This window comes from Lepidochelys olivacea, assembly GCF_965140295.1.
Source record: "Lepidochelys olivacea isolate rLepOli2 genome assembly, chromosome: 1".
NCBI lineage: Eukaryota > Metazoa > Chordata > Testudines > Cheloniidae > Lepidochelys > Lepidochelys olivacea.
Window position 1 is genome coordinate 213,787,548 of NC_140411.1, and position 144,179 is coordinate 213,931,726.

At 45.6% G+C, this 144,179-nt stretch overlaps 2 protein-coding genes across 9 annotated transcripts; one reads left to right on the plus strand and one right to left on the minus strand.

The window, feature by feature from the left end:
• Positions 1 to 48,900: 48,900 nt before the first annotated feature.
• GSTK1 (glutathione S-transferase kappa 1) lies at positions 48,901 to 55,596 on the plus strand (the record flags this gene model as incomplete). The annotated part of the gene is made up of 5 exons (XM_084627286.1): positions 48,901 to 49,044; positions 49,454 to 49,489; positions 52,454 to 52,570; positions 53,143 to 53,236; positions 55,424 to 55,596. The coding sequence occupies 5 exons, from the start codon at positions 48,901 to 48,903 to the stop codon at positions 55,471 to 55,473; spliced, it is 441 nt and encodes a 146-aa protein (XP_084483412.1). The 3' UTR covers positions 55,474 to 55,596.
• Positions 55,597 to 56,946: 1,350 nt separating this feature from the next.
• On the minus strand, positions 56,947 to 120,432 carry LOC311521091 (rap1 GTPase-activating protein 1-like; the record flags this gene model as incomplete). 8 transcript variants are annotated; one of them, XM_084629210.1, is made up of 24 exons in its annotated part: positions 120,309 to 120,432; positions 111,604 to 111,697; positions 111,060 to 111,095; positions 103,697 to 103,744; positions 102,112 to 102,150; positions 101,826 to 102,017; positions 98,153 to 98,256; positions 97,074 to 97,152; positions 96,445 to 96,498; positions 96,267 to 96,350; positions 95,335 to 95,435; positions 94,246 to 94,375; positions 93,859 to 94,014; positions 90,857 to 90,928; positions 89,357 to 89,443; positions 87,220 to 87,354; positions 85,251 to 85,400; positions 82,289 to 82,392; positions 80,331 to 80,447; positions 79,830 to 79,956; positions 74,932 to 75,034; positions 59,825 to 59,910; positions 59,610 to 59,679; positions 56,947 to 57,781 (listed from the first exon to the last, which is right to left on the minus strand). In XM_084629210.1, the coding sequence occupies exons 3-23, from the start codon at positions 111,075 to 111,077 to the stop codon at positions 59,656 to 59,658; spliced, it is 2,010 nt and encodes a 669-aa protein (XP_084485336.1). In that variant the 5' UTR covers positions 111,078 to 111,095; positions 111,604 to 111,697; positions 120,309 to 120,432. The 8 variants fall into 8 exon arrangements, with proteins under 8 accessions (XP_084485336.1, XP_084485333.1, XP_084485331.1 ...); XM_084629207.1 differs by lacking the exon at positions 120,309 to 120,432 and adding an exon at positions 117,176 to 117,404 and having other exon boundaries at positions 80,331 to 80,444; XM_084629205.1 differs by lacking the exon at positions 120,309 to 120,432 and adding an exon at positions 117,176 to 117,402.
• Positions 120,433 to 144,179: the final 23,747 nt, after the last annotated feature.

Sequence of the window (144,179 nt, forward strand, 5' to 3'; positions counted from 1 at the left end):
GAATTGTGTAAACTTGGTCAGTCTCGGGTGTGCCACCTGGCTTAGCGTCTTCATCTCGCTCAAGTTTGCCAACTCCACCCAACCCTTTTTTTCCTCTTGTTGACGCTGAGAATTGGGTGGCCGGTGCCAAGGCTGCTCCTGGACTCCCGGATTGTTTCCTTCTTCAGTGCCATCCCATTAGCTTGGCGTGATGTTGGGGCTGATCTACGCAACTCAAGAAAAAGCCCAGAAGGAAACAAAACCTTGACTGATTCTAAGGCTCTCCCAGATCAATTTCATATGCCTAGGGAAGTAATCGTAGCTGCCATCCCTTTCATTAGATTCTTGCTTTCATCCATCCTATTGCTCATCTCTCAATGGAACTACACAAAGAAAATGAAAAACAGTGTTACTGGTTTGAAAGTTCTCCGTGTGAAAGCCCATACCAATGCCATGAAATCTCTGCTTTCCGTCTTTACCCTCTTCATTAGATAGTTTGTGACTATACTATCATAGTATTCTAGTATACTAGTATAGCATTCTGACGGAGACGATAAAGGTCTACTTTCTGCATATCCTTCTGGACACCTCATTATTTAGGTTCTGACCAATCCAAAGCCGAAAGCGTTATCAGGAAGAGTCTGCGTACAAGCAAATGCCGCCCGTGAATCCTAGGACAACCCCCGCGAAGAGGGGGCCTTGCACTCTCATCCAACATAGGAAGGGACTCAAATCCATAGTCTCCATTTCACATGAGATGGGTTTTTTTCCTCCATGCTATTCCTCAGATAAATTATTTGCTGAATTGCTGTTTCACTCCCAGCCCTGCATGGAAAAGGCTTCCCACCTTTTTACGCTCTCCTTCTCTCTTCTCACAGAGCCTTCATTAATAACCGCTCTTTCCATGAACTAGTCTTACGTTAGCCTACGGCAGCACCCTTTTCTGAATTCTTGGCTTGCACTTCAGTTCGATAGCGTTCAGTTATAACCTCTGTGGCTTATTCTTTCCTTGGCACTAACCAAATATATTGAAGTTGCTATTTAGGGCCACAGCGAATACTTTTCTAGGAGGCCATTAGTCAACATTGTGAAATATTGGTGACTGAAATCAAGTGTAATTGCCTGTGTGTAAATTATAAAGTACGGTCATAGACACTAGATCTGGGACCCAGCGGCATAAAAGAGTAAAAAGCTGAAAGGCCACTGGCACAGCTCCCTGGACAATCGGAAGACTTGCCACTTGGACAAATATGGCTAAGTATGCTTGCAGGATTCCTTCTACAGCTTTGGGTGGTGCAAACACTGAGGTCTCCTGAGTGCAAATACTTATTGAATTGTCTAAGGCAATTAGCAAGCTTTGCGAGGATAGAGCTGTCCCAATGAGACATATTTTCATGGGGGGGGGGGGGGATTCACATCGCTACTTTGTCAAGTGTAAATCAACGCTAGTCCAAAGGAGTGCTTCCTGAACAGTAACAAATGCCACTCTTTTGACGCAGAATTTCTGATTCCAACAAAACATGACTTCCCTCCGCCCCGCGCCTGAGAGAAATTGTAGTGCCAGCTAATAGTGATTCTGTTTATTTAATTGCTTTCCTTGAGACTGACATCCTTGTACCTGGTTATTTTAATGCTTCAGTCTTAATCCCGTACACCGTCATGTAAATTTCCTGTCATGTAAAGAATGCATGGATTGTGCCATTCCTAGCAAATCCAGGGAAGCAAAGCGCACCCCAAGTTCTTCAGATTTGCACCTTCATGCAAAGTCCAAGCGCCAACGGTGTTAAGGCAGACGAAATGCATGGACTGTGTGTCAGTCAGCTGTTCTTGTCAGAGAACACAGTAGGCATTCCTTGGTTGACTAACAGGTAAGGTTAATTGTTGCTTCAAGTAAAATCCCTATTTCTTTGGCACATACCAGCAGCTAGTTACATTAATCAGCATATCCAGCTTCTTGTCCAGATGCGAGCCATGTGAAGGACATTAGCTAACCACAAGAAGGAAAGGGACTGGTTTAGACACCAAGAGCTGTGACTAGGGGCTTGTCTAGACTCCAAGGTTCCTTTGCCATTATTCTCAATAGCTGGTTCTCCACTGGGGGAAGCTGTAGTACAAAGATGTTTACTCCGCAAAACCAACTGGGAGCTGGTTCACTGTTCTCTAGCAATAATTCCTATCAGACCTGATACACTCACTACACCTAACATTCTGCTTTGATAGTATTTATCCAAACGAGGGTCGGATTGATCCTCATGCTTATTGAGTGTTTAGATTTGGAGGCGATATTTAAGGCGTTATGTAGGTGTGCTGAAAGAGATGGTCATAAAATCCATGTAAGAGGCAGAGCTGACAAACAGACGTAGGCTGTTTGTTGCCTGCGTTCTCCACTGGCAACTGTTACAGGAAGTCTTAGAAGTATGCGCAGAGCAACCGAAGCATTTGGCAAGAGGCTGGTCGTCTCGTTTGCGCACATCTAGTCCAGAGGAGCCTTTGGCGTTCATCCTGCTGAAATGTAAGGTGAAAGGGCTTTCAGGTCATCACTCGCATCAACATCGCGCATGTGCTCATGTCTCAGCACTGTCTCTCGTGCCCTGCATTTTGCGGGTGTAGATCTTCTCACGATAGGAACTCCTCACGATACCAGAAGAAGACCTACACCAAAGTTCCTCACGATACCTGAAGAAGATCTACACCAGCAATGCAGGGCACACGACATCCCAGATACACTGCTGTGTTCGTTCCTTGAGGCGCATGAAACGTTCTCCAACTGACTCTATTGCACAATCTAGCACCTGCTTAAAGAATTCAGCTTGGAATTGTTGTCAGGGGTCTCGTATGGGGTTATCCCGTGCCTCGTGATCGAAAGCAAACACAAAGCATTCGGACTCTTGTGGAATTGTGTAAACTTGGTCAGTCTCGGGTGTGCCACCTGGCTTAGCGTCTTCATCTCGCTCAAGTTTGCCAACTCCACCCAACCCTTTTTTTCCTCTTGTTGACGCTGAGAATTGGGTGGCCGGTGCCAAGGCTGCTCCTGGACTCCCGGATTGTTTCCTTCTTCAGTGCCATCCCATTAGCTTGGCGTGATGTTGGGGCTGATCTACGCAACTCAAGAAAAAGCCCAGAAGGAAACAAAACCTTGACTGATTCTAAGGCTCTCCCAGATCAATTTCATATGCCTAGGGAAGTAATCGTAGCTGCCATCCCTTTCATTAGATTCTTGCTTTCATCCATCCTATTGCTCATCTCTCAATGGAACTACACAAAGAAAATGAAAAACAGTGTTACTGGTTTGAAAGTTCTCCGTGTGAAAGCCCATACCAATGCCATGAAATCTCTGCTTTCCGTCTTTACCCTCTTCATTAGATAGTTTGTGACTATACTATCATAGTATTCTAGTATACTAGTATAGCATTCTGACGGAGACGATAAAGGTCTACTTTCTGCATATCCTTCTGGACACCTCATTATTTAGGTTCTGACCAATCCAAAGCCGAAAGCGTTATCAGGAAGAGTCTGCGTACAAGCAAATGCCGCCCGTGAATCCTAGGACAACCCCCGCGAAGAGGGGGCCTTGCACTCTCATCCAACATAGGAAGGGACTCAAATCCATAGTCTCCATTTCACATGAGATGGGTTTTTTTCCTCCATGCTATTCCTCAGATAAATTATTTGCTGAATTGCTGTTTCACTCCCAGCCCTGCATGGAAAAGGCTTCCCACCTTTTTACGCTCTCCTTCTCTCTTCTCACAGAGCCTTCATTAATAACCGCTCTTTCCATGAACTAGTCTTACGTTAGCCTACGGCAGCACCCTTTTCTGAATTCTTGGCTTGCACTTCAGTTCGATAGCGTTCAGTTATAACCTCTGTGGCTTATTCTTTCCTTGGCACTAACCAAATATATTTAAGTTGCTATTTAGGGCCACAGCGAATACTTTTCTAGGAGGCCATTAGTCAACATTGTGAAATATTGGTGACTGAAATCAAGTGTAATTGCCTGTGTGTAAATTATAAAGTACGGTCATAGACACTAGATCTGGGACCCAGCGGCATAAAAGAGTAAAAAGCTGAAAGGCCACTGGCACAGCTCCCTGGACAATCGGAAGACTTGCCACTTGGACAAATATGGCTAAGTATGCTTGCAGGATTCCTTCTACAGCTTTGGGTGGTGCAAACACTGAGGTCTCCTGAGTGCAAATACTTATTGAATTGTCTAAGGCAATTAGCAAGCTTTGCGAGGATAGAGCTGTCCCAATGAGACATATTTTCATGGGGGGGGGGGGGGATTCACATCGCTACTTTGTCAAGTGTAAATCAACGCTAGTCCAAAGGAGTGCTTCCTGAACAGTAACAAATGCCACTCTTTTGACGCAGAATTTCTGATTCCAACAAAACATGACTTCCCTCCGCCCCGCGCCTGAGAGAAATTGTAGTGCCAGCTAATAGTGATTCTGTTTATTTAATTGCTTTCCTTGAGACTGACATCCTTGTACCTGGTTATTTTAATGCTTCAGTCTTAATCCCGTACACCGTCATGTAAATTTCCTGTCATGTAAAGAATGCATGGATTGTGCCATTCCTAGCAAATCCAGGGAAGCAAAGCGCACCCCAAGTTCTTCAGATTTGCACCTTCATGCAAAGTCCAAGCGCCAACGGTGTTAAGGCAGACGAAATGCATGGACTGTGTGTCAGTCAGCTGTTCTTGTCAGAGAACACAGTAGGCATTCCTTGGTTGACTAACAGGTAAGGTTAATTGTTGCTTCAAGTAAAATCCCTATTTCTTTGGCACATACCAGCAGCTAGTTACATTAATCAGCATATCCAGCTTCTTGTCCAGATGCGAGCCATGTGAAGGACATTAGCTAACCACAAGAAGGAAAGGGACTGGTTTAGACACCAAGAGCTGTGACTAGGGGCTTGTCTAGACTCCAAGGTTCCTTTGCCATTATTCTCAATAGCTGGTTCTCCACTGGGGGAAGCTGTAGTACAAAGATGTTTACTCCGCAAAACCAACTGGGAGCTGGTTCACTGTTCTCTAGCAATAATTCCTATCAGACCTGATACACTCACTACACCTAACATTCTGCTTTGATAGTATTTATCCAAACGAGGGTCGGATTGATCCTCATGCTTATTGAGTGTTTAGATTTGGAGGCGATATTTAAGGCGTTATGTAGGTGTGCTGAAAGAGATGGTCATAAAATCCATGTAAGAGGCAGAGCTGACAAACAGACGTAGGCTGTTTGTTGCCTGCGTTCTCCACTGGCAACTGTTACAGGAAGTCTTAGAAGTATGCGCAGAGCAACCGAAGCATTTGGCAAGAGGCTGGTCGTCTCGTTTGCGCACATCTAGTCCAGAGGAGCCTTTGGCGTTCATCCTGCTGAAATGTAAGGTGAAAGGGCTTTCAGGTCATCACTCGCATCAACATCGCGCATGTGCTCATGTCTCAGCACTGTCTCTCGTGCCCTGCATTTTGCGGGTGTAGATCTTCTCACGATAGGAACTCCTCACGATACCAGAAGAAGACCTACACCAAAGTTCCTCACGATACCTGAAGAAGATCTACACCAGCAATGCAGGGCACACGACATCCCAGATACACTGCTGTGTTCGTTCCTTGAGGCGCATGAAACGTTCTCCAACTGACTCTATTGCACAATCTAGCACCTGCTTAAAGAATTCAGCTTGGAATTGTTGTCAGGGGTCTCGTATGGGGTTATCCCGTGCCTCGTGATCGAAAGCAAACACAAAGCATTCGGACTCTTGTGGAATTGTGTAAACTTGGTCAGTCTCGGGTGTGCCACCTGGCTTAGCGTCTTCATCTCGCTCAAGTTTGCCAACTCCACCCAACCCTTTTTTTCCTCTTGTTGACGCTGAGAATTGGGTGGCCGGTGCCAAGGCTGCTCCTGGACTCCCGGATTGTTTCCTTCTTCAGTGCCATCCCATTAGCTTGGCGTGATGTTGGGGCTGATCTACGCAACTCAAGAAAAAGCCCAGAAGGAAACAAAACCTTGACTGATTCTAAGGCTCTCCCAGATCAATTTCATATGCCTAGGGAAGTAATCGTAGCTGCCATCCCTTTCATTAGATTCTTGCTTTCATCCATCCTATTGCTCATCTCTCAATGGAACTACACAAAGAAAATGAAAAACAGTGTTACTGGTTTGAAAGTTCTCCGTGTGAAAGCCCATACCAATGCCATGAAATCTCTGCTTTCCGTCTTTACCCTCTTCATTAGATAGTTTGTGACTATACTATCATAGTATTCTAGTATACTAGTATAGCATTCTGACGGAGACGATAAAGGTCTACTTTCTGCATATCCTTCTGGACACCTCATTATTTAGGTTCTGACCAATCCAAAGCCGAAAGCGTTATCAGGAAGAGTCTGCGTACAAGCAAATGCCGCCCGTGAATCCTAGGACAACCCCCGCGAAGAGGGGGCCTTGCACTCTCATCCAACATAGGAAGGGACTCAAATCCATAGTCTCCATTTCACATGAGATGGGTTTTTTTCCTCCATGCTATTCCTCAGATAAATTATTTGCTGAATTGCTGTTTCACTCCCAGCCCTGCATGGAAAAGGCTTCCCACCTTTTTACGCTCTCCTTCTCTCTTCTCACAGAGCCTTCATTAATAACCGCTCTTTCCATGAACTAGTCTTACGTTAGCCTACGGCAGCACCCTTTTCTGAATTCTTGGCTTGCACTTCAGTTCGATAGCGTTCAGTTATAACCTCTGTGGCTTATTCTTTCCTTGGCACTAACCAAATATATTTAAGTTGCTATTTAGGGCCACAGCGAATACTTTTCTAGGAGGCCATTAGTCAACATTGTGAAATATTGGTGACTGAAATCAAGTGTAATTGCCTGTGTGTAAATTATAAAGTACGGTCATAGACACTAGATCTGGGACCCAGCGGCATAAAAGAGTAAAAAGCTGAAAGGTCACTGGCACAGCTCCCTGGACAATCGGAAGACTTGCCACTTGGACAAATATGGCTAAGTATGCTTGCAGGATTCCTTCTACAGCTTTGGGTGGTGCAAACACTGAGGTCTCCTGAGTGCAAATACTTATTGAATTGTCTAAGGCAATTAGCAAGCTTTGCGAGGATAGAGCTGTCCCAATGAGACATATTTTCATGGGGGGGGGGGGGGATTCACATCGCTACTTTGTCAAGTGTAAATCAACGCTAGTCCAAAGGAGTGCTTCCTGAACAGTAACAAATGCCACTCTTTTGACGCAGAATTTCTGATTCCAACAAAACATGACTTCCCTCCGCCCCGCGCCTGAGAGAAATTGTAGTGCCAGCTAATAGTGATTCTGTTTATTTAATTGCTTTCCTTGAGACTGACATCCTTGTACCTGGTTATTTTAATGCTTCAGTCTTAATCCCGTACACCGTCATGTAAATTTCCTGTCATGTAAAGAATGCATGGATTGTGCCATTCCTAGCAAATCCAGGGAAGCAAAGCGCACCCCAAGTTCTTCAGATTTGCACCTTCATGCAAAGTCCAAGCGCCAACGGTGTTAAGGCAGACGAAATGCATGGACTGTGTGTCAGTCAGCTGTTCTTGTCAGAGAACACAGTAGGCATTCCTTGGTTGACTAACAGGTAAGGTTAATTGTTGCTTCAAGTAAAATCCCTATTTCTTTGGCACATACCAGCAGCTAGTTACATTAATCAGCATATCCAGCTTCTTGTCCAGATGCGAGCCATGTGAAGGACATTAGCTAACCACAAGAAGGAAAGGGACTGGTTTAGACACCAAGAGCTGTGACTAGGGGCTTGTCTAGACTCCAAGGTTCCTTTGCCATTATTCTCAATAGCTGGTTCTCCACTGGGGGAAGCTGTAGTACAAAGATGTTTACTCCGCAAAACCAACTGGGAGCTGGTTCACTGTTCTCTAGCAATAATTCCTATCAGACCTGATACACTCACTACACCTAACATTCTGCTTTGATAGTATTTATCCAAACGAGGGTCGGATTGATCCTCATGCTTATTGAGTGTTTAGATTTGGAGGCGATATTTAAGGCGTTATGTAGGTGTGCTGAAAGAGATGGTCATAAAATCCATGTAAGAGGCAGAGCTGACAAACAGACGTAGGCTGTTTGTTGCCTGCGTTCTCCACTGGCAACTGTTACAGGAAGTCTTAGAAGTATGCGCAGAGCAACCGAAGCATTTGGCAAGAGGCTGGTCGTCTCGTTTGCGCACATCTAGTCCAGAGGAGCCTTTGGCGTTCATCCTGCTGAAATGTAAGGTGAAAGGGCTTTCAGGTCATCACTCGCATCAACATCGCGCATGTGCTCATGTCTCAGCACTGTCTCTCGTGCCCTGCATTTTGCGGGTGTAGATCTTCTCACGATAGGAACTCCTCACGATACCAGAAGAAGACCTACACCAAAGTTCCTCACGATACCTGAAGAAGATCTACACCAGCAATGCAGGGCACACGACATCCCAGATACACTGCTGTGTTCGTTCCTTGAGGCGCATGAAACGTTCTCCAACTGACTCTATTGCACAATCTAGCACCTGCTTAAAGAATTCAGCTTGGAATTGTTGTCAGGGGTCTCGTATGGGGTTATCCCGTGCCTCGTGATCGAAAGCAAACACAAAGCATTCGGACTCTTGTGGAATTGTGTAAACTTGGTCAGTCTCGGGTGTGCCACCTGGCTTAGCGTCTTCATCTCGCTCAAGTTTGCCAACTCCACCCAACCCTTTTTTTCCTCTTGTTGACGCTGAGAATTGGGTGGCCGGTGCCAAGGCTGCTCCTGGACTCCCGGATTGTTTCCTTCTTCAGTGCCATCCCATTAGCTTGGCGTGATGTTGGGGCTGATCTACGCAACTCAAGAAAAAGCCCAGAAGGAAACAAAACCTTGACTGATTCTAAGGCTCTCCCAGATCAATTTCATATGCCTAGGGAAGTAATCGTAGCTGCCATCCCTTTCATTAGATTCTTGCTTTCATCCATCCTATTGCTCATCTCTCAATGGAACTACACAAAGAAAATGAAAAACAGTGTTACTGGTTTGAAAGTTCTCCGTGTGAAAGCCCATACCAATGCCATGAAATCTCTGCTTTCCGTCTTTACCCTCTTCATTAGATAGTTTGTGACTATACTATCATAGTATTCTAGTATACTAGTATAGCATTCTGACGGAGACGATAAAGGTCTACTTTCTGCATATCCTTCTGGACACCTCATTATTTAGGTTCTGACCAATCCAAAGCCGAAAGCGTTATCAGGAAGAGTCTGCGTACAAGCAAATGCCGCCCGTGAATCCTAGGACAACCCCCGCGAAGAGGGGGCCTTGCACTCTCATCCAACATAGGAAGGGACTCAAATCCATAGTCTCCATTTCACATGAGATGGGTTTTTTTCCTCCATGCTATTCCTCAGATAAATTATTTGCTGAATTGCTGTTTCACTCCCAGCCCTGCATGGAAAAGGCTTCCCACCTTTTTACGCTCTCCTTCTCTCTTCTCACAGAGCCTTCATTAATAACCGCTCTTTCCATGAACTAGTCTTACGTTAGCCTACGGCAGCACCCTTTTCTGAATTCTTGGCTTGCACTTCAGTTCGATAGCGTTCAGTTATAACCTCTGTGGCTTATTCTTTCCTTGGCACTAACCAAATATATTTAAGTTGCTATTTAGGGCCACAGCGAATACTTTTCTAGGAGGCCATTAGTCAACATTGTGAAATATTGGTGACTGAAATCAAGTGTAATTGCCTGTGTGTAAATTATAAAGTACGGTCATAGACACTAGATCTGGGACCCAGCGGCATAAAAGAGTAAAAAGCTGAAAGGCCACTGGCACAGCTCCCTGGACAATCGGAAGACTTGCCACTTGGACAAATATGGCTAAGTATGCTTGCAGGATTCCTTCTACAGCTTTGGGTGGTGCAAACACTGAGGTCTCCTGAGTGCAAATACTTATTGAATTGTCTAAGGCAATTAGCAAGCTTTGCGAGGATAGAGCTGTCCCAATGAGACATATTTTCATGGGGGGGGGGATTCACATCGCTACTTTGTCAAGTGTAAATCAACGCTAGTCCAAAGGAGTGCTTCCTGAACAGTAACAAATGCCACTCTTTTGACGCAGAATTTCTGATTCCAACAAAACATGACTTCCCTCCGCCCCGCGCCTGAGAGAAATTGTAGTGCCAGCTAATAGTGATTCTGTTTATTTAATTGCTTTCCTTGAGACTGACATCCTTGTACCTGGTTATTTTAATGCTTCAGTCTTAATCCCGTACACCGTCATGTAAATTTCCTGTCATGTAAAGAATGCATGGATTGTGCCATTCCTAGCAAATCCAGGGAAGCAAAGCGCACCCCAAGTTCTTCAGATTTGCACCTTCATGCAAAGTCCAAGCGCCAACGGTGTTAAGGCAGACGAAATGCATGGACTGTGTGTCAGTCAGCTGTTCTTGTCAGAGAACACAGTAGGCATTCCTTGGTTGACTAACAGGTAAGGTTAATTGTTGCTTCAAGTAAAATCCCTATTTCTTTGGCACATACCAGCAGCTAGTTACATTAATCAGCATATCCAGCTTCTTGTCCAGATGCGAGCCATGTGAAGGACATTAGCTAACCACAAGAAGGAAAGGGACTGGTTTAGACACCAAGAGCTGTGACTAGGGGCTTGTCTAGACTCCAAGGTTCCTTTGCCATTATTCTCAATAGCTGGTTCTCCACTGGGGGAAGCTGTAGTACAAAGATGTTTACTCCGCAAAACCAACTGGGAGCTGGTTCACTGTTCTCTAGCAATAATTCCTATCAGACCTGATACACTCACTACACCTAACATTCTGCTTTGATAGTATTTATCCAAACGAGGGTCGGATTGATCCTCATGCTTATTGAGTGTTTAGATTTGGAGGCGATATTTAAGGCGTTATGTAGGTGTGCTGAAAGAGATGGTCATAAAATCCATGTAAGAGGCAGAGCTGACAAACAGACGTAGGCTGTTTGTTGCCTGCGTTCTCCACTGGCAACTGTTACAGGAAGTCTTAGAAGTATGCGCAGAGCAACCGAAGCATTTGGCAAGAGGCTGGTCGTCTCGTTTGCGCACATCTAGTCCAGAGGAGCCTTTGGCGTTCATCCTGCTGAAATGTAAGGTGAAAGGGCTTTCAGGTCATCACTCGCATCAACATCGCGCATGTGCTCATGTCTCAGCACTGTCTCTCGTGCCCTGCATTTTGCGGGTGTAGATCTTCTCACGATAGGAACTCCTCACGATACCAGAAGAAGACCTACACCAAAGTTCCTCACGATACCTGAAGAAGATCTACACCAGCAATGCAGGGCACACGACATCCCAGATACACTGCTGTGTTCGTTCCTTGAGGCGCATGAAACGTTCTCCAACTGACTCTATTGCACAATCTAGCACCTGCTTAAAGAATTCAGCTTGGAATTGTTGTCAGGGGTCTCGTATGGGGTTATCCCGTGCCTCGTGATCGAAAGCAAACACAAAGCATTCGGACTCTTGTGGAATTGTGTAAACTTGGTCAGTCTCGGGTGTGCCACCTGGCTTAGCGTCTTCATCTCGCTCAAGTTTGCCAACTCCACCCAACCCTTTTTTTCCTCTTGTTGACGCTGAGAATTGGGTGGCCGGTGCCAAGGCTGCTCCTGGACTCCCGGATTGTTTCCTTCTTCAGTGCCATCCCATTAGCTTGGCGTGATGTTGGGGCTGATCTACGCAACTCAAGAAAAAGCCCAGAAGGAAACAAAACCTTGACTGATTCTAAGGCTCTCCCAGATCAATTTCATATGCCTAGGGAAGTAATCGTAGCTGCCATCCCTTTCATTAGATTCTTGCTTTCATCCATCCTATTGCTCATCTCTCAATGGAACTACACAAAGAAAATGAAAAACAGTGTTACTGGTTTGAAAGTTCTCCGTGTGAAAGCCCATACCAATGCCATGAAATCTCTGCTTTCCGTCTTTACCCTCTTCATTAGATAGTTTGTGACTATACTATCATAGTATTCTAGTATACTAGTATAGCATTCTGACGGAGACGATAAAGGTCTACTTTCTGCATATCCTTCTGGACACCTCATTATTTAGGTTCTGACCAATCCAAAGCCGAAAGCGTTATCAGGAAGAGTCTGCGTACAAGCAAATGCCGCCCGTGAATCCTAGGACAACCCCCGCGAAGAGGGGGCCTTGCACTCTCATCCAACATAGGAAGGGACTCAAATCCATAGTCTCCATTTCACATGAGATGGGTTTTTTTCCTCCATGCTATTCCTCAGATAAATTATTTGCTGAATTGCTGTTTCACTCCCAGCCCTGCATGGAAAAGGCTTCCCACCTTTTTACGCTCTCCTTCTCTCTTCTCACAGAGCCTTCATTAATAACCGCTCTTTCCATGAACTAGTCTTACGTTAGCCTACGGCAGCACCCTTTTCTGAATTCTTGGCTTGCACTTCAGTTCGATAGCGTTCAGTTATAACCTCTGTGGCTTATTCTTTCCTTGGCACTAACCAAATATATTTAAGTTGCTATTTAGGGCCACAGCGAATACTTTTCTAGGAGGCCATTAGTCAACATTGTGAAATATTGGTGACTGAAATCAAGTGTAATTGCCTGTGTGTAAATTATAAAGTACGGTCATAGACACTAGATCTGGGACCCAGCGGCATAAAAGAGTAAAAAGCTGAAAGGCCACTGGCACAGCTCCCTGGACAATCGGAAGACTTGCCACTTGGACAAATATGGCTAAGTATGCTTGCAGGATTCCTTCTACAGCTTTGGGTGGTGCAAACACTGAGGTCTCCTGAGTGCAAATACTTATTGAATTGTCTAAGGCAATTAGCAAGCTTTGCGAGGATAGAGCTGTCCCAATGAGACATATTTTCATGGGGGGGGGGGATTCACATCGCTACTTTGTCAAGTGTAAATCAACGCTAGTCCAAAGGAGTGCTTCCTGAACAGTAACAAATGCCACTCTTTTGACGCAGAATTTCTGATTCCAACAAAACATGACTTCCCTCCGCCCCGCGCCTGAGAGAAATTGTAGTGCCAGCTAATAGTGATTCTGTTTATTTAATTGCTTTCCTTGAGACTGACATCCTTGTACCTGGTTATTTTAATGCTTCAGTCTTAATCCCGTACACCGTCATGTAAATTTCCTGTCATGTAAAGAATGCATGGATTGTGCCATTCCTAGCAAATCCAGGGAAGCAAAGCGCACCCCAAGTTCTTCAGATTTGCACCTTCATGCAAAGTCCAAGCGCCAACGGTGTTAAGGCAGACGAAATGCATGGACTGTGTGTCAGTCAGCTGTTCTTGTCAGAGAACACAGTAGGCATTCCTTGGTTGACTAACAGGTAAGGTTAATTGTTGCTTCAAGTAAAATCCCTATTTCTTTGGCACATACCAGCAGCTAGTTACATTAATCAGCATATCCAGCTTCTTGTCCAGATGCGAGCCATGTGAAGGACATTAGCTAACCACAAGAAGGAAAGGGACTGGTTTAGACACCAAGAGCTGTGACTAGGGGCTTGTCTAGACTCCAAGGTTCCTTTGCCATTATTCTCAATAGCTGGTTCTCCACTGGGGGAAGCTGTAGTACAAAGATGTTTACTCCGCAAAACCAACTGGGAGCTGGTTCACTGTTCTCTAGCAATAATTCCTATCAGACCTGATACACTCACTACACCTAACATTCTGCTTTGATAGTATTTATCCAAACGAGGGTCGGATTGATCCTCATGCTTATTGAGTGTTTAGATTTGGAGGCGATATTTAAGGCGTTATGTAGGTGTGCTGAAAGAGATGGTCATAAAATCCATGTAAGAGGCAGAGCTGACAAACAGACGTAGGCTGTTTGTTGCCTGCGTTCTCCACTGGCAACTGTTACAGGAAGTCTTAGAAGTATGCGCAGAGCAACCGAAGCATTTGGCAAGAGGCTGGTCGTCTCGTTTGCGCACATCTAGTCCAGAGGAGCCTTTGGCGTTCATCCTGCTGAAATGTAAGGTGAAAGGGCTTTCAGGTCATCACTCGCATCAACATCGCGCATGTGCTCATGTCTCAGCACTGTCTCTCGTGCCCTGCATTTTGCGGGTGTAGATCTTCTCACGATAGGAACTCCTCACGATACCAGAAGAAGACCTACACCAAAGTTCCTCACGATACCTGAAGAAGATCTACACCAGCAATGCAGGGCACACGACATCCCAGATACACTGCTGTGTTCGTTCCTTGAGGCGCATGAAACGTTCTCCAACTGACTCTATTGCACAATCTAGCACCTGCTTAAAGAATTCAGCTTGGAATTGTTGTCAGGGGTCTCGTATGGGGTTATCCCGTGCCTCGTGATCGAAAGCAAACACAAAGCATTCGGACTCTTGTGGAATTGTGTAAACTTGGTCAGTCTCGGGTGTGCCACCTGGCTTAGCGTCTTCATCTCGCTCAAGTTTGCCAACTCCACCCAACCCTTTTTTTCCTCTTGTTGACGCTGAGAATTGGGTGGCCGGTGCCAAGGCTGCTCCTGGACTCCCGGATTGTTTCCTTCTTCAGTGCCATCCCATTAGCTTGGCGTGATGTTGGGGCTGATCTACGCAACTCAAGAAAAAGCCCAGAAGGAAACAAAACCTTGACTGATTCTAAGGCTCTCCCAGATCAATTTCATATGCCTAGGGAAGTAATCGTAGCTGCCATCCCTTTCATTAGATTCTTGCTTTCATCCATCCTATTGCTCATCTCTCAATGGAACTACACAAAGAAAATGAAAAACAGTGTTACTGGTTTGAAAGTTCTCCGTGTGAAAGCCCATACCAATGCCATGAAATCTCTGCTTTCCGTCTTTACCCTCTTCATTAGATAGTTTGTGACTATACTATCATAGTATTCTAGTATACTAGTATAGCATTCTGACGGAGACGATAAAGGTCTACTTTCTGCATATCCTTCTGGACACCTCATTATTTAGGTTCTGACCAATCCAAAGCCGAAAGCGTTATCAGGAAGAGTCTGCGTACAAGCAAATGCCGCCCGTGAATCCTAGGACAACCCCCGCGAAGAGGGGGCCTTGCACTCTCATCCAACATAGGAAGGGACTCAAATCCATAGTCTCCATTTCACATGAGATGGGTTTTTTTCCTCCATGCTATTCCTCAGATAAATTATTTGCTGAATTGCTGTTTCACTCCCAGCCCTGCATGGAAAAGGCTTCCCACCTTTTTACGCTCTCCTTCTCTCTTCTCACAGAGCCTTCATTAATAACCGCTCTTTCCATGAACTAGTCTTACGTTAGCCTACGGCAGCACCCTTTTCTGAATTCTTGGCTTGCACTTCAGTTCGATAGCGTTCAGTTATAACCTCTGTGGCTTATTCTTTCCTTGGCACTAACCAAATATATTTAAGTTGCTATTTAGGGCCACAGCGAATACTTTTCTAGGAGGCCATTAGTCAACATTGTGAAATATTGGTGACTGAAATCAAGTGTAATTGCCTGTGTGTAAATTATAAAGTACGGTCATAGACACTAGATCTGGGACCCAGCGGCATAAAAGAGTAAAAAGCTGAAAGGCCACTGGCACAGCTCCCTGGACAATCGGAAGACTTGCCACTTGGACAAATATGGCTAAGTATGCTTGCAGGATTCCTTCTACAGCTTTGGGTGGTGCAAACACTGAGGTCTCCTGAGTGCAAATACTTATTGAATTGTCTAAGGCAATTAGCAAGCTTTGCGAGGATAGAGCTGTCCCAATGAGACATATTTTCATGGGGGGGGGGGGGATTCACATCGCTACTTTGTCAAGTGTAAATCAACGCTAGTCCAAAGGAGTGCTTCCTGAACAGTAACAAATGCCACTCTTTTGACGCAGAATTTCTGATTCCAACAAAACATGACTTCCCTCCGCCCCGCGCCTGAGAGAAATTGTAGTGCCAGCTAATAGTGATTCTGTTTATTTAATTGCTTTCCTTGAGACTGACATCCTTGTACCTGGTTATTTTAATGCTTCAGTCTTAATCCCGTACACCGTCATGTAAATTTCCTGTCATGTAAAGAATGCATGGATTGTGCCATTCCTAGCAAATCCAGGGAAGCAAAGCGCACCCCAAGTTCTTCAGATTTGCACCTTCATGCAAAGTCCAAGCGCCAACGGTGTTAAGGCAGACGAAATGCATGGACTGTGTGTCAGTCAGCTGTTCTTGTCAGAGAACACAGTAGGCATTCCTTGGTTGACTAACAGGTAAGGTTAATTGTTGCTTCAAGTAAAATCCCTATTTCTTTGGCACATACCAGCAGCTAGTTACATTAATCAGCATATCCAGCTTCTTGTCCAGATGCGAGCCATGTGAAGGACATTAGCTAACCACAAGAAGGAAAGGGACTGGTTTAGACACCAAGAGCTGTGACTAGGGGCTTGTCTAGACTCCAAGGTTCCTTTGCCATTATTCTCAATAGCTGGTTCTCCACTGGGGGAAGCTGTAGTACAAAGATGTTTACTCCGCAAAACCAACTGGGAGCTGGTTCACTGTTCTCTAGCAATAATTCCTATCAGACCTGATACACTCACTACACCTAACATTCTGCTTTGATAGTATTTATCCAAACGAGGGTCGGATTGATCCTCATGCTTATTGAGTGTTTAGATTTGGAGGCGATATTTAAGGCGTTATGTAGGTGTGCTGAAAGAGATGGTCATAAAATCCATGTAAGAGGCAGAGCTGACAAACAGACGTAGGCTGTTTGTTGCCTGCGTTCTCCACTGGCAACTGTTACAGGAAGTCTTAGAAGTATGCGCAGAGCAACCGAAGCATTTGGCAAGAGGCTGGTCGTCTCGTTTGCGCACATCTAGTCCAGAGGAGCCTTTGGCGTTCATCCTGCTGAAATGTAAGGTGAAAGGGCTTTCAGGTCATCACTCGCATCAACATCGCGCATGTGCTCATGTCTCAGCACTGTCTCTCGTGCCCTGCATTTTGCGGGTGTAGATCTTCTCACGATAGGAACTCCTCACGATACCAGAAGAAGACCTACACCAAAGTTCCTCACGATACCTGAAGAAGATCTACACCAGCAATGCAGGGCACACGACATCCCAGATACACTGCTGTGTTCGTTCCTTGAGGCGCATGAAACGTTCTCCAACTGACTCTATTGCACAATCTAGCACCTGCTTAAAGAATTCAGCTTGGAATTGTTGTCAGGGGTCTCGTATGGGGTTATCCCGTGCCTCGTGATCGAAAGCAAACACAAAGCATTCGGACTCTTGTGGAATTGTGTAAACTTGGTCAGTCTCGGGTGTGCCACCTGGCTTAGCGTCTTCATCTCGCTCAAGTTTGCCAACTCCACCCAACCCTTTTTTTCCTCTTGTTGACGCTGAGAATTGGGTGGCCGGTGCCAAGGCTGCTCCTGGACTCCCGGATTGTTTCCTTCTTCAGTGCCATCCCATTAGCTTGGCGTGATGTTGGGGCTGATCTACGCAACTCAAGAAAAAGCCCAGAAGGAAACAAAACCTTGACTGAGTCTAAGGCTCTCCCAGATCAATTTCATATGCCTAGGGAAGTAATCGTAGCTGCCATCCCTTTCATTAGATTCTTGCTTTCATCCATCCTATTGCTCATCTCTCAATGGAACTACACAAAGAAAATGAAAAACAGTGTTACTGGTTTGAAAGTTCTCCGTGTGAAAGCCCATACCAATGCCATGAAATCTCTGCTTTCCGTCTTTACCCTCTTCATTAGATAGTTTGTGACTATACTATCATAGTATTCTAGTATACTAGTATAGCATTCTGACGGAGACGATAAAGGTCTACTTTCTGCATATCCTTCTGGACACCTCATTATTTAGGTTCTGACCAATCCAAAGCCGAAAGCGTTATCAGGAAGAGTCTGCGTACAAGCAAATGCCGCCCGTGAATCCTAGGACAACCCCCGCGAAGAGGGGGCCTTGCACTCTCATCCAACATAGGAAGGGACTCAAATCCATAGTCTCCATTTCACATGAGATGGGTTTTTTTCCTCCATGCTATTCCTCAGATAAATTATTTGCTGAATTGCTGTTTCACTCCCAGCCCTGCATGGAAAAGGCTTCCCACCTTTTTACGCTCTCCTTCTCTCTTCTCACAGAGCCTTCATTAATAACCGCTCTTTCCATGAACTAGTCTTACGTTAGCCTACGGCAGCACCCTTTTCTGAATTCTTGGCTTGCACTTCAGTTCGATAGCGTTCAGTTATAACCTCTGTGGCTTATTCTTTCCTTGGCACTAACCAAATATATTTAAGTTGCTATTTAGGGCCACAGCGAATACTTTTCTAGGAGGCCATTAGTCAACATTGTGAAATATTGGTGACTGAAATCAAGTGTAATTGCCTGTGTGTAAATTATAAAGTACGGTCATAGACACTAGATCTGGGACCCAGCGGCATAAAAGAGTAAAAAGCTGAAAGGCCACTGGCACAGCTCCCTGGACAATCGGAAGACTTGCCACTTGGACAAATATGGCTAAGTATGCTTGCAGGATTCCTTCTACAGCTTTGGGTGGTGCAAACACTGAGGTCTCCTGAGTGCAAATACTTATTGAATTGTCTAAGGCAATTAGCAAGCTTTGCGAGGATAGAGCTGTCCCAATGAGACATATTTTCATGGGGGGGGGGGGATTCACATCGCTACTTTGTCAAGTGTAAATCAACGCTAGTCCAAAGGAGTGCTTCCTGAACAGTAACAAATGCCACTCTTTTGACGCAGAATTTCTGATTCCAACAAAACATGACTTCCCTCCGCCCCGCGCCTGAGAGAAATTGTAGTGCCAGCTAATAGTGATTCTGTTTATTTAATTGTTTTCCTTGAGACTGACATCCTTGTACCTGGTTATTTTAATGCTTCAGTCTTAATCCCGTACACCGTCATGTAAATTTCCTGTCATGTAAAGAATGCATGGATTGTGCCATTCCTAGCAAATCCAGGGAAGCAAAGCGCACCCCAAGTTCTTCAGATTTGCACCTTCATGCAAAGTCCAAGCGCCAACGGTGTTAAGGCAGACGAAATGCATGGACTGTGTGTCAGTCAGCTGTTCTTGTCAGAGAACACAGTAGGCATTCCTTGGTTGACTAACAGGTAAGGTTAATTGTTGCTTCAAGTAAAATCCCTATTTCTTTGGCACATACCAGCAGCTAGTTACATTAATCAGCATATCCAGCTTCTTGTCCAGATGCGAGCCATGTGAAGGACATTAGCTAACCACAAGAAGGAAAGGGACTGGTTTAGACACCAAGAGCTGTGACTAGGGGCTTGTCTAGACTCCAAGGTTCCTTTGCCATTATTCTCAATAGCTGGTTCTCCACTGGGGGAAGCTGTAGTACAAAGATGTTTACTCCGCAAAACCAACTGGGAGCTGGTTCACTGTTCTCTAGCAATAATTCCTATCAGACCTGATACACTCACTACACCTAACATTCTGCTTTGATAGTATTTATCCAAACGAGGGTCGGATTGATCCTCATGCTTATTGAGTGTTTAGATTTGGAGGCGATATTTAAGGCGTTATGTAGGTGTGCTGAAAGAGATGGTCATAAAATCCATGTAAGAGGCAGAGCTGACAAACAGACGTAGGCTGTTTGTTGCCTGCGTTCTCCACTGGCAACTGTTACAGGAAGTCTTAGAAGTATGCGCAGAGCAACCGAAGCATTTGGCAAGAGGCTGGTCGTCTCGTTTGCGCACATCTAGTCCAGAGGAGCCTTTGGCGTTCATCCTGCTGAAATGTAAGGTGAAAGGGCTTTCAGGTCATCACTCGCATCAACATCGCGCATGTGCTCATGTCTCAGCACTGTCTCTCGTGCCCTGCATTTTGCGGGTGTAGATCTTCTCACGATAGGAACTCCTCACGATACCAGAAGAAGACCTACACCAAAGTTCCTCACGATACCTGAAGAAGATCTACACCAGCAATGCAGGGCACACGACATCCCAGATACACTGCTGTGTTCGTTCCTTGAGGCGCATGAAACGTTCTCCAACTGACTCTATTGCACAATCTAGCACCTGCTTAAAGAATTCAGCTTGGAATTGTTGTCAGGGGTCTCGTATGGGGTTATCCCGTGCCTCGTGATCGAAAGCAAACACAAAGCATTCGGACTCTTGTGGAATTGTGTAAACTTGGTCAGTCTCGGGTGTGCCACCTGGCTTAGCGTCTTCATCTCGCTCAAGTTTGCCAACTCCACCCAACCCTTTTTTTCCTCTTGTTGACGCTGAGAATTGGGTGGCCGGTGCCAAGGCTGCTCCTGGACTCCCGGATTGTTTCCTTCTTCAGTGCCATCCCATTAGCTTGGCGTGATGTTGGGGCTGATCTACGCAACTCAAGAAAAAGCCCAGAAGGAAACAAAACCTTGACTGAGTCTAAGGCTCTCCCAGATCAATTTCATATGCCTAGGGAAGTAATCGTAGCTGCCATCCCTTTCATTAGATTCTTGCTTTCATCCATCCTATTGCTCATCTCTCAATGGAACTACACAAAGAAAATGAAAAACAGTGTTACTGGTTTGAAAGTTCTCCGTGTGAAAGCCCATACCAATGCCATGAAATCTCTGCTTTCCGTCTTTACCCTCTTCATTAGATAGTTTGTGACTATACTATCATAGTATTCTAGTATACTAGTATAGCATTCTGACGGAGACGATAAAGGTCTACTTTCTGCATATCCTTCTGGACACCTCATTATTTAGGTTCTGACCAATCCAAAGCCGAAAGCGTTATCAGGAAGAGTCTGCGTACAAGCAAATGCCGCCCGTGAATCCTAGGACAACCCCCGCGAAGAGGGGGCCTTGCACTCTCATCCAACATAGGAAGGGACTCAAATCCATAGTCTCCATTTCACATGAGATGGGTTTTTTTCCTCCATGCTATTCCTCAGATAAATTATTTGCTGAATTGCTGTTTCACTCCCAGCCCTGCATGGAAAAGGCTTCCCACCTTTTTACGCTCTCCTTCTCTCTTCTCACAGAGCCTTCATTAATAACCGCTCTTTCCATGAACTAGTCTTACGTTAGCCTACGGCAGCACCCTTTTCTGAATTCTTGGCTTGCACTTCAGTTCGATAGCGTTCAGTTATAACCTCTGTGGCTTATTCTTTCCTTGGCACTAACCAAATATATTGAAGTTGCTATTTAGGGCCACAGCGAATACTTTTCTAGGAGGCCATTAGTCAACATTGTGAAATATTGGTGACTGAAATCAAGTGTAATTGCCTGTGTGTAAATTATAAAGTACGGTCATAGACACTAGATCTGGGACCCAGCGGCATAAAAGAGTAAAAAGCTGAAAGGCCACTGGCACAGCTCCCTGGACAATCGGAAGACTTGCCACTTGGACAAATATGGCTAAGTATGCTTGCAGGATTCCTTCTACAGCTTTGGGTGGTGCAAACACTGAGGTCTCCTGAGTGCAAATACTTATTGAATTGTCTAAGGCAATTAGCAAGCTTTGCGAGGATAGAGCTGTCCCAATGAGACATATTTTCATGGGGGGGGGGGGGATTCACATCGCTACTTTGTCAAGTGTAAATCAACGCTAGTCCAAAGGAGTGCTTCCTGAACAGTAACAAATGCCACTCTTTTGACGCAGAATTTCTGATTCCAACAAAACATGACTTCCCTCCGCCCCGCGCCTGAGAGAAATTGTAGTGCCAGCTAATAGTGATTCTGTTTATTTAATTGCTTTCCTTGAGACTGACATCCTTGTACCTGGTTATTTTAATGCTTCAGTCTTAATCCCGTACACCGTCATGTAAATTTCCTGTCATGTAAAGAATGCATGGATTGTGCCATTCCTAGCAAATCCAGGGAAGCAAAGCGCACCCCAAGTTCTTCAGATTTGCACCTTCATGCAAAGTCCAAGCGCCAACGGTGTTAAGGCAGACGAAATGCATGGACTGTGTGTCAGTCAGCTGTTCTTGTCAGAGAACACAGTAGGCATTCCTTGGTTGACTAACAGGTAAGGTTAATTGTTGCTTCAAGTAAAATCCCTATTTCTTTGGCACATACCAGCAGCTAGTTACATTAATCAGCATATCCAGCTTCTTGTCCAGATGCGAGCCATGTGAAGGACATTAGCTAACCACAAGAAGGAAAGGGACTGGTTTAGACACCAAGAGCTGTGACTAGGGGCTTGTCTAGACTCCAAGGTTCCTTTGCCATTATTCTCAATAGCTGGTTCTCCACTGGGGGAAGCTGTAGTACAAAGATGTTTACTCCGCAAAACCAACTGGGAGCTGGTTCACTGTTCTCTAGCAATAATTCCTATCAGACCTGATACACTCACTACACCTAACATTCTGCTTTGATAGTATTTATCCAAACGAGGGTCGGATTGATCCTCATGCTTATTGAGTGTTTAGATTTGGAGGCGATATTTAAGGCGTTATGTAGGTGTGCTGAAAGAGATGGTCATAAAATCCATGTAAGAGGCAGAGCTGACAAACAGACGTAGGCTGTTTGTTGCCTGCGTTCTCCACTGGCAACTGTTACAGGAAGTCTTAGAAGTATGCGCAGAGCAACCGAAGCATTTGGCAAGAGGCTGGTCGTCTCGTTTGCGCACATCTAGTCCAGAGGAGCCTTTGGCGTTCATCCTGCTGAAATGTAAGGTGAAAGGGCTTTCAGGTCATCACTCGCATCAACATCGCGCATGTGCTCATGTCTCAGCACTGTCTCTCGTGCCCTGCATTTTGCGGGTGTAGATCTTCTCACGATAGGAACTCCTCACGATACCAGAAGAAGACCTACACCAAAGTTCCTCACGATACCTGAAGAAGATCTACACCAGCAATGCAGGGCACACGACATCCCAGATACACTGCTGTGTTCGTTCCTTGAGGCGCATGAAACGTTCTCCAACTGACTCTATTGCACAATCTAGCACCTGCTTAAAGAATTCAGCTTGGAATTGTTGTCAGGGGTCTCGTATGGGGTTATCCCGTGCCTCGTGATCGAAAGCAAACACAAAGCATTCGGACTCTTGTGGAATTGTGTAAACTTGGTCAGTCTCGGGTGTGCCACCTGGCTTAGCGTCTTCATCTCGCTCAAGTTTGCCAACTCCACCCAACCCTTTTTTCCCTCTTGTTGACGCTGAGAATTGGGTGGCCGGTGCCAAGGCTGCTCCTGGACTCCCGGATTGTTTCCTTCTTCAGTGCCATCCCATTAGCTTGGCGTGATGTTGGGGCTGATCTACGCAACTCAAGAAAAAGCCCAGAAGGAAACAAAACCTTGACTGATTCTAAGGCTCTCCCAGATCAATTTCATATGCCTAGGGAAGTAATCGTAGCTGCCATCCCTTTCATTAGATTCTTGCTTTCATCCATCCTATTGCTCATCTCTCAATGGAACTACACAAAGAAAATGAAAAACAGTGTTACTGGTTTGAAAGTTCTCCGTGTGAAAGCCCATACCAATGCCATGAAATCTCTGCTTTCCGTCTTTACCCTCTTCATTAGATAGTTTGTGACTATACTATCATAGTATTCTAGTATACTAGTATAGCATTCTGACGGAGACGATAAAGGTCTACTTTCTGCATATCCTTCTGGACACCTCATTATTTAGGTTCTGACCAATCCAAAGCCGAAAGCGTTATCAGGAAGAGTCTGCGTACAAGCAAATGCCGCCCGTGAATCCTAGGACAACCCCCGCGAAGAGGAGGCCTTGCACTCTCATCCAACATAGGAAGGGACTCAAATCCATAGTCTCCATTTCACATGAGATGGGTTTTTTTCCTCCATGCTATTCCTCAGATAAATTATTTGCTGAATTGCTGTTTCACTCCCAGCCCTGCATGGAAAAGGCTTCCCACCTTTTTACGCTCTCCTTCTCTCTTCTCACAGAGCCTTCATTAATAACCGCTCTTTCCATGAACTAGTCTTACGTTAGCCTACGGCAGCACCCTTTTCTGAATTCTTGGCTTGCACTTCAGTTCGATAGCGTTCAGTTATAACCTCTGTGGCTTATTCTTTCCTTGGCACTAACCAAATATATTGAAGTTGCTATTTAGGGCCACAGCGAATACTTTTCTAGGAGGTCATTAGTCAACATTGTGAAATATTGGTGACTGAAATCAAGTGTAATTGCCTGTGTGTAAATTATAAAGTACGGTCATAGACACTAGATCTGGGACCCAGCGGCATAAAAGAGTAAAAAGCTGAAAGGCCACTGGCACAGCTCCCTGGACAATCGGAAGACTTGCCACTTGGACAAATATGGCTAAGTATGCTTGCAGGATTCCTTCTACAGCTTTGGGTGGTGCAAACACTGAGGTCTCCTGAGTGCAAATACTTATTGAATTGTCTAAGGCAATTAGCAAGCTTTGCGAGGATAGAGCTGTCCCAATGAGACATATTTTCATGGGGGGGGGGGGGATTCACATCGCTACTTTGTCAAGTGTAAATCAACGCTAGTCCAAAGGAGTGCTTCCTGAACAGTAACAAATGCCACTCTTTTGACGCAGAATTTCTGATTCCAACAAAACATGACTTCCCTCCGCCCCGCGCCTGAGAGAAATTGTAGTGCCAGCTAATAGTGATTCTGTTTATTTAATTGCTTTCCTTGAGACTGACATCCTTGTACCTGGTTATTTTAATGCTTCAGTCTTAATCCCGTACACCGTCATGTAAATTTCCTGTCATGTAAAGAATGCATGGATTGTGCCATTCCTAGCAAATCCAGGGAAGCAAAGCGCACCCCAAGTTCTTCAGATTTGCACCTTCATGCAAAGTCCAAGCGCCAACGGTGTTAAGGCAGACGAAATGCATGGACTGTGTGTCAGTCAGCTGTTCTTGTCAGAGAACACAGTAGGCATTCCTTGGTTGACTAACAGGTAAGGTTAATTGTTGCTTCAAGTAAAATCCCTATTTCTTTGGCACATACCAGCAGCTAGTTACATTAATCAGCATATCCAGCTTCTTGTCCAGATGCGAGCCATGTGAAGGACATTAGCTAACCACAAGAAGGAAAGGGACTGGTTTAGACACCAAGAGCTGTGACTAGGGGCTTGTCTAGACTCCAAGGTTCCTTTGCCATTATTCTCAATAGCTGGTTCTCCACTGGGGGAAGCTGTAGTACAAAGATGTTTACTCCGCAAAACCAACTGGGAGCTGGTTCACTGTTCTCTAGCAATAATTCCTATCAGACCTGATACACTCACTACACCTAACATTCTGCTTTGATAGTATTTATCCAAACGAGGGTCGGATTGATCCTCATGCTTATTGAGTGTTTAGATTTGGAGGCGATATTTAAGGCGTTATGTAGGTGTGCTGAAAGAGATGGTCATAAAATCCATGTAAGAGGCAGAGCTGACAAACAGACGTAGGCTGTTTGTTGCCTGCGTTCTCCACTGGCAACTGTTACAGGAAGTCTTAGAAGTATGCGCAGAGCAACCGAAGCATTTGGCAAGAGGCTGGTCGTCTCGTTTGCGCACATCTAGTCCAGAGGAGCCTTTGGCGTTCATCCTGCTGAAATGTAAGGTGAAAGGGCTTTCAGGTCATCACTCGCATCAACATCGCGCATGTGCTCATGTCTCAGCACTGTCTCTCGTGCCCTGCATTTTGCGGGTGTAGATCTTCTCACGATAGGAACTCCTCACGATACCAGAAGAAGACCTACACCAAAGTTCCTCACGATACCTGAAGAAGATCTACACCAGCAATGCAGGGCACACGACATCCCAGATACACTGCTGTGTTCGTTCCTTGAGGCGCATGAAACGTTCTCCAACTGACTCTATTGCACAATCTAGCACCTGCTTAAAGAATTCAGCTTGGAATTGTTGTCAGGGGTCTCGTATGGGGTTATCCCGTGCCTCGTGATCGAAAGCAAACACAAAGCATTCGGACTCTTGTGGAATTGTGTAAACTTGGTCAGTCTCGGGTGTGCCACCTGGCTTAGCGTCTTCATCTCGCTCAAGTTTGCCAACTCCACCCAACCCTTTTTTTCCTCTTGTTGACGCTGAGAATTGGGTGGCCGGTGCCAAGGCTGCTCCTGGACTCCCGGATTGTTTCCTTCTTCAGTGCCATCCCATTAGCTTGGCGTGATGTTGGGGCTGATCTACGCAACTCAAGAAAAAGCCCAGAAGGAAACAAAACCTTGACTGATTCTAAGGCTCTCCCAGATCAATTTCATATGCCTAGGGAAGTAATCGTAGCTGCCATCCCTTTCATTAGATTCTTGCTTTCATCCATCCTATTGCTCATCTCTCAATGGAACTACACAAAGAAAATGAAAAACAGTGTTACTGGTTTGAAAGTTCTCCGTGTGAAAGCCCATACCAATGCCATGAAATCTCTGCTTTCCGTCTTTACCCTCTTCATTAGATAGTTTGTGACTATACTATCATAGTATTCTAGTATACTAGTATAGCATTCTGACGGAGACGATAAAGGTCTACTTTCTGCATATCCTTCTGGACACCTCATTATTTAGGTTCTGACCAATCCAAAGCCGAAAGCGTTATCAGGAAGAGTCTGCGTACAAGCAAATGCCGCCCGTGAATCCTAGGACAACCCCCGCGAAGAGGGGGCCTTGCACTCTCATCCAACATAGGAAGGGACTCAAATCCATAGTCTCCATTTCACATGAGATGGGTTTTTTTCCTCCATGCTATTCCTCAGATAAATTATTTGCTGAATTGCTGTTTCACTCCCAGCCCTGCATGGAAAAGGCTTCCCACCTTTTTACGCTCTCCTTCTCTCTTCTCACAGAGCCTTCATTAATAACCGCTCTTTCCATGAACTAGTCTTACGTTAGCCTACGGCAGCACCCTTTTCTGAATTCTTGGCTTGCACTTCAGTTCGATAGCGTTCAGTTATAACCTCTGTGGCTTATTCTTTCCTTGGCACTAACCAAATATATTTAAGTTGCTATTTAGGGCCACAGCGAATACTTTTCTAGGAGGTCATTAGTCAACATTGTGAAATATTGGTGACTGAAATCAAGTGTAATTGCCTGTGTGTAAATTATAAAGTACGGTCATAGACACTAGATCTGGGACCCAGCGGCATAAAAGAGTAAAAAGCTGAAAGGCCACTGGCACAGCTCCCTGGACAATCGGAAGACTTGCCACTTGGACAAATATGGCTAAGTATGCTTGCAGGATTCCTTCTACAGCTTTGGGTGGTGCAAACACTGAGGTCTCCTGAGTGCAAATACTTATTGAATTGTCTAAGGCAATTAGCAAGCTTTGCGAGGATAGAGCTGTCCCAATGAGACATATTTTCATGGGGGGGGGGGGATTCACATCGCTACTTTGTCAAGTGTAAATCAACGCTAGTCCAAAGGAGTGCTTCCTGAACAGTAACAAATGCCACTCTTTTGACGCAGAATTTCTGATTCCAACAAAACATGACTTCCCTCCGCCCCGCGCCTGAGAGAAATTGTAGTGCCAGCTAATAGTGATTCTGTTTATTTAATTGCTTTCCTTGAGACTGACATCCTTGTACCTGGTTATTTTAATGCTTCAGTCTTAATCCCGTACACCGTCATGTAAATTTCCTGTCATGTAAAGAATGCATGGATTGTGCCATTCCTAGCAAATCCAGGGAAGCAAAGCGCACCCCAAGTTCTTCAGATTTGCACCTTCATGCAAAGTCCAAGCGCCAACGGTGTTAAGGCAGACGAAATGCATGGACTGTGTGTCAGTCAGCTGTTCTTGTCAGAGAACACAGTAGGCATTCCTTGGTTGACTAACAGGTAAGGTTAATTGTTGCTTCAAGTAAAATCCCTATTTCTTTGGCACATACCAGCAGCTAGTTACATTAATCAGCATATCCAGCTTCTTGTCCAGATGCGAGCCATGTGAAGGACATTAGCTAACCACAAGAAGGAAAGGGACTGGTTTAGACACCAAGAGCTGTGACTAGGGGCTTGTCTAGACTCCAAGGTTCCTTTGCCATTATTCTCAATAGCTGGTTCTCCACTGGGGGAAGCTGTAGTACAAAGATGTTTACTCCGCAAAACCAACTGGGAGCTGGTTCACTGTTCTCTAGCAATAATTCCTATCAGACCTGATACACTCACTACACCTAACATTCTGCTTTGATAGTATTTATCCAAACGAGGGTCGGATTGATCCTCATGCTTATTGAGTGTTTAGATTTGGAGGCGATATTTAAGGCGTTATGTAGGTGTGCTGAAAGAGATGGTCATAAAATCCATGTAAGAGGCAGAGCTGACAAACAGACGTAGGCTGTTTGTTGCCTGCGTTCTCCACTGGCAACTGTTACAGGAAGTCTTAGAAGTATGCGCAGAGCAACCGAAGCATTTGGCAAGAGGCTGGTCGTCTCGTTTGCGCACATCTAGTCCAGAGGAGCCTTTGGCGTTCATCCTGCTGAAATGTAAGGTGAAAGGGCTTTCAGGTCATCACTCGCATCAACATCGCGCATGTGCTCATGTCTCAGCACTGTCTCTCGTGCCCTGCATTTTGCGGGTGTAGATCTTCTCACGATAGGAACTCCTCACGATACCAGAAGAAGACCTACACCAAAGTTCCTCACGATACCTGAAGAAGATCTACACCAGCAATGCAGGGCACACGACATCCCAGATACACTGCTGTGTTCGTTCCTTGAGGCGCATGAAACGTTCTCCAACTGACTCTATTGCACAATCTAGCACCTGCTTAAAGAATTCAGCTTGGAATTGTTGTCAGGGGTCTCGTATGGGGTTATCCCGTGCCTCGTGATCGAAAGCAAACACAAAGCATTCGGACTCTTGTGGAATTGTGTAAACTTGGTCAGTCTCGGGTGTGCCACCTGGCTTAGCGTCTTCATCTCGCTCAAGTTTGCCAACTCCACCCAACCCTTTTTTTCCTCTTGTTGACGCTGAGAATTGGGTGGCCGGTGCCAAGGCTGCTCCTGGACTCCCGGATTGTTTCCTTCTTCAGTGCCATCCCATTAGCTTGGCGTGATGTTGGGGCTGATCTACGCAACTCAAGAAAAAGCCCAGAAGGAAACAAAACCTTGACTGATTCTAAGGCTCTCCCAGATCAATTTCATATGCCTAGGGAAGTAATCGTAGCTGCCATCCCTTTCATTAGATTCTTGCTTTCATCCATCCTATTGCTCATCTCTCAATGGAACTACACAAAGAAAATGAAAAACAGTGTTACTGGTTTGAAAGTTCTCCGTGTGAAAGCCCATACCAATGCCATGAAATCTCTGCTTTCCGTCTTTACCCTCTTCATTAGATAGTTTGTGACTATACTATCATAGTATTCTAGTATACTAGTATAGCATTCTGACGGAGACGATAAAGGTCTACTTTCTGCATATCCTTCTGGACACCTCATTATTTAGGTTCTGACCAATCCAAAGCCGAAAGCGTTATCAGGAAGAGTCTGCGTACAAGCAAATGCCGCCCGTGAATCCTAGGACAACCCCCGCGAAGAGGGGGCCTTGCACTCTCATCCAACATAGGAAGGGACTCAAATCCATAGTCTCCATTTCACATGAGATGGGTTTTTTTCCTCCATGCTATTCCTCAGATAAATTATTTGCTGAATTGCTGTTTCACTCCCAGCCCTGCATGGAAAAGGCTTCCCACCTTTTTACGCTCTCCTTCTCTCTTCTCACAGAGCCTTCATTAATAACCGCTCTTTCCATGAACTAGTCTTACGTTAGCCTACGGCAGCACCCTTTTCTGAATTCTTGGCTTGCACTTCAGTTCGATAGCGTTCAGTTATAACCTCTGTGGCTTATTCTTTCCTTGGCACTAACCAAATATATTTAAGTTGCTATTTAGGGCCACAGCGAATACTTTTCTAGGAGGTCATTAGTCAACATTGTGAAATATTGGTGACTGAAATCAAGTGTAATTGCCTGTGTGTAAATTATAAAGTACGGTCATAGACACTAGATCTGGGAACCAGCGGCATAAAAGAGTAAAAAGCTGAAAGGCCACTGGCACAGCTCCCTGGACAATCGGAAGACTTGCCACTTGGACAAATATGGCTAAGTATGCTTGCAGGATTCCTTCTACAGCTTTGGGTGGTGCAAACACTGAGGTCTCCTGAGTGCAAATACTTATTGAATTGTCTAAGGCAATTAGCAAGCTTTGCGAGGATAGAGCTGTCCCAATGAGACATATTTTCATGGGGGGGGGGGGATTCACATCGCTACTTTGTCAAGTGTAAATCAACGCTCGTCCAAAGGAGTGCTTCCTGAACAGTAACAAATGCCACTCTTTTGACGCAGAATTTCTGATTCCAACAAAACATGACTTCCCTCCGCCCCGCGCCTGAGAGAAATTGTAGTGCCAGCTAATAGTGATTCTGTTTATTTAATTGCTTTCCTTGAGACTGACATCCTTGTACCTGGTTATTTTAATGCTTCAGTCTTAATCCCGTACACCGTCATGTAAATTTCCTGTCATGTAAAGAATGCATGGATTGTGCCATTCCTAGCAAATCCAGGGAAGCAAAGCGCACCCCAAGTTCTTCAGATTTGCACCTTCATGCAAAGTCCAAGCGCCAACGGTGTTAAGGCAGACGAAATGCATGGACTGTGTGTCAGTCAGCTGTTCTTGTCAGAGAACACAGTAGGCATTCCTTGGTTGACTAACAGGTAAGGTTAATTGTTGCTTCAAGTAAAATCCCTATTTCTTTGGCACATACCAGCAGCTAGTTACATTAATCAGCATATCCAGCTTCTTGTCCAGATGCGAGCCATGTGAAGGACATTAGCTAACCACAAGAAGGAAAGGGACTGGTTTAGACACCAAGAGCTGTGACTAGGGGCTTGTCTAGACTCCAAGGTTCCTTTGCCATTATTCTCAATAGCTGGTTCTCCACTGGGGGAAGCTGTAGTACAAAGATGTTTACTCCGCAAAACCAACTGGGAGCTGGTTCACTGTTCTCTAGCAATAATTCCTATCAGACCTGATACACTCACTACACCTAACATTCTGCTTTGATAGTATTTATCCAAACGAGGGTCGGATTGATCCTCATGCTTATTGAGTGTTTAGATTTGGAGGCGATATTTAAGGCGTTATGTAGGTGTGCTGAAAGAGATGGTCATAAAATCCATGTAAGAGGCAGAGCTGACAAACAGACGTAGGCTGTTTGTTGCCTGCGTTCTCCACTGGCAACTGTTACAGGAAGTCTTAGAAGTATGCGCAGAGCAACCGAAGCATTTGGCAAGAGGCTGGTCGTCTCGTTTGCGCACATCTAGTCCAGAGGAGCCTTTGGCGTTCATCCTGCTGAAATGTAAGGTGAAAGGGCTTTCAGGTCATCACTCGCATCAACATCGCGCATGTGCTCATGTCTCAGCACTGTCTCTCGTGCCCTGCATTTTGCGGGTGTAGATCTTCTCACGATAGGAACTCCTCACGATACCAGAAGAAGACCTACACCAAAGTTCCTCACGATACCTGAAGAAGATCTACACCAGCAATGCAGGGCACACGACATCCCAGATACACTGCTGTGTTCGTTCCTTGAGGCGCATGAAACGTTCTCCAACTGACTCTATTGCACAATCTAGCACCTGCTTAAAGAATTCAGCTTGGAATTGTTGTCAGGGGTCTCGTATGGGGTTATCCCGTGCCTCGTGATCGAAAGCAAACACAAAGCATTCGGACTCTTGTGGAATTGTGTAAACTTGGTCAGTCTCGGGTGTGCCACCTGGCTTAGCGTCTTCATCTCGCTCAAGTTTGCCAACTCCACCCAACCCTTTTTTTCCTCTTGTTGACGCTGAGAATTGGGTGGCCGGTGCCAAGGCTGCTCCTGGACTCCCGGATTGTTTCCTTCTTCAGTGCCATCCCATTAGCTTGGCGTGATGTTGGGGCTGATCTACGCAACTCAAGAAAAAGCCCAGAAGGAAACAAAACCTTGACTGATTCTAAGGCTCTCCCAGATCAATTTCATATGCCTAGGGAAGTAATCGTAGCTGCCATCCCTTTCATTAGATTCTTGCTTTCATCCATCCTATTGCTCATCTCTCAATGGAACTACACAAAGAAAATGAAAAACAGTGTTACTGGTTTGAAAGTTCTCCGTGTGAAAGCCCATACCAATGCCATGAAATCTCTGCTTTCCGTCTTTACCCTCTTCATTAGATAGTTTGTGACTATACTATCATAGTATTCTAGTATACTAGTATAGCATTCTGACGGAGACGATAAAGGTCTACTTTCTGCATATCCTTCTGGACACCTCATTATTTAGGTTCTGACCAATCCAAAGCCGAAAGCGTTATCAGGAAGAGTCTGCGTACAAGCAAATGCCGCCCGTGAATCCTAGGACAACCCCCGCGAAGAGGGGGCCTTGCACTCTCATCCAACATAGGAAGGGACTCAAATCCATAGTCTCCATTTCACATGAGATGGGTTTTTTTCCTCCATGCTATTCCTCAGATAAATTATTTGCTGAATTGCTGTTTCACTCCCAGCCCTGCATGGAAAAGGCTTCCCACCTTTTTACGCTCTCCTTCTCTCTTCTCACAGAGCCTTCATTAATAACCGCTCTTTCCATGAACTAGTCTTACGTTAGCCTACGGCAGCACCCTTTTCTGAATTCTTGGCTTGCACTTCAGTTCGATAGCGTTCAGTTATAACCTCTGTGGCTTATTCTTTCCTTGGCACTAACCAAATATATTGAAGTTGCTATTTAGGGCCACAGCGAATACTTTTCTAGGAGGCCATTAGTCAACATTGTGAAATATTGGTGACTGAAATCAAGTGTAATTGCCTGTGTGTAAATTATAAAGTACGGTCATAGACACTAGATCTGGGACCCAGCGGCATAAAAGAGTAAAAAGCTGAAAGGCCACTGGCACAGCTCCCTGGACAATCGGAAGACTTGCCACTTGGACAAATATGGCTAAGTATGCTTGCAGGATTCCTTCTACAGCTTTGGGTGGTGCAAACACTGAGGTCTCCTGAGTGCAAATACTTATTGAATTGTCTAAGGCAATTAGCAAGCTTTGCGAGGATAGAGCTGTCCCAATGAGACATATTTTCATGGGGGGGGGGGGGATTCACATCGCTACTTTGTCAAGTGTAAATCAACGCTAGTCCAAAGGAGTGCTTCCTGAACAGTAACAAATGCCACTCTTTTGACGCAGAATTTCTGATTCCAACAAAACATGACTTCCCTCCGCCCCGCGCCTGAGAGAAATTGTAGTGCCAGCTAATAGTGATTCTGTTTATTTAATTGCTTTCCTTGAGACTGACATCCTTGTACCTGGTTATTTTAATGCTTCAGTCTTAATCCCGTACACCGTCATGTAAATTTCCTGTCATGTAAAGAATGCATGGATTGTGCCATTCCTAGCAAATCCAGGGAAGCAAAGCGCACCCCAAGTTCTTCAGATTTGCACCTTCATGCAAAGTCCAAGCGCCAACGGTGTTAAGGCAGACGAAATGCATGGACTGTGTGTCAGTCAGCTGTTCTTGTCAGAGAACACAGTAGGCATTCCTTGGTTGACTAACAGGTAAGGTTAATTGTTGCTTCAAGTAAAATCCCTATTTCTTTGGCACATACCAGCAGCTAGTTACATTAATCAGCATATCCAGCTTCTTGTCCAGATGCGAGCCATGTGAAGGACATTAGCTAACCACAAGAAGGAAAGGGACTGGTTTAGACACCAAGAGCTGTGACTAGGGGCTTGTCTAGACTCCAAGGTTCCTTTGCCATTATTCTCAATAGCTGGTTCTCCACTGGGGGAAGCTGTAGTACAAAGATGTTTACTCCGCAAAACCAACTGGGAGCTGGTTCACTGTTCTCTAGCAATAATTCCTATCAGACCTGATACACTCACTACACCTAACATTCTGCTTTGATAGTATTTATCCAAACGAGGGTCGGATTGATCCTCATGCTTATTGAGTGTTTAGATTTGGAGGCGATATTTAAGGCGTTATGTAGGTGTGCTGAAAGAGATGGTCATAAAATCCATGTAAGAGGCAGAGCTGACAAACAGACGTAGGCTGTTTGTTGCCTGCGTTCTCCACTGGCAACTGTTACAGGAAGTCTTAGAAGTATGCGCAGAGCAACCGAAGCATTTGGCAAGAGGCTGGTCGTCTCGTTTGCGCACATCTAGTCCAGAGGAGCCTTTGGCGTTCATCCTGCTGAAATGTAAGGTGAAAGGGCTTTCAGGTCATCACTCGCATCAACATCGCGCATGTGCTCATGTCTCAGCACTGTCTCTCGTGCCCTGCATTTTGCGGGTGTAGATCTTCTCACGATAGGAACTCCTCACGATACCAGAAGAAGACCTACACCAAAGTTCCTCACGATACCTGAAGAAGATCTACACCAGCAATGCAGGGCACACGACATCCCAGATACACTGCTGTGTTCGTTCCTTGAGGCGCATGAAACGTTCTCCAACTGACTCTATTGCACAATCTAGCACCTGCTTAAAGAATTCAGCTTGGAATTGTTGTCAGGGGTCTCGTATGGGGTTATCCCGTGCCTCGTGATCGAAAGCAAACACAAAGCATTCGGACTCTTGTGGAATTGTGTAAACTTGGTCAGTCTCGGGTGTGCCACCTGGCTTAGCGTCTTCATCTCGCTCAAGTTTGCCAACTCCACCCAACCCTTTTTTCCCTCTTGTTGACGCTGAGAATTGGGTGGCCGGTGCCAAGGCTGCTCCTGGACTCCCGGATTGTTTCCTTCTTCAGTGCCATCCCATTAGCTTGGCGTGATGTTGGGGCTGATCTACGCAACTCAAGAAAAAGCCCAGAAGGAAACAAAACCTTGACTGATTCTAAGGCTCTCCCAGATCAATTTCATATGCCTAGGGAAGTAATCGTAGCTGCCATCCCTTTCATTAGATTCTTGCTTTCATCCATCCTATTGCTCATCTCTCAATGGAACTACACAAAGAAAATGAAAAACAGTGTTACTGGTTTGAAAGTTCTCCGTGTGAAAGCCCATACCAATGCCATGAAATCTCTGCTTTCCGTCTTTACCCTCTTCATTAGATAGTTTGTGACTATACTATCATAGTATTCTAGTATACTAGTATAGCATTCTGACGGAGACGATAAAGGTCTACTTTCTGCATATCCTTCTGGACACCTCATTATTTAGGTTCTGACCAATCCAAAGCCGAAAGCGTTATCAGGAAGAGTCTGCGTACAAGCAAATGCCGCCCGTGAATCCTAGGACAACCCCCCCGAAGAGGGGGCCTTGCACTCTCATCCAACATAGGAAGGGACTCAAATCCATAGTCTCCATTTCACATGAGATGGGTTTTTTTCCTCCATGCTATTCCTCAGATAAATTATTTGCTGAATTGCTGTTTCACTCCCAGCCCTGCATGGAAAAGGCTTCCCACCTTTTTACGCTCTCCTTCTCTCTTCTCACAGAGCCTTCATTAATAACCGCTCTTTCCATGAACTAGTCTTACGTTAGCCTACGGCAGCACCCTTTTCTGAATTCTTGGCTTGCACTTCAGTTCGATAGCGTTCAGTTATAACCTCTGTGGCTTATTCTTTCCTTGGCACTAACCAAATATATTTAAGTTGCTATTTAGGGCCACAGCGAATACTTTTCTAGGAGGCCATTAGTCAACATTGTGAAATATTGGTGACTGAAATCAAGTGTAATTGCCTGTGTGTAAATTATAAAGTACGGTCATAGACACTAGATCTGGGACCCAGCGGCATAAAAGAGTAAAAAGCTGAAAGGCCACTGGCACAGCTCCCTGGACAATCGGAAGACTTGCCACTTGGACAAATATGGCTAAGTATGCTTGCAGGATTCCTTCTACAGCTTTGGGTGGTGCAAACACTGAGGTCTCCTGAGTGCAAATACTTATTGAATTGTCTAAGGCAATTAGCAAGCTTTGCGAGGATAGAGCTGTCCCAATGAGACATATTTTCATGGGGGGGGGGGATTCACATCGCTACTTTGTCAAGTGTAAATCAACGCTAGTCCAAAGGAGTGCTTCCTGAACAGTAACAAATGTCATTCTTTTGACGCAGAATTTCTGATTCCAACAAAACATGACTTCCCTCCGCCCCGCGCCTGAGAGAAATTGTAGTGCCAGCTAATAGTGATTCTGTTTATTTAATTGCTTTCCTTGAGACTGACATCCTTGTACCTGGTTATTTTAATGCTTCAGTCTTAATCCCGTACACCGTCATGTAAATTTCCTGTCATGTAAAGAATGCATGGATTGTGCCATTCCTAGCAAATCCAGGGAAGCAAAGCGCACCCCAAGTTCTTCAGATTTGCACCTTCATGCAAAGTCCAAGCGCCAACGGTGTTAAGGCAGACGAAATGCATGGACTGTGTGTCAGTCAGCTGTTCTTGTCAGAGAACACAGTAGGCATTCCTTGGTTGACTAACAGGTAAGGTTAATTGTTGCTTCAAGTAAAATCCCTATTTCTTTGGCACATACCAGCAGCTAGTTACATTAATCAGCATATCCAGCTTCTTGTCCAGATGCGAGCCATGTGAAGGACATTAGCTAACCACAAGAAGGAAAGGGACTGGTTTAGACACCAAGAGCTGTGACTAGGGGCTTGTCTAGACTCCAAGGTTCCTTTGCCATTATTCTCAATAGCTGGTTCTCCACTGGGGGAAGCTGTAGTACAAAGATGTTTACTCCGCAAAACCAACTGGGAGCTGGTTCACTGTTCTCTAGCAATAATTCCTATCAGACCTGATACACTCACTACACCTAACATTCTGCTTTGATAGTATTTATCCAAACGAGGGTCGGATTGATCCTCATGCTTATTGAGTGTTTAGATTTGGAGGCGATATTTAAGGCGTTATGTAGGTGTGCTGAAAGAGATGGTCATAAAATCCATGTAAGAGGCAGAGCTGACAAACAGACGTAGGCTGTTTGTTGCCTGCGTTCTCCACTGGCAACTGTTACAGGAAGTCTTAGAAGTATGCGCAGAGCAACCGAAGCATTTGGCAAGAGGCTGGTCGTCTCGTTTGCGCACATCTAGTCCAGAGGAGCCTTTGGCGTTCATCCTGCTGAAATGTAAGGTGAAAGGGCTTTCAGGTCATCACTCGCATCAACATCGCGCATGTGCTCATGTCTCAGCACTGTCTCTCGTGCCCTGCATTTTGCGGGTGTAGATCTTCTCACGATAGGAACTCCTCACGATACCAGAAGAAGACCTACACCAAAGTTCCTCACGATACCTGAAGAAGATCTACACCAGCAATGCAGGGCACACGACATCCCAGATACACTGCTGTGTTCGTTCCTTGAGGCGCATGAAACGTTCTCCAACTGACTCTATTGCACAATCTAGCACCTGCTTAAAGAATTCAGCTTGGAATTGTTGTCAGGGGTCTCGTATGGGGTTATCCCGTGCCTCGTGATCGAAAGCAAACACAAAGCATTCGGACTCTTGTGGAATTGTGTAAACTTGGTCAGTCTCGGGTGTGCCACCTGGCTTAGCGTCTTCATCTCGCTCAAGTTTGCCAACTCCACCCAACCCTTTTTTCCCTCTTGTTGACGCTGAGAATTGGGTGGCCGGTGCCAAGGCTGCTCCTGGACTCCCGGATTGTTTCCTTCTTCAGTGCCATCCCATTAGCTTGGCGTGATGTTGGGGCTGATCTACGCAACTCAAGAAAAAGCCCAGAAGGAAACAAAACCTTGACTGATTCTAAGGCTCTCCCAGATCAATTTCATATGCCTAGGGAAGTAATCGTAGCTGCCATCCCTTTCATTAGATTCTTGCTTTCATCCATCCTATTGCTCATCTCTCAATGGAACTACACAAAGAAAATGAAAAACAGTGTTACTGGTTTGAAAGTTCTCCGTGTGAAAGCCCATACCAATGCCATGAAATCTCTGCTTTCCGTCTTTACCCTCTTCATTAGATAGTTTGTGACTATACTATCATAGTATTCTAGTATACTAGTATAGCATTCTGACGGAGACGATAAAGGTCTACTTTCTGCATATCCTTCTGGACACCTCATTATTTAGGTTCTGACCAATCCAAAGCCGAAAGCGTTATCAGGAAGAGTCTGCGTACAAGCAAATGCCGCCCGTGAATCCTAGGACAACCCCCGCGAAGAGGGGGCCTTGCACTCTCATCCAACATAGGAAGGGACTCAAATCCATAGTCTCCATTTCACATGAGATGGGTTTTTTTCCTCCATGCTATTCCTCAGATAAATTATTTGCTGAATTGCTGTTTCACTCCCAGCCCTGCATGGAAAAGGCTTCCCACCTTTTTACGCTCTCCTTCTCTCTTCTCACAGAGCCTTCATTAATAACCGCTCTTTCCATGAACTAGTCTTACGTTAGCCTACGGCAGCACCCTTTTCTGAATTCTTGGCTTGCACTTCAGTTCGATAGCGTTCAGTTATAACCTCTGTGGCTTATTCTTTCCTTGGCACTAACCAAATATATTGAAGTTGCTATTTAGGGCCACAGCGAATACTTTTCTAGGAGGCCATTAGTCAACATTGTGAAATATTGGTGACTGAAATCAAGTGTAATTGCCTGTGTGTAAATTATAAAGTACGGTCATAGACACTAGATCTGGGACCCAGCGGCATAAAAGAGTAAAAAGCTGAAAGGCCACTGGCACAGCTCCCTGGACAATCGGAAGACTTGCCACTTGGACAAATATGGCTAAGTATGCTTGCAGGATTCCTTCTACAGCTTTGGGTGGTGCAAACACTGAGGTCTCCTGAGTGCAAATACTTATTGAATTGTCTAAGGCAATTAGCAAGCTTTGCGAGGATAGAGCTGTCCCAATGAGACATATTTTCATGGGGGGGGGGGGATTCACATCGCTACTTTGTCAAGTGTAAATCAACGCTAGTCCAAAGGAGTGCTTCCTGAACAGTAACAAATGCCACTCTTTTGATGCAGAATTTCTGATTCCAACAAAACATGACTTCCCTCCGCCCCGCGCCTGAGAGAAATTGTAGTGCCAGCTAATAGTGATTCTGTTTATTTAATTGCTTTCCTTGAGACTGACATCCTTGTACCTGGTTATTTTAATGCTTCAGTCTTAATCCCGTACACCGTCATGTAAATTTCCTGTCATGTAAAGAATGCATGGATTGTGCCATTCCTAGCAAATCCAGGGAAGCAAAGCGCACCCCAAGTTCTTCAGATTTGCACCTTCATGCAAAGTCCAAGCGCCAACGGTGTTAAGGCAGACGAAATGCATGGACTGTGTGTCAGTCAGCTGTTCTTGTCAGAGAACACAGTAGGCATTCCTTGGTTGACTAACAGGTAAGGTTAATTGTTGCTTCAAGTAAAATCCCTATTTCTTTGGCACATACCAGCAGCTAGTTACATTAATCAGCATATCCAGCTTCTTGTCCAGATGCGAGCCATGTGAAGGACATTAGCTAACCACAAGAAGGAAAGGGACTGGTTTAGACACCAAGAGCTGTGACTAGGGGCTTGTCTAGACTCCAAGGTTCCTTTGCCATTATTCTCAATAGCTGGTTCTCCACTGGGGGAAGCTGTAGTACAAAGATGTTTACTCCGCAAAACCAACTGGGAGCTGGTTCACTGTTCTCTAGCAATAATTCCTATCAGACCTGATACACTCACTACACCTAACATTCTGCTTTGATAGTATTTATCCAAACGAGGGTCGGATTGATCCTCATGCTTATTGAGTGTTTAGATTTGGAGGCGATATTTAAGGCGTTATGTAGGTGTGCTGAAAGAGATGGTCATAAAATCCATGTAAGAGGCAGAGCTGACAAACAGACGTAGGCTGTTTGTTGCCTGCGTTCTCCACTGGCAACTGTTACAGGAAGTCTTAGAAGTATGCGCAGAGCAACCGAAGCATTTGGCAAGAGGCTGGTCGTCTCGTTTGCGCACATCTAGTCCAGAGGAGCCTTTGGCGTTCATCCTGCTGAAATGTAAGGTGAAAGGGCTTTCAGGTCATCACTCGCATCAACATCGCGCATGTGCTCATGTCTCAGCACTGTCTCTCGTGCCCTGCATTTTGCGGGTGTAGATCTTCTCACGATAGGAACTCCTCACGATACCAGAAGAAGACCTACACCAAAGTTCCTCACGATACCTGAAGAAGATCTACACCAGCAATGCAGGGCACACGACATCCCAGATACACTGCTGTGTTCGTTCCTTGAGGCGCATGAAACGTTCTCCAACTGACTCTATTGCACAATCTAGCACCTGCTTAAAGAATTCAGCTTGGAATTGTTGTCAGGGGTCTCGTATGGGGTTATCCCGTGCCTCGTGATCGAAAGCAAACACAAAGCATTCGGACTCTTGTGGAATTGTGTAAACTTGGTCAGTCTCGGGTGTGCCACCTGGCTTAGCGTCTTCATCTCGCTCAAGTTTGCCAACTCCACCCAACCCTTTTTTCCCTCTTGTTGACGCTGAGAATTGGGTGGCCGGTGCCAAGGCTGCTCCTGGACTCCCGGATTGTTTCCTTCTTCAGTGCCATCCCATTAGCTTGGCGTGATGTTGGGGCTGATCTACGCAACTCAAGAAAAAGCCCAGAAGGAAACAAAACCTTGACTGATTCTAAGGCTCTCCCAGATCAATTTCATATGCCTAGGGAAGTAATCGTAGCTGCCATCCCTTTCATTAGATTCTTGCTTTCATCCATCCTATTGCTCATCTCTCAATGGAACTACACAAAGAAAATGAAAAACAGTGTTACTGGTTTGAAAGTTCTCCGTGTGAAAGCCCATACCAATGCCATGAAATCTCTGCTTTCCGTCTTTACCCTCTTCATTAGATAGTTTGTGACTATACTATCATAGTATTCTAGTATACTAGTATAGCATTCTGACGGAGACGATAAAGGTCTACTTTCTGCATATCCTTCTGGACACCTCATTATTTAGGTTCTGACCAATCCAAAGCCGAAAGCGTTATCAGGAAGAGTCTGCGTACAAGCAAATGCCGCCCGTGAATCCTAGGACAACCCCCCCGAAGAGGGGGCCTTGCACTCTCATCCAACATAGGAAGGGACTCAAATCCATAGTCTCCATTTCACATGAGATGGGTTTTTTTCCTCCATGCTATTCCTCAGATAAATTATTTGCTGAATTGCTGTTTCACTCCCAGCCCTGCATGGAAAAGGCTTCCCACCTTTTTACGCTCTCCTTCTCTCTTCTCACAGAGCCTTCATTAATAACCGCTCTTTCCATGAACTAGTCTTACGTTAGCCTACGGCAGCACCCTTTTCTGAATTCTTGGCTTGCACTTCAGTTCGATAGCGTTCAGTTATAACCTCTGTGGCTTATTCTTTCCTTGGCACTAACCAAATATATTTAAGTTGCTATTTAGGGCCACAGCGAATACTTTTCTAGGAGGCCATTAGTCAACATTGTGAAATATTGGTGACTGAAATCAAGTGTAATTGCCTGTGTGTAAATTATAAAGTACGGTCATAGACACTAGATCTGGGACCCAGCGGCATAAAAGAGTAAAAAGCTGAAAGGCCACTGGCACAGCTCCCTGGACAATCGGAAGACTTGCCACTTGGACAAATATGGCTAAGTATGCTTGCAGGATTCCTTCTACAGCTTTGGGTGGTGCAAACACTGAGGTCTCCTGAGTGCAAATACTTATTGAATTGTCTAAGGCAATTAGCAAGCTTTGCGAGGATAGAGCTGTCCCAATGAGACATATTTTCATGGGGGGGGGGGGGATTCACATCGCTACTTTGTCAAGTGTAAATCAACGCTAGTCCAAAGGAGTGCTTCCTGAACAGTAACAAATGCCACTCTTTTGACGCAGAATTTCTGATTCCAACAAAACATGACTTCCCTCCGCCCCGCGCCTGAGAGAAATTGTAGTGCCAGCTAATAGTGATTCTGTTTATTTAATTGCTTTCCTTGAGACTGACATCCTTGTACCTGGTTATTTTAATGCTTCAGTCTTAATCCCGTACACCGTCATGTAAATTTCCTGTCATGTAAAGAATGCATGGATTGTGCCATTCCTAGCAAATCCAGGGAAGCAAAGCGCACCCCAAGTTCTTCAGATTTGCACCTTCATGCAAAGTCCAAGCGCCAACGGTGTTAAGGCAGACGAAATGCATGGACTGTGTGTCAGTCAGCTGTTCTTGTCAGAGAACACAGTAGGCATTCCTTGGTTGACTAACAGGTAAGGTTAATTGTTGCTTCAAGTAAAATCCCTATTTCTTTGGCACATACCAGCAGCTAGTTACATTAATCAGCATATCCAGCTTCTTGTCCAGATGCGAGCCATGTGAAGGACATTAGCTAACCACAAGAAGGAAAGGGACTGGTTTAGACACCAAGAGCTGTGACTAGGGGCTTGTCTAGACTCCAAGGTTCCTTTGCCATTATTCTCAATAGCTGGTTCTCCACTGGGGGAAGCTGTAGTACAAAGATGTTTACTCCGCAAAACCAACTGGGAGCTGGTTCACTGTTCTCTAGCAATAATTCCTATCAGACCTGATACACTCACTACACCTAACATTCTGCTTTGATAGTATTTATCCAAACGAGGGTCGGATTGATCCTCATGCTTATTGAGTGTTTAGATTTGGAGGCGATATTTAAGGCGTTATGTAGGTGTGCTGAAAGAGATGGTCATAAAATCCATGTAAGAGGCAGAGCTGACAAACAGACGTAGGCTGTTTGTTGCCTGCGTTCTCCACTGGCAACTGTTACAGGAAGTCTTAGAAGTATGCGCAGAGCAACCGAAGCATTTGGCAAGAGGCTGGTCGTCTCGTTTGCGCACATCTAGTCCAGAGGAGCCTTTGGCGTTCATCCTGCTGAAATGTAAGGTGAAAGGGCTTTCAGGTCATCACTCGCATCAACATCGCGCATGTGCTCATGTCTCAGCACTGTCTCTCGTGCCCTGCATTTTGCGGGTGTAGATCTTCTCACGATAGGAACTCCTCACGATACCAGAAGAAGACCTACACCAAAGTTCCTCACGATACCTGAAGAAGATCTACACCAGCAATGCAGGGCACACGACATCCCAGATACACTGCTGTGTTCGTTCCTTGAGGCGCATGAAACGTTCTCCAACTGACTCTATTGCACAATCTAGCACCTGCTTAAAGAATTCAGCTTGGAATTGTTGTCAGGGGTCTCGTATGGGGTTATCCCGTGCCTCGTGATCGAAAGCAAACACAAAGCATTCGGACTCTTGTGGAATTGTGTAAACTTGGTCAGTCTCGGGTGTGCCACCTGGCTTAGCGTCTTCATCTCGCTCAAGTTTGCCAACTCCACCCAACCCTTTTTTCCCTCTTGTTGACGCTGAGAATTGGGTGGCCGGTGCCAAGGCTGCTCCTGGACTCCCGGATTGTTTCCTTCTTCAGTGCCATCCCATTAGCTTGGCGTGATGTTGGGGCTGATCTACGCAACTCAAGAAAAAGCCCAGAAGGAAACAAAACCTTGACTGATTCTAAGGCTCTCCCAGATCAATTTCATATGCCTAGGGAAGTAATCGTAGCTGCCATCCCTTTCATTAGATTCTTGCTTTCATCCATCCTATTGCTCATCTCTCAATGGAACTACACAAAGAAAATGAAAAACAGTGTTACTGGTTTGAAAGTTCTCCGTGTGAAAGCCCATACCAATGCCATGAAATCTCTGCTTTCCGTCTTTACCCTCTTCATTAGATAGTTTGTGACTATACTATCATAGTATTCTAGTATACTAGTATAGCATTCTGACGGAGACGATAAAGGTCTACTTTCTGCATATCCTTCTGGACACCTCATTATTTAGGTTCTGACCAATCCAAAGCCGAAAGCGTTATCAGGAAGAGTCTGCGTACAAGCAAATGCCGCCCGTGAATCCTAGGACAACCCCCCCGAAGAGGGGGCCTTGCACTCTCATCCAACATGGAATGCAACATGAGAGGGTGGTCGTCTCATTTGCTCACATCTTGTCCAGAGGAGCCTTTGGCGTTCATCCTGCTGAAATGTAACCTGAAAGGACTAGTTGTTGGCCTCTTCTGTAGTAGGTGACTTCTGGGTACTCTTCTGTTTCTGACAATCTGTTTCTCCACTTCATCAGGTGTGTATTGCAGTTGTAAGAGTGCTTGATAGAGAATTAAAGACTTCAGTTAAGAATTGTTGTCAGGGGTCTCGTATGGGGTTAGGTTAGATTTTTCCAGCATCTCTCGCAATAGAACTTATCTATCCTGTGAGCAGTGCTGGTGATAGGCCAGCTGGTGATTCCTGCCCCTAAGTAGGAATATTTCCGCGCCCCCACACACGAACACAATACTAAAACATGCTAGTTTTTAGAAGAAAAAGCCAAAGGGAGCTGCTTGAGCTGCTTGTGGGTCTAAGCAATTACGAATCTTGCTTATGCCTAGCGCCATCTCTTCTAGACATTCAAGGTAAAACTTGGTTAGAACAAGAGTAGATTGGATCTGGTTTTGCAGCATTGTTCCTGTATGTCTCATGTGATCTTGCCAGGAGCTAAAGAATATAGTTGCTTTATCCATACAAGCGGTGGGAAATTTTGGAACCCTTTTACTAGTAGGGCAATATAGATATTTATGTTGTTCATAGTATAGGAATCGGCATTCAGCTGTGAAAGAAAAATAGCTGTGTGACTTTGTTTTCCTTTTCTGTAGAGTACATTAGGTCTGTAATGTCTTTTCTCCTGTGAAAAGTTCCAAGACTGTTAACAGCAGTATTTGTACACTAGAACATGACCGTAAGTTGTAAGGACTGTATGCGTCTGTTGCAGGTATATTTGGGCCTGCAAAGGAGGGAGAAGACGGAATTGGAAATGGGAAATGAGGCTGGTGAGACAGGCAAGGTTCTGTGGCGTCAGAGCTGGGAAAAGGATACGGAGTAAATGCTCTGTGATGTCAGAGCAGGAAATGGAACACTAGGAAACAGACCGCATTGTGCGCAGAGCAATGTTTACTTGGCATTAACTCCAATAAACCTCGCATTGTCTGCAATTCGGACTTCTGGTCTTCTGCTTTCTGCCTGCATGACAAGAACCAGGGGAGGGGTGAAGGGAAAACCCTCTAACACCTTCCATTACTATCTTATATATCAAGCACAGACTTATCGCTCATAAATGCTGCACAGCCGTAGACTACACTCTTCCATATGCCTATAGTTATACTTATCAATTAAATCTATTCATCATATATTGATTGAATATGGGTTAAGATTATTGGCTACAATTAACCCCTTTAATGGAATGAATATTCTAGAAAATAAGAACTCCATAACAACCATTACATATTGATACCCGGCACACACTAAAATTAATTATTAGCATAGCTCAAAGTTCTATATGTAGCCCTAATTAGTCTATGCTTATTAAGTGCTAGTTTTTTCTTCCTATGGAATCTCATGTGGTTGACATACCGCTTCTGCAGGCTATTAGTGATGCACGGAAGCGCATAGGAAGTGATGCATAAATTTCCGCCTGCATTATCTCTGCAGTATCTATGGCTGTTGATGGAAAGTGGCCAGAAAGGGAATTAGGTTGGAGTAGTAGGTTGGACTGAGTGGGTCTTTTTCCTCTGCATTTCTTGACTTGATCTTTCCTCATAAAGCAAAATTAATGCCCAAAGTCAGGCTGCTTTGGACAGTAGTCCATCCCTTCTATCCAATTCCCATACTTCCAGGTTGGCTAATACTTCACGTAGTCTATCTATCTAATAATGTAGTCAGCATCCATTCTGCTTGATCCATGTTGTTACGAGTTTCTCTTTTGTGAATTTTTCCTTTCTAACAAATGTTTTAGATGTAACTTTCACCCTGCTGATTCTAAAACTATAGCAGAAGTAAAACTGATTCTAAAGTGGTGGAGGACCGGTCCATTAATTAATATATGAACGCCAATTAATTAAAGTCTACAATTCATTTCATCTGAAACCTGACTTTTGTTTTTATCAAAAGTCTGGCGGCAAAAGTAGCAACTGATTCCCCGTTCAATAAGACGGGTAAAACCTCTAAGTCACTCCTGGTTTTATTAGGCAGTGGATAGTAACACTTAGGAGAAATTACACAAGAGAACAGGCTAACTACAGTGCAAATCTGCTGGTATTTGGTTGGCACATGCACTCACCTTCCGTCTTTGTATATTAGGCCAGCACCTACAGCTGATGACAAAATTAGGGATATTTTCAGATGATTTTAAAAGAGCTAGCTGTATTTAGGATGATGCAAATTTCAGGCAGATTCTATTACTGGTATTTCTTTCTGCTCACATATATTTCAATATCCTCCTCTACAATGTATTAGTTTTATGAAACCGTGATGACTTTATCTTTATTACTGCATGTTTGGATTCTGGAAATCAGACAGCTGAGTAGCAGATCAGAAAACTTGATCGATGAGGAGACAGTTGTCACTGACACTTTAGAAGTATTGAATGCAGCTTGCAACAACGATCTCACAATGTGCACACAAAGGTCTTTGTTGCTGTTACTATTTTTTGGGTGTTTATGATTTCTTTTGTCTGTTTAATGTCATTTAGTTTAACTGAGTTGTATAAAAAATTTGTTAAACATGGGGAGAAGACAGAAGGAGAATTTTTGGTAGTTGAAATGGGACAAGTTAGAGAAGAATCAGGGAAACAAGATGTGTCTGACTGAAAGAAAAAGAGAAGGGTAAGACTCTTACGGACAAATGTACTTTTCCTATCCTCATTAAAGAAGAGGAATTGTTTGAAGTTTATTTACAAGGACTACAGCAGTACTTGATGCATTCCAGGGTCAGAAAGAGGTCTCACCTGCCACCTACTGATGAATTGAGGGAAAAGACCTCAGAAGCAAACGATGTTGGTATAGACAGACATGCGTTTCCAATCTGATCAGTTTTGGCTTAGTATTGAAATCAGTGCTAAACAACTATTGTATGACTAAATGGCAGCAAAACTGTACTTAGCATGCACCAACTGAGCCTTGAACCTCACTTACTAAATGGGGTAGTGCTGCCAAATCAAGGAAGAAGTTAAAAGTGGTGCAACAGTGAAGCCTTTGTTTAAAATAGTTTTATATTATTTGAGTCTCCCACTCCACTGTTTAAGGATAGAACTGATCAGACTCCAGTTCTTACTTCTGCTCAATGATCACTAGAGCTGCATGATGAGCAGATGCAAGTACACTGTTACACTGAAAACTTCCATGATAAAGAGATTGTACTACAGTACTTGTATATGGTGAATTGAAAAATATTATTTCTTTTGTTTCTTTTTTACAGTGTAAATATTTGTAATAAAAATAAATATAAAGTGAGCACTGTCCACTTTGTATTGTGTTGTAACTGAAATAAATATACTTGAAAATGTACAAAACATCAAAATATATTTAAATTAATGGTATTTTATTATGGTTTAACAGTGCGATTAATATTTTTAATTGCATGATTAATTGTGATTAATTTTTAATCATTGCCAGCCATATTATTTATTATTTATACTGCAGTATCACCTACTGATCCCAGTCATAGTCCATTGCGGCAGGCACTATACAGAACACAGCAAAAAGACAGTCCCTGCTCCGAGAAGTTTATATTCTCAGTATAAAATAAGAGTAAACAGATACAGACAAGGGAAGCACAAGGAAACAGTAAGAACTGTGTAAGATTGGATTCAGCAGCTTCCATGGAGCTGCTTGACATCTGCTTCATGCCTTGTTTTGTCTGCTCAGTGTCCAGCTTAGCTACATGGTACAGGGCCTAATCCCCTTTTCTTTTCCTTTTATTGGGTAACCAGGTGAGACTGGGACGATCTTTATTTTTGTGCATTGTATAGCACCGAGGCTGCTGTCCATGCTATGTAAATAGGAAATAGCAATAAATGGGATTGTTTAAAGAGAATATGAAAGGCCATCTTCTGTTACAAATACATCCAATGTGTTAACTTCCTTATACACACATTTTCTCCTCTTTCTGTTTGAAAGCTAAGCATTATGCTCAGATCTAATTGGACTGATGTTATACCAAATAGCTCTTACTTTTGTGAAATAATAATTAATTCAATAGACTAGCTATGAAAACAATGAATTAGTGAGTGAGTCATTTGAGACAAGTCTATCTGATATCTGAAATTAGTGAAACAATTGTATTTGCTGTGACTTCATTGTCTTTTTTTAAAGCTTTTCATTCTGTCTTTTCTAATTTGTACAAGAGAGGCAGAAACTGCAAAAAAGTTTCCATCGTCAAAGCAGAGTGCAGAACCAATTTCACGTGACTTAGGTGACCAGCCACACGCAACCAGAAACAAATTGCAACTGACTGAAGTGAACGGTTTACAACAACTCTCCATAGGCTGAAAATTCTTCATCAAGTTTATTGATTATTTAGAAATAATGAATAGATCAGTGGGAATCAGGATAGACTTTTGAATGAGTCACTCAACAGAAATGGGGCTGAATTCAAAACAAGTATTACTGGCAATGAATAGTTTGACCTGTTCTAATAGAGAGGGTTAAGATCCCAAGGACTGGTGCCACTGTACATTGGACATCCATGAATATAACTAGTGCTCAAGATATTAATACTGCTACTTCTTAGCACTTAACTTGAAATCTGCCATGTGCAGTTCATACATTAGTGAGCTAGTGCCTAACGTGCAGAGAAGCTGAGTACCCACAATTCTGGTTAAAATCAGTGGAATTGAGGATGTTGAGCACCTCTGAATATCAGGTCCTATTTGTCTCTAGTTGGACTTCCAATTTGGAGGTCCCAGACCTAGAAGTAACTCTTGAAAGTTTGGCCCATGATGTTTTTGGCCATAACAAACTTTGAGTCCACTCTCCATCTGAGACCAGTGCAGACTGTGTTCAGCAAGCTATTCCCATAGATGAATCCCAGCTAAGTCCCTTTCCTAAGCACCCTCTCCCTGTTCAGACCCTGCTGCAGACTTGAGTGGCTAACTCCTTGGGACAGTCCCAAGGAAATCCCATACAGAAGTAGGCTTCTTATGAACATTGGCAAGAGTTTCATTAATGGCCTTTTTGCTCCTTGGGGACATTCCCAGGGCAGTGGCAGACTGTTGATGCTGTTCCTATGCTTCCTCAATGTGTCTTTCTGTCTTTCACATCAATCCCAGGCAGCCTTTCTGCCATGCGCTTTATCACAGCCGTGGATATGACACAGCCACAGTTCCTGGGGCCTGTGTCCAGAGAGCTCTGGATGCGCATCTGGTCCCGGGTGAGTACTTCTACACATCCCCAATCCAGCTCCTTTCCCCATCTTCCTGACCCTCCTCTGCCCTCAGTCAACCATGTAGTGTCAGCAGGAGCTTTGAAATCTGTGGTTCAGGGTCCAGTCCAAGGAAAGCACTATATTTCAAGTCGATTTCAGTTTCTGTTTCTTTCAGTGTGGAGACTTTCACCAATAGTTAATTCCAGAGTCCACATAATCCAGTTCCAGTTTGGGTGAATGGGATCTTTTCCTCTTTCCTGTGGGAAATTCTCCAATAGGATCCCTGTCCTCAGCTGAGCTTTTCTGACTCCACCCCTGCAGGAAGACAGGGTCACTGTGAGAAATACTCTTTGTAGATTCAGCATCTTGTTCATAAACATTTAACCATTTGATTTACTCCTCCTCCTCTCACCAGGATGAAGATATCACCCAACCAGAGAGTATATTGGCAGTAAGTTTCTCCCTGTCACTACTGCTTCTACATTCATTTGTTGTGATTTATTGGATGTGGGTCTTAGGGTTACCGTCTATGGAGACAACTTAAATAATTTTCACTGGCTGTGGATTTTTTAAGGGATCATTTGGAGTTATCAGGAAATTCCCTTAGGGAAAATGTGACTCCCATGTCAGTGACTCCAATCCCTTAGATCTGTGGAAATGTGAGGGTAATTTCCCAAGTAACTTTGGTGCATTTTATTGCCAGACCTAGGGTGGATATTTAGGTACTGGTGCCTTTCCTAGCAGGATGCCCCGGAATAGGCAGTGGATACACAATTAAAATATTATTAATAAACAGTAATAAAGCCAGGAGCAATATTCAAGAGGGAGCTCAGGGAAGGGAGTGGGTTTGCTTCTATAAAAGGCTTTTAACTTGAATTAAAATTTGATTCAGAAGGTAGATTGTGGAGGGGACGGTGGTGGTGGTGTAGCTGGGCTCCATTCTCAAACCCCAATTTCTTGGTATGCCTTTCTTTGAAGTTGCTTTGAAATAGTGTCAGTTCTTCTTTTCCTCAGTTCCACTCTCTGCATCCTGCCTCTTCTGTTTGTTAGATCTCTGGCTATAATGCAGAGATAGGCAGAAGACAGTGTTCAGATCTGAACCAGGATTAGTTTTGGGGTTTGTGTTTGAGGCCAAATCAAGGCCACAGTTCCAGTTTGATCCCAAACTAGGATCTCATATTCTAGCCCTAGATGGTAGCCAAGTATTAGCTCCCACCTTAATTTTACAAACACTATTTTTACGACTACTCTTATATAGCACTTTTCATCAGTATATCTCAAAGCAGAGAGGTTGCAGAAGATTATTTTAGGCAGTGTTAGCATGAGAATCCAGGTCTCTAAAAGTCTTAAGCTATGTCTACACTGCTAAGTTTTTTTTACCAAAAGTTATGCCACATCTATTAAAGCACTTTAATTAAACCGCTGTTGCATGTCCACACTCTGCTCCTTGTGTCGCTGGAGTGCATCCAAACTAGCAGCTCTTGCTATTACTATTACAAGAGAGCAGTGCACTGTGGGTAGCTATCCCACTGTGCAACTGGCTGGGTGCTTTGGGAAGGGTTTGCAGTGCCTCACATGATGCAGGTTTCTCAATCCCATTGTTCCACGGGCATCCTAATAGATTGCCAGTCACTTTTCAACTGAAGTGTGGAGGGTAGCGAGGGAAGGTGTGTATGTGTGTGTGTGTGTCTTCTCATGCTGTCTCGTAAATTCAGACAGCCACCAGAAACAATCAGTCCTGAGGGAAACCCAACATCAGCCCCTGCCTCCCTCCCTCCCTGGCTCTGGGACAGACAGACACACACCCAAACCTGCCTGCCTCTGTGTTTAGTGTGGGAGACAGCAGGAACATTCCATGTTAATGATTTGCTCTTTTGTTTCCCTGGAGCAGAGCAGCACAGCGTGCTGATTGTCAGAATGGAGCTTTGAAAGGGGAGGGGTGCATGTCCGCAGGGCTACTGAGTTCAAAACAATGAGCAGGGCGGTTACTTCAGGCATTGTGGGACACCTCCAGAGGCCAATGACAGCGATAAAAGCAAGGTGTTTATGCTGGCACTTTGGCGATAAGAAGCCTTACCACTCTTGTCTAGGTGGTTTTATTAAAATGCTGCAACTGAGGAGGTTTGTCTTGAAAAGTGGCTTTGTAGTATGTACATCTCTGCTGTTTCATTGCCAAAAGCTGCCTTTTGGTGAAAAAACTTGGCAGTGTAGACCAGCCCTTAGCCACACAGTCACACTACCTTTCAGAATAAATATTCTAGGTATATGTGCTGTGGCTTGTCCTGTCTCTTTTCCCTCTTAGACCAGAGCTAGAACTCAGAACATCAGCTCTCCAATAGTCTACTTCTTCCTAGCAAATGTAAATCCAATGGGAAAGAATGTGTCAAGGCCACTCTTAGTGGCTGGTCCACATAGTTGTTAGCAGTTACTCCTGTAGCTCAAGCAATAAAGCTGTGTGCTGTTGAACTGAGGCTTTAACTATGTGAGAAAGTTGCACCAGTTTAATATAAGGTGTGAATTTAAAATAAAGTAGCTAAATTGGAGCAAACCCCTGTCTAGACACTTATTGTGGTTTAGGAGCAGTTTTTTTCAGTTTAGCATTAATTGATGGGAACAGGTTTAAGCTAAACGGAAATAAGCTACCCTCAGAATGAAATAAGTATCTTTCATTGGTTCTTTCATTGACATAGGGAGATTTTATAGTAAACATCTTTATAATCTGTACATTATGTTGTGACACAGTAAGATATGGGTGTCCCACTTTTGGGCCCTATGTCTCACGTTTTGATTGTTGGCATCACACCATGGCAGATTTGAAGTTTGAGAAGTTCACTGCTAGAACAAGGGATGAGGATCCTCTTTTTGTCTCCAATGAAGTAGAACATGCGTTGCTCTTCTGTACCAACATTCCAGTTCTGAAGATCACCCACCAACTTCCAGTTAGGCTTACTGAGTTTGGTCTCTGTTATGCAGTGTCACTCCTCATTCCTCTCTTGCTGTGTTTGGCAGGTTCCTTCTACTGTTTAGACTCTTTAATACATTAATACTCATCTTCATCTTCTTTTCCACTATAGTACTTCATCTGTCTTAGTTCATCTGTTGAAAGTACTTAACTTGAACTAAGCATAAACTCCCTTTCCCCCTTTTGCTAGCTAATTGAAAGCCCACCTAACAAGAGCTGCATATTTTGAGCCTGGGAGGTGATATCCCTTCATCTTCATATTCAAAAGTCACTCAGAATAGGTGATGTAACCAGGCAATGGTTGAAAGTAGGCCAGACGTCCTGCCAGAGAAATATTCTAGGAGGAATAATTGTGTGACAACAGACCTTCAAGCAATGAAGCTGCATGTAATTATTATGTAACTATCATGAAAACAGCGGCTGTTCTTATTTTCTGTCTGTCTGCCTCCTCAGGCTGCAGGGGAGGCTGGGTTACCCTCAGCGCTGGCCCAGAAGCTACTGGCAATGACCTCAACCCCGGAGGTGAAGAATCGCCTGAAGGCGACAACAGAGGAGGCACTGAACTATAGGGTGAGAAGCTCCCATTGCCACATGGGGTTAGATCTGTGTCTTCCTTTCCCAGCAGTGATATTGTGGGTCAAGGCAGGATGAAAGGGTAGATCAGAATACACAAGGATCCCATTGCTCTCAGACTTTTTTGTATTTTAAACATACATCTTGCAAGCCAGCTCAAAACTCTCAGTATTAGTGCAGGAAACTATCTTTTGGGAAACCCAGGTCTGATTCCTGGCCCATTCGAAGGGAGGTATCAAGGGACTGGCATGCTAGAGACCAGAGCTAGTGCCTGGGGTCCCTGCTCTCCACTACCATGCCTGAAGCCGTGGTTTGATTCTGATTCCTTTTCTCTCAGTCCCATGGGATGACAGGGCCATAAGAGTTTTGCAGAATCCAGGCTTGCTTGGTACATGGGACCCAGATTTGAGATAGAGAAAGAAGAAAGGAAGGGAAAGGGAAAAAGAAAGTGAGAGCGTGAGGGAGGAGGAAAGGTGATAGAGTTCTTTGTAGAACTTTTTCTTAGAACTGGTCTTGTGGTTATTTGTCTCTTTGTGATTCTCCCTGTTTTGTCTCCATGGGGGCATTAGGCGTTTGGAATGCCAGCACTTGTGGCCCATGTTAATGGTGAATCTCACCTCTTCTTTGGCTCTGATCGTTTAGAGCTCCTGGGCAATGTTATAGGTGAGTGTTTCTAGTAACGTTTCCCTCTATTTTCTCTCCCTGGTAATTATCCATCTGCTCTAATGGGATGTGTAATGTAACAGACAAATTAACATTCTGGGGGTATGTTTACACTGCAATTAAAAACCCATGGCTGGCATGTGCCAGCTGGCTCAGGCTAAGGGGCTGTTTAATTACAGTGTAGACACTCGGGCTCAGACTGGAGCCCAAGCTCTAGGAACCTGCAAAGGGGGGAGGTTCCAGACCTTGGGCTGTCTGCACCACAATTAAACAGCCCTGCAGCCTGAGCCCTAGTCAGGTGGCACAGGTCAGCCATAGGTGTCTAATTGCAGTGTAGACATACTCAAAGAATCAGAATCTCCTTCCCTCTTGGGCCAGGGGAAGGGAGAGCTATATCTTTGTATCATCTGCATGTTATCTATTATTTTACATTTTCTTCCAGATCATTGATAAAAATAGTGAATATCATTATACCAAGAACTGATCCCTGAAGGAACCCAGTGAAGGCACCCCAAGTACTTAAGTCTCAGTTAGTAGCTACATGTTGAAACCTGACAGTTACCCAGCTTTTAACCCATTGAACCATATTGATTTTGAGTAGCACTCATGTTTGAATCAAAATATCAGGTGGTATTAATTCAAATGTCTTACTTAAATCCACATCTCCACAGAGTTACCTTTATCTACCAGACTTGAAATCTTTTCAAAGAATTATATAAAATTTGTTTGACCGGACTCTCCATTATTTTTGCCTGGGCTTTATGTTAGACTGACTAGCCCTTAATTATCCAAATCATCTTATTTACCCTTTTTAAGGATTGGCCTGACAGTGGCTTTCTTCCACTTCTGTCCCTTTCTAGTTTTCCTAGGGTTCTTAAAAATTAACATCAGTGGACCAAAGAGCGCCTTGATAAGGTCTTCTAAAACTCTTGGTTGCAAATCAATCAGATCAGCTAATTTTACAATGTTTAACATTAGTAAAAGTTGTGTAACATCATCTTTAGTTACCAGTGTAAAAAAAGGTATGCTTGTCTGATTAACTCCACTTTGGTGGCAATATTCCTTTTCCCCATGCCAGTCCCCTCCCCAGTGATGAGGTTACATGTTGAGCTCTGCCTCTGCTGGCAGAATGTCTGGAGACTGATGACCAGATGCTCAGCTGGGGAATGGTGCAGCTACACACTATGGACTAAATCCCCAGCTAAAGATCCAGACTTTTTAAAAAAAATAATAAAAAAAAAAATAAAAAAATTGAAGCCTTCCCAGTCACCTGATGTCCTGTTTTAAGACTGTCGGCATCTCCGAAGTGCCATTCTCACGCTACTGTAGCTTATTAAGGTGGAATTTTGAAAATTAATTGTAGGTGCTGGACAGGAAATTGCAACTAGCTAAATCAAGTAAGGTTTATTTTTGGTAAAAAGTGGCAAAATTGAGCTCAGGTGAGACCCTGTATTTGTTGGGTATAATAGCTGAGGAACCACCTGTCCAAATCTGACAGAAGAATATACCTCAATCCTAAACTTACCCTAGTAAAGGGAAATCAGCCTAAAACTTGTTTATGGATTTTAGCAAGGAGAAAGAGAACAAATTCAGGATTACAATGGAGGCCTACTACTACCAGGACTTAATTAATCCTAAAGTGAGAGGGGTTCTAGTTCCATTTCCATACCAGACAGTCCAGCTGGATGTGTATTCTGCTTAGCTTATAGTTTTGTGATTTTTTTCTTTTTTGTTCTAAAATAACTTTAATTTTAATTAAGAGAACTGGCATAGGTTGTGGTGACTGTAAAAAAAACAGCATTACTGTTGGATGAGCCAGAAAAAGGGAAACTGAATTTCAACCTCAGATTTGGCAGTGTTTGGGGAGTGGCGTGTCAGTCATGGGAAATGAGTTTATGATCCCTTTTTGACCTAGCGCTTTGAGGAAACTGGTTAAGGGATGCCAGGCTTGATGCCAGGCTCCATAGCCCATCCTTAACCCCCAGATCTTAACATTCAAGCTTATCTTTGGTGCTGGGCAGTACATCTCAGGTAGCAGAGTCCAGTAGCCTAGATGTGAAAAGCTCTGCATCCCATTAATTACATTCCCATTTCAGCACAATTACCCATTCCATGAGGAGGAAGGGCAGCCTTACCCTGCAACCCACCCCCAGTATCAGGATTTAATTTATGTTGGCTTTTCTACAGGAGAGAAATGGTTGGGACCAGTTCCTGCAGCTTCAAAACCCAGGATGTGAGAAATCCAGGTGCAATATGAAACAACCAGAAAATAAGTCACTAAAATTCGAATGAAGCAGTAACGTCCATGCCTGAGCCGTGGCATCTAGGGTCCCAGAGGGTCTGGGAGGAGAGCAGTGATGTTCCCCTGGAATCGTCTATCAGGAGAATAATCAGGACTCTAGTTCTACTGAGGTGTAGAGCTCTGTGATAGACTGAGACTGATTTTTCACTTTTTTTTACCATACAGATAGATTTTTCCAGGCAGGATGGGGATGTGGTGACATTTTGGTGAGTGAAATGTTAATACAGGGTCATGGGCAATGGCAGAGCTCTGGCTGGCTGATAAGGGTGAATGAAATCTTGTCTCACTAGTGGTCTGCAGTCTGAAAGTGCGCTGCTGAGAACAACTCAATTTGTTTCACCCTGTGAAGTGTAAATGCTTGTCAGGTTTTTGTCTCAATCTACCCAAGGTGGGCAGTATTTGGTGATCAGTGGGAACTGCTAGGGGCACTACAGCTGTAAGTTTTATATATTCCAACTCTCCTGACCTGGCTGCAGGAAATAGTTTTCAGGCTAAGAGCTCAGAGCAGGGTTTGAGTCCTGTCTGTGTCAAAAGTGCAATTTATTCTACTCTGAAAAATGACATTTGAGCTAGATCCCTGTGGCCTCGTGGAATCCTCAGCCCCAATTTAAGTGCCTCACAAAATAAGAAACAAATACAGCACTATCTAGGTCTCTGTATCAGAACAGACCAATATCTCAAGTGGCCTAGTGACCTGCCTGCCATATCAGATCAGACTCTTGGGCCATTTAACTTGGAATTCTGCCTGAACAGTACCCCAGTCGCTGCTCTGAACCAACACAAAGTCAGCCTGTTGTCCCATGTTTTACCTCTGTGTGTGTGAGGGGAAGAGAAAAGCAGGGACTGAAGACTGACATGATTATTTCTATCACTTTCCTAAGTATCAAAGTTACCCCCAGCAGGGACTAAACTGGAACGAGCCTTGATCGGTGGGGCTGTGCTAGTGTTTTGGCTGGGAGAGAGATCTCCCTAACCAAGCTGCTAGGAGTTACATTAAGTATCTCACCCCTAGGAGTCACCACTTCCTTGGCTGAGCATGTTTGGGCTAGGAGACCGCTCTCCCTGGCGTGAGTGTGACTTGGCTGGGAGCCACAACAGCCTGGGTGCCTGATTTTTCTCTCTCCTGGGCAATGTCAGGGCCAGGACACATACCAGGGTTGGCAAAGGACTGTTGCTTTGGAATTGGGGACTAGCACTGTGAGAGGTTCCCTCCTGTGGATGGAGCGAGCTCTTTTTCTCTCCTCCTCCTTTCACCCTTCTCTTCCCCCTCCCCCCTTCAAAATGTAACCCCCTTCAAAATGACAACAAAATATACAATGCCCTGAACTGTCTTAGCATCATGAGCATTTTTAGAGGACTGTAGCATGAAGATGTGAGCGTACCAATAACGGCCTCACAGAGCCCAGGGTCAGTTGGCCACAGTGTCTTTTTATTGCGAGCCCAAGATGCCACACACACACACACCACAAGCATGGAGCGAGGGTCAGATATTCACATTTACACATCTTGCTACTGCAGGGTGCAGAGAGTGGAGGGCAGAGAGAGAAAAGGGAGAAGACACTGAGGAAAAATGAACTCCTCAAGGACAAGGCTGGGGAACTCATCGGGTACCGTAAGAAGAATGACTCCCAACTGGACAATGTTTCCTACACTAAGTTTGCAGTGTGATGAAAGATGGGGGAAGGAGAGACCTTCATGTACACACATTCTGAGGGGACAGGCATAGCTCTCAATGGCTTCAGGGCCTGGGCCTCTCTTTAAATGACAGGGTTACAGTAATGACCTTGGAGTTTTATGGCAAATTCCATGTCAATTCATATAGCAGCAATCATGAACTGGATTTCTCTGCTGCCTCCAAGAATGGACTCTTAAGTGCTGTCTTCCCCAGAAGAGAAGACCATGAACAGGCTATCTGAACCCTTCTGCAATGGACTCAATGGGGAAAGTTTTATACCAGGAATAAAAACAAACTGAAAGTGCTCCCTTTTCACTCTCTCCTCTCCACTGGTGGATGGAAAGCCCCTAGTGGAATAGCTTGTTTCTGGCCCCTGAGGTGGTTGAACTGTAATGATATACTTGGATGAATTAATGCCACATTTGGTTTCATGGTTGGTTTTCTGGCTGCTTTTGACACAACCATCACTGGAGGAAGCAGAAGGGCCAGCAGTCTTGGGAATCCAGCTTTGTCTCCTCTGAATCTCTAAGGTGAGGAGTAGCCAGGCCCTTCACTTCAGCAGCAAATCCTGAGAGAGAGAGAACCAGACACACAGTCAGTAAAAGCAAGTTCCCCTCACACAAATCTTACAGCTGCCACTGCTTCTAAAGGGACCATCTGGCCTCACTTGTTCTGTCTACTCCTCAACCTGACCACCTCCTTCCACCTCAGATAAGATATTGTCATTCATGAGAAACTCCTGTGGTGCAGCCAGCAGTCTCCTCTGTGATGGTTAAATCCAGGTTAGGATTTAAGGAGACCCTGGGGATGACACTAGGCAGCACAGGCTGCTAGTCTAGGAGTAAAGAGAGCCTCAAAGAATTTGTGGTGCACATTTGGTTGTTTCAGTGCAGGCCTGACTAAAACATCTCCAGGGTGAGAGACAGAATTTGCCATTGAGCCAAAGACACTGGACCAATCTTGCAAGGTGCTAAGCACCTCTGGAGAGATGAAAAATGCCCTCAACTCATGTGGTTTGAAGATGAGGATTTTCAGCATCTGGTGTTACTGGGCCTAGGGGTAGCTATGGGGCAGTAGCAGAATTACCCACTGGCCATTTAGGGTTATGCACATAGAATGGGCAAAAATTTTCAGCTGAACCTTTTTTACTGAAAAATGCAAATTTGGGTCATCTGACATATCTCATCAATTTGCCAAAGTCACCAAGTGCTTTTGGTAAAAAAGTAAATACATAAGTAAAAGCTTGATTTATTTGTATTATTGCAGTGCCTAGGGGCCCTAGTCATGGTCCATCATCCTGTTGTGCTAGGCGCTGTACAGACACAGAACAAAGAGATGGTCCCTGCCCTAAAGATCTTGTCTAAATGAAACACTATTTAGACTATTTTCAAAATGAAATATTTAGATGTTTCAATTCTAAATGACTTTGTGTTGAACTTTACTTTAACTTTATTTTTAAAAATTGACAAACATTTAAAAAACTCAAAAGCCAGATGAAATGGTTTGTTGAACCCAAAACAATTTTTTTTCTGACTTTTCAGAAGGGCCAGCAAACGGAAAATCAGCTATTCCGTCTAAATGCAGTGTACTTCCTTCCCTGTGGGTGTTTCCTCTGCTGCCCTGTCTCCCCCATGGTTATATTGCTAAATCTGCAGTCCCTCGGGGGAGTGTGTCACAGTCTGACATCCCCATCACCCATGGGGCAGTGGGATACTTTGCTCTCAGGTCAGAGAGAGGAAGTTTGTCTCACCTGGATAACTGACTCACCAAGACATTAACAAAACCAGAGAAACTGCTCCCACTGCATCTCAGAAACCCTAGGGACCTTGCTGCTCAGAGAGCTCCCTCCAGCCCTGCTACCACTCACCCCATTATTACTTTGTCTAGTAGCTGATAGTCACATTATGACTATCTGAAAAAACTTTAACACTGCCACAGAGAAGCACATCCCACCAATGGACAGACTGAAAGCAGCAGACAGACAGACATGGAAACAGATGCAAAACTAGCCGGTGAGCAAGAGATGGTTCAGCAAAATAAGAAAACCCTAGGAACCATGGGGGATGTCTGAGCAAAGTGGGAAACTTAAAGAGCATTTGGGGGAAAGGGGACAGCACTAAGAAGGGGCCAGAGTATGATGAGGCAGGGAGAGCTGGCTGGGGAAGGTTATGTTGTTGAGTGGGGTGCAAAGAAGTTGCCAGAGAAGGGGGCTCAGCTAGATGTGTAGTGGTACAAGGAGCTGGCCATGGAAGGAATCACTAGGATGTTGCTTCATTGTGAATCTGCCTCGTGAAGGGGTGGGGATGGGGCAAAGGCCCCTTCTCATCCTTCACAGTTCAGCTACCTGCCTCCAAACCTCCATCCAGGGGCATAAAGGCTCCTAGTATGTCAGTTACCTGTACATTACCCAGCATGCACTGTGACACCCCTCCAGCGATGACATCACACACAGCACAAAATGGAGGCCTGTAGAACAAGGAAATGGCAGTTCTTTAACCTTCCCTGAAGCATCTTCCCCATGCACCCTGGACTCCTGAGCATACAAAGCCCCCTGCACCATCATCATCTGGATGTTGGTGAGGATGGAAGCACATGGAGGCCTGGCACATACCGGGCTGTAACGCTGAGCATCTGCCTTGCTGCCTTTCCCCTTCTCCATGGAGCCTGCAGCGTTGCTAGACGGGAGCAGTCGGGTTACTAGAAGAGAGCCAAGCACACAAGAAAATTGGCTCTTCCAGGAATGGGAAAAGCAGTTCTGTCACCCCAATCTGTGATCCATAATCTGTCTCAACCCCTCAGCCATCACCCCCATCTGTCTGATCCCTACAATCTCTTGCATTGTCTGGTAAGCTTGCCCGCATGTGGCAAAGCTGCTCTCCAACCGTTTTTAATTTGAGCCAGGTCTTGCTAGGGTTGAGCTCCAGCACCTCTAGGCTTGGCAGTTCATATCCGCAGCAACTGTGGGGTTGCTGTGTCAGTTATGAAAGTAAAAACATTGCTTGAGCCCTGGCACCTTTCATTACAAATTAAGCACTGTCTCCAACCACTCCAAATGTGCATATTTCTGTCCCCTCATTTCAACCCCACTGTCTACTGTTACACACAGAAAACTATTTTAAAAGAATATTGTTAAGGTTGTAAAGTCAAGCACACGAAAATGAGGAAATGCCAGAATTAAGGCTGCCTGTGCAGCCTTAGTTCAGCCTCCTTGTGCATATGCATAATTATTTAATTACATACTATTTTTTCCACAGGCCCCTTGCCTCTTTCAGTACACAGGATGGACAGTGCTCAGTTAATGTTTCGTTTTCTCCATGTTGTTCAGTGTGTAGCCCCAGGGCTTATTTACACTGTTCTGAATTCAGAATTATTAATTTCCTCAGGGCCTTTTTTATGGTGCTCCTCACTACAGTACCTGAGTGCTTCACAGAATTTAATCATTTTATCTTCACGACACCCCTGTGAGGTTGTGGGGTGATATTAGCCCCATTTTAGATACTGGGAAGTGAGGCACAAAGAGAATAGTCAGAACTGTCCATTAATTTTGGCAGCCTAATTTGAGACTTTTAGCATTATATAGCAGTTCATATGTTCAAAGCACAGCTATCATAGATTTTAGCACTTCTGCAAATCAGACCCCAGGATCTAACACTGGGCACCTAGAAAATGAGGAACACACAATCAGTAACCACCTAGGAAAAGTTTGGTTTAAGTGACTTGTCCAGTATGAAATAGGACAATAATTCCTACAGCATATCTTTTTTAAAAAAAAATCCAATCTTGATTTAAAAATTGCCAGTGATGGAGAATCTACTACAACCTTTGGTAAATTGTTCCCATAGTTAATGTTAAAAATTTATGCCTTATTTCCAGTCTGAATTTGTCCAGCTAAAATATCCAGGCATTGGAGCGTGTTACACCTGTGTCTGCTAGATTGAAGAGCTTATTATTAAATATTTGTATCCCAAGTAGATACATATAGATTGTGATCAAGTCATCCATTAATCTTATCTTTGTTAAATAAATCGAGCTTTTTAAGTCTATCACTATATGGGATGTTTTCTAATGTCAATTTCAAGTGGCGCTTCTCTGAACCCTCTCCAATTTATCAACATCCTTCTTGAATTGTGGACACCAGGACGGGACACAGTATTCCAACAGCATTCACACCTGTGCCAGATACAGAGGTAAAACAATCTCTCTACCCCTACTCAAGATCAGTACCGGATTTAGCCATGGCGCCAGGCCCAGGCTCCAAAGGGGCCCCAGCCCGCTCTTCTGCACCCACCGCTCTCTCCTGCAGGGGCAGAAGATTGGTCCTGCTGGCTCCTGCTGCAGGGCAGGCTCCGCCGGCAGCCAAGCTCCCTCCCCCCCGCCTCTTCCCCTGAGCGTGCCACGTTCCCGCCGCTCCCCCTCCCAGCGCTTCCTCCGCCTCCAAACAGCTGTTTGCTGCCACGAGGGAGGGGGAGGAGCAGGGCTGCAGTGCACTTGCTGCTCGGGGGAGGAGGTGGAGAAGACGCGAGTCAGGGCTTTGGGGAAGGGGGTGGAATCGGGACATACCCCCTCCAGCCCCCTGCCGTGAGTTGCTCGAGGCAGGGAGCACCCCCATGACCCTCTCACACCCCGAGTCCCCTGCTCTGACTCCTGCACCCCCCTCACACATACCCATGACCCCAGCCCTGACTCTTGCATATCCCCACAGACACAGCCCCCTCCATGCCCTGACTCCTGCATCGCCCCACATCCCCACCCTGAGCACTAAACGGGAGCTGCATCTCCACCCACATTCCCACCTGCACCCCTCTCACCAAACAGGAGCTACCCCAAGTAAGCACTCCACACCCCAACCTCTTGCCCCAACCCTGAGCCCCCTCCCTCAACGTAACTCCTGGCCAGACCCTGCACCCCAACCCCCATCTTGCTCCTTCACCCTAACTCCCTCCCAGGCCCTGCACCCCCAGCCCTGAGCCCCCTCCCGCACCCTACGTCCTGACCAGACCCCGCACCTCAACTTTTTTTTACATTTTTTTTATAAAGCGCTCTTATCCAAAGCGCTTTACAATAGTTAGCTAACGGTACAAGCAATATTTGAAAAGATAAGTGGTCCGCCGAGACTCCCAGCAATTTTCAAGTGGTCTGTGGAAAAATAAGTTAGACTACAAAAACAATCAAGGTACCTCACTTTATTTTCATTTACTTGCTATTACTTAGAGGAAGAGGAGGAAGAAAAAAAGAATGAAAAATGGGGGAGGGGGGGAGCTAAGAGAGAATGTTTTTTTTCTTGGCTGGGTTCCAAGGAGGGGCCCCAAAAATGAAGCTGAGCACTAACTCTAAATCCACTACTGGCTGTCACGTCACCTGGGCTGGGAATACTGTGTCAACGGGTCTCCAACCTACCTGGGCAGTACAGCAGACATGGCCCTGCCCACTAGCACCTCTCCACTGCCTAGCCCACCCACCACTTGCTTACCCCCTTCCCCGGCTTAAGGCTTAGTCCTCTCACTTTTAAAAATGATTGCTTGCCCCTCAGGCTTTTCTGGCACCCCCTGTTGCCAGGTATCTAGTTTTAGACTGGAAACTCCAGTAGAAAATGGACCTGAGTGTCCGGTTAGCAGTGTTGACTGGAAACTAAAAGTCTGATTATAGGAGTAATCACATTAGCCTCTGCTCCTCCCACTCCCAACACCCACCCCAGGGGGCTGGAAGAGAACCTGTCCTGGTGCTGCTGGATGTCATGGAGTGTGAGGGAGTCAGGCCCTGCACCCCCCACTTCCTGCAAGTCACCGTGACTCTCAGCCAGCCAGTAAAACAGAAGGTTTATTAGAAGACAGGAACACAGTCCAAAACAAAGCTTATAGGTACAGAAAACAGGACCCCTCAGCCTCCCTCCGTTTCCCCAGCCAGCTCCAAACTGCAACCCCCTCCAGCCCGTCCTCTGACCTTTGACTCTTTCCCGGGCCAGGAGGTCACCTGATCTCTTTGTTCTCCAATACCTTCAATTGGCACCTTGTAGGGGAGGGGCCCGGGCCATCAGTTGCCAGGAGACGGTGTCAGCCATTCTCTGTGCAGACAGCATCACACCTGCCTAGGGCTCTGCAACAATCACACACCCTTATCCCACCACCTAGATTCTTAAGAAATACATAGGGGAAACTGAGGCACCCACACAGTATTCAAAGAAAACATTAAGAACATTCTCATTTCTTCACACTGGCAGAGGGAGATGAAGGGAATGGGTTAGAACCATGGAGACTGTAGGTACCCACTTTATGTGGACAGCGGCGGGGGGAAGGGCTCCTGTTTACCCCTTCCCCAGCCCTGCTGTGCTTGCAGTTTACCCCTGGCCCCTCCCTTGCTCCAGGGACCAACCCTAGCTCCCTTTCCGCTGTGCTTTTGCCCCCAGCCCCTGCCTTGCTCCAGTCAGCAGAGCCTAATCCTCCTGCCATGCCCCACTGTGCTCATCTTGCCCCTGGCCCCTGCCTCACTCCAGCTGGGGACCAATCCTCCCCCTGACACCATGCCCCACTGTCAGGGTGGATAAAAATCAATTTAAAAAAATCAGATTTTTTTAAAATTTAAATCGGATTTTTTTGATAAAATGCTTTTTGAGGAGAAAAAACCTACCTAAAAATAGTTTTAGTTAAGACACATTGTAGCTCAAAGGTTTCAGAGTAGCAGCCGTGTTAGTCTGTATTCGCAAAAAGAAAAGGAGTACTTGTGGCACCTTAGAGACTAACCAATTTATTTGAGCATAAGCTTTCGTGAGCTACAGCTCACTTCATCGGATGCATACTGTGGAAACTGCAGAAGACATTATATACACAGAGACCATGAAACAATACCTCCTCCCACCCCACTCTCCTGCTGGTAATAGCTTATCTAAAGTGATCACTCTCCTTACAATGTGTATGATAATCAAGTTGGGCCATTTCCAGCACAAATCCAGGTTTTCTCACCCTCCCCCCCCTTTTTCCAAAAACCACACACACAAACTCACTCTCCTGCTGGTAATAGCTTATCCAAAGTGACCACTCTCCTTACAATGTGTATGAAAATCAAGGTGGGCCATTTCCAGCACAAATCCAGGTTTTCTCACCCCCCACCCCCATACACACACAAACTCACTCTCCTGCTGGTAATAGTTCATCCAAAGTGACCACTCTCCCTACAATACCCACCTGCGGAAGTGAAGAAACAGATTGATAGAGCCAGAAGAGTTCCCAGAAGTCACCTACTACAGGACAGGCCTAACAAAGAAAATAACAGAACGCCACTAGCCGTCACCTTCAGCCCCCAACTAAAACCCCTCCAACGCATTATTAAAGATCTACAACCTATCCTGAAGGATGACCCAACACTCTCACAAATCTTGGGAGACAGGCCAGTCCTTGCCTACAGACAGCCCCCCAACCTGAAGCAAATACTCACCAACAACCACATACCACACAACAGAACCACTAACCCAGGAACCTATCCTTGCAACAAAGCCCGTTGCCAACTGTGCCCACATATCTATTCAGGGGACACCATCACAGGGCCTAATAACATCAGCCACACTATCAGAGGCTCGTTCACCTGCACATCCACCAATGTGATATATGCCATCATGTGCCAGCAATGCCCCTCTGCCATGTACATTGGTCAAACTGGACAGTCTCTACGTAAAAGAATAAATGGACACAAATCAGATGTCAAGAATTATAACCTTCATAAACCAGTCGGAGAACACTTCAAGCTCTCTGGTCACGCAATTACAGACATGAAGGTCGCTATCTTAAAACAAAAAAACTTCAAATCCAGACTCCAGCGAGAGACTGCTGAATTGGAATTCATTTGCAAATTGGATACTATTAATTTAGGCTTAAATAGAGACTGGGAGTGGCTAAGTCATTATGCAAGGTAGCCTATTTCCCCTTGTTTTTTCCTACCCCCCCCCCAACGTTCTGGTTAAACTTGGATTTGTGCTGGAAATGGCCCACCTTGATTATCATGCACATTGTAGGGAGAGTGGTTACTTTGGATGAACGATTACCAGCAGGAGAGTGAGTTTGTGTGTGTATGGGGGTGGGGGGTGAGAAAACCTGGATTTGTGCTGGAAATGGCCCACCTTGATTTACATACACATTGTAAGGAGAGTGGTCACTTTGGATAAGCTATTACCAGCAGGAGAGTGAGTTTGTGTGTGTGGTTTTTGGAAAAAGGGGGTGGTGGTGAGAAAACCTGGATTTGTGCTGGAAATGGCCCACCTTGATTATCCTACATATTGTAAAGAGAGTGGTCACTTTGGATTGGCTATTACCAGCAGGAGAGTGAGTCGGGGGGGGGAAGGAAGGTGAGAAAACCCGGATTTGTGCTGGAAATGGCCCAACTTGATTATCATACACATTGTAAGGAGAGTGATCACTTTAGATAAGCTATTACCAGCAGGAGAGTGGGGTGGGAGGAGGTATTGTTTCATGGTCTCTGTGTATATAATGTCTTCTGCAGTTTCCACAGTATGCATCCAATGAAGTGAGCTGTAGCTCACGAAAGCTTATGCTCAAATAAATTGGTTAGTCTCTAAGGTGCCACAAGTACTCCTTTTCTTGTAGCTCAAAGATATCTCATCATGGAATAGGGATTATAAATTCTAATTCTGTAGTATAAGACAATATATTCATGTAATGTTTAAGAAAAGTTTTGTAAATGAGTTCTAATAGTTCATGGATTAGGGACCCAATTTTATGGGGTTCCACAGGCTTCTGTATAGATTATTTAGGTTAATCTTTCTATCTACCCACTGGGACTCAGTGCTCAGTCTAGAAGATACCATCAGAGATGCTTAGTTTTGCAGTTCTCCAATTGTGGATTTGTGTCTCCAGAGATAACATGCTTGTTAACAGAAAAAATGTTTTAAAATAAATAAATAATATATAGCGAGAAATAACAGATCTCAACTCTATTGTCCCGCTGCAAATTTGTGTACACAGAATCAATCCCTTACCTCTGTCTAAAAGTACAAAGTTTCAAAATGTTCACTGAATAGAAGATTGTTGGGGGGCGGAATAGATCTGGACTAGGAGAAGTCTGGAGATAAATGTGAGAAGCGAGGGACAGATGCTTTTTTTGTTAAAAAATTATATGTTTGCTGTTGAAGAAAAAAATCCAGAATACTTAACGTTGTTGTTTTAGTTAAATAAAACAATTTAAATGTCTGCCTGATGATGTTCTCCTCCTAATACAGCGTGGCAAGAAAATCCTCCAAATATTAATGATTAACCCTGTTGAACTGGAGATCACCTCCCAATGTCTTCATAAATATCTGCTTTACCTTTGGTAAATGAAATAACCAAACATTGATTTATTTTCTGATATAGCTGTAAAACTCATCTGAAAAGTTTTCAAAATAAATCATTGTTTAAAAATGTATAGTATGTACCTTCTAAAAATTAAACCTACATCTATCTCTGAGATGTGAAGAATATGTATTAAGGTTATAACAACCAACAAGAATGCACTTTTATGTAGAAAACCATGATTAAGTCGAGTCTTCCTGACTAATGATTTAAATCAAATCCACCCTGCCCACTATGCTGTTGCCCCTGGCCCCTTCATTCCCCAGGGGGGCCCACAAAAAGTTAATCTGGCCCTGCTCGAGATTCAGAGAAGAATCATAGAAGATGAGGGTTGGAAGGGACCCCAGAAGGTCATCTAGTCCAACCCCCTGCTCAAAGCAGGTCCAACCCCAACTAACTCATCCCAGCCAGGGCTTTGTCAAGCTGGGTCTTAAAAACCTCTAAGGAAGGAGAATCCACCACCTCCCTAGGTAACCCATTCCAGTGCTTCACCACCCTCCCAGTGAAATAGTTTTTCCTAATATCCAACCTAGACCTCCCCACTGAAACTTGAGACCATTGCTCCTTGTTCTGTCATCTGTCACCACTGAGAACAGCTTAGCTCCATCCTCTTTGGAACCCCCCTTCAGGTTGTTGAGGCTGCTATCAAATCCCCCCTCACTCTTCTCTTCTGCAGACTAAATAAGCTCAGTTCCCTCAGCCTCTCCTCATAAATCATGTGCTCCAGCCCCCTAATCGTTTTCGTTGCCCTCTGCTGGGCTCTCTCCAATTTGTCCCCTTTTTATACATCCCCAGGATTGCATTAGCTCTTTTTGGCCACAGCATCACACTGGGAGCTCATGTTCAGCTGATTATCCACCCCACCCCCAAATCTTTTGCAGAGACACTGCTTCCCAGGATAGAGTCCCCCATCCTATAAGTATGGCCTACATTCTTTGTTTTTAGATGTATACATTTACATTCAGCCATATTAAAACACATACTGTTTGCCTGCACCCAGCTTACTAAGTGATCCAGACCACTCTCTGTCAGTGAGTGTCATTATTCCCTTCATAATTTTCCATTCCCCCAATTTTTGTGAAACTTTATCAGTGATTATTTTAATGTTTTCTTCCAAATCATGAATAAAAATGTTAAATAGCATAGGGCCAAGAACTAATCCCTGTGGGACTCCACTAGAAACACCTGTTCGATGATGATTCCCCATTTACAATTATGTTTTGAGACCTATCAGTTAGCCAGCTTTAACTCCATTTAATGTGTGCCAGGTTAATTTTATATTTTTCCAGTTTTTTTAATCAAAATGTCATGTGGTAGCAAGTCAAATGGCTTACAGAAGTCTGTTACAGCAACACTATTACATTTATCAACCAAACTTGTAATCTTATAAATAAAAGTTATCAAGTTTGTTGACAGGATCTGTTTCCATAACCCATGTTGATTGGCATTAATTACATTACCCTCCTTTAATTCTTTATGAGGCCTCTATCAGCCACACCATTATCTTGTCTAGGATCACTGTCAGACTGACAGACCTATAATCACCGAAGTCATCCCGTTTAACCTTTTTAAATAATGACACAATGTTAAGTGTTCTTCCAGTCTTCTGGAACTTCCCCAGTATTCCAAGATGTATTGAAAATAAACATTAACAGTTCAGCAAGCTCCTCAGCCAGCTCTTTTAAAACTCTTGGATGAAAGTTATCTGGACCTGTTGATTTTATGTCCAACTTTAGTAGCCTCTGTTTAATATCCTCCTGAGATACTAATGGACTGTGAATAGTATTATCATTTGTTATGACTGATTACATCATCTTCCCCCCCAACTACAGAACAAATATTTTTGAACACTTCTGCCTTTTTTGCATTATTATTGATAATAATCATTATAAGTTGTTGTCCTTAACTCTGCTGGCCATAGATTTCTCTTTGTGTCCCTTTGCTTCCCTTATCAATTTTCTATATTTGCTAGATTCTGATTTATATTCATTACTGTGAACTTCCCCTTACTTTCATTTGTTATATATATTTTTAACAGCTGCCTTCATTTCCCCTCTAAACCATGTCAGTTTTTTAACCAATATGGCCTTCTTCCTTGTTTGTTGGATTGTGGCTTTTTGAGTATCTAGTAAGGTGTTCTTAAACAATTCCCAAATTATCATTCACATTTCTGATTGCATTATTTCTCCCAGCTGTTTCTCTCATAATTGTTTTCTGCTTTGTCAAATCAGCCATCTTAAAGCACCAAATATATACAGCACTGGTCTGGACTTTACTCTGTTTGCATAATCTAAATATGATTAAGTCATGATCACTTGTACCTAAGTTACTGTTCATTTTTAGTTTTGTGATCAATTCTTCATTATCTCTCAAAAGGAGATCTAATATAGAACTCCCCTGGGTTGGATGCAACACTTTTTAAGTTAGGAAATTGTCATCTATAATACCTAGAAATTCCAGGATATTTTAGTATTGGCAGTATGAGACCCACAGCATATGTCACTCAAATTGAAATCCCCGATTATCACGCAGACTTTTTTCCTCCTACACATTATACATTGGTGTATAAGGAACCAATCTTCCTGTTCTTTATTGTGATTTGGTCATCTATAGCAGATACCAACTAATTCTCAATCTCATGCTTTACCAGTTAGGACATTGATCCATAAGCACTCAAGATCACTTTCTTCTGAGGTATCAGTGAATCGGAAACAAATAATGCCATTTTTGACAGACTGCCACTCCTCCTTTTGCCCACTTAAACATTCCTAAATAGGTTATAACCATTGATTTTAACATTCCAATTATGGGAATCATCCCACCACATTTCAGTACCATAGTGCTCAGTTTTGGCATAAATACATCACCCCTGTAACATAGAGTATGCTGAATTACTAATTTGTGCTTGCAACCTTATCTTTATTTTAATGTCATTTTGTCTGGGAATATTAAATTGTACTGCTGCACTCAGGGTATTTTTGTGATGTATTTTTTACATTCCGTCAAGAGCACCATGTGCTGTTTTTATCACTTGCATAAATCTAAATATCCTTGCCCCAGTTTTTTCCCCACACTCCCTAGGAAAAGGAAAACACTTCCCCACTTTTATTTACTCCCAATCTCATTACATTCCATCTCAAACCCCTCCAGCATCTCTAGGAAAGGCCCCGTCCATCCCCAAAGGGCTCAATCCATCCCACAGACCCTTCCTTTCTGCATTGCTGTGACAAGACTCAGACTGTTGGGTGTGATGACATCACAGACCCTTTTCTGTTTTAAATGGAGTCTGCAATCAACAGTCTACCCCCAGGGACCATTTCTATCCTGCTTCTTGAGCTTTCATTTTTATTATCATTTGGCTGTGATAACGTCTGCAGGGTTTTCCCATTTTAAGCTTGGATCTCCCATGGTGCAGGGCAGCAACCGAGCTACAAATCTGCATTCCCTTCTGCACTTTCACACCGGCTTTCCTGTTCTCTATCTTTTTGACAAACCGTTGCTAACTAGGGGAGCAAGGTCAGGAGCTGCCTTTAAGTCCACGGATGAGCTATGAAGTGGTACTAGATCACTGGCCCCTTAGCATGCAATTGTTAGGTATAGCCACCCACCCACAGCCAGCAGGAGGGAAATCTCAAGGAAAGTCTGGAGCTGAACATTACCATTAACTATGGAGTGTCTAATCCTGACTGCAAATGTTGGGGCATGATCCACCAGCCTCTGAGAGATTTATCTCCAGGGTCTCTTACACAAACAGAGATGTCCAGGGAGTCAACCAGCTTCCACTCCCCTGCTATACGGGCTGACAGGGGAGCAGGTAAGCAAGAGAGCCTGGCTCTTGTTGGCGGAAGGAGATATGGGGTGACAGAGGTTTTCCCAAGTGAGAGGATTGGACAGAGATGGGCCTGGACATCCTCATATTCAGGTGTGGTTTGGATCTGAACTTCATGGCTCTGGCTCAGCTCTAGGATGGGACCAAAGTGAATGTGATGAGGCAGCAGGGTGTAAAGGAGGGGAGGGGAGAGAAGTGAGGAGTCTGAAGCAGTTTAATAAAAAGGCTGTATGGTTAGATGGGACCAAGTTCTGTGAGGCAAGGATAGAGGCCAGCTAGGAGGAGGTGACCTGGCTGGATGAAACTGTTGATCCTATTCACTCCCTTTCTGGAAGCAAGGAGGAGTGGGGTACTGTCCAGGAGTCCTGGACTGTCCATAAATACCACAAGGCCTGTGGACGAGGTGGGATCACATCTAACCACAGGGTGCTGGTGCTTTTACTGCCTACACAATACACCTACTGCTCACACAACAAAATTCACTACAAAAGTGAAGTAGGTTAATCAGAACTTACCCTGGTTCCTCAGTCCCCATTTGTGTCTGTCTCTCCCTGCGGGTGCAGAAATCCCACCAGTTTCCAATCCCTCTTCCTGGGCCCCTACTCCCTGCCACTTGTGCAGAGGCAGTGTTGATGTACTCAGGGTGTGGCAGGGAGATGCCTCCTGTCACCTGGGCCAGTTTGGATGCTTTAGAGACCTGCCCCTGTACAACTGCCATGGAGGCACAGTGAAAGCCCTGCCACCATCAGGTGCCAAGAGGGTTCACACTTTTGTGATGCCTGATACCAAGTCTGAGGGCAGCCATCCCACCATTCCATGGAGTTAGGGCTTGGCTTCCTGATGGCCTTCCCAAACCACAGAGAGCTCCCAAGGGGTGGAGATATTAAAGACCAGAATCTCCTCCCTCGCCCCAAACACCAGGCCCCGCTGTGCTAATCCCCACCTCTATCCCTTACTCTTTTGCTGGCCCTTTCCACTAATAGCCCTCTAAGGTGGCTCCTTCTCCACGTGTCCCTCACACCAGCCCCCTCAGTGTCTATTTCTTCAGTTCATCCCCTGAGACCAGCCCAGCTCTGTGACTCCTTCCTCACACCAAGCCCCTCTATCTGGCTTCTTTCCTGCTCCACCACTAACAGCAGCCCTGAAAAGTGGCTCCTTCCTTCCCCTGTACTAACAACAATCCCTGCTGGAGACTCCTCTTCTTCCAGGGTTTCAACACCAGCATCCTCAGGTTCTCCTGTGCCGGAATATCAGAGCCTTTGTGAGCCTCGTCTCCTGTCACCTCACATCATCTCCCCTTCCCCACTGCTGATGATAACACGGGGCCACTTAAGATAGGGAGTCAGGGTATCACCATTGCCAGGGGGCTACAGGGACCGGATGAGAGGGATATGCTGAGGCTGCTTCTTTTACTGCTGCTGCTGCAGCAGAAATCCTGGGCCTACCCCCATCCCCAAGTTCAACAGCAATGCCAGGCACCTATATAGCCCTACGGGGAAGGAAACTGTTGCTGCTGCAGAGACTCTGGTGCCTGCCTCCATCCCACAAATAACATCTATAAAAAAGTTGATCTATAGGCTTGCAGCCAAGAACACTCTTCTGCTGCTGGGCCTGGCTCCACCCCTACGATGGACATTGTTAATGGGTTCCTCTGAAGCCCTGCAGGCACAGACTGCATACTGCTGCTGTGAAGACTCTGATTCTGGATATAGCCTTGCGAGTACTGTCTAGCCTGGCAGAAAGGGACGCTTTGCTGCTGTGGAAAATCTGAAGCTCCTCCCCCAGAATTCACCTCTTGTCATACTGCAGTATAGGAGAGATGCTGCTGCCTGGTTCCACTGCTCTGGAGACCCTGCAGCCTGACTCCATCACTGAACGTAATATGTGGGTTCCTAGCTGGCTGCTGAGGGGAATGTGCTGTTGTGGTAGCTGTTAATTACTCCTATTCCCCATGTTGCTGCTGGAACTACCCACCACCCCTCCTACCTGCTGAACTTCAGGCCAGAGGAGAAGAATTAAACAAAACAAAAAAAAACCACCCTACCATGAAATTGGCATTTGGAGCTGCTTCTCCCCCCTTCATCCCTTTGGGGCACCAATCTGCTTGTTTGTTATTGCACTGGAAATCTCTGCCTTGTTTTTCAGTAAAATGTTACTTCCCTTTTCCTCTTATGGACTCTGCACTGACTGGGATTGGGTGGAAGTCCCTAGTTTATGTTGTATATTTCCCAGACAATCATTGAATTACAATGGAGTAAGGGTTGAGAGATCAGAGCAGCATTTTAGGGTGAAAAAATATTATAGAGATGATGTAATGATCTCCAAAACAAGCATTTTGTCCCCAGCAGGTTCAGAGTTCAAGTTAAACTTCAAAGACATGCGGACATGTTAAGGTCTGAGCATGCTAAATTAGGACTCCCAAACAACCTTAACTCTGCCCTATAGGGAGAAATGAGAGGAAACAATACGGAAAAAACTGGCTCCAAAAGTTGGTTTAGTCTAATGTGGGATCTCAAACTCAGCTAGGCATCCATCTTAATTGTATGGTTGCTGCATGGCATCACTAGAGGGCAGAGTTAATATTCTCTGGGGCTTTACATGAACTGAATCCTACAAAAACTGGTTTACACCATCTTAGTATGAGCTGACACCGTGGAGTTTCAGAGTTGTACACACTGAATTGCTGACCTACTTCTCAAATCGGAGTAGTTGTAATAGATCACTAAGAGCTCTAATTTCTCAGGTTCTCCTGCGCCTCCTTGTTCCGGAACATCAGTCCCTGTACAAGTCTGTTCTCCTGCCACACATCATCTCTTCCCCACTACTCCCAATAAGATCAGACCACTCAAGGCAGGGACCTGAGTGCCACCCAACATATCACCATTGCCAGGGGAACATGGGATATAATGAGAGGGGGACACTGCTGCTGCTCTGGAAATCCTGAGGTCTGGCTCCATACCCTAACTTAATATCAATGTCAGCCTGATATATAGCCCTGCAGGGAGGGAAACTCCTGTTACTGCAGAGACTCTATCTGGTTCCATTCCCCAGGCCCAGTCTCCATTCTTCAGGCTTCTCATCCCAGTCACCTTGCTCAGCCAGTCCTAGTCTTCCCCTCCCAACCCCTCATACAATTTGTCCCTCTCATCCTTCCCTCCGCCTCCCCCCACTCCCCAGCAAACTGGCTTCCAGTCCTAGTCTCCCTCCCTAAGCTTCTTATCCCATCTCATGTTCCCCACCCAGGCCCTCCCTAGCTCCTTGTCCCAGTCTCTATGCCCAACCTGGCCCCTGCCACTCACAGTCAGTTTCCCTCCCCCTGCAGTCCCAGTCTCACTAGACTCCTTGTCCCAATATTCTCTTTTCCATCCCCCCATCCAGTTCTTGGCCCCTCTGCATTCTAATAAAATGGCTTCCTTTTCCATTCTGCCTGGGTGTCTGTCAGGAAGGGGGTGCAGTGTCACTGACAGAACAGGAGAAACGGGCTCCCTGCTCTCAGTTCCAGTGCCCCTGCCCAGCTCCACCCCAGTCTGGAGCAGCTGGAAGCATCAACAACAGGGGAAGTCAGTCTGAGCTCCTGTAGCCCTGGGTTGGAATATGCTGAATTGCTCCATGGAGGTGGCACAGGTGCAGTCCTGTCATGTGTGAAGATGAGAGGGGACAGAACATGCTCAGTCACTCTGTGGGGATGGCACATGCATTTGCTGGTCAGTGCTAGGAGGGGATGCAGTATGCTCAGTGACAATGGACTCTTCAGAGATTTTAGTTGTTTAGCTCTAGCAAGTCTGTGTTGAGCATGTGTGATTTTTCAAAGGCTTTTAATCTGGCCAAGTTTGGTTGGATTTTCACAGGGATAGCGAAAGTCACATCCCTGTCACCCTCCTGCTCCAAATTTTAATCCCTGCCTGCTCCAAACCATGGGGGCATGAGAGCTGTTCTGAGAAAAGTCTCATGATTTTTTTTTAACATGGGAAAAAAAGGTAATCTAATTGCTAGAAACAGCTAAACCAATTTCACTGAATTTTCCCCCCTTTCCCCTCCCCCCTCAAAATCAGCCTGAGGCAGACACCCAGCATCGGCAATTTCAGCCCAAACAGTTAAAGTCTGACAAAGTTATAAGCAAATGAAAACAGGGTCTTATAATGGGAAGTGGCAGGCAACCATAATAGCAGACAGGTCTGCTAGCCCTGTCTATAATCTGTCTCTGTGTGTATGTGTATATAGTGTGTGTGTGTGTATATATGTATACACACACACACATGCTGTCCACAGGATTTACCTAAAAGTCCCCCCCGCCATCTCCCCACTCCCATATGTATCAAAGCATTTATACTGTGAACATCCTAAGTGCCCTCATTCTCAACTCTCTCCTCACATCTCCCTGTCCCCCTTCTCTACGCTCCCTCACTAGTTTGTGTTCCTCTCCAGCCCTTTGCTACACCACTTCACCTCCCTGCACTCCTCCCATTCTGGGTACTGAGAACAGGTGCTGCTGCTGTCTCTTTACCTCTCCACTCCCTCACATGTTCTAGAGAGGGAGGTAGGTGCACAGTTTACCTGGTGAGCTAGCACTACTGGGTGTGCCCACACTGTCATCCAGCCACACACTCTGAACCAGGGAATCCCGCTTCTGAGGGCCCTCAAGAGAGCATATCAACTCCTGGAGAGGGGAAAGAAGGGATATTTTAGGAAGACACTTTGTAAACATGGACAGACACAGTGTACCCAGAAGAAGGGAGAATTTAAATAAAGTGGGATCTCTTGGGATGACACAACTGGAGTGTGGGAGAAGGGGAATCTTTTGGGGAACAGTTGTATTAATTTTGATGGAATATATGGGCCCCAAAAGTCACTGTTAACATGTCACTGTCCAACATTAAACAGTTCGGGGTTTGGTATACAGAGACCTCAGCCTGCTTAGTAACATGGCAAACATACCATTACAAATCTTTTAACCTTTTATTAAAGATACAGAAAAGAAGGAAAAATAGTCAAAGCATTTGAAATGTAAAGTTTTACACAGGCTTTCATTTTAATAACATCTCTTGTTCCCTTTCCCTTTCACTGGAGAGAGTTATTAGAAGGAACGCCCCCAACTGGCAATATTAGATGGTATTAAAAAGGTTAATACCTGTCCTTTGTGGGGAAAAGAGAAGTTAGGTGAGAGGAGCTGGAGCTGCCTCTAAAATCTGATCCAGTTTTCTTGAAAACAAAACATAGACACACATAAAAGGGAACAGAAAAGATAGAAAATGCTTCTATTTCTGGTGCTGACTCTCATTTGCAATCTTGCTGATGGAGAAACACAGCACATGGGCTGATCACCCAATCTGAGACCTGGCAAACTTGTACCAGCACTGAGCCGTTTAAGACATTGCTTTTTTCTACCTTCCTGGCAGTAGGCTTACAGCAGTGTTGCAAAAATAAATAAATAAATAAAAAATGCAGTCTTGGCCAGCTAAGCCAGACTGTTATTAAACAGAAGGCGAGAGATAGAAAGAAAATAAATAAGGTAGGGAAAACAAAGGATGCCGCTGGGCGGAGGGAGAAAGGGAGACAAAGTCTCCTATCCCAGGTGATGGCTGGCATTTAGCTGATGGAGGTGGCAGGGTCATCTGGGTCCCTCTCTCTGACATAGTCTCATCAGGACATCTCTCAGGATCAGGATGACAAAGGCCCAGCAGTGTCATGGTGATTCCCAGCGTCCCAAGAGATGGTGGGGGTGACAGCCAGGATGGTGAAGCTTGCTTCTTCTTGTATTCTGTTCTTTCATTCAGCCACCATCTTCTAATTTTCCCCTAAAAGTCTTTTGGAGGATCCCAAGAGGAATTGCTAGGTGGAATCACTCATCCCCTCATGAAACATTCTCCAAATACATTAGAAGCAAGAGGAAGACCAAGGACAGGGTAGGCTGATTACTCAGTGAGCGGGGAAAAGACAATAACAAAAAATGTGGAACTGGCAGAAGTGCTAAATGACTTTTGTCTCAGTTTTCACCAAAAAGGTTAGTAGTGATCAGATGTCTAACATAGTGAATGCTAGTGAAAATGAGGTAGGATCTGCAGCTAGCCTCTGAGTCCCTAGCTTCTGTTTGCCAGAAGCTGGGAGTGTGTAATAGGGGATGGATCACTCAGTGAATGCCTATTCTGTTCACTCCCTCTGAATCCCACCTGGCATTGGCCACTGGTGGAAGACAGGATAATGGGCTAGATGGACCATTGGTCTGAGCCAGTATGATTGTTTTTATGTTCTTATGTAAAATAGGAAAAGTACAAGTTAAAAATTACTTAGACAAGTTAGATGTCTTCAAGTCGACAGGGCCTGATGAAATACATCCTAGAATGCTCAAGGAGTTGACTGAGGAGATAACTGAGCCATTAGCAATTATCTTTGAAAACTCATGGAAGACTGGAGAGATTCCAGAGGACTGGAAGAAGGCAAATACAGTGCCAATCTATAAAAAGGGAAATAAGGACAACCCAGGGAATTACAGAACAGTTAGCTTAACTTCAGTACCAGGAAAGAAAATGGAGCAAATAATCAACCAATCAATTTGCAAACACCTAGAATATAAGAAGGTAATAAGTAACAGTCACCATTGATTTGTCAAGAACAAATCATGTCAGACCAACTGAATAGTTTCTTTGACAGAGTAATAAGCCTTGGTGAATGGGAGGAAGTGGCAGATCTGGTATATCTTGAATTTAATAAGGCTTCTAATACTGTCTCACATGACCTTCTCATAAACTTAGGGAAATACAACCTAGGTGGAGCTACAAAAGGTGGGTGCATAACTGATTGGAAAACCATTCCCAGAGAGTAGATATCAGTGGTTCACAATCAAGCTGTAATGGCATATTGAGTGGGGTCCTGCAGGGATCAGTCCTGGCTCTGGTTCCATTCAATATCTTCATCAATGATTTAGATAATGGCATAGAGAGTATACTTATAAACCTTGCAGGTGGTACCAAGCTGGGAGGGGTTGCAAGTGCTTTGGAGGATAGGATTCAAATTCAAAATGACCTGGAAAAACTGGAGAAATGGTCTGAAGTAAATAGGATGAAATTCAATGAGGACAAATGCAAAGTACTCCAATTAGGAAGGAGCAAAATGGGAAATGACTGCCTAGGAAGGAGTACTGCGGAAAGGGATCTGGGGGTCAATAGTGGACCACAAGCTAAATATGAGTCAAGAGTGTAACACTGTTGGAAAAAAAGCAAACATTGTTCTGGGAGGTATCAGCAGGAGTGTTGTAAGCAAGACACGAGAAGTAATTCTTCCGTTTTACTCTGCGCTGATAAGGCCTCAGCTGGAGTATTGTGTCCAGTTTTGGGAGCCACATTTCAGGAAAGATGTGGACAAATTGGAGAAAGTCCAGAGGAGAGCAACAAAAATTATGAAACGTCTAGAAAACATGACCTATGACAGAAGATTGAAAAAATTGGGTTTGTTTAGTCTGAAGAAGACTGGTGGAGGGGATAACAGTTTTCAAATACATAAAAGGAGATGGGTGAAAAATTGTTCTTCTTAACCTCTGAGGATAGGACAAGAAGCAATGGGCTTAAATTGCAGCAAGGGAGGTTTAGGTTGGACATTAGGAAAAACTTCTTAACTGTCAGGGTAGTTGAGCACTGGATTAAATTGCCTGGGGAAGTTGTGGAATCTCCGTCTGTGATGCTCTGTACCTCAGGGGAACACCTTGCACCCCCATATTCATCCTTGTAATATGATTGTGTGGTATCCAATGCAAAGTTTGTCATCTCAGGTGTCTTCGGAAGGCTCATGATGCACTGAGCATTGTTGTTATAGTAATGTTATAGGTTGTAATTTCATGTATATAGTTACGAGTCTGAAAATATGACCTCATGGCTTAAAACAAGCCCAAGCAAAACTCTCCAGGAGCAGAGGGGCAGTTCACACCTCATCAGGGCATGTATGGGAGAAACCCAGCCCAGCCTCACAGGAACAAAGGACACTGGCCTAGGCAGCAACAATGGATCTGTTGGACTCTCGAGTGAGTCACTCCCCTTCCCTTGGTCAGTTTGGGACTAAGATGAGGTAATGCTCACCTGACTCTGAAGGGGGAGGGCAAAGCCAAGAGGGAAGAAAGGACATGATAAAAGGGAGAGACGTTTGCCATGCTCTCTCTCTCTTCCACCTCCATCTACAGACACCACCACCAAGCGACTGAAGCTCTGATCAAAGGGGAGAGCCTGGCTGAAGGGCAACCAGTCAGCCTGTGGTGAGAAGCATCTAAGTTTGTAAGGGCATTGAAAGTGTTAAGATCAGCTTAGAATGCATTTTGCCTTTATTTCATTTGACCAAATCTGACTTAATCATAGAATATCAGGGTTGGAAGGGACCGCAGGAGGTCATCTAGTCTAACCCCCTGCTCAAAGCAGGACCAATCCCCAATTTTTGCCCCATATTCCTAAATGGCCTCCTCAAGGATTGAACTTACAACCCTGGGTTTAGCAGGCCAAAGCTCAAACCACTGAGCTATCCCTCCCCCTTGTTGTGCTTTGACTTATAATCACTGAAAAATCTATCTTTTGTAGTTAATACATTTGTTTGTTTATTCTACCTGAACCAGTGGATTTGGTTTGAAGCATGTCAGAGACTCCCCTTGGGATAACAAGCCTGGTACATATCAATTTCTTTGTTAAATTGAAGAACTGGACACAACTGGACACTGCAAGACGGAGGTTCCTAGGGTTGTGTCTGGGACCGGAGATATTGGCTAGTGTCATTCGATTGCACAATCCAAGCAGCAGCTGGCCAAAAGTGCTCACTCATGTAGCTTACATGCTAGAGGCTGTGCATGACCAGCCTGGGAGTGGGGGTTCTCACAGCAGAGCAGGGTAAGGCTGGATCCTAGAGTCAAGGATTGGAGTGACCTAGCAGATCACCGGTCCAGATAACACAGGGGAACATCACACCATCACTGGAGGTTTTTCAGAACATGTTAGACAAACGTCTCTCAGGAATGGTCTAGTTATTACTCAGTCCTGACTTGAGTGCAGGGGACTGGACTAGATGACCTACTGAGGTCCCTTCCAGTCCTACACTTCTATACTTTTATTCTATGATTATTTTGCCCACCAATTAGGCCTAATTTTTGATACACTAATTTGGTCCATTGATTTCCAGTCCCCCACTTTGTTTTCCAGGCATGAGCTTAATATAGTCCTTGAGTTATAACACTAGGTCTTTTCATTCAGACTAATTCAGTCTTTGTTCCTTTTCCAGCTTTTCCTATCAGCATTCATTGTTATAGATTACTGTAATACTTTACAAACTTTTATCCTCTTGCCCATAGTTAGGCTCGCAACTGGGGTAGACCTATTAGGCCTCAGGACATAGCTGGTGTTAGGGGTAAGCAGGAGAAGGGGGTGACCCAGAGTGTGAGGGGGAGGGAATCTCTGTATTTTAGGGCTTATAAATCCTACACTCACCGTCTCATTCTCCTCTTCCTCAGATGTTTCATTTTCCCTCACTCCACTACAGCAGCTACTCACATTGGATGAGGAGCGTGAGAGTGGCTGCATCACACAATATCCCGATGTTTGATTGGAGAGGGTTCTGAAATCCAAGTCCAAAGTTATCACCATCATTGCAGATCTCATTTTGCACCATCCACCCAAGACCCTTCCAGTGCTTTGCAGACATTAACAAAGCCTTACAAGTCCCTGTGAGGCAGCTTTATTGTAATCATCCATATTGATGCGGGGGGATCATCCAGAGAGGGGAAGTCACTCATCCATGGTCAGTATCAGAGCCAGGAATAGAACCTGGCAGAACTAACTCCCGTTCGCTGGCTCTAATCACTAGCGACCACATTCTTTGCAGTCAAGATACCTATGTGAGGGGACAAAAAGTGAGAAACCTGCCATGCTGAAGCCTTCCCCAGGGATACCAAGAGTTTCTCCTGAACAGAAAGACCATTTTCAACTCACTTGCTCTTCCTGTTTGGGAACTCTGGGGAACTGGGACTGGAGGAGCCATCAGACTTCAGGTCAAAAAAGGGTCCTGGATTCTCCAGCACCTTCTGGATTCTGTCAGCAACATCCCTACTGGAGTGAAAGGAAAACTAGCTACATGAGACATGAATTACCACTGTGTTACCTAATGCTTCCTACAAGGGGAAATACAGAGAGGGATTTCTATGGGGGACACAGGTACAAGGTGCTGGAACACAGCAATTTTCTTAAGTGGTCTACAAAGGAAGAACATATCAGGACTGGGCCTTTTTATGCTTCTTTTATTTTTATCATAAAGGCCTGAAAGGGTTTGAGTTTTTAAAATTTCTTCTCAACTTGCTCCCCCCAGCCCCATCCCACTAGAAATTCAGATCTTATCTAACCTGGAAGACTCTACAGTTGACTGGAGATGTAGTATATTTATAGTGTCAAACATGCTAAGGAGGTGACATTTGACTAACTGAGAGCAGCAGTGGTTTTTCTTTCAGACTGTATCAAACTTGTGTTTTTGCTGACACCTATTTAACTAATATATTTGTGAGGAAATCTCTGTGTGAATTATTCTGCAGTGCAGCCCCTTCAATTAGGAGCTGAGAAAACTCCTAGTCTTCATCTCAAGAGTCAACCAGCAAATGCAGGGAAGAGCGGGCTTCGCATTCCTGATATATCTGAGATGAAAACAAGCAGAAGAAAATCTAAAGAAACCCAACACCTTCTTTCTGTATTATAAAGAAGAAGATAAGGGAACAGACCCATTTTTCCACCTTTGCAGGAAATCTTTAAACATCCTTGAAGAGGGCAGGGAGGTGAGTAACACAAAGGGCTGGGCTGAGGAATGTATTTATACGAGATGTAAAATTGTCGTTAAAGGTAAGCCAGAAAAAGTGCGAGTGTTGTGACAGTTTTTTATTTTAGATACATTGTTAATGAGAACTTGCCTCTATATAATTTTTTGTTCTAAAAAAATACATCATTTTAAATACAAATAAGTCTGTCAGTGTCTCTCTTAAGAAAGGGCAAGAGAAAGAGACATGGGGAGAGACTTCACAGGCACAGATTTTACCCGTGGTGACGGTCATGGCTGTCTGCATGCTGGGAGAGGGGGTTCTCTTCTCTACACTGAGCCCTTTGACAGATTCCTGGATTTCGTGAACAATTGGGAAGGTTTCATGTGGCGTATACAGCAGTTCAAAGGACTGGGCTTTGGATCTGGCATACACTGAACCCCTAATGCACAGCACCCCTTTTGGGGCCCAGTAAGAGTTTAACAAAATAACCTCTACTACTCAATGTGCAATTTTCAAATGCTCATAACTCAGCTACATCAAGCCCTGGACGAAGGCTGTGCTCTGCTCCTCTGTGAATGCTACTCCTGTGATAGTCTGCAAGTCTCAAACCTCAGCCATTTTGATTATAGCATGTTAAGAAAACTCTCACAATTATTTCTTTTAAAATTCACAAGATTTAGTTACTCTCTAAAAAAAATGGAAAAAATGTATTTTTTTCCACTCTCCTCTCACATGCGCACAGCAGAACTGTTTTTGTCACAGTGGGGATGGAACAGGACAGGCAGGAATCCTGGATCATCTTCTACTCTGTTTGATGAAGGTCCTGTCTACTACACTCCTGTTCCCATCTCTTCTCCCCTTCACTCTGGTCCTGCCTCCCTCCCATTTCCCTTGTCTACCCCTCCCCGACTTCTTTCCCTTCCTACCTCCTCTCAGTTCCCCTGGGTCCCAGGCCTATTTTCTTCTGAAGTCTGCTCCCCTTCCTGTTCCTTTGATCCCACCTCTCCATCTTCCCTTTTCTTGCCTCCCCCAGCCTTCACCATCCTCCATCTCCTCTGGGTCCCAGTTCCTCCCACCTCTCCTCTCTCTTCCCCTGCCCCAGCACCCTTCATCTCACTGCTCCCCACTCATTCCCACAGCTCTTACCTCTTCTCCTCCTGGATGTTCTCAATGCCAATGGCACTGCTGCGACGCCCGTGGAAGTGGCTGCCTCGGGTGCGTGATGGGCTCCTCCCAGGCAGGGCAAAGGACTAGAGAGAAGGAGAGTAAGGAAGTGATAGGAAGGAAGGAGGGGAGTGTGAGAGACAAAGCAATGGGGTACTGGAGGAGGGGGAGAGGGAGTGTGCAGCCTGGATCCCAGACCCTCTGTTTGCATCATCTCTGATATGTAATAGTGCTGCCCAGAGCCCCCAAGGAACCAGAATGTGAAGGAAGAACTCCTACAAGCTGTCAGTGAGAAAGAGAGGGGAGGAAGTGAGGGTTCAATACAGGCAGAGGCTTTAGGGGCTGCAGCCCATGGCCCTGGCTCAAGGGGGACCCCGCAAAAATAAATCACAGGCAGCGATCTCCAACTCCGGGCTGCTAAAAGTCCCACGGCGCAGCAGGGCGCTCAGGCAGGCTGCCTGAGCCCTGCTGCACCACCAGCTGGAAGCTGCCTGTGGTAAGCGCCTCCCGGCCGGCGCCTACACCTCACCCCCCCTCCTCCATCCGAATCTCCTGCCACAGATCAGAATCCCTCTCCTGAAACCAAACTCCCTTCCAGATCCTGCATCTCCTCCTGCACCCCAATCATAGAATATCCGGGTTGGAAGGGACCTCAGGAGGTCATCTAGTCTGACCCCCTGCTCAAAGCAGGACCAATCCCCAACTAAATCATTCCAGCCAATCCCCTGCCCCAGCCCCCTCCTGCCCCAAACTCCCTCCCACGAAAAAGACTTGTATACAGGGCCCCCACAAAATCTAATAGCCCCAGGCCCACAGGAGAGTTAATCCGGCCCTGAACACAGATGCTGAGAGAGACAGAGAGGAAGAAAAACAGACAGGCAGAATGAGATACAGAGAGACAGGAGACAGAGTGAGAGAAATGGAAAGTGAGACGGACAGGCAGAGAGTTACAATGTCATCAAGAGAGACACAGAAAGAGTTTGGAAGAGAGGCATAAACTCAGATTGAAAGGAGACACAAAGAAACAAAGAGAAATACAGACTCAGAGAGAGAGGGGAAGGGCCCAGCTCATCACTATTCTATGGCTCCTTAGTGCAGGCATAAAGGATCTGTAAAGCTACATCTGTCCCCAGGGCAGCAATTCCCCAAAGAAAGGGACCTCCCTGGTTGACATAGAGCTGGTGGTTTTGGCACTACACCAGCCCTGCGGAGCCCCAGTGCAGAAGCCTTAGGCAGCCAGGTGTGAGTTAGCTAGGATAACCATATTTTCAGAATCAGAAACCAGGACACTTTTGTAGCAACATTTTCTAAAGGCATGAAATATTCATACAGAAGACATGAGTGCACTTTTTCTTATACAAGTAGGTGTTACTTCTGTCAGTGACATGGGCATATTTCTCAGAATGGAGCATTTCTCCTGGAATGTAGTGCTCTGAATGAGTTTATAATGCAACACCAACCAAATTGGAGGATTGGGCCAAAAGAAATCTGATGAGGTTCAATAAGGATAAGTGCAGGGTCCTGCACTTAGGATGGAAGAATCCAATGCACCGCTACAGACTAGGGACTGAATGGCTAGGCAGCAGTTCTGCGGAAAAGGACCTAGGGGTGACAGTGGACGAGAAGCTGGATATGAGTCAGCAGTGTGCCCTTGTTGCCAAGAAGGCCAATGGCATTTTGGGATGTATAAGTAGGGGCATAGCGAGCAGATCGAGGGACGTGATCGTCCCCCTCTATTCGACATTGGTGAGGCCTCATCTGGAGTACTGTGTCCAGTTTTGGGCCCCACACTACAAGAAGGATGTGGATAAACTGGAGAGAGTCCAGCGAAGGGCAACAAAAATGATTAGGGGTCTAGAACACATGACTTATGAGGAGAGGCTGAGGGAGCTGGGATTGTTTAGCCTGCAGAAGAGAAGAATGAGGGGGGATTTGATAGCTGCTTTCAACTACCTGAAAGGGGGTTCCAAAGAGGATGGCTCTAGACTGTTCTCAATGGTAGCAGATGACAGAACGAGGAGTAATGGTCTCAAGTTGCAGTGGGGGAGGTTTAGATTGGATATTAGGAAAAACTTTTTCACTAAGAGGGTGGTGAAACACTGGAATGCGTTACCTAGGGAGGTGGTAGAATCTCCTTCCTTAGAGGTTTTTAAGGTCAGGCTTGACAAAGCCCTGGCTGGGATGATTTAACTGGGAATTGGTCCTGCTTCGAGCAGGGGGTTGGACTAGATGACCTTCTGGGGTCCCTTCCAACCCTGATATTCTATGATTCTAAGTGTCCTTAACAGTCACATCAAGCAAAAGACTGGAGTGAGAGAAAAGTTAGATGATCACAGGAACTGCCAAAACCAAATACTGTTCATCCCACTGAGTGCTTGTTCCACTGAACTGTTGTTCCTGACAAGTGAATTCTACTGAGCATAGCAATATGACTGAAACATACATTTTGTAGTTATTAAAAAATTAACATTTGATTGATGAAGTGAAACGCGAACATTTCCAGCATGCTGAATTTCTCAGTGCTGGGAAAACTGTTCTGGAAAAACTGGGACTGTCTTGGTAAAAATCAAGGTGTATGGTCTTTTTTCAGTTAGGGCAGCACGCAGATCCACAGCTAGCCCAAAATAAAGGAGGCACAAGGGTGATGCCAAGCCACCTCTGCCCTTCCTCTCAAGCCCTGTGCCAAGCTCAGATCCAGTGTGTAGATGAATGGGACCCAGGGACATAAATGAAGACAGAACAGAGACACAGACTCAGCACAAGAGAGAGATGCACAAAGAAACACCCAGTCAGACACTCAGAGACAGAAATGGAGTGATACAAACATAAAAGATTCACAGAGGGACACACTAATAGGGGTAGAGGGACAAAATGTGTGGGTGAATCATGGAGGATCAGAGACATGCTGGGCCCCTTCCAGTGGCACTTCCTCCCAGTACCTTACCGCAGCAATAGCCTTGGTGCCCTCGGCGACACTCTGGTTGAGAGCAAGGCCGGCAGTAGCTGGGCAGCTGGGTGGGGTTGCTGGCTGCTGCTGTTTCCTCATGGCTATCCCCATGGTATCCAGGCTCTGGCTGCGGCCTCGGATCACCCGCTGGAAGGCAGAGAGACAGACAGAGAGACACAGACACACATAAAGGACAGTATGAAGATCACCACGGTGGGGAGTACAGGTGAGGACAGACACCAGTACCAGAGATATCCTCCCTTATCACTAGAGCTCAGCAGCCCAAAAATTACCCATGGGAAAGGCCTGTTTGGTTCCATCTTGTCTATGTGCCCCTGGGTCAGTGAAAGATTGTTCCCTCTGCTCGCAGTCTCCCCCGTCCTCCTGCAGGAGATAAAGAGATTCCCCACCAACACTACAACTTTCCCAAAAAGCCAGCATTACCTCACACAGTCATACTCAGTGCAAGAAAAGGGACCAAAACCTCATGTAAGGCTGGAGGGCTCAGTCCCATGCAGGCCTATGCAATGGCCATGAGAGAGAAGTTGCCCCACTGAAACTAGAGTACTCTGAAAAAACCACTTCCCAGGCCCGCTCCCTCTTCTCCAGCCCCTTAAAAGGCTATCTGAACACAGTGATGCCAGAGGCCAGAGAAGCAGATTTTGGAGTATATGCCGAAAGGTGCTGGACAGATTCTGAAATTTTCTATTTATCCACTGAACAGATGCTGCAAGGGCAGTAAGCTACTCACTCACACACACCCTACCCCTGGGCCTCAGTCCTGACCTGCACCAATCACCTGTACAGGTGAGTGGGGAGTTGGCTCCTATTTTGTCCCCAGCAACTCTGATGAGAGCTGCCAACCAAGGGGGCTGAAGTGCCAAGTGAGGTGCTGGTACCTGAGATATCTCTGTCTGTCCCACTAGGCATGTACCACACATGGTGCAGGAAGAAAGGAAGAGAGAGGCAGGCAGTGGAGTGAGAATCAGCACACTCATTCCCTCCTGTTTGAGTAGGCCAGTGATACTTAGACTGAAGCTCAGGAGCTGCAAGTTTCTCTTCAATGTGTCTCCTGCAGCTCTTTGCAGCACATGATATTAAAATACTGTGATTTAATTATTAACCGAGCTAAGTTACTAATCAATCAATCAGGATGCTTTTTATTGTAGAATACTTGGTCAGTCATTTTGCTGTGAGAATAGTATATATATAAAGAGAGAAAGTAAATGAAACAATGAAGTCACACAATTGTGGCTCTTTTGGGTAATGTTGATCACTAATTTGGCTTCTGAATCATTGAGGTCTAAGCATCACTGGTATACGCATTCCCTCCCTCACATCACCCTGACCCTGTGTTCCTGGAGATTAGCCACTGATACCACCACATCATACAAAAAAGAGCTCATGCTTTTAGAGGGAAAAAGATGTATCTCAGTATTCCAAAGTACCTAGATACTACAGCAACAGTTTTGTTAGAAACAACCATCTGATGGGACCTTCCCAGCTGCTGCTGCTGTCCTGGAGATAGAGCCAGTGTGATGCTGGGGGACAAAAGGCTCTGGCCCCCGAACCCATCATACTTCCTTCTGCAAGTTCCTGATCTCTTTTCTCATCAGGGGAATTGGGTCCTCCCTGTTACTAGATGCCAGCCAGGGCCAGGGGGTGTAGGGCTTCATTTCATCCCATCCAGAGACCTCACATTAGGAACAGCATGGGATGCTGTACTGTGCCAAGCTACATCTCCCCTGAGTGGAGAGGGAGAAGCTGCATTTCTCCTTGTGAGGTATGTAAAAATACAATGCAAAATGTGGCTGTTGAGAAGGAACCATATTGTCCCCCACTCCCTGCCACCCCAAGCACATGTGCCCAACAGGGCTAATGTATCCTGAACTGGGACTGAGCTGGGTGGCGGTGGCTTTGCAAGAGGGATAGGTTTAAGAGGCTGCAGCAGTTCTTGATCTCTCACCTTGAAATTTTCAAAGAAGCCACCACCCCCATTCTCCATCTTCTCATCGTCCCCAGAGACCAGGCCCATCATGCTGCGGCTACGGAGCTGCAACTCCTCAAAAAGGCTCTCCAGGAGGGCACTGCGAGTTCGCTCCTACACCAGGGCAGAGAGAGAAGGGACAGAATAGAATGACAGAAAAAATAAAGGTTTCAGAGTAGGAGCCGTGTTAGTCTGTATTCGCAAAAAGAAAAGGAATACTTGTGGCACCTTAGAGACTAACCAATTTATTTGAGCATGAGCTTTCGTGAGCTACAGCTCACTTCATCGGATGCATAAAGTGGAAAATACGGTGAGGAGATTTATATACACACAGACCATGAAAAAAATACACATTGTAAGGAGGGTGATCCACCTCCTTACAATGTGTATTTTTTTCATGGTCTGTGTGTATATAAATCTCCTCACCGTATTTTCCACTTTATGCATCCGATGAAGTGAGCTGTAGCTCACGAAAGCTCATGCTCAAATAAATTGGTTAGTCTCTAAGGTGCCACAAGTACTCCTTTTCTTTTTGAGAAAAAATAAAGGACAAAGCACTGAGAAAGAAGGAGAGAGAGAATGGACTCTATGTTTCAGATATAATTGATACATCCCACTTTCTCTAGTGTTAAGAGGAATATGATTTCTTCCAAATGTGGACCCTTCTCTAACTTCCTTAAGCTATTTTTTGGTGCCTTTTTTCTTCATTTCTTCTGTTTACCATTTCCCTCGGTCCCTCCTCAGAAGAGCCTAGGAAATGAAATCAGGGTGGATAAAAACTGATTATTTAAAATAAATAAATAAGTTTCTTCATTTAAATCATATTTTCTTTCTTTAAATTAAATACATTTTTATTCTTAAAAATAAACCTATCTGAAATTATGACAACCCATGTTAAAGGCCTAAATTTACTACAATCTATTAAAATAATTTAAACTAAATTTACAAAATATAATCTTAAATCAGTACATGTCTGCTGCCAAAGTTTAAAAAAATATCACTGCTGAACTGGTGGAAGACACTGGCTAAGCATCTGGAACCAGAGTTTGTTGAAGTGCTAGCTACTGATAGTCTTTTGCAGGTACAGCACAAATATTTTCTTCATTTCAGTTTATTCAGCTAGTTCTGTTCAATGACTAGTTCATTCAGAGTTAACAAATGGACCGGGAGTTTAAAAAGCGGGAAAGCTTGTCTTCCTCTTCCAATCTATGAATAAAAACTAGGTGTGAAGATGAGGCCTACTAGTTCTAAGGCCTTGAAGGACATGTTGCCAGAAAAAATAGTACAGTTCACTCACTGCTGAGGATACTTACTTTGTTTAATAAATCAGTTGAATTTAAATGCAAACATGTTCTGATAATCTTACTTTTTAAAGTAGTTTTAACTATATTCCAATTTCCATCCAAATACAGCTTCACACAAATCACACACACAAAAATCGAATAAATGAAGAAATGCATAATTCACATCTTCTAACACAATAAAAAAATGTAAAAATTAAGAATTTGAATAAATGCAGGTTAAGCAATATAATTGCTTAAATAAATGTGTATAGATATAGTGAATCCTCCTGACTAGCAAAAAGAAGTATCAAATTTAGTGTCAAAATTATATTTGGTTGCAAATCAATATGCTTTAATGGTTATCAACCAGTGCAAATAAACCTTTCTTTAGGAAAATAACTAAAAATATAAATGGAAAACAAGATTAAAATTGATTATTTAAATCAAGATTTTTTACTTGCTGAGTTAAATCAATCTACCCTGAATCAAATGCAAAAACCTAAGTGAATGCAACATTAAGATTGGGTGGCTTTCACTGTATAAAGTCAAGTAATGTAACCACTAGGGTTCTAGTAGCAGCCACTTTGCATGTACGCCAGATATTCTATTCTTGTTTTGGAGGGGTTAAATGTGTACTTTAATATAGATATAGATAATAAAACATACAAGAAGCACCACAAGGCTGATTTAACATTTAATTTACTTTATTTTTAAGGGACTTTAATTTCCTAAGTTTCTATGTCTTTCATTAATTGTGCAGCCTTAACCTGGCATTAACACAGTTTTTTGCATTTATTAAATATTAATGCGAACACTCACATACACAAACCCACCTCTAGTTTGGCAAACTTTTCAGCCCGATAGCAGCTGTACTCAGCATTGATTAGTTTAGCCAAGAGGAATTCACGAAACTCTGAACCCTGTGGGAAAAAAAGGAAGTCTAGATTGGAAATGGCAACCTAGAAAAGGCTCTGGATATACATTTCCTTAACCCCCAGGGTTATCCAACCCAATCCTGGAACCAAATTGGAAACAGCAACCTAGAGGTGAAGGGGTGTGTGATGGTGCACCCCATAAGGCTTTATGGAAATATGCTTATGAATGTATATATATGACATAACTGGAATATGTTTTATGCTACATATGCCATGTAACATATCTCTGTAAAGGTTATGCTCTACTGAATCTATTCAACCTATTTGTATGCATGTATCATTTTTGTATTCAAAGTTATGAATATTGGCTGTGTACTTGCTTGATTTTTAAGTAGCCTTTATAAAGCATTTGGTCAGCTTCTTGAGAAAGCAATGTGCAAATTAAGTGCCCAATCAAGGAACACTTAATGAACAATGATCTTGGAAGGCTCCAATCCACATAAGAAGTCTTCCTGGAGACAGTCAAGATAGCATGTGGGCAATGACTGCTGCCTGTAAAAACTGAGTCATGCATGGACATGTGACTTGCCCAGGTGACTCCAAAACTCCATCTTGGAGCTGGACTTTGCATAGGAGAGAGGAGGGGGTCTCCACTCACAAGAGAAAGTCTATTTAAGCCCTTGGGAGACTCCTCCATTGTGTCTTCAGCTGGCTCAAGAGATAGCCTCTCCATCCCCAAGGATACTGGAAAGAAACTGGAACAAAGGACAGTAACTACAGGGGATGTGAGTAATTGCTGGACCCAGTCTAGAAGGAGGCTAGTCTGTAAAAGGAAGCTTACTGGAACGCCTCTGAAGGAGAGGTTTTATCTGTATTCAGTGTTCTTACTGTATTAGGTATAGACTTGCGTGTTTTGTTTTATTTTGCTTGGTGATTCACTTTGTTCTGTCTGCTATTACTTGGAACCACTTAAATCCTACTTTCTGTATTTAATAAAATCACTTGTTACTTATTAATTAACCCAGAGTATGTATTAATACCGGGAGGGTCGAGGGGGGGCAAACAGCTGTGTATACCTCTCTATCAGTGTTCTAGAGGGCGAACAATTTATGAGTTTACCCTGTATAAGCTCTATACAGAGTAAAACAGATTCATTGGGAGTTGGGCATCTGAATGTTAAAGACAGGAACACTTCTGAAGCTGCTTTCAATTAAGCCTACAGCTTAGGGGACATGGTTCAGACCTGGGTCTGGGTTTGCAGCAAGCTAGCCGGTCTGGCTCAAACCAGGCAGGGCTCTGGAGTCCCAAGCTGACAGGGCAGGAAAGCAGGGGCAGAAGTAGTCTTGGCACATTAGTTGGCAACCCCAAGGGGGTTTCTGTAATCCAACCCGTCATAGGGTGTGTAAACCACACACCTGATCCCTGCATCGTTTGCTTAGCGGACTCAGAGACACAAACCTCTTTAAATATGGCTGGATTTGGGAGAGGGGGTCCAAAGAAGGGGACGTCATCTCGAGCTGTTACTGAAACCTAAAACAATACAGAAGAAACCACTTCAACATCATAACAAGAACCAGAACGTCACATCCTCTCACAGTGATGAGCTTGTATAAGAGCGGAAACAGAAGTCATGGACCCTGAAAACATCAGGCGACGTGAATCAGTCCCATAATACAAAACTAAGGGGCACCTGATTTAATTAAGGGTAGATACATTTCAAATAAATCAAAGGCAATACTTCTCCACAGCATGTAGTCTGTAGTGTAGTCAGCAGATGGTTCTATGCCAGCTAAATCCCAAGTGTATATCTAAATAATATATTATTATATCACAGAAGAACTTCAGTTTTACGAATACCAGTCTTCTGAACAACCACTTATCCAAATCATTTTCCCCAATGGGAGGAAAAGAATATTATGTAACAAAAGTGATGTCAATGAAGAACAAGTCAACATCCCTTCACATCCTGATGCCTTCAATGCAATGGAAATCACTTTACTGTGGTTTGAAGGACAAAAAGAAAGTGATGCAGTGCACCAGACTGAAATTTATGCACTGTATCTGCTGCAGTATTGAGATATTCAATTTAATGAACTCCTCAATCTCCAATTAGTTTCTAACATAGGAGTTCTACCGTAACATATACCCAGTTTATATAGCATTTTTCTTACATACATACACACACATATGGCCTTCATTACCATAGCTGAGTACCTTACAATCATTAAATTAATGTATCCTTGAAATATGGGGCAGCATTATTCTTATTCCCATTATACAGATGGAGAACTGAAGGAGACACATTCAGCAGCGACTCACCCAAATCACAAAGGAAATCTGTGGCAGCGCCAGGTATTACACACAGACATAGCAGGAAGAAAAGGAGTACTTGTGGCACCTTAGAGACTAACAAATTTATCTGAGCATAAGCTTTCGTGAGCTACAGCTCACTTCATCGGAGAATCCACCACAACTCTGGTAAGTTCTTCCAATGGTTAATTACCACAATTGTTCAAAATTTGCATCTTATTTCCAAAATGAATTTGTCTGGCTTTATCTTCTAGGCATTGGATTTTGTTAGACCTTTTTCTGCTAGACTGAAGAACCCTCTAACTGAATTGCTGTTCCCCATGTAGGTACCTATAGAATGTGATCAAATCACCCCTTAACCTTCTCTAGGGCCGTCTCTAGCTATTCTGCGCCATACACAGCACCCCCGTGTGTGTGTATGGGGGGGCAGGCCTCCGCTGGGAGGGCGAGGCTGGCTTGGGGGACAGGGGGGAACCACTCCCCAGCACTCACCAGTGGCATGGCTGGGGTCAGGTTGCTGCACTTCCTGCCACTGGTGAGTGCAGGCCTGGCCCTGCTGCAGTCCTCAGGGGAGTGGGGGCGGGGCTGGGGCGGAACAGGGGCGGGACTCAGCGGAGGCTTTGGGGAAGGAGTGGAGTGGGGGCAGGGCTGGGGCGGAGGCCATGGGGAAGAGGCGGGGCAGGAGCTGGAGCAGCACGCAGGGCACCTGGTGCCCTACGCAGCTGCGTACTTTGCATATGGGTAGGGACTGCCCTGACCTTCTCTCTGTTATACTAAATAGTCTTGAGGAGCTCAATCTATCTCTATAAAGCAGGTTTTCCAATCCTTTGACTATTCTCATGGCTCTTCTCTGAGCCCTCTCCAATGTATCAACAGCCTTTGAGAATTGAAGGCACCAGCACTAGACACAGTATTCCAGCAGCGGTTGCACCGGTACCAAATATAAAAGATTGGAGAAGGAACGGTATGGGCTGTGCATGCAATGGCATGTATGAGCTCGACTGCGCAGGGAACAGCCTGAGAATGTGGCCACTATGAGCGTGCCTTGCACAACATGGAAGGGTCAGCCGGAGCCCAGAGTGGTGGCCGTGGATCCAGGGCTGGATTTACCCCCTAGGCCGGAAACACCCCTAGGCACAGCATCTTCAGTACCCCCCCTGCCTCCCTATGTGGCCCTGCCTGGAGCCTCCCTCCCCCATCCCCATGTGGCCCTGTGAGCCCCCAGCAGCCCATATGGCCTGCTCTGCCACCTAACCTGGCTCCAAGAAGGCTATTGTGTCTGTCACTTTTCACTTGAAGAAAAAATGCACCCACCACCCGCCTGCTTGGTGTTTGCCAGTGCCCGCCAGACCGGTCAGCTTCAGCCAGCTCAGGCTGTTCTGGTGCCACAGCGGTCTCTGGTGGGCAAAAGCACATTTTCTGCAGAAAACAAATTCTGCCTCCCTTGGACAAGAATTCTGCACATGCTGCAAACGCTACCTAAGGAGAGGGGGCATGATGTGAGACAAGCGGCTTGTGGGGCATCTCAGCAGCGGATGGGGCAGATCTGGAGGCTCCCCCACTCCCAAGAACTCCAGAGCAATGCAGCCAGATATTCAATTTAATGAACTCCTCAATCTCCAATTAGTTTCTAACATAGGAGTTCTACTGTAATATATACCCAGTTTATATAGCATTTTTCTTACATACATACACACACATATGGCCTTCATTACCATAGCTGAGTACCTTACAATCATTAGGACAAGTAGGACAGTAAAATAGCCCAAAATACTGCAATTCGCACCTGCTAAAAAACCTGGCAACAGACTACTAAAAATAGCCCAATTGGGCTAGAAGATCACATACTTGGCAACCCTCCCCACACGCCCCTAGAATGCTGGTGCCCATAGGCACATGCCTACTGTGCCTAATTGGAAATCCATCCCTGCCCAAATTGCTGACTGAGTAGCTGATGTGGGGCCCTGGGACTGGGTGCGCGTTCATAATGGTGACTGTTATTGATAAAGCAGTTGGAATGATGTCTAGTTGAATTCCTGCCTCCCCAAAAGCTGGAGGAAGAGTCTGCACTCCAGGCAAGGGGCAGGAGTTTGAACTAACTACCAGCAAGGGGATCCCCGACCAAACAGGGGCCCACTGGCTGTGTTTACCTTGTAGAGAGTCTCCCCAATGGAACCATGAGCAAGCTGTACCACCACATAGGCATGCAGGAAATTAGATGCTATCATGTCAGGGACAAAGGGAGTGTTTTCATCCTGGAAGACAATGGCCACAATGTCGTTCCCAATGTGACGCTTCCGCTGCAGCTGGAGGGAGCAAGTGAGATGAGAGTAAACAATAAGAGGGGAGATTCCTTCCCTAGCCACCAACTCATCCAGCAGTCCCAACCCACACCCGCAGCTGGAAACCCAACCCCAGCCACTAATCTACACCCATCCCTAACCACTGCCTACTCCAACACCCACCCAGTCCCTAGCCCCATCCACCAGTTCACTCCCCCATCCTCCTGAATCACTCGGTGCCTCCCCTTGTGGTACCTGCTGGGCATCTCCCTCTGTGAATGGCAGCTTCGTAGATACATGGAACATGATCTCCTTGCCCCGGAAATTGGTATAGACTGATTCAGTGCCAGTTTGACCCCTTGTGACATCCAAGCCTCCTCGGAACCTGAATGCATTGGTACCATGTGGTGGGGGGAAGGAAGTAGACACCAGTAAGGTTGTCATCAGAGACAGGTTTAAGAGCTCAGTGGTTGAAAGGCACAACACACCCCAAAAATCAATGCAGTAGCTACACTAGAGCTGCACGAAATTCCTATTGGCATCATCCTCTCTCCACTGAGAACTAGAGAGGCATCTATTCCTGCCAAACCAGGTGGCTTTGGAGGAGCAATCATCCCTGCCACTCTCAGGGGAAACATCTCCAGCTGAGAAATGTGGAGTGTATGGGGTGCCCCAAAGAAGCAGATGGAAAGGACCAAGGCTTACCAATGCCCGTTGGCACCTCAAAGCAGCACAGGATAGTGTGATATGGTCAATGCTCTGTCATTCTCTGTTGATCCTTGTGGGTCAGTCCTAGCTGCTGTCAGTCACACACAGCTTAACACTTGGGAGAAAAGCATCCCAGGAAAGAGCCCCAAGAATCTCCCATGAGAAATCCCCAACCATTCAGCCCAGCTCCCAGGCATGAGACACAATCCCAAACACTGCCTATTGGAGAGAGCCAGAGCTGGCAAACCAGACTGGATACTGAGACATGTAAATTCACAGCACCAGCTGTGAATGGGACTCCAACAGGATCCTAGGGGAAACGATAGGCCAAGTCATTCTGGGAATGCCCTGAAGGATGCACAGCTGGAGCTCTATTTAGCCTAAATGGGGGCTGACTTCTTTTGAAAATCCAACCTATAATGTAGTGTCTGGATCAGGGATGTGGCCTTCTAACAGATGGACCCACAAAGAGGATATTGGCCTGCCAGCAGAAGGAGATCTGCTTTGTGATTTTTGGAGCTGAAGACACATGGGTCTACTTTGGGCTCCCCAAGTCTGTGCTTCGTACCTTAATTGTGTCTGACTGCAGCCCCCATGCTATGCTGATTGGTCATTCCCATGCTGTCCCCTACTCACCCACGGAAATCCTGCAGCTGGATCCTGTCTCCAAGGAACTCCAGGAACTCCAGGAAGCCCAGACTCTCTTCAGTGTTACTGAAGACTTCTTCCTCTGTGGTCTGGAAGGGGAGAGGAGATATGATAAGCAGAGGAGATTATTCGCCATACACACTCCCACTTCTCCTGGGGTCTGGAGAGGAGGAAAAGAGAAAAACTGATATGGGGAAGGTTCACTTCCCTTCTCTCACACAGAGTCTACATCCTCCCACCTCAATGGGGTCCAGAGCCCTATCCCCCTGTATATAATGGAAAATTGTCTCCTTTTCCTTGAAATAAAACAAGGCCTGTCCTCCAGCACTGAGAACATGGAGAATGCGAATCTCACTCTGGTGCCAGCAGGGGGTTCTCTCCCTGTGGACAGTGCAGAGGAGAGAGAAGTCTCTAGGACTCAGAGGGCTTCCCTGGGTCCACAAGGAAGAAGATCTCATGGGTCCAGGTGCATTGACAGCACCAAGAGGTCCCCAGAACCAATATGACAGAGAAGGTCAATGCCTGCAGGGGGCACAGTCTCCCAGTTGAGGTGAACTGATGTTGCAGCAAGGAGAGCAGACATTAGGACAGAAAATGATACATAGTACCAGTGCTTGGCACCACTAGGACCTGTTCTCACTAGAATGGGACTGGGGCTCAAACAGCAAAGAGAAACTGGAATTCTCTAGGGCTGAAATTGCAGGGAATGAATCCTTGGATCCAGAGGAGGGCACTAGGTTTGGCCACATTGACAGGGGGATGTGGGAGAGAAGTCCTCAAGACTCAGAGTGACAGGGAATGAAAAAAATCCTTGGCCCCAGGTTGGCTTAAATTGCCTTCTATAGGGTTGGGGTTGAGAAATGTGATCTGGTGTGTTTGGGCCTGAGGGTGCTTGGTTATGGAGTGCAGAGACCTCTCACCTGCCCAGCTTTCTGGTAGATGACCCCAAATTTGAAGTTATTGCTTATGACGTGTTCATCAAAGGCAACAATGAGCTGGGAAGCCTGGGAGGGCGGAAAGCATAAAGTCTCGGTCACATCCCACCAGCAGCCCCTGTCATCAGAGGGATAGGCGGGTGGAAAGCTACTGTAAACATACCTTGGGGTAGAGGACAGGGAAGAATCGGTCAACATTCACATCTTCACACAGCAGCTGCCGAGAGAGAGAAAGAAGGAAAAGTGGTGATTGATTACCACTGTTGGGAGCTGTGACTCCCCTTCCTGTACCCTGACTCGCTACAGGCAGGAGGAGGGTGAGGTGGGTATTGCTTTATAATCATCTTGCAGGAGTCTCTTGGTAAGAAAATCTAAGGCAAAGTGAGGAGAAAAGATAGATGAGAAAGGGCCAAAAGACTGGAGAAGAATAAGGGAAAAGACAGGTGAGAGAGAAGTGAGAAGCTGAAGAGTGAGAGTTAAGCAGAGACAGACAAAGGGTATGTCTACACTGCAATCAGAAGTGGGACTGCAGCCTGTCGAGACAGACCCGATCTAGCTGTGATCTATCTAGATCATATAACAGCAATGAAGTTGTGGCAGCACAGGTTAGCCACTCAAATGTGTAGGTCCCAGGTGGCCTTGGATAGTCTGTGGCTTCACTGCTATTGTTATTCAATCTAGTTAGATCAAAGCCTGCTCGGTTATGTCTACAGATGCTGCACTCACACCTCTGACTGTAGTGTAGACATACCATGAGTGTGTGAAAGAAAATGTACTCAGTTAGGGTCTCACCTTTGCCATCTGGACTGCATTGGGGAACTCATTCAGGCAGGAAATGGGGATCAGGTCGTGCTTGGTACCGGTTCGAGTCCTGCCACAAACCGAGAAAAGATGAGAACAAATGACAAAGGGAAATGCAAACAACATCTCTGGTTGCTTAAAGTGACTCCTGCTGCACCTCCAGATCTCTTCTTAGGGAGGGAATATTGTTCTTGCATAATATTCTGGTCCAGCAACTAAAGCGTTAATTAGCTCCCAAAAGGGTTGTACATGTTACATAGACTCTAGCTTAGCACTAGTGCCTAATGTCACTGGAAGATGGACACTGTTTAGGGTTCCTGTAGCCCAGTGCTTGGTATTAATTGAGCAGAAGGAAAACGGAGCTGGTTAGGCAGCTACATGGATCTCCATCACTCCTTAGAGACCTTTTTTGCTTTAAACAACAGTTAAGTATATTGCAAAGGAAATCCACGTGCTGCTTCATCAACACAGAAGGGAATATTTTGGGACAACAATGGGATTCAAACCCATTACTCCCATACACAAAACTAACTGCACTAGCCCTGAGGTCATCCTCATAGATCAGGCATCATAACTCCCTTCTATCTGGCTTTAGCTGGCCTGCCAACAGCATGCCAGAGTCCCATTAAGAAGGAGTGATGCATAGAACCAGGGTCTCTTCCAACCAGCCACCAGCACTTTCCTATGTGTGTGTCTGTGCTCAATGAAAATATTCCCTGGTACAGCTCAGAGGGCTTTTAGATTCCCCCCTTTTTATGTAAGATTTCTGCTTATCCTTTCACTCTGTTTCCCCATCTGCAATGGGACAGACACACCAGAAATTCTCTTTCTGACCCCTCCCCACTCCTGGCTGCCCTGCAGCCCTCAGCTTCCTGAGGATAACAGCTGGGAGTAAAGAAAGATGAATGTTCAAAGATGAGCCAGAAGGAAAAGGGGCTTCCCCAGTCAGGGGTTTCCCTGCAACCATTCCTGGGACAATGACGTTAGGTCACAAAATCCACACAGAAAGACTTCCTGGTAAGGTGGGAGACAGAGCATGGTACATGTGTTTCCATGCTGGGTGCTGTTACCTCAGCAGCAGGTGCAAGTTGTCCTGCCTCTCAATCTGCTCATACTTCACAGAAAGGATCAGGTAGCCCAAGGTTGTGTCATTGGAGTAAAAGTTCTGATGCTCCTAAAAACAGGAAGTCAGAGAAACTCATTCCCCCAAGGTACCCACCAGATTATACCTAGGATATTGCCAATCTCCCATAGTCCCCGAGAAGATACCCCTTCACCATTGGGTGTCTTTCCCACCATCCTCATCATCTCACGTTGCCCTGGCTAGGCTGCGAACGTGATAGAGTTATTCAGGACAAGATAGAGCTATTCCTGGAGCATAGCTTCCTCCTTCCCAGGTCCCCTGTGAGGGCAGAACCTGGGCTGCACAGCACCAAAAGCAGAGGCCTCTACCACTTTGAGCTGAAGCAGTAACTCCCTTGTGAGTATGCTGCAAGCGCTTAGTGTTGCTGGTGCTATCCACTACAGGAGTTATGGTCACTGTGAAGATATCTTGAACCCAAACTCACTAATACATGTTTCAGCAGTGAACCAAGGGGATCTGTTGGGCTGAGCAGAAGAAGGGAGTGCTTAGCATACAGTGACTCAGTAGTACTGCACTTCAGATTGTTCCTACAGTTGTGCAGTACTCCATTCTTGCACATTTTCCAAACTCTTTGGGTTCATGAGTCTCTGCTATACTGGACGAGTCATCCCACATGAGAAGAGGGGAAAACTCTTACTGCCGCTTGGAGGGGGGAGGGCAAAGGTCATATCAGGCTAGCAGTGTCATCTACAGCTAAGCCAAAGATCAGATCCAGCATGTATCTGGCTATGTGGATGGCTCTGGAAAAATTCCCTGGTTACTCTAATAGATATGGGGTTAGTGGTGGCATACCCGGCACTTCGAAAGACTCCCAAGATAATAAATTTCAGTCTTCAGAATCAGATTCAGCACAACATCTCCTTTCGTTCAGACAAAAAGCCTCTGGTGCTGGGTCTGTACACTAATATCATTCCTACACTGACCTTGTCTCTGGTCTCAAACACCAGATGAATTTGACTTCTGCCTCAATGAGGCCTCTTCTGCAGTGGAGGCCAGATGCACACATTTTTTCCCCCAAATGTGGGCTTGTACTGCAAGGGGTAGTCTGTTGAAATAAGCTGAGCCAACTCTGGTTTAGGCATCTGGTCTCCAGAACAGAAAAAAAGTGTGGGCCCCTTAATGAATGAGGGAGGCAACCTAGTGACAGAGGATGTGGAAAAAGCTAATGTACTCAATGCTTTTTTTGCCTCTGTCTTCACTAACAAGGTCAGCTCCCAGACTGCTGCGCTGGGCATCACAACATGGGGAATAGATGGCCAACCCTCTGTGGAGAAAGAGGTGGTTAGGGACTATTTAGAAAAGCTGGACGTGCACAAGTCCATGGGGCCGGACGAGTTGCATCCGAGAGTGCTAAAGGAACTGGCGGCTGTGATTGCAGAGCCATTGGCCATTATCTTTGAAAACTCGTGGCGAACGGGGGAAGTCCCGGATGACTGGAAAAAGGCTAATGTAGTGCCAATCTTTAAAAAAGGGAAGGAGGAGGATCCTGGGAACTACAGGCCAGTCAGCCTCACTTCAGTCCCCGGAAAAATCATGGAGCAGGTCCTCAAAGAATCAATCCTGAAGCACTTACATGAGAGGAAAGTGATCAGGAACAGTCAGCATAGATTCACCAAGGGAAGGTCATGCCTGACTAATCTAATCGCCTTTTATGATGAGATTACTGGTTCTGTGGATGAAGGGAAAGCAGTGGATGTATTGTATCTTGACTTCAGCAAAGCTTTTGACATGGTCTCCCACAGTATTCTTGTCAGCAAGTTAAAGAAGTACGGGCTGGATGAATGCACTATAAGGTGGGTAGAAAGTTGGCTAGATTGTCGGGCTCAACGGGTAATGATCAATGGCTCCATGTCTAGTTGGCAGCCGGTATCAAGTGGAGTGCCCCAAGGGTCGGTCCTGGGGCCGGTTTTGTTCAATATCTTCATAAATGATCTGGAGGATGGTGTGGATTGCACTCTCAGCAAATTTGCGGATGATACTAAACTGGGAGGAGTGGTAGATACGCTGGAGGGGAGGGATAGGATACAGAAGGACCTAGACAAATAGGAGGATTGGGCCAAAAGAAATCTGATGAGGTTCAATAAGGATAAGTGCAGGGTCCTGCACTTAGGACGGAAGAACCCAATGCACAGCTACAGACTAGGGACCGAATGGCTAGGCAGCAGTTCTTCGGAAAAGGACCTAGGGGTGACAGTGGACGAGAAGCTGGATATGAGTCAGCAGTGTGCCCTTGTTGCCAAGAAGGCCAATGGCATTTTGGGATGTATAAGTAGGGGCATAGCGAGCAGATCGAGGGACGTGATCGTCCCCCTCTATTCGACATTGGTGAGGCCTCATCTGGAGTACTGTGTCCAGTTTTGGGCCCCACACTACAAGAAGGATGTGGATAAATTGGAAAGAGTCCAGCGAAGGGCAACAAAAATGATTAGGGGTCTGGAACACATGACTTATGAGGAGAGGCTGAGGGAACTGGGATTGTTTAGTCTGCAGAAGAGAAGACTGAGGGGGGATTTGATAGCTGCTTTCAACTACCTGAGAGGAGGTTCCAGAGAGGATGGTTCTAGACTATTCTCAGTGGTGGAAGAGGACAGGACAAGGAGTAATGGTCTCAAGTTGCAGTGGGGGAGGTTTAGGTTGGATATTAGGAAAAACTTTTTCACTGGGAGGGTGGTGAAACACTGGAATGCGTTGCCTAGGGAGGTGGTGGAATCTCCTTCCTTAGAAGTTTTTAAGGTCAGGCTTGACAAAGCCCTGGCTGGGATGATTTAGTTGGGGATTGGTCCTGCTTTTGGGCAGGGGGTTGGACTAGATGACCTCCTGAGGTCCCTTCCAACCCTGATATTCTATGAGTCTATGAACAGATCATGGTTTTGTTGACAACTGATTGTGAGTTGGTCAGCATGATCGTGAAATCCATCTGGTGACTGCCCAGCACCCCAGAGGAGCCAGTTCAGGTGGAGCCTGTAGGACAGCTAATAAATGCCCAATCTTTGAACCTCACCTGGAGGCTGGTCTCTGCTTCCATGTGTTCCCATACCTGTCATGGCTAGAAATGGCAAGATCAAGGAGTACTTGGCCCCAAGCCTGTGTAATACATTGGCTTAGTGCACGCAATTATCTCTCTCGCTATAACAACCTGTTACTGAGAGCTACTGGAGTTTATCCTTTAGCTCAGCTGGCAGGGCCTTCTACATTCTGTGCTGAAGGGCCTGGGTTTGATCCCCATGTCCAGCTGAGTGTCTGTATGTGGTGGCCACCATGATTCATTACAGTTGTTTCTCTTCCATCTCCCAAGGTCTGTCTGTGTCCAGAAGTCTCAGCAAAAGATCCCCTTTATATTAATCAGATCTGAGACCTCTCTCTTCTCTAACACACAGGACACTACACAAGGCGCAAAGGGGCACCCCTGACGTAGCTGTGACTCTAAGTAGCACATTGCTGGGTATGTAGTGGGACACATTTAATTATTTTTGGCACTGGGAAGGTGTGGGATCTGGGTGGGGTGTGTGTGTGTGAGGTCACCCCAACATCTGTCAGGAGACCCTTGGGGTACAGTATAGTCATGGAGTGGAATGGAAGGCTATGGGGTTCCCCCTTACCTTCCCCAAGAAGTGCTTGCGGTACAGCTTGGCCGTGGGGTCGCCTTCTAGCTTCACTTTACTGCTGCAGGGGGAAGGCAGGTCAGGCAGAGCCGAGGTCGAGCTGGGGAGGCTGTGGCAGGTTCCTTCAATCCAGTAGCCCCCGAACTGGGGTAGGATAATGAGGGGGTATGGCCACCCTTTCCGTAACACCTGTCCCGAGAGACAGAGGCATTGCTTTGTGAGGCAAATAACATTACTGAGGTAGAGGAAGAGACTGAGCAGAGCAGAGCCAGCTGTGACTCACCTCATGGATGCTGGGGTATGGGATATACTCCTCTTCTCTCTGAAATCACAAGGGACTACAGAACTGAGGGAGCCTTTATAGTACCATCTTCACTTGGTGACCCAGGCTGCTTGTCCTCCACCGCCACTCCTCCCCATCCACTCCTACTTCTTTAGAGTATCTAGGTTAGGGTGCATTTCACAGCACACAGCATTATAACACACAAAAACTTCAGCAAATAAACTCCAGGGGCCAGATTCCACTCCCCTGCCCCAGCTGCACAGGGCACAGTGAGGGGAAAACAGAGTAATCAAATTGTGAGCCAGATTGAGGCAAATTAAGCCATGTGTGGCCTGACAGCCTTAGTCCCTTGTCCCATGCTGAGAAGAGTGCTGGATTAGTGCCATGTTGCTGCATAAAGGGACACCTGGGGATGGGGGAAAGTGTTTATGCAAGTGGGGTAGAGCAGAGTGCACTGGTATCACTCCTGCATTCTGGGAGCATGAGGTGTGTCACTTAAACCAGCCTGCAGATGGTCAAAGCTACACTCTAGGGTGTAGTTGAGGCTCTGAGGATGCTCTGTGAGATGGGGAAGGACTTTTCCACTCACCATTTGGAGAGCCTGTGATCCCTGATTAGAAGAGGTGACCCTGCTCCCAGATAGGACAGCTCTATTCCTGCTCTCTGAACAGCGCTATTACCAAATGAGTGAGTATGCTGATACTAAGGGGGCTCTGTGCCATGGAACAGTAGAGATAGATGCCTGCCAGAAGCCCATTTTCACAATGCTGGGCACACTGAACCTTCTCCCCATCTTTCCTCCGACACCATAAGACAGGGCCCCATGCAGTGAGGCTCCATTTTCTGACAGTGAGGGTGGCTGATCCACAACTGGAGGGGCTGCTGTGGCTGTGTAAGAGGATTGGGGGAGAACCTTATGTTAAGCCACTTTAATGTTCTTCTAGCCCCCCTCCCCCTTTAACCACGTTTGGCATTGACATGCCCCTCCATCCTACACACTTCCCACCCACCTTGCTTCCTTGTGGGTGATTTTGTTAGCTTACCAGGTTAGAGCACCAGAGCAGAGACAATAGAAAAAGAGAAAGATCTGAGCATTTGAAAAATGGGACCCAGTTCTTTGTAGGCCAATTTGGTGAGAGCCATGGACTTATTAGGAGGACCTGGTGAGATTTCAGGTTGACCAGCTGGCACCCACCCTAAGCCCTTACAGGTTCTGGACTCACGATGCTTACTGAAAGATATGAGACTCCGTATAAGTTTCTCTTATAAATGTTATTAAAACTCAAACTAAAATAAAAGCAAGGAAACATCTCACCAGAACTATGCTATAATTAATAATACTAAAGTGACTGATTGAATCTGCTTGGATTTTGAGAGGGTGTTTATTATATTTGCATCATATTGTTAGACCCTATTGTGCAACATCCCCAGAACCCTGTGATAGAAACACAGACTTGAGTTACAAATACTAGACTCCTCATCCCTCAAGGAGGCTGAGGAAGCCAGAGTGCAGGGCAAGCTGCAAGTAGAAACCCTTTATTTTCCATTCTCAATAATATATGAGGCACCAAAGACCTAACCTGACCTTGAGCGGAGTTGGGAGAGAACATCTTTGCTCATCCAGACGACTACCCTGGAAACACAGAGACAGAGATAGTAAAATCTCACAAAGCAGCAAGTCCGTTTTCTCTCCCCACTGCTTCACACCCCATGCCGAAGGTTGTGTATTTGATGACATCCTTCAAGGCCCCACCTTTTATCCACTGTTTTTGGAGATGTTGTGGGGGAGGTGTGACATTTATGATTAAAATATGACCATGTTGTTACCACCGTTATACAATTGCAACAAATCCTATACAAAGTATGCCATATAAGGTGTCAATGGAAAAGTTATGGTTTGCTGAATATGATTATCCTGTTTGTACGCGTGCATCATTTTTGTATCTGAAGTAATATTATGAATATTGACTATGTACCTGTATTTAAAATGTGTTTACTCCTGGGGTAACAGCCAAGTTTGCATCCAGTCTGGCCAGCTGTGATGGAGTAGGGAATATTAACCTGGTAATGTTGCATGGGAGTTTTACTAGTTTACTGTCTGCATTAATACTAGATGGTGGTGGGATATAAGAGTGTGACTTCACTGAGGGATGATACTTGACAGCCAGCACGTAACCTGAGCCCAGGAAGGGGTTGGAGCCAGGTGACACCTTCTGCCCAGGTAACTGGACAAAGGCTGACCGAGGAGCTGGGGTGTGTGGCTGGGTGAGACTGCTGGAGGGAGTTTCAGTTTGGAGCTGGCTGGGGAGACCGGATGGGGGAGGGAGGAGGGAAGGAGGCCCAGAACCTGGGTCTAGGCTCCCCACCCCCCAAGATGGACCTGACTGAGGGGTCCTGTTTTCTGTACCTACAAGCTCTGTTTTAGACTGTGTTCCTGTCATCTAATAAACCTTCTGTTTTACTGGCTGGCTGGCTGAGAGTCACAGTGAATCACAGGAAGTGAGGGGTGCAGGGCCCTGACTCCCCTACACTCCGTGACACCAGCATATTGTGAAAGGATGATTCAAGTTGATGGCCTATCAAAGAACACTTAGCTGTCAGAATGGATATAGAAGAAGCTTGTCTCCACCCCATGGCCCTTCCTGAGTATGTTTTAGCTAGAATATGGGTAATGGATCCTGCTATCGAAGCATGCAAGGGCATGTGACTTGCTTACATGACCCTGGACTCCATCTTGTACTTGTACTTTTCCACAAACTAAGACTGAGAGCTTTTCCCTCCCCATGGGAGAAAGTATAAAAGGCCCTGGAAGAAACTCCATTTTGCCTCTTTCCTGCTCTGATCTCTGGACTATGGATTTACCCTAACAGGAGCATTCCAACCAATGGACTGAGGACCTTCCCATCTTTTGGAAGTTACTGGAGACTGTACAAGACAGCAGTTTACTCCATCACTGCTTCAGGCCTGATACACTCATTCCAAAATTCTTGTATGTATTTGATTCTTTTGACCATTTTAACTCTCTCCTCTTTCTTTTATAAATAAACCTTTAGATATTAGATACTAAAGGAATGGCAATAGCCTGATTATTGGGTAAGATCTGAGTTGGATATTGACCTAGCTGTGTGGCTGATCTCTTGGGATCTTTCTCACTTCTTGTTAAACAGTTTGGTGAAATGGAAGTTTACTTTTGTTACTGGCTTGGTATATGTTATGGAAGAATAACCATCAGTTTGGGGTGGACACCTTATTTCTCAGCAGTTTGTCCTGAATCTGGCATCCTCAGCTGTGACTGAGGCACAGTTACAGGAGGATCACAGGGAAGACTGTAGGTGGAGAGAAGGGTGATATGGGAGAGAAAAAGTTGACACTTGCCTGCCAAAAGGCCAGAAATTTGGGGTTTAAACTAACATGATCCCAACTTCCATCCCACAGAATTTAGAACTTCTGGTCAAAGAGCAGAGACATGTACTCCCAGCCAGTTTCTCTCACTTCTAACTCTCCAATCCCTCCACCTGCCTTTCTGCCCACTCCAAACAAATGGGAAAGGGGGAAAAGAAAGCCAAAGAATGGAATTCAAAACTTTCGTTCCTTTCTTACTTCCTCCTTCCCCACAAAACTTTGCCAGGCTGGCATCCCTTTGATGCAGAGACTGCCTCAGAGTTTAGAACCCTGATTCTCAGTTGAGAGAAGCAGCCAAAATTCGCTTTGGGGATTGAGACTCAGAGACTTTAAGGCCAGAAGGGACCATTGTGATCATCTATTCTGACCTCCTGCACATCACAGGCCAGAGAACCTCCCTCACTCACTGGGACAAGAACTGTCTTTTCCTTATGAAATGGACAGTCCCACCTTGCTCCCTTCCAGGTCATGGAATTAATCCATGTGCTACAGATAACAGACAACGGTTAGTTGAATATCACACACACAAGGAGCCAGAAGTAGACAATCCCAACATGGAGGTGAACTTCACATTTAAATCAGGCTCATAAACAGTAAAGTAATCCCTCAGAGTGGATCTCCAACTATCCCTGTTTTCCCCTCTTTGGCTGTATAAAGAAAGATGTAGCAGATAAAATCAAGCTCACACAGTTCTCAGGAGTGAGACAAAATATAACACTGGAAGTCAGAGGAGAAAAAAGAAAGTCTGCTGTAGCATTGACTGGCCACATAGTAGCACCAGAGAGGCATCAGTAACAGCCATGATAATGAATGATATTTCTCCAGCTCATGTTCAATTGAGACATACATAAATAGTTTCTTGTAGCACCCCCAAAGTTCTGGTGCTGTACAAACATATAGAAAAACACAGACCCTGCCCCCAAACTCCCACAACCTAAAAAGACAAACAGAAAAAAAGAAAGGGTGTGCCAAAGTGTAGATGTTTCTGGGATAGGCCCGATTTTCCTTCTCTAGCCATCATTAGCTGACTGATTTCTTTTAGACATCACAGAAGGACTTTAGGAAGGACTTGACCATGGAGAAGAGAGTGGCTTTGAGGATGAGCTCCTGGAGGGTGCTCATGTACAAGGAGCAGTGTGGAAGAAGACATGGAGATGGTTGTGGGAGAAGCAGACAAATGAGATGCTGATGTTGACATCATTGCAGATGGGGTGAAGGTGGCACCATCAAAGATAAAGGCAGATGAGAAGGGAGGACAGGGTTATGCAGGCTCTTGAAAAGAAGGCTCATCTCATTTTGGTGACTGAAATCAGATTTACTTGCTTTTTACTCCTGTTAGCCTTCCAGAGCCAGCACAGCTCAGAGACCATGAGCTGAAGTTTATCCTATCTGTGCATTAGCCATGGAATTGGCTACCAAGTTCCACCTGTGCAAACTCATTGAAGACAGTGGAGTCACACAGGTATCACTCATGGCAGGGTATTCTGGCAGAATCTTTACTGCTAGTGATGATGTTTGAAATGGAAAAAAGCCTAGCTTCATTCTCAGATCCCAGAGGGAATTTTCAGTTATAAACAACATCATTTAACCTATAAACTGAGCACATCTAATAAGGTGTGGCCAAATTAATTTCCATCCAGAGTTACACTGAGATGACATTAAGACTGTAAAAGTACTCAACGATCAGGAAATGCCAAAGTTGAGGTTGGACATGCACCTTACCCCAGTGCACACATATTACATTACAAGCTTTAGTTACATATTCACATGCTATTTTTCATATAATATCATATACTACACTATTTTGGTACAGTCTCAGATACAATTTATAATATTTTGAATTCCTCTTTAATTGCACTAATTTAATTGTCATAACAGTCCAATTTATCTTTATAAACTTGGGCCCAAGGTGCCTGCTGATGGAAACAGATTTGGCTCCATTGATTTCAATTACATCTAGAAAAACTTTGGTCTTTACACCTTTTATTGACAGTTTCCCTCTCTCTACTGTGTACATTGTAATAATAGTCAGTCACAGCTATAAATTTCCTTTTCAACCGCCAGTAGAGCTGCTTCAAATATCTTTTAAAAGTGAAAAAAAAAATGCTGAAATTAGTTTTGTTTTGAAGGGTTTCAAATGAACCCGTTTTCCATTTTTTTTTAAAGTTTATCTTCTGTTGTTTTGCTTTCTTTCTCTGTTAATTTTTTTTTAAAAATTCACTGTGGGATTTTCAACAGTGCCTATGTCCCTCACTTGTGCTCCCTAAATCTCTTGGGTGCTTTTGAAAATCCAAGCTTCAATTTTCAAAAACTAACTGGGGAAAAAGGAAAAGAGAAAAGAATGGGAAAAAACAAAAATGGAAAAATAGTAAATGAAAAATATTTTTTAAAAATCACGAGATATAGTGAAAACTTTCACAAAAAATGAAAATTTTGCTACATATTTTAATTTTAAAAAGGTAATTTTTCTATTAAAAAAGCTGTGTATTCAAAAATTTTGACCAGCTCTATCCAGCAGCATATCTTTCCTTAGTGCAATTCTGGGGATGAGGCAGTTAACTACAATGCTAATTTAGCTACACACATGCACAGTAGTCTTCATTACATGCAACAAAGAAGCTAATTTAGCTGCAAAAATCAGGTGGCCTATATATGCCAGCAAATTCTCACCAGCTTTCTGTGTGGTTATGCACAATCTTTGGCACATAAGTCTAAGAACAGTGGATGAAATCCCCTTCATAAGAAGGGCTGCACTCTAGGCAGCCATTAGTGTGCTAGGGTGCTCTCCTCCTACAGAGTTTAGGAGCCAGGCTGGAGGGGAACCCATACTTTATAATGTGCACTTGAGCTAGGCAAAGAGCTCTGCATGTCCTTCCAACACAGAGTTGCATAAGACCTTCACTCACGTACAGCATGTCCTTCCATAGCTATGAGAAAATCTTCTGCAAAGTGTACTGTGCCATTTTCAAATCTTTTCTCCCTGTACCTGGCTGAAGGAGGAATTAAACCTGTCCTCTCATATCCCCGGCAAGTGCTCTAACCACTACAATAAAAAGTATAAGGTGGGGAGCAGTCACCTCCACCTCCAGCCACTTTGTGTGGCAGAAGGCAGGCCCAGTTATGGACTGCTAATGGAGCTAGGCTCCTAAATCCAGCTTGTCAGGAGGCACTTGAGAGGCGTGGGACTTAGGACACACCCTTCTCTTTGGCATCTCCCATTGGCTTGCTTAGGCAATTCCCCATCTAGTGCGCTGGCATTTGTGAATCACATTCCGAGGTTCCTCTCTCTTTCCACGTATTGTACAGGTCCCTAAGGGCTTGTCTACATATATAGCACTGCTGCAGTACCTCTGGTGAAGACGCTCAATGCTGACGGGCATATGCCGATGGGAACTCTCACCTCCATGAAAGGTGATAGCTATGTCAGCAAAAGAAACTCTCCTGCCAACATAGTGCTGTCCACACCAGCATTTATGTCGGTGCAACTTATGTCGCTCAGGGGCGCAGCTTATTCGCAGCTTGTCATAAATTATGCCGACATAAGTTGTAGTGTACACATAGCCATAGACTATGTCTACACTGGCACTTTTGTTGCTAAAACTTTTGTCGCTCAGGGTTGTGGAAAAAACACCCCGTTGAACAACAAAGGTTTTAGCAATGAAAAGTGCCGGTGTGGACAGCACTTCGGTGGCAGGAGCCGCACTCCCATCAACAAAGCTACCGCCTCTCGTTGCGGGTGGTTTTATTTAAAGAGTGGCCACACAGTGCAGCTTACAAAGGCGTGGCTGCAGCAGCACAACTGCACTGTTATAAGGTGCGCTGTGTGGACATAGCCTAACTCAGGCTTTGTGAATCACAATGTTGTTCCTATGATTTTCTAAATGCCTAAAAGTTAGGCATTACAACGCTTAGCCCTGGTCTACACTACAAACTTATGTCAGTATAACGACGTCGCTCAGGGATGTGGATTTTCCACACCTAAGAGTGACATAGTTATACCAACTGAACTTCCAGTATAGACAGCGCTGTGTTGATGGGAGGGCTTCCCCCGTCGACATAGCTACTGCCTCTCAGGGAGGTGGAGTACCTACACCGATGGGAAAGCATCTCCCGTCGGCATAGGTAGCATCTTCACGAAGTGATATAGTGGCGCAGCTGCACTGCTGCAAGTGTAGACAAGTCTTTAGAGTTACAATGCTTATGTCCCTTTCTGGATCCAGGCTACTATCAAAGTGCTGCATAATGCACTATTATTACTGAATATAGCTCAATACTTTGCACCTGGAAACACCATAAATATTATGTCAGTTTATGGGACAATTAATTTCCAATTTAACTTGTACTTTTCCATTTAGAAAAGGGCTGATAGCTGAAGGTCAGATTTTGCCACCTTTACTCACACTGAGTCATTCCTTACTCTGCAAATAATCCCAGTAACACTGTTCACAGAGTAAGGTGCTACTCGTCATGCATGAAGGTGGCAGAACCTGCCCCTTACAGCGCAGAGGTGTATACATATAAATACTGCACACAACTTCTCACTCACTGAGGGCTAGCATGTACCTTTAGTTACAGTCCTGAGTATGGGGTGGCACATAGATGCAGGAGAAGCACTGGGAAGAGAAGCACAATTCTTCTCTGAATTCCTCTCTTCTATTGCAGCAGGGAGTTATTTATTATACTGTGTTTCAGTGTACAGCATCTTCTCCCTTATGGTCTAGCCAGCTCTACTGCCTAGGCAATTAGATTGTAAGCGCTTTCAGGCAGGGTCTGTCTTTTTGTTCTGTGTTTGTACAGCACCCAGCACATTGGGGTCATGATTTACAAATGGGGCTCCTAGGCACCATGGTAACACAAATTAATAATAAATGATAACATATGTGGGGGTGGAGCCACCCAGTCCCTTTCCCTCCCCTACTTGCAGGGAGTGTACTGGAAGTGCAACGCCTGTTCTCCCTGCTAATGCTGCACCAGCTAAGCAGTAGTCATTAGTATTCACTACCATCAATTTGATTTAGTTGGGGATTGGTCCTGCTTTGAGCAGGGGGTTGGACTAGATGACCTCCTGAGGTCCCTTCCAACCCTGATATTCTATGATTCTTTGATCAAGTAAAGGAGTTTCTCAAGGGACATCCTTCTAACACAGCCACCCTGATAGTCTATCTCAGTGAAGTACAGTGATCACCCTTAAAAATATATAAAGGGCAGAGTTAAGGTTTCACATTAGCTTTGGCATTTTCTGACATTTGAGTGCTGAACTCTGCACCGTTAGTGTTCTCTAAGGGACATATATTTGTATTTAAACTAATTGTGGGTGCACCCCCACATTGTTTGGGCCCCTGAACCTGAGGGAGTGACAGTGAAGCTACACTACCAGAGAGTTGGAAGGGGCTGGGTAGAGCCAAGAGAGTCAAGACTGGGAGAGCAGACCAGTCAGGACTGAAGGGCACAAGTGAAGCTGCTGTGAAGGTGCAGGGACAGGACAGGAATAGGAGCTAACAATGATCAGTTACCAGAAATTAAGGATCCCAAATACTGCTCCTCACCTGCATTTTTTCAATCATTTCAAACAAATCCACAGTCTGTGAAGAGAAAAGGATGACATAGAAAGAGATCTGACATTTCTATGAGAGAGAATGTCATCTGCAGTAACACCAGCTATGACAAAAATCACAAGGGTCCTCATGCTTCAGCGCAGAAATTATTCATCTGCTGAAGTCAGGAAAGGAGTCCCTCTCCCTACATGGATGGCACAGTACTGAACAACTCGCCAGGTGCATTGTTTTCACCTTGCACTGTTAAAGGCAGAATAACAGCCTGATCTGGTATTGGATTAGCCAGGATTCTGGACTAGATGGACCATTAGTTGCATCTGAGTGGCCAAGATAATGGCCTGCTCTGTTATGTCAAGAGACGGGAAGTTAAACTAGATGGACCAGTTTCTAGGGCACTCACTGAGAAATACATATCTGTGCCGACAATACACCCCCCCACCCCCCCGTTTGTAATGCACATTGCCTGCTTCTCTCCCCTGTTCTCAGATGCTCTAGGCATATTTCCATTCTGGACAGGGAGGATGCAGCTCCTTACCTTGTTGTGAACAGCAGGGGTAAGTGCAGCCTGGGGGTCCTGGACAGGAGAGTCTAGAATGTCACTAATGCAGCGCCCCACTTCATCAGATCTCCTGAAGGGAGACAATCACCATTAACCATTATAGCAGTGGTTCCCAAACTGGGGTTTGTGAACCCCTGGGAGTTCGCAGAACGTTACAGGGGGTTCACCAGAAAAATTTCACTAATGGCAGCCAGAGGACCCTGGGCATTGGAAGCAGCAAGTGGGACCCGGTTGCAGGGCAGACAGCCCGAGCCCCAGGGAGAGCGGAGCCGGGCAGTTGGGGCTGGCAGCCCAAGACCTACCTTTGTCAGCGGGGGAGCCGGCCGCCCGAACCCCAGTGCTCTGTGTAGGGCTGGCAGCCTGAGGCCCAGGGAGAGCGGGGCTGGGCAGTTGAGGCTGGCAGCCCAGGCTAGCAGCCCGAGCCCCAGCACTCAGCAGGACCTGCAGCCCGAGCTCAGTGGAGCTCAGTTGACTAGGGTGGTCAACGGGGTCCAGCAGCAGGAGCCCCACAGATTGCGGAGTGCCGAGTGTGGAGGAAATTTAAACTTAAATCCCTGGAAATATTTATTTTTAGGAAGGGGTTTATGAGATTTCACAATTTAGTGAAAGGGGTTCACGGACTGTTAAAGTTTGGGAACCACTGCCTTATAGCATCCAGGATGCCAATACTCATAACGGTCTCTCTCAAAAAGTGCCCGGGCCTCCCTTCTCACAGTCGCTGATCCCTCCTTCCCCACCCAGCAAGAGACTCCTGGTTCACTTATCCCCTGCACCCCTCTCAGATGTGCCTCTCCCCCACTCCCTGCCACTGGATCCCTCTCTCTGCCCACCTGCACCAGCTCCCCACAATTTCCTTTCCTGTGCTTATACATGGTCGGCCAAACCACTTCCCTGCTCTGGGCTCCTGATCCAATGGCTGGGTTGCAGTGACAAGATGGGTAGGTCCTAGATGGAACAAATGCTGGGAAGTGGGGAGGGTTTCCAACAGCGGGGACAGGACCCACTCTGGGATCAGGACTAGCCTCTGATCTATTAAAAACTGTCAGGTTCCCAGGAATCAGCCACCTTGAGACTGATCAGTATCTGAAGAGCTAAAAGCCCTTGGAGTCACTGATACCAGAACCTAAAGACAGACCCACTTGCTACAGCCTTGCTGCCAGACCCAGGGATGGGAATATGCCCGAGCCAGGGCAAGCAAAGAAGAAAAGCAGGGGTCAGAACGATCACTGCTAAGGGGGTGAGCATAGCAGAGCAGAGGAGGGTCTGCTGCCTTGTAAAGTTGCCAACTGTCACAAATTTATCATGATTTTGGCCCCTGCTACAGGCCATCTTGTGCTGATATGAAGAGCTGCAGTCATCATGCAATCTGGGGGAAGAAAAATCAAACAGCAACCCTAACGATGTCTAGCTGTCTAAGGGAAGCTGTACTATACTGCAAGCTCAGCTGACAGCATCCATAAGGTTTAGCCCCAGCACTGTTACTAGCAGCTGTTAGCATTTCTGTGCCAATCACAATACTTATTAAAGGCCAAAGTTGGTGAGGGAGAGAACTATTGTTTCACAGGTAACAGAGGCTACACAGTCAGAGCTGGGAATAGAAGCCAGGTCTCTAATGTAACAGTGTCCACTTTGTCATACAACATTGCAGAAAGGACATGCAAAAGTAAGTAGTTATATAACTCATGCTAACACAGTGTGGCTCTGTGTCCCCCTCTAGTAGCTAAACCACACAGAGGTTTAGGACTCTCCTGCTATTTCCAAGCTAAGAGCTCTGTAAAAGGTTCATGCTTTAACACCAGTGGTCCCAGGTTCATACCGCACAGATGACCCAAACAGGGGTGGTGTTTGTTGTTACATTTCTCTATGCTGTCTGTAACCACCAGGGCACAAGCAGCTCTGAGGACCAAGAATCCTGATGCCCCACATTCTACTGCTGTCTCATGAGTACTGGTGCAACCCACTGGCAATGTGCATTTGGTGTCTGACTGTGGGCTGTTCCACATAGAGGGTAACGGCATGCTTCCCCCATTAGTTACTCCTATAGCTGAAGTAGAGGAGATCTGTGTTGTGCATCTGAAGGTTGAAACCCTACTAATGACACAAATGGGAGTAAAACAATATAAAAGTTACTCTAAAGAGTCTGGAGTAATTGTTGGTATGTCTATATGCAAACCACTGTAGTTAATTTGAATGTTGTGCTAATCATTTTATTTTTTATACTTGGTTAATGGGAGATGCTCCTTTAAGAACAGGGCCAGGCAAACAGCGAGATCTGAGACTGACAGCACAGTGGGGGCGATTTACACCGTGAGTCCAGAGAGCAGACGACTCTGCCTGTGTAAACTCCAAAAGAGATCAGAATTTCATTTAATAATCTCATCTCTCCAGAAAGAAGTCTCATTCTCAAAGATGCAAGATTAGTGCTTTTGCAAGAATGAATGCCTCAGTCCTTTGTAATGCAGTATAGACTCAGAACCTTCCACCTGCCGATCACCAGTTTGAATCCTTCCTTGCTCAACAAGGATTAAAAGTTGTTCCCATCTAATGGATCTTCAGTGGCCCCTCTATGAGATGAGTCTGGCTGAGTCCCAGTTACAAACTCATCACATCACAAACTCACCACCAGGCTTTGCACTCAGTTGTAAGCTCTTGGGGCCAGGGACTGTCCCTTACGGTGCAAATGGAAAATGCATAGCACAATCAGACCCCAGTTTTGCCTGGATCCTCTAGTAAGAGCTCCTTCAGCAAAATCACCTACCTTACTAAGCATCTGCCAGGGTTGGCAACAAGACAAACACATTGCAGGTGGGCAGGGGGAATTAATAAATAAATCAGAAGACAGGACAAAAATGGGACTTAAACTTTTAAAACAAATTTCATGATTTTTGGGAGACTGACTCATGAATTCTGAGCTTTGGGGCTTTGCAGTACTGCAGGCCCACAAGGAAGGACCATTTCTCTGCATATGTGTTTGTAGGAGAATAAAAAAAACTTCTACCCCCAACGAGCGGCATTAGCTTTGTTGGCAGGAGCGCTCTCAAAACAGAAAAACAGGAACCCCCCCCTAGAATTATTTTCACTATCTACTGCTTACATTTTAAATAGAAAAAGTAGCCAGGCAGTCCTGACCTGCAGCATGTGCTACTATTCCAGTCCTTCAATCTCCACATTCAGCCCTGAAATCCTGTGGAAGACCCTTTACAGCCCTCTCAGCTATCCATCTCCATATATACTCTGCCAGTGCTTCTCCATCCTGAAAATAAAACCTGCACATCCACTTTGACAGATGTCACAAGCCCTTTAATTCCCCATTCATAGGAGTGATTTGTTGCTCTCTGGAAGGGAAAGTATCCAAATCCTCATGAAATTATTCTCATAGGGGCTCATGGTTAAAGGGTGCATGTGGCTATCTTGAAGGCTCTTCGTGGGCTCAGGAGTCCAGCCCGGGGCAGAAACAACACTGTGTGACTTCAGGAACTAATCAAATGGCCATGAATAGCAAATTACAGATAACTTAATGTAATAGCCATGGCTAGTCGCTGGCAAGTGACCCTCTTAAGCTGAAGTATGTTCATGGGAACTGTTCCTTGAAACATTTAGAAGAATCACCAAATTCATAAGAATTTGGATCTGTCTGTAAGTAATTCACAGCCAGAAAACAGCTCTGAAGAAATCAAATAAAATGTTTGCTGAGGATCATTTGTCTTGACCTGCAGCAGCCCTTGCTATTCCAGTCCTGGGCCTCTCTCCAGTGCCCAGCTCTGCCAATCATGCTCTTCGGGGGTTTGGTGATCACATCCTAATCACAGCACCAGAGCATGTAGTAGCTGGAGCTTTGCATTCCCCACCACTGCATCACAGATTGATTCCTGAACTCCAAAGGAAAGAGAGCAAGATAAAGGTAGAGACAGTGAGAGTGTGCAGCTGCCAGTGATAAGGCTAACACTCTAGCTCAGTGGTTCTCAACCTATTTACCACTGTAGGCCTGTAGCAAAGGGACAACTCACCGGCGTGGCCCCTCCTGCTGGTCATCTTGGGAATTAGCTCAACTGCAGCTCCAGAATGCCCTCTGTTGGCCGGTGTCTTGCCTGTCTCAGGCCTTGTATCCCTCCCACATCCCAGTGTCCCTTACCCTGGGGTTCTGCCCACTGCAGTACCCCCACACTCTGGGTCTCCCCTCCCAGGAGAACCCCCAACCCTCTAAGCCCACCTTGCCTCAGTGGCTACTGCCAGTCATCATCTAGCTCCCTTTCTCTGGGGCAAACTGCAGTCTGTAATGGCCACTCATCATTGGCAAGGAGTTAGGACCAGCTGCCTCTGCCTGTTCCCAGGCTGCACGTTTATAGCCCCAGTACCTTTGTAGGCCTTCACCAAGGCCTGCAGCCTGGGGGTTTACCAGGCTGGAGCTCCCCAGCTCCCTTTGCCCTTTTCCCCAGCACTGCTCTGCTTCAGGTACCCTGCTCCCAGGCACTGTTCCCTCTAAGCTGTGCATGTGTGCGCACACACACATATCCTAAACCCCACACACAGCAAAACACCACGCACACAAAAATTTGCACAGAAGAAATTTTTTGCACACATGTCAAAAATTAGAGAGAACATTGCTCCCAGACTGCTAGCCCTTACCATTCCAGGGCTAGAGTGAGACTCCTCACAGCTCCTGGTCCACAGTCCTCTTTATCCAGGCCAGCTGTGGCCTGATTATGCCAGCCACACCTGGGGCCAACTACCTCACCAGCCTCCCTCAGCTGTTCTTAATCCCTTTTACCTTGGAGTGGGGCAGCCACCTCACTACAAGGCCACATATGTGGCCCACAGTGTGTTATGTGGACTGCATCCAATATTACCTGTATGGCCCTGAGGATGTCATATGGGCTGCAGCGCTGTGCTGATTGGACCTCAAGTGGCCTACAAACCACAGGTTGAGAACCACTGTGTCCTCATTCTTTGTCTAGGATTTCCTTTAAATGCCTCAGCCTCCTTTTGCCTCAGGAACAGACAGAGAAGGCCTATTGGGTCACCTGGCCAACTGGCTAAACACTCACTCCAAGCTCTGTCCGTCATTTGGTCCACATCTATGGTCCATGCTCTTCAGGCACACCAGGTGTTACACTGTTCTGCTCTGGAAGGAGAAGTCCTGAGGAAAATGCACCTAACCTCAAACACCCATCGCCATCTCCAGAAACATCAGAACTGCGTCTCCTTCTAAGGGGAGGGAGGGAGGGAGGAGGGAAGATATTGAAGTCTCAGCCTTTGAAGGAGAGCTCATCCTGAAGAAAACAATCAGTCACTCCCCCACTCTAGCCCACAATCCACACAGGCCTGGGAAAGCCCTCTCTCTGCTGGAGAAAGGAGAGGAAGTTGTCCCAATATCAGAAGGATGGAGATAAGGTTGGGGTGATGGAGCAGAGATGCATATGTGAATTTCCCTGGAGGTTTCCCTCTCTAGTTTTAACCTACTCCCAAAGCTTTGCCAGCGTTCTGGTAGGAAGAGGCTGCATAATACAAGGTCCGTGAGAGGGAGCCAGGGGCTGGTACAGGTACATACCCTCCATAGGCTCCGAAGGTGAAACTGCGCTTCCGAGAAAACATTCTCTACTCTTCTCTCTGCTAAAGGTGGATTCCTGGCTCTCCTGCTTGCCAGCTTCCTCTCCTCCCGTCTCGGCATGCAGCTGGGCACAGACTCACCTCCCCATCTCTAGAGGGCACAGGCTTCCTCCTTTGCCCCCCCAAGTCCCAACCCCCACCTACTTCTCTTTCCCGAGACACACTTCAAATGAGAGAAAGGAAAGAGCTGCTCACAGCTAGGGCCGAGCATGAGCCACATGAGGGCAGGAAGCTCCCAGGGAGACACTGCAGGACACACTGTGAGCAGCAGAGATTGAAAGTGGCAGAGAGAGATTGAGAGACTGAGAAACAGGATGCAGGGAGAGAGCAGAAGTTAATGTGAGACGTGGGTACTGTTCCTTCTCCATGGCTTGGAAAGCTCAGCTCTCTCCGCACATCCTCTCCTGCCAGGCTGTTGAGATGAGGACCTCCAGGAAGGGGAATCTCAGGTGGGAGCAAGAGAGGGACCTGATGATTGGCTGAAGCGTTTCAGGGGTTCCCAGAATTTTCTGCCAGTGGGTAAAGTAGCAGCTGAACCTGAGAAGGGAAGAAGAGTCCCCTATTTACCTCCCCTCTTCTAAAGTAGGGTCTGTCCCCCCAGCCAGCTTGCCATACCCTACAGGAAGAGAGGGTCACAGGAGCAATCCCGTACTGCCTCCCATTCCCTACACAGGGAGGAAAAGGCTATACCAACCCCTTCTAGCTCTACCCCCTCTAGGCAGTAAATAATACATAATGCAGAGACTTGCCATAAAATCTCTCTTGTGAAATGTCTAGCCGTTGGAGTGTGCAAGCTATTGCATGGGGCATTTCAAACCTTTGGGGGAACAGAATCCCCCAGGCCTATCCACATTTCTTTGCTTTCACATCAGTATAGATTCTCCATCCTGGCACTACCCCCCACCCCACAGACATACACACAAAGTTGTGTTTACCTGTCTGTGGCCCTGCTGCTTGGGGACTTGGAGCCCTTTCAGATACATTTCCTCTCTGCCCCCATCTCTTCCCCTTGCTATGTGAGTCCCAATGCCACAAAATGATGTAATGCTCTGTCACCACATAACATCAAGACCTGTGACAGCAGCCACTACAGCTGGTGAGCTCCCTCGTTCATCTTGAGCTACTTTAATCACTGGGGGAGAAAGAGAAAGAAAGAGAGAGTGGCAAAGAGTGAAAGGAGAGACAGAGAAAAAGAGAACAAAAAGGGAGACAAACGGAGATGGGAGGAGGAGCCGTAAAGAAAAGAAAGTCACAGAGGGGTAGGAAGGAGCAGAGGAAATGAGAAGGTAGGAGAGAGTATAGCCGCATATACTATACAGGAAATACCAGATATAGATGGGGTAGAAAGAAAGAAAGAAAAGATGAGAGGGGTGGTATAATGCCTGTTGGGGACATGAGTGTGGGAATGCTGTTCTACTGCCTCCAAAATGTTCTTGTCATGAAAGGCCAATGGAATTGCAAGTGACCTGGCTGTGCATCATTGTCCAGATCAAGCACAGATCTCCCCACAAGCAACTCCCATCTCATAATGCTGGAAACATACAGAGAAGAGAGGGCAAAACAAGTGACGAAAGCTAGCTAGTGTGCCTTCCCAACACTTCAGAGCTGAACCTGAGGCATCACATACAATGAGGAGCTGAATAGGCTGGCTGGAAGCTTTAGGACCCATCAAGAATAGATCATGGCTGTGCTCTCTGTCCCTCCATCTCTGTTGCTGGGGAATGAGAGGAACAGTGTACTCACAATTACGGGAATTTCTGAGTGGGAAGGGGAGATTAGCTAAACTAGAACAAAAAGGGAGCATATGGGAAATGAAATTTGGACAGGTGAAGGGTCTTGTACTCTGAGAAGTCCCTCAGGGGGAGTGTAGGTTAGAGCTCTCTTATTACTGGTTCTCTAGGTAGGTTAGGCCTGGCTTTCATTTCACTGCATCACAACTTTACAGAACCAAAGTACACACCCCAATATACAACTGAAAAACAGCTCCCTCTGCAACTCAGCACCCACAGGTCCCCAGCACACAATCTAGTTACAAACAGCCTCTCTCCTCAAACAAGCCTCACTTCAACATGTAGTCACAACTCTCTGGCACTCGCTGTCCCTCAGTATACTACTAATCCACAACCACTCTTAACAACCGCTGCCCTCAACTTGCACTCAAGACAAAAATTGCCTGTGGGTATGCACTGAATAAAATGATGCCACCTGACTGTATGGGCACATGCATCCAGTTGTGTGAATGGGTATGTTTCAGGATGTATGGTCAGCGTGTTAGGTCATTCATTCTGAATATGTATAGGTTTGAGCTGGAAAGGTTTGGATTTAGTCTAACACAAATTGATCTCGGCACCATCAGTCTATTAATTTAGTCACTGTAAGCACGTCTGACAGAGACATTAGCTCACAGAAGGGAATGCATACACAGGAACACACAGGCACAGGCAGTCACACAAACATAACCCCTCAGATTGTAAACTCGTCCGCACAGAAACTGTCTCCCTCTGGATTTATTAATACTGCACAACCTTAATAAATCAGCAAACAGGTTCACAAGTGCAGCCACACACACACACAGCAACACACAAAGCCACATCTGCACACAGTTGCACACAAGCATGTACACACCAACGCAGACACACACACACCAACACACACAGTCCCCTGTTCCAGTTCCAGATGTGCACAGGTGGCACCTCCCACAGTCCATCTGGGTTCAAGATTTGATGCCATGAGGTTGGCAGGATAAAGGTGAGGTCCCTCAGACAAACCCCTTTAACCCCACTCCCTCTCCGCCTGTCCAGTGTCTCTGTCTCAATCCCTCTCCACATAGCCTACCACGTACTCTGCCTCTGGCCAACCATCCCTGCCTCTCTGCGCACTGCATTACAGCACACTTTCTTTACAAAATACCCCAGAGCCACCTCCCCCTTGTAACTGAAACTCCCTTAGTCAGGCTCCGTTCCCTGCACCCGTGTCAGCCCCCTGCCCGGCTGCCTCTGCCCCCCCGGATCACAAAACACATTTAATTGGCATTGCAGGAGGGGAGAGAATGAAGAGCAGCTGCGCCCCCCTACCTGAGCTAAGCTCTCTCATCCCCGGCTGATGAGCGGATGGAGACACAGGGAGTCCAGCTGCTCCCGCATACGCTCCCCCCTCCTCGCGCTATCAATTATTCAAGTAGGTTGCAGTGTCTTCTTCCTCTTGCTCTCTCTGTCTTGCCCTCCCCTTCCGCTGCCCCCACCTGCGGAGAGAGGGAGTAGAGCGGTCACACTCCACACCAAAGAGATCCTCCTTCAGGGGAAGAGCCCCGCCTGCTGTGCTCTTATACCGGGAACGTGGATCCTAGGGAAAGGGGTCAGTTTGGGGACTGGTCTTGCAAACCTTCCAGGGTTGTGCTGGAGTCTCCAGGAACTAATCTGTATTTAAAGATTATGTCGTGTGATAGAACCACCAGGAATATGTCCAACCAAAACTAGCAACCCTATCAGGAACTGGTGTATTCACAAGGCAGGTACAGCACTGGCAGTGGTACCTTCCCACAGGCACCCTGGCCCCTGCCAACACCATAACCCCAGCCCTATAGAAATGACTCAGGGTTTGTTTGTTTTTTTGGCGGGGGGTGCGGGTGGAAGGGGTGCTTGTCTCTGTGTCCCACTCAATCATAGTCTGATTAGTGTCAATTGCAGTGAATTTGGTACATAGATTGACTGAAAACCCAGCTCATTTCATGTGGTGGCCAAGGAACAGAGACTAACTACTTACAGTTAATAGTAGCGTGAAACTTGTGCCCTATAGGTGAAAAGCTCTGTACCCATTGATTTCACTCCCCCATCTAAGACAGGCAGCCCCCCTCCCCCCCATGGTAGGGCTGTATTGTAACTGCTTCAGTAGAGGGGAAGGGCTCTGTATTCCCTTCCCATGAGCCAACCAGTCCTCCTGACCATTTCCCCATTGAAGTAAGCTGGATTTACCAAGATCTCATCTCACACCCCATGCTATAGGTCAGAAGTTGCCCTCAGTGTCTAGACTGAGATATTCCTTTATTGCTAAGCTCTAATTAAAAGATGTGGCTTGGTCCCACAACATGAGCCAGAAGAGGATGAAGCCCTATACCTCCTCTTAAGTATTTGTGTAAGTGGGGTGGGGGCTCCTTGAGGAGCCTCTGTGCTCTGATCAAAGACTAAATGAATAACTTAAATTGGTCTAGAAAGGCACTAAGCCCCAGTTCCTCAAAGGTATTTAAGTGCCTAAACCCCATCGATTCCAATGGAAGTTAGGCACCTAAATACCTCTGAGAATCTGAGCCTTGGAGCTCAAGCTCACCGAATGGGCTTTGATTAGGGTACAGCCAGTTAACAAAACCTCTCCTTACACACCATCCCACCCTACTACCTCCACTGAAAATGATTTAACTGGGAATTGGTCCTGCTTCGAGCAGGGGGTTGGACTAGATGACCTTCTGGGGTCCCTTCCAACCCTGATATTCTATGATTCTATGACAGACTGGGTGTGAGAGTGGCACAAATCACACACTCTGGGATTGAGACAGATTCCCATCACTCTCATTCCAACAATTACTGGATCAGGAGAAAGAAAATCAGGGGATGAGGGGTAGAATGGAGGCAGGCAACAGCAGGGGGCTGAGACGCATGTAGGCAGATTGAAGAGGAGGCAGGATGTGGAAAGACGTGTATTATACTTACTACATCCCAACTCAAGTGATTTTATTTTAGCTTTCCATACAAATTGCCTTTTGGGCTATGATAAAAGCAGGAGAAAATGTGACTCAAAAAGGCCATTTTGGAGAATATTAATGAGGCAGTGAACATCAATAAGGGGGGTCAGCTGGGATGGGTTGACTCTGTGTTTATGGTGAGTGGAATATCGTTCACTGTAGTAGAGGATACAGAACATCTGCAGCTCAGATGTAGGCTATCAGGGATCTAATGAAGGTAGCAGTTAGTCTGCAAAATTTTTATTCCTGGTGTTGATTATGTGTGAGAAGCAAAGATCCCAGCTTGAGTCTCAAAGCCCAGAATCACAGAAATGGAGGGCTGGAAGGGACCACAAGAGGTCCTCAAGTCCAGCCCCCTGCACTGAGGTAGGACCAAGGAAACCTAGACCATCCCTGACAGTCTGCCCAACTGTTCTTAAAAACTTCCAGTGACAGGTATTTCACAACCTCCCCTGGAAGCCTGTTCCAGAGCTTAACTATCCTTATGGTTAGAAAATTTTCATAATATTTAACCTAAATCTCCCTTGCAGCACATTAAGCCCATTATTTCTTGTCCTACCTTCAGTGGACATGGCAAACTACTGATCACCATCCTCTTTATAACAGCCCTTAACATATTTGAAGCCTGTTATCAGGTCCCCCCTCCGTCTTCTTTTCTCCAAACTAAACATCCCCAGTTAATTTAACCTTTCCTCATAGATCAGGTTTTCTAAACCTTTTATCATCTTTATTGTTCTCCTCTGGGCTCTCTCCCATTTGTCCACATCTTTCCTAAAGCATGGAGACCAGAACTGTACATAGTACTCTGGCTGAGGCCTCACCAATGCTGAGTAGAGCAGGACAATTACCTTTAGAGTCTTATATACAACACTCTTGTTAATACACTCTGCAATTATATTAGCTTTTTTCACAGCTGCATCACATTGTTGATTTATATTCAAATTATGATCCACTATAATCCCCAGATCCTTGTCAGCAGCATTACCATGTAGACAGTTATTCACCATTTTGTATTTGTGCATTTGATTTTTCTTTCCTAAGGATATGTCTATACTATGGAATTAGGTCAAATTTATAGAAGTCAATTTTTAAAGAAGTGATTTTATACAGTCGTATGTGTCCCCACTAAGCGCATTAAGTCGGCGGAGTGCGTCAACTTTCACAGCATTGCACTGTGGGTAGCTATTGGAATTCTGGGTTAAGCTCCCAATGCCTGATGGGGCAAAAACATTGTCGCGGGTGGTTTTGGGTACATGTCATCAGTCGTCCCTCCCTCTGTGAAAGCAATGGCAGACAACTGTTTCGCGCCTTTTTTCCGCTGCAACTCTGTTCTCCTGGTGCCACCTCGCAGGTCCTCTATATGACCACCGCTTCCATTGCAACTCTGCTCTCCTGGTGCCACCTCGCAGGTCCTCTATATGACCACTGCTTCTATTGCAACTCTGCTCTCCTGCTCTTGTCTTGCCATACCATGGCAAGTGTGCAGCCCTCTCAGGTCAGCTCACTGACACCACTGCTGTTGTGTCCTGGTGCTGCTGGCAGTAGGTCTGCAAAACTGGTCATCCAACCACCGCTTCCGCTGTAACTCTGCTCTCCTGTTCTTGTCTTGATAGCGAATTTCTCCATGAAGGCTGTCATGGGCTCCCACTTCTGCTGCAACTCTGCTCTCCTGAATCCACCTCGCGGGTCCTCTCGTTGTTCTCTATAAATATCTATTCTAGTGGCATCTGTCGTCAGCCACCGCTTCTGCTGCAACTCTGCTCTCCTGCTGTCCTGCAGACGCCATACCACGGCAAGCATGGAGCCCGCTCAGATCACCACGGCAGTTATAAGCATTGTAAACACCTTGCGCATTATCCTGCAGTATGTTCAGAACCAGAACCTGCAAAGGCAGGCAAGGAGGCGACGGCAGCATGGTGACAAGAGTGATGAGGACATAGACACAGACTTCTCTCAAAGTATCATGCCCTGGAACACTGATTCTGGGCCCGGGAAACAAGCACAGACTGGTGGGACTGCCTCGTGTTGCAGATCTGGGATGATTCCCAGTGGCTGCAAAACTTTCACATCCGTAAGGGCACTTTCATGGAATTTTGTGACTTGCTTTCCCCTGCCCTGAAGTGCAAGAATACCAAGATGAGAGCAGCCCTCACAGTTGAGAAGCGAGTGGCGATAGCCCTGTGGAAGCTTGCAATGCCAGACAGCTACCGGTCAGTTGGGAATCAATTTGGAGTGGGCAAATCTACTGTGGGGGCTGCTGTCATCCAAGTAGCCAATGCAATCACTGAGCTGCTGCTATCAAGGGTAGTGACACTGGGAAATGTGCAGGTCATAGTGGATGGCTTTGTTGCAATGGGATTCCCTAACTGTGGTGGGGCAATAGACAGAACGCATATCCCTATCTTGGGACCAGACCACCCTGGCAGCCAGTACATAAACCGAAAGGAGTACTTTTCAATGGTGCTGCAAGCACTGGTGGATCACAAGGGACGTTTCACCAGCATCAATGTGGGATGGCCGAGAAAGGTATATGACGCTTGCAACTTCAGGAACTCTGGTCTATCTGAACAGCTGCAGCAAGGGACTTACTTTCCAGACCAGAAAATAACCCTTGGGGATGTTGAAATACTTATAGTTAGCCTTGGGGACCCAGCCTACCCCTTAATGCCCTGGCTCATGAAGCCGTACACAGGCACCCTGGACAGTAGTCAGGAGGTGTACAACTATAGGCTGAGCAAGTGCAGAATGGTGGTAGAATGTGCATTTGGATGTTTAAAAGCATGCTAACACAGTTTACTGACTCAGTTAGACCTCAGCAAAACCAATATTCCCATTATTATTACTGCTTGCTGTGTGCTCCACAGTATCTGTGAGAGTAAGGAGGAGATGTTTACAGTGGGGTGGGAGGTTGAGGCAAATCACTTGGCCGCTGATTATGCGCAACCAGACACCAGGGTGATTAGAAGAGCACAGCAGGGCACGCTGTGCATCAGAGAACCTTTGAAAACAAGTTTCATGACTGGCCAGGCTACGGTGTGACAGTTCTGTTTGTTTTTCCTTGATGAAAACCCACCCCCTTGGTTCGCTCTACTTCCCTGTAAGCCAACCAACCTCCCCCCTTCGATCACCACTTGCAGAGGCAATAAAGTCATTGTTGTTTCAAATTCATGCATTCTTTATTAATTCATCACACGAATAGGGGGATAACTGCCAAGGTAGCCCGGAAGGGTTGGGGGAGGAGGGAAGGACAAGGCCACACTGCGCTTCAAAACTTATTGAATGCCAGCCTTCTGTTTCTTGGGCAGTCCTCTGGGGTGGAGTGGTTGGGTGCCTGGAGCACCCCTCCTCCCCCCGCGTTCTTGGGCATCTGGGTGAGGAGGCTATGGAACTTGGGGAGGAAGGTGGGTGGTTACACAGGGGCTTCAGCGGTGGTCTGTGCTCCTGCTGCCTTTCCTGCAGCTCAACCATATGCCAGAGCATATCAGTTTGATCCTCCAGTAGTCTCAGCATTGCATCCTGCCACCTCTCCTCTTGCTTGTCCCTCCTGTCCTTGCATTCATTTTGTGCTTTCCTGGACTCTGACATTGCTTGCCTCCATTCATTTTGCTGAGCTCTTTCAGTGCGGGAGGACTGCATGAGCTCAGAGAACAGTTCTCATCGTGAGTGCATTTTTTTTGCCTTCTTATCTGCACTCGCCTCTGGGATGGAGATGATAGGGGGAGCATTGAAACATTTGCAGCTGCGGGAGGAAAAAAAGGGAGAGTAGTATTTAAAAAGAGACATTTTAGAGAACAATGGGTAAATTCTTTTATGGTGAACCAAGCTGTTAACATTACATAGTACATGTGCTTTCTGTACAGGGTCGCATTTTGCCTCTTATATTGAGGGCCTGCCGGTTTGGTGTGAGAGATCACACACGCAGGGCCGGGCAACAGAATTCGGCTTGCAGGCAGCCATGGTAAGCCACAGTCTTTTGGCTTCTTTAACCTTCATAAAATGTGGTAATGGTTTCAAAGGTGTGACTCTGAACCACAGTCTAGTTCTTTTCAGCCATAGGCAAACAGCTCAGCAGGAACGGCCACCTCTGAATGTCCCCTTAATAAAATTCCCCTATTTCAACCAGATGACCATGAATGAAACCACTCTCCTGAGGCTAACACAGAGAGATAAAGAATTGATGTTGCTTGAATGCCAGCAAACACCGGGACCATACGCTGCCATGCTTTGCTATGCAAAGATTCCAGGCTACGTGCTACTGGCCTGGGGTGGTTAAGTGTCCTACCATGGAGGATGGAATAAGGCTGCCCGAAAACTGCAGCCCCTCCTTTTAAATGGCCAACCCATTTTAAATGGGTAATCCAACGGGGGCTTGGTATGGGAAATGAGGGCACTGCTGTTTCTGAATGCCCACACAGGCTGCCAAGCACCAAAAGAAATGGTGCTATGGCATACAATTCCTGCATCATTTCAAGCTGAGTTGACTTGTCCATGCAATAGCTGACACACTGTGTTATACCACTCTACATAGCGGTAAGAATTCTTCAAGTCACATAGAGGCCTCTGTTTGGTTGATACCAAAGATATCATCAACGGAGTACTGAAAGAATCCAGTGGCTAAAGAGCCTAATGCAATGGTGACTGACTGCCACAAAGAGGGCCTCGCTCCTGTGGGTAGGCCTCTCCATCTCATCACAGAGATGCTGGATAGTTCAGAGGTGAGCTCCAAGGAAGAAGTAATGTATGTGCCAATCCTGCATCTGGTGCAGATTACTTTCTCCTCCACCCTGGCTTGGCTCTGGACTTCCTGTTTGCTGCTTTGGATGTCACCAGCCATTGTAGTGTGGACAAGGAAGTTAATTAAACAGGAGCTAATTTTTAAAATATGTTATTGGGAATGTAAATTTATTTGGAATTTGAATCTACACATGAGTTTCAGATTTGGGTGCTTAAAGTTAATCACCTCCATCGGTATTTTGGCAACCAAATACTAGTTCTAGGCCCCTAAGTACTGATTTTGGCAGCTGAAGCCCTATTTAGGTGCCTAAATCAGCATGTAGGTACATCCTATTGGTATTTAGAAGACACCATGGTCCAGCCTCGATTGGGAAGTACTGCAACTACTCCAGTTGTGTCCAGTGACAATGGACCACTCAAGGGCATTGACAAATTTCATTTCACTAGATGGCATGATTAACAATAACATTATGAAGTGCATAGATACAGCCAGTGATGCCTTTGGAAAACTTCACTGTAGTCTCTGGAATGAATATGGTGTCAGACTGCAAACAAAACCAGATGTTTACTGCACCATCATCATCACCACACTTCTCTACAACTGTGATACATGGTCTAGTTATCAACACCACATGCTTGGACCCATTCCATGTATGATATCTACTGTGGATAATGGGAAATAAATGGCAAGATTTGGTTCCAAACACCAAGGGTCCATGAGTGCTGCAACATCATAGGCATTGACGCTTTTACAATGAGAGCACAGCTGAGATGGCACGATTATGTGGTCTGTAGGTCTGACAGTAGAATATCAAAGGAGGTTCTTTTACCAAGAATTGCAGACTGGAAGTTGTTTTAGGGACAGACCAAAGGACACTCTCAAAGATAACCTCAAAATTTGCAATCTTAACCTCAACACCTGGGATCTCTTAGCCATGAGTGACAAAATCAGAGAGCAGCAGCTCTGCCACCTCAGACTGAAAGATTTTGAGGGCTCAAGGATTCCTGCAATCAAGGAGAGTCGTGCAAGGTGTAAAGCTAAAAGCAGTTCACATTCATCTACAATTCTCATCACCTGTCATACTTGCAGACAGGGCTGCAGGTCAGAAATTGGTTTTCGGTTTTATCTCAGGACCCACATAAGTGACTGTAGCTCCTCCATTGAACTCAATGGGAGACTCCATCAGGTGCCTAAATACAGATGTAGGTGCCTAACTTTAGGCATCTAAGTCTGAAAATGAGACCCATACTGCATATATCCTGTAAATGATTTGATATCTTGCATTAATCATAACCTCTGTAATAAAATCCTTGCTCCTATCCCCCATTTTAGATCTTTGTATCATCTGTTTAGATTATAAACTCTTTAGGGCAGGGCCCTTGTCTTCATATCTGTCTGTAAAGAATCTAGCACACATTTGGTGCTATATAGATTATAATGCATTATATGCTTACTTGGCACTTTTCAACTAAAAACCTCAAAAAAATTTACTGAGGTTGGTCTCAATTATTATCCACATTCTACAGATGGGAAAACTGGCACAGAGAAGTTAATCAACCCACTCAGGGTCACCCAATAAGTCAAGGGCAGAGCCAGTAGAGCTGGGTGGGAAACTGTTTTCTTGTCCTGTGAAAATGTTGAGATTTAATTTTTTCCCCATTCTGCACTGGGACAAAACTGAGACCTTTCGTACTTTTTTGTGAAAAATGAGAGCAATTTAATCCCCTTCGCAGAAGAGCCTAATGGTTAGGGCACTCACCTAGAATGTGGGAGACCCCAGTTCTAGTCCTAACTCTAGTCTGATTTGAAGCAAGGACTCGAACTTAGGTTACCTGTGTAGAGACTCCCTTGCTCTCCTAAGTACACTGCCTCCAAACATGTGCTCTTCAGGTGACCTGTCAGTTTCCAAGCAGGCAGGAGGATGTAGGAGTGATATTGGGCAGAGTGGGAGGCGGGACAGGGGATTTCAGGAAAGTGGTGGAAGGGCTCATGGTGAGAGCAGAGAGTGAGTTTGGGTCAGTTTTAGGCAGGAGGGGAATGAGAAGAGTTAGTTTCTTTTAGGAGGTGAGGGGGTCAGGCAGAGGGGGAATTAGAAGTAAAAAAAAATTCCATTTATGTCTCCACATCCATTTAAATTTGATCTGGCTCCAGGGACTCCCTACAAACTTCCCAAGCACATGCCCCTCTGGCCTGAGATGCGGGAGCTTGGAGGGAGATTGTTTCATTCTGTGAGCTCGATAAGGGACTAAAATGAACCTGCAGCAGCCTCACCCTAGGAGACAGTGACTCCCAGACAGGGAGGTTGTGAGTGACAATCCTTTTGTGAAAAGAAAAGGAGTGCTTGTGGCACCTTAGAGACTAACCAATTTATTTGAGCATAAGCTTTCGTGAGCTACAGCTCACTTCATCAAAAGCTTATGCTCAAATAAATTGGTTAGTCTCTAAGGTGCCACAAGTACTCCTTTTCATTTTGTGAATACAGACTAACATGATTGCTACTCTGAATACTTTTGTGGGGTGGGACTATCTGGAGATACACTGTGTTCTCAGAGAGATTATGTCCCCGTCCCGTCCCCACCTTGCACAACTCTTGTCATCCTGGCGGTTCTTTGGGGAACAAGAAAGATGAAGCTGGCCCTTTAAGAGAAGAAACGGCTGCTTATTAGCGTGGACAGCACGATCCACTGCAGTATATGAGCTGGCTGGAGGGAGGGGGAAGTGGGAAACAGAGGTAGGGGTCATCCACAAATTACTGCACCATGAGAAGTAGCAGGATGACCAGCTACGCGCCAAGAAAATAAAGGGCAAGTATATGCAAAATACAAGCATAAAGCTTGTTCAAAGGAACACTATGAAAATCTTATTCTCTAAATAAACAAGATATACGAGGTAGTATTATTATCCCTATTTACATACATTAAACTGAGCGATAAAGTGACTTGCCTGAAGACATACGACAAATTAAACCCCCTGGAGCTCCCTTGTTCCAGTCAAGTGCCTCAACCAACCACAACAGTACCTTCCCTCCCTCCACTTTCCTTACTACTGCTGCTTATTAGACTCAAGACATGGAATACTAGGCACGTATTAAGGGGTATCCTGTTAAAAACAGGACAGGTGGTAGTGTTGCCAACTCTCATGATTTTGTCATGAGTCTCATGATAATTATTGTTTTCCTTAAAACCCCAGCTCCTGGAATCAACTGGGTATGTGATGATTTCAGCCTTCATTCTTAAAGAAAAAGTAAGATTCTAGCCCCCGTGGCTGTGGAGAAAGCTTCAAAATGTGACCCCAGTGCACCCTAAAGGCTCAAAAAAATAGAAGACAAATAAAAAGATCACCAAATCTATTATTTTTACATAATCGTATAATTTTTAAAGCCAATTGCATGATTTTGGTGAGCATGACTCGTGATTTTTGAACACTTGGGATTGGCAATACTGAAGTGGGCATCAAGCATGTACCAACCAGAGCAGCATAGAAAACAATATAGGAAATAAACACAATTATTATGTCAAGAGAGTTCAGCTAGGAAGTATCTCCACATTACTACACCATAACTAGGGTCCTACCAAATTCATGGCCATGAAAAACACATCATGGACCATGATATCTGGTCTCCCCCATGAAATCTGGCCATTGTAGGGGGGGGTCGCAGTATGGCCACCCTTACTTCTGTGTTACCTTCAGAGCTGGGTAGCCCGACAGTGCTGGCTGCTGGCTGAGTGCCCAGCTCTGAAGCAGCGCAGAAGTGAGGATGGCATTGTATGATACTGTCACCCTTACTTCTGCGTTGCTGGTGGCGGTGGTGCTGCCTTCATAACTGAGCTCCTAGTCAGCAGCTGCTGCTCTCTGGCTGCCCAGCTCTGAAGGCATCACCGCAGCCAGCAGCAATGCAGAAGCAAGGGTGGCAATACCATGACCCTACTACAATAGCCTTGTGATAAACCCCCAGCCTCCTTGTGGGTTGGGACCCCCATGGTTAGAACACTGAAATGAAGCCATGAAATGTAAGATTTTTAAAATCCTATGACTATGAAATTTACCAAAATGGACCATGAATTTGGTAGGGCCATAACTATGACAAAACAGCTAGAGCAGAGGTGGGCAAACTACGGCCCGCGGGCCACATCCAGCCCACGGGACCCTCCTGCCCGGCCCCTGAGCTCCTGGCCCTGGAGGCTAGCCCCCCTTCCTGTTCCCTGCTGTTTCTCCTCCCCCGCAGCCCCAGCTCACTGCGCCACCAGCGCAATGCTCTGGGCGGCAGGGCTGCGAGCTCCTGGGGCAGGGCAGCTGCAGAGCCCAGCCTGGCCCGGTGCTCTGTGCTATGCGGTGGTGTGGCTGGCTCCAGCCGGGTGGCGTGGCTGCCTGTCCTGGTGCTCTGGATGGCGCGGCTGTAGCACCACCAGCCACCGGTGCTCCAGGCAGCACGGTAAGGGGGCAGGGAGTTTGGCGGGGGGGAGGGTTGGATAGAGGGCAGGGAAGTTTGGGGTGGTGATCAGTGGGCGGGGGTGTGAATAGGGGTTGGGGTGGTCCGAGGGTGGGGAAAAGGGGGTTGAATGGGGGCAGGGGTCCTGGGAGGACAGTCAGGAAGGAGCGAGGTTTGGATTGGGTGGCGGGGGGCAGTCAAGGGCAGGGGTTCTGGGGGCAGTCAGGGGACAGGGAGAAGGGGTGGTTGGATGGGGCAGGAGTCCTGGGGGGCAGTCAGGAATGAGAGGAGGGATTGGAGGGGGTGGCAGGGGGCAGTCAGCGGTGGGGTCTGAGGGCAGTCAGGGGACAGGGATGGGTGGATGGGGCAGGGGTCCTGGGGGGGGTCATCAGGGGGCAAGAAACAGGGGGGGTTAGATAAGGGGCCGGGGCCAGCCCATGCCTGGCTGTCTGGGGAGGCACAGCCTCCCCTAACCAGCCCTCCATACAATTTTGGAACCCCGATGTGGCCTTCAGGCCAAAAAGTTTGCCCGCCCCTGAGCGAGAGAGTGTCTATCATTTACTACACATCAAGATACTGTCATGGACTGTCTGTCAATTGCAGTGAGGCAAAAGACAATGATAGGGATCATCCATCAATTACTGAACTAATAAGGCTACTGGAGAGACAAGGTGGGTGAGGTAATATCATTTATTGGACCAGCTTCTGTTGATCAGACAAATTCTCTCACCAACCAAAGTTGGTCCAATAAAAGAGATTACCTCACCCACTTTGTCTCTCTAATATTCTGGAACTGACACGGCGACAACTACACTGCATACTGATAAGGTTATATCAGGGATAGAGAGAATCCAGTAGTTAGGGCACTATTAAGGTCCTAATTCATTTGTGGTACTGCAGAAATTGTGGATCCTGCAATATTAGGCTTCCCCCATAATTTTGATTTTAATTAGCTTTCTTTGCACAGTGCACAATTTTGCATACATTTTGAGAATGCAATTAGTACTACACTAACATCCTGTAAAATATAAAAGGCTAAAGTGACTGGACTTGATTTCTACAGTAGCTCTGTTAAGACTGGTTTCAGAGTAAGACTGTTAAGACTTTTAGTCTTCTGAATTTTATATTGTACTGGTCACTTTTTTTTTTAAATAAATGTAATATAGTTGCAGCAAAATGTTTGGTTATCAAAAACATAATGTAATACTTGAGGGTTATATCGTTCCAGCAAATTTTTCTTAATCAAATATATTTACTCTGGCTTTTCCAAATTGCTGCTATTGGTAAAGGTCAATTATTACTTTTCTGCAATTTTTCATGTCTTATCTGCAACTCAGCTGCAATTATTTGAAGATCATTCTGCAATTCAAGTAGGGCCTTAGAGCTGCCACTATTTACTGCAATACAGACAAGATAGGATGCATCTTACCATTTACAGCATCACAACATTCAGGGAGAGATTGTCCATGTCAAGGTTCCTCCCCCACTCTGAACTCTAGGGTACAGATGTGGGGACCTGCATGAAAAACCTCCTAAGCTTATCTTTACCAGCTTAGGTCAAAACTTCCCCAAGGTACAAAATATTCCACCCGTCGTCCTTGGACTGGCCACTACCACCACCAAACTAATACTGGTTACTGGGGAAGAGCTGTTTGGACGCGTCCTTCCCCCCAAAATACTTCCCAAAACCTTGCACCCCACTTCCTGGACAAGGTTTGGTAAAAAGCCTCACCAATTTGCCTAGGTGACTACAGACCCAGACCCTTGGATCTTAAGAACAATGAACAATCCTCCCAACACTTGCACCCCCCCTTTCCTGGGAAATGTTGAATAAAAAGCCTCACCAATTTGCATAGGTGACCACAGACCCAAACCCTTGGATCTGAGAACAATGAAAAAGCATTCAGTTTCTTACAAGAAGACTTTTAATAAAAATAGAAGTAAATAGAAATAAAGAAATCCCCCCTGTAAAATCAGGATGGTAGATATCTTACAGGGTAATTAGATTCAAAAACATAGAGAACCCCTCTAGGCAAAACCTTAAGTTACAAAAACGATACACAGACAGAAATAGTTATTCTATTCAGCACAATTCTTTTCTCAGCCATTTAAAGAAATCATAATCTAACACATACCTAGCTAGATTACTTACTAAAAGTTCTAAGACTCCATTCCTGGTCTATCCCCTGCAGAAACCAGCATATAGACAGACTCACAGACCCTTTGTTTCTCTCCCTCCTCCCAGCTTTTGAAAGTATCTTGTCTCCTCATTGGTCATTTTGATCAGGTGCCAGTGAGGTTACCTTTAGCTTCTTAACCCTTTACAGGTGAGAGGAGCTTTCTTCTGGCCAGGAGGGATTTCAAAGGGGTTTACCCTTCCCTTTATATTTATGACAGTCCACCAGACAAAGGACCATGGGAAAGAGGCCACTAACCATCCACTAATGCTGAATTCCTATGAAACCTATTAGTTAGGAAGGTCTTTGTGTGTTATATGTTCTCCTTGTAATCTGCATCCTTTTCTCCAACGTTTTGTCTTGCCAATTAGATTGTAAGTTATTTAAGAAAATGGTTATCTCTTATTTGGGTTTGTACAGCACCTAGCACTATGGGACCCAATCATGACTGGCACCCCTGGGCATCACCAAAATATTAATAATAATGATTAATAATAATCATGAATTTCCACTATTAGGGCTGCAGCAAAAGCTCAGCCCTTTTCTTGTTTATAAATGCTATTTTTAATAGTATAGGGCATATGAGCAGCTACTGTTCTGCCTAAAATTATACACCCACCAGAGGAAGCATCTACTTTTACTAGACTGAAAAGAACAGCTGGGCTAGGGCGCATTCAGCAATTGCTAGACTGCAGTGAACTGGGCTGCTAGGACAGAGAACATCCAATAATGGCTAGATTTCAATGAACTCTGTGGATGGGATAGGGAACATCCAACAGTTCCTAGACTGCAAGTGATGGTATGGCTGGAAAAGAGAGCACCCAATAATTTCTAGACTACAGTGAAGGATGGAAATAGGGAGGATTAGCAATGCTAATGCTGTATCCTTTAGTTAGGGAACATCCAACAATTCCTTAACTGCAACTAAAACGAACTGTAATGGCTAAAGGAAGAGCAAGCTGTTTTCTTCTTTCTTAATGTGTGTCAGGGCCTAAAGAAATGTGTGGAACTGTAAACATCAGTGGACCCCTGCCAAAGTGATGGAAACTGTAGAAGTAGTAAATATCTGTATTGTGGTAGAGCTGGCTGCTGCTGAACAAATACGAGAGAATGCGATAGCCCAGTGAGATAGGGCCATTTCCTTATTTCTACAGTAATAATAATAATTAATATAAATATTTAATCTATATGTGCATTACCTTTCATTGTGAAGAGCTTTACAAACCATAGAACAAACCCAATGCTAAGAGAACATTCAGGCTGCGAAGTTAACAGCTCTCAAAGTCAGAAAATGCCAGTGTTAAGGAAATGCAGCTCTGCTTTGAAACGTGATTGTAAAAATGGGAATTCATTGACTTCCTGTTTATTTGGTCTCAATTACACCGGATCAAATGAGTTCACTTTACAAGGAGGGGGGTAAAACATCTTTCTAACTAACTGCCTCAAGGAACTGAGATTCAAGTTAGGTTCTTCCCAACTTGTACATCCTGATCAATAATAAAGACAAACTCTGCCCTCAGTGACCCCTCAGGAGTCCTATTTGCACAGGTGCAACTGACTGGAATATAGAAATCAATTCAGTTGATGATGCATGGGAAGGAATAGGCTTCATCTCCTTCTTTCTGAGCAGTGCTGGTTAGGCATGCAAACAGAAGTAAGAAGCAGGGAAAACTTATTGTTGTCACTAAGCCCAGCAACTCTGAATGGAGATGGTCTAGTAGGCCAGAAGGTGCTATTTTTACAGACTCACTTTTCAAGTGAAGCCAGTGTTTAAAATATACTTTTTCCAAGAATCTTTCCTACCTTGTTGTCCTCATCAGTAATTGCGCCATACCCTCCCTTACTTAAATTGCTGGCTTCTCTGTCTTTATCTCACCTGCCTTAGGCCTTGTCTTCACTGCTAAACAAAAGGTGTGTGTTTTTTACCTCAGGTAACTACCCTGAAATAAAAACGAAGTGAAGACCAAGCACTTTAGTTTTACCACCAGGTAAACTCACAAAGGTCAGCCCTGTACCCCTGTTTGGGGTTGACCTCATTTAGTTTACCTCACAGTAAAACTAAAGTCTTCACTGTGCTTTTACCTCAGGATAGCTCACATGTGTTAGTTACCCCAAAGTATAAAATGTCCCTTTTTTTAGCTTTGAAAATAAGGCCTCAGCCTGTGAACTCTCCAGGACAGGGAATATGCCTCACTCTGCACTATATTTGGAAAGTGTAAAAACACTCCATAAATGATCATTATCACTAATATTATAGTGCTCTACAACTTCAAAGCACAGTTCAATCATTAACTAATTAATTAATCAGCCCACCCAGGTGGTAAATCAGCCTGTCAGCTCCTGATAAAAATCCAGGAAGGCAGCACACTATGCAAGGGAGTAGCTGATCTAGAGTCCTGGGTGAAAGGGCGTGTGAGTGTTTATATTTAAGTTGTTAAAGGCATTAATAAACTTTGCAAACTGTTTGAGTTTGCTTAAGAGCAATGGCCAAACACTGTAACATTTCTTATGCAGGATCAGAGCTCAGCTGGGCTGTTTCTCTTACCCTTAGGGTACGTCTATAGTATGAAATTATTTTGAAATCATTCTATTTGAATTTTTGGAAGCTATTTTATACAATCTGTCTTCTGTGTCCCCACTAAAGCGCATGAATTTGGTGGATTGCATCCACAGTACCAAGGCTAGCATCGAATGTCAGAGTGGTGCACTGTGGGTACTATCCCAAAGTTCCCGCAGTCCCTGCCGCCCATTGGAATTCTGGATTAAGCTCCCAGTGCATGATGGGGTAAAAACATTCTCGCGGGGGGTTTCTGGGTGTGTGTTGTCAGAAAGCTACGGCAGACAATCGTTTCTTGCCTTTTTGGCATGCACACACCATACTGCTTTCAGCAGACGGTGCACCACTGCTCTCCTGCTACTATGAATCCTCTCATGAAACCTCTCATTTCCTCTCATCTTCCTATGTAATCTCTACTATCTACTCTTTCTCTTTCTCATCGAATGCTTCCACTGCCAACTCTGCTCGGCCATCGTGAACTGAGCAGCACAGCTTCCACTGTCACGCTTCCACCGTCAACTCTGCTCTCCCGCTACTGACACGCTTCCAAGCTTCTCCATGTTGTCTGTCCTGGGCTCCCACCTCTGTGAAAGCTACAGAAGACAAACATTTTCAGCCTTTGTTCGGCTACTGTGAACCAAACAGCACAGCTTCCGCTACCACTCTGTTCTCCTACGTTTTGCGCCCTTTTTCCAGGATTACCTGTGCAGGCGCCATAGCCATGGAGCCTGATCAGATCTCCGCCGCAGTTTTGACCATTGTAAATACCTCGCGCATTATCCAGCAGTATGCACAGTACCTGCAAAACCGGGCGAGGAAGCAACGACAGCGCGATTACTATACTGATGAGGACATGGACACAGACGGCATGGCATGTGGTGATTGGGAGATCATGGTGGTGTTTGGTCAAGTTCATGCTGTGGAACGCCAATTCTGGGCCCAGGAAACAAGCATAATGTTGCAGGTATGGGATGATTCCCAATGGCTGAGAAACTTTTGTATGCGTAGGGCCACTTTCATGGAACTTTGTGACTTGCTGTCCCCTGCCCTGAAGCGCAAAGACACCAAAATGAGAGCAGCCCTCACAGTTGAGAAGCAAGTGGTCATAGCCCTGTGGAAGCTTGCAACGCCTGACAGCTACCGGTCAGTTGGGAATCAGTTTGGAGTGGGGAAATCTACTGTGAGGGCTGCTGTGCTGCAAGTAGCCAACGCAATCATTGACCAGCTGCTATCAAGGGTAGTGTCTTTGGGAAATGTGCAGATCATTGTGGATGACTTTAATGTGCTGGGGTTCCCTAACTGTGGTGGGGCAATAGACGGAACGCATATCCCTATCTTGGCCCTGGAACACGGGTGCGGCCAGTACATAAACCGCAAGGGGTACTTTTCCATGGTGCTGCAAGCACTGGTGGATCACAAGGGACGTTTCACTGACATCAACGTGGGATGGCCGGGAAAGGTGCATGATGCTAGCATCTTCAGGAACTCTGGTCTATCTGAACAGCTGCCTGCAGGAAGGAACTTACTTCCCAGACCAGAAAATTATTGTTGTGGATGTTGAAATGCCTATAGTTATCCTTGGGGACCCAGCCTACCCCTTAATGCCCTGGCTCATGAAGCCGTACACAGGCACCCTGGACAGTAGTCAGGAGGTGTTCAACTTTAGGCTGAGCAAGTGCAGAATGGTGGTAGAATTTGCATTTGGATGTTTGAAAGTGCGCTGGTGCAGTTTACTGACTCGGTTAGATCTCAGCACAACCAATATTTCAATTGTAATTGCTGCTTGTTGTGTGCTCCACAATATCTGTGAGAGTAAGGGGGAGACATTTATGGCAGGGTGGGAGGTTGAGGCAACTTGCCTGGCGGCCAGTTTTGCACAGCCAGACAACAGGACAATTAGAAGAGTGCAGCAGGACGCGCTGCTCAGCAGAGAAGCTTTGAAAGCCAGTTTCATGACTTGCCAGGGTACGCTGTGAGAGTTGTTTGTTTCTCTTAAAGTTACCTGCCCCCTATGTATATATATGAAAGGAAATAAAGTCACAATGGTTTAAAACCCGTTCTTTATTATTTGTTGCACAAAACATTGAGAGAAATCAGAAGCTAGATGCAGGAGGGGGTATTGGGTTGCGGGGTGGAGGAGAAAGGAAGGACAAATCCAGAAACAAAATCAAAATTTAGGATATGCCAGCTTTCTGCTGCTTGTGCAATCCTCTGGGGTTGACTGTGTGGGTCCCCATAGGCCCCCCCCCATGTTCTTGGGTGTCTGGGTGAGGAGGCTATGGAATTTGGGGAGGAGGGAGGGCGGTTATTCAGGGGCTGCAGTGGCAGTCTGTGGTCTTGCTGCCTTTCCCGCATTAGATCCACCATACAGCGGAGCATGTCGGTTTGCTCCCCCATGAGCTTGACCATAGCATCCTGCCTGCTCTCATCACACACGTCCCTCCTCTCTTTGTATTCATGTAATGCTTTATGCGATTCTGCAATTGTTTGCCTCCATGCATTCAACTGGCCCCTATCAGTGTGGGAGGACTGCATGAGCTCGGCAAACATGTCATCCCGAGTTCATTTTTTCCGCCTTTTAATCTGGACCAGCCTCTGGGATGGAGTACATAGAGGCAGCGTTGAAACACTTGCACCTGTTGCGGGAGGAGAAAAAGGGAGGCTAGTATTTTAAAAGATACATTTTAGAGAACAAAGGGGACACTCTTTCTCAGTGAAACAGGCAATTCATAGTACACAGCACATGTTCTTTCTGTACAAGGTCTCATTTTGCCTCTTATACTGAAGTGCCTGCCACTTTGGTGTGAGTAAGCTAACACATGCGGCCGGGCAACAGAATTCAGCTTGCAGGCAGTGGCCAGGCAACAGAATTCAGCGTGCAGGCAGCCTGCGGGCTCTCTGGGATGATCGCTTCACACAACACCCTCCCCTCCCCGCACCCACTGCGGGGTTCCGATGAGGCTCTGAGCAGGGATGAGCCCTTTAAACTAAACGCGACCAGCCCAGCATGGCTGGGTTCCCTCCCGTCCCTCCCTGAGTGGCTCTGATCAAGCTCTCACTCACCAGAAATGCCTTCTCCAGGGTCATGGTCCTGCTTTGAGCAGGGGGTTGGACTAGATGACCTCCTGAGGTCCCTTCCAACCCTGATATTCTATGATTCTATGTTTCTATGGTCCGGAACCATGCTTTGGGAGTGGGGTGAGGCTATTGGCTCCAGCGTTAAGAATAGTTCCTGGCTAGGGGGAAAAACGGATTCCCCACTTGCTGCCTATGCACTGTCCTCCTCCTCCTCCTCTTCGTCCTCCAAAAACTCATCCTCCTCACTCCATGTTACTCCCCACTTGCAGGTGTCCACGGACAGTGGTGGGGTAGTGGTGTCATCACCCCCCATAACTGCATGCAGCTCACGGTAGAAGTGGCATGTATGGGGCTGTGACCAGAGTGCCCGTTCACCTCCCTGGCTTTTTGGTACACTTGCCTGAGCTCCTTGATTTTTGTATGACATTACTCCAGGGACACAGAACAGCCTCTTTCCGTCATGGCCCTGGAGACTTTAGCATACGTATTTGCGTTTCTTTTTTTGGAAGGTAGTTCTGCCATAACAGATCTGTCTCCCCAACATGCAATGAGATCCAGTACCTCCCATTCGGAGCATGCTGGAGCTCATCTGCGAATCCAGGGCTGTGTGGTCTCTTGTGATGGTGGACTCTGCATGGTTGCCTGTGATGGTGGACTGTGCTGATGGTCACCTGTGCTGATGGTGACCAAACAGGAAATTCAAAAGTTCCCAGGGCTTTTACTGCCTGCCTGGCTAGTGCATCGGAGTTCAGAGTGTTGTCCAGAGCAGTCACAAGGGAGCATTCTGGCATAGCTCCCGGAGGCCAATATCGTCAAATTGCGTCCACAGTACCTGTAACTGCGATCTCAGTTTTAGCGCTACTCCACTTGCCAAGGTGGAGTACAGAAATTGGAGTAAAGAGCCCTTTAAATCGAAAAAACTGGTTTGGTCGTGTGGACAGACAGTTTTATTTCGAGGTAACTAGGCTAATTCCGAAATAACTGCGTACTGTAGACCAGGCCTTAGTATTGCCAAATATGGAGTTTCAATTTCTAGCTGATATAATGTGGCCCATATCCATCCCCCACAGCACCTCTGGGCAGGGATGGTGTGTGATCCCGCAAACTAAAGAGATCTAGGCTAAATTCCAGCTCTGATAATGACATTCTACATTCCTAAAATCCCCCATCCTTTTTTATTCCCTGCCTTAAGCTGTTATTTACTGTTACTGTAAATTGTTAGATAGCTGTGGCATTCCACCCCAGAGGTGGCAGCATTTTAGGGGTGGGTGATTATGCTGGTACACATTGTTTGTAAAACAGTTTGGGATTCTTGTAACTGTAAGGGGATATTTATGTTATTTCTGACAGAGAAGAGACAGGACTCTTACGAATGCAAAAGCTATTCTGTTCGGGGCTGCAGGACACAGACAGACCTTGTAGTTCTCTCTGGCTCACAGGGTGACAAGGCAGCCTGTGCTGCCTAGTGTCACCACACTTGGGCCTGGTCTGCACCTAAATCTTAAAGAGACAAGGTGGGTAAGGTAATATCTTTTATTGGACCAACTTCTGTTGGTGGGAGAGGCAAGCTTTTGAGCTTACACAGAGCTGTTCTGCACAGAACTGAAGAAGAGCTCTGCATAAGCTCTAATGCTTGTCTTTCTCACCAACAGAAGTTGGTCCAATAAAAGATATTACCTCCCCCACCTTGTCTATATACTATCCTAGGACCAACATTGCTACAAGAACACCACATATACTTAAAACTTAGATTGACCTAGCGATATTGCTCAGGGCTGTAAAAAACTTCATGCCCAGTATGACATAACTATGCCGACGTAACCCCCACTGTAGACACAGCTTGGTTGACAGAAGAATTCTCCACTGTTCCACCTATGGCCTCTTGAGGGGCTGGATTTACCACTGCAGCAGAGAAACCCCTTTCATCACTGTAGTAAGTGTCTAGGCTACAGCAGCGTAGCTACAGCTGTGCCACTTTAGCACTTGTCATGTAGATATACAATATGTATATGAATCTGGGAGGCAGTGACCATGAGTTGGTTGAGTTCAGGATCCTGACGCAGGGAAGAAAGGTAAGCAGCAGGATACGGACCCTGGACTTCAGGAAAGCAGACTTCGACTCCCTCAGAGAACGGATGGCCAGGATCCCCTGGGGGACTAACTTGAAGGGGAAAGGAGTCCAGGAGAGCTGGCTGTATTTCAAGGAATCCCTGTTGAGGTTACAGGGACAAACCATCCCAATGAGTCGAAAGAATAGTAAATATGGCAGGCGACCAGCTTGGCTTAATGGTGAAATCCTAGCGGATCTTAAACATAAAAAAGAAGCTTACAAGAAGTGGAAGGTTGGACTTATGACCAGGGAAGAGTATAAAAATATTGCTCGGGAATGTAGGAATGATATCAGGAGGGCCAAATCGCACCTGGAGCTGCAGCTAGCCAGAGATGTTAAGAGTAACAAGAAGGGTTTCTTCAGGTATGTTGGCAACAAGAAGAAAGCCAAGGAATGTGTGGGCCCCTTACTGAATGAGGGAGGCAAACTAGTGACAGAGGATGTGGAAAAAGCTAATGTACTCAATGCTTTTTTTGCCTCTGTTTTCACTAACAAGGTCAGCTCCCAGACTGCTGCGCTGGGCATCACAAAATGGGGAAGAGATGGCCAGCCCTCTGTGGAGATAGAGGTGGTTAGGGACTATTTAGAAAAGCTGGACGTGCACAAGTCCATGGGGCCGGACGAGTTGCATCCGAGAGTGCTGAAGGAATTGGCGGCTGTGATTGCAGAGCCATTGGCCATTATCTTTGAAAACTCGTGGCGAACCGGGGAAGTCCCGGATGACTGGAAAAAGGCTAATGTAGTGCCAATCTTTAAAAAAGGGAAGAAGGAGGATCCTGGGAACTACAGGCCAGTCAGCCTCACCTCAGTCCCCGGAAAAATCATGGAGCAGGTCCTCAAAGAATCAATCCTGAAGCACTTGCATGAGAGGAAAGTGATCAGGAACAGCCAGCATGGATTCACCAAGGGAAGGTCATGCCTGACTAATCTAATCGCCTTTTATGATGAGATTACTGGTTCTGTGGATGAAGGGAAAGCAGTGGATGTATTGTTTCTTGACTTTAGCAAAGCTTTTGACACGGTCTCCCACAGTATTCTTGTCAGCAAGTTAAGGAAGTATGGGCTGGATGAATGCACTATAAGGTGGGTAGAAAGCTGGCTAGATTGTCGGGCTCAACGGGTAGTGATCAATGGCTCCATGTCTAGTTGGCAGCCGGTATCAAGTGGAGTGCCCCAAGGGTCGGTCCTGGGGCCGGTTTTGTTCAATATCTTCATAAATGATCTGGAGGATGGTGTGGATTGCACTCTCAGCAAATTTGCGGATGATACTAAACTGGGAGGAGTGGTAGATACGCTGGAGGGGAGGGATAGGATACAGAAGGACCTAGACAAATTGGAGGATTGGGCCAAAAGAAATCTGATGAGGTTCAATAAGGATAAGTGCAGGGTCCTGCACTTAGGATGGAAGAACCCAATGCACAGCTACAGACTAGGGACCGAATGGCTAGGCAGCAGTTCTGCGGAAAAGGACCTAGGGGTGACAGTGGACGAGAAGCTGGATATGAGTCAGCAGTGTGCCCTTGTTGCCAAGAAGGCCAATGGCATTTTGGGATGTATAAGTAGGGGCATAGCGAGCAGATCGAGGGACGTGATCGTTCCCCTCTATTCGACATTGGTGAGGCCTCATCTGGAGTACTGTGTCCAGTTTTGGGCCCCACACTTCAAGAAGGATGTGGATAAATTGGAGAGAGTCCAGCGAAGGGCAACAAAAATGATTAGGGGACTGGAACACATGAGTTATGAGGAGAGGCTGAGGGAGCTGGGATTGTTTAGCCTGCAGAAGAGAAGAATGAGGGGGGATTTGATAGCTGCTTTCAACTACCTGAAAGGGGGTTCCAAAGAGGATGGCTCTAGACTGTTCTCAATGGTAGCAGATGACAGAACGAGGAGTAATGGTCTCAAGTTGCAGTGGGGGAGGTTTAGATTGGATATTAGGAAAAACTTTTTCACTAAGAGGGTGGTGAAACACTGGAATGCGTTACCTAGGGAGGTGGTAGAATCTCCTTCCTTAGAGGTTTTTAAGGTCAGGCTTGACAAAGCCCTGGCTGGGATGATTTAACTGGGAATTGGTCCTGCTTCGAGCAGGGGGTTGGACTAGATGACCTTCTGGGGTCCCTTCCAACCCTGATATTCTATGATTCTATGACTCCCTTATCTGCTTTCTCCCTCCTCAATTAACCTTCCTTCTTCCTCCCCTACAATATTTCCTCCTGTTCTCTCATTCCTCCCACAGTACTCTATTCTTCCTTCCTTTTGTACCATCTTCTAGCAATGGGTCCCCTCCAGCTCTCCTGACACTGGTTCCCTGCTGTACTCCCAAATCCTCTTCTCCTACCCTGGCATCAGGTTTCCCCTCCATTCTCAGCACCACACTAATAGCTCCAGCCCAGCATCAGAAGCCAAGGCAACTGCAGCATTCTACCCAGGAGCAGCACACAGGCCCCAAAAGCTGGGTGCCTTTGTTTCACTAGGTGAGAAAGACCATTAGGTGTTGGTAGTCGGTGTCCCTAGACAGGAGTGAGGGATGTGGCCTGTGCAATTCATACAGCACCCAGCCAGTCTGCATATACCATATGGTACACTTAGAAGCACACCATTGTTCTGTTCAGAAAACCTGGCTCATAATCCATTGCAACTGATGTTATTTTAAACTGGGACCATGACACTATTATGATTAGTGCCTGAAGTGCCACAGACAGCTAAAAAATAATAAAAAGTAAAACAAAGGGAGTTTGTCTGGGTTGCAGAGATGTTAGATAGGAATGGGTGAATACCTGCTCAAGGGATTATTTTCCCACCAGTTCCTTTTCATTTTGGGATTCTGGCACAAATGTATTAGGGAAAAGTCCTATAGAATTTGACAGAAAATGGGATGCTTTTTATGGGTTTTCTGAACAGTACTATAGAACTTAAATATTATTGTTCCTGCTCTAGAATTCTCATTGAGGGGTCATAAGAGCCTATGAAAGGATCTTATTCTCTTTTAAATCCTGTTGGATTTTAGAGTGGTGTCTGTAGAAGCTCACTGGTTTTATCCATATTCAGTTCTACTTGACTTTTCCCTGAGGGGAAGTCCCTCTCCAGTGTGCTCATGTTTGGCTCTACATTAAAATCCATATCTGTA